At 42.8% G+C, this 114977-nt stretch overlaps 3 protein-coding genes, 1 long non-coding RNA gene and 2 other non-coding genes across 8 annotated transcripts; 4 read left to right on the top strand and 2 right to left on the bottom strand.

The window, feature by feature from the left end:
• Positions 1–8549: 8549 nt before the first annotated feature.
• WHR1 (winged helix repair factor 1) lies at positions 8550–20452 on the bottom strand. Its single transcript, XM_077483192.1, has 7 exons — positions 20295–20452; positions 18867–19016; positions 18591–18736; positions 16481–16716; positions 14242–14339; positions 10947–11094; positions 8550–8775 (listed from the first exon to the last, which is right to left on the bottom strand). The coding sequence occupies exons 2-7, from the start codon at positions 18973–18975 to the stop codon at positions 8730–8732; spliced, it is 783 nt and encodes a 260-aa protein (XP_077339318.1). The 5' UTR covers positions 18976–19016; positions 20295–20452; the 3' UTR covers positions 8550–8729.
• A 23-nt stretch (positions 20453–20475) lies between these two features.
• On the top strand, positions 20476–42095 carry DXO (decapping exoribonuclease). 2 transcript variants are annotated; one of them, XM_077483170.1, is made up of 7 exons: positions 20476–20572; positions 24288–24672; positions 29679–29905; positions 31192–31411; positions 35117–35252; positions 35337–35431; positions 35509–42095. In XM_077483170.1, the coding sequence occupies exons 1-7, from the start codon at positions 20554–20556 to the stop codon at positions 35618–35620; spliced, it is 1194 nt and encodes a 397-aa protein (XP_077339296.1). In that variant the 5' UTR covers positions 20476–20553; the 3' UTR covers positions 35621–42095. The 2 variants fall into 2 exon arrangements, with proteins under 2 accessions (XP_077339296.1, XP_077339305.1); XM_077483179.1 differs by lacking the exon at positions 20476–20572 and adding an exon at positions 20580–20710.
• Positions 42096–45920: 3825 nt separating this feature from the next.
• Positions 45921–88406, bottom strand: DDX39B (DExD-box helicase 39B). The gene is made up of 11 exons (XM_077483145.1): positions 88265–88406; positions 76988–77231; positions 69667–69794; positions 69479–69571; positions 65828–66011; positions 65139–65257; positions 51201–51332; positions 48485–48594; positions 48187–48331; positions 46911–47058; positions 45921–46573 (listed from the first exon to the last, which is right to left on the bottom strand). Exons 2-11 carry the CDS (start codon positions 77196–77198, stop codon positions 46557–46559), a joined length of 1287 nt encoding a protein of 428 aa, XP_077339271.1. The 5' UTR covers positions 77199–77231; positions 88265–88406; the 3' UTR covers positions 45921–46556.
• Positions 88407–89368: 962 nt separating this feature from the next.
• Positions 89369–102195, top strand: LOC143983450 (uncharacterized). Of its 2 annotated transcripts, none has more exons than XR_013274614.1 (10): positions 89369–89553; positions 92226–92263; positions 92450–92502; positions 94584–94637; positions 96335–96370; positions 97178–97215; positions 97318–97450; positions 98763–98792; positions 100557–100601; positions 102085–102195. It is a non-coding gene; the product is annotated as an uncharacterized LOC143983450 (long non-coding RNA). The 2 variants fall into 2 exon arrangements; XR_013274613.1 differs by having other exon boundaries at positions 89370–89553; positions 97397–97450.
• On the top strand, positions 99009–99074 carry LOC143989768 (small nucleolar RNA SNORD52). The gene has a single exon (XR_013277073.1). It is a non-coding gene; the product is annotated as a small nucleolar RNA SNORD52 (small nucleolar RNA).
• On the top strand, positions 100648–100713 carry LOC143989775 (small nucleolar RNA SNORD52). Its single transcript, XR_013277074.1, has one exon. It is a non-coding gene; the product is annotated as a small nucleolar RNA SNORD52 (small nucleolar RNA).
• Positions 102196–114977: the final 12782 nt, after the last annotated feature.

Genomic DNA, 114977 nt, shown 5'->3' with positions numbered 1-114977 from the left:
TGATTATTAAAAGTCAGCAGCTGCAGTATTTGTAGCTGCTGACTTTTAAAATTTATTTTCAGGCAGAACTCCGCTTGAATTACACCCCCAATTCAGTTCACAGATCGCAGTGCGAACTGAGAAACTCGCACAGGAATCGGATCGCATCGGTGAGAACACCCATGCGATCCGATTCTAGTGCAGGGTAAAAAACAAGTCCCTGCACCCTTTGCCTTGCAAATCCAATACAAGTTCAGCTATACAACTGTATGGCTGAACTTGCATTGCTCTGAGATCGCATGTGATCGGCGCGTGCGGTGCGGGTGCAAATCAAAAGCGATCTCTGAGATCGCTCTAGTGTGGACCTAGGCTTAGTGTTACCTATAAACTGTACAACTCAACTAAAAAACAAACTGAAATGTTTTAAGTCGGGGGGAGTAAAAATAAAAAATAATGTGATTGCATAAGTCTGCATACCCTCTTATAACTGGGGATGTAGCTGTGTTCAGAATTAAGCAATCACATTCAAACTCATGTTAAATCGGCGTCAGTACACACCTGTCTTTATTTAGAGTGCCTCTGATTAACCCCAAATAAAGTTCAGCTGTTCTAGTAGGTCTTTCCTGACATTTTCTTACTCACATCCTACAGCAAAGCCATGGTCCGCAGAGAGCTTCCAAAGCATCAGAAGGATCTCATTGTTAAAAGGTATCCGTCAGGAGGACGGTACAAAATAATTTCCAAGGCATTGGATATACCATGGAACACAGTGAAGACAGTCATTATCAAGTGGAGAAAATATGGCACAACAGTGACATTACCAAGAACTGGACGTCCCTCCAAAATTGATGAAAAGACCAGAAGAAAACTGGTCATGGAGTTTGCCAAGAGGCCAAAGCAACATTGAGCCCAGGTTCACACTATAACACGCTGCGGAATGCACAGAAGTGATGTGCGTCCCTGTTCCCCGTTTCAGGGACGAATCAAAGCCGATTCTATTCCTGAATTCGGCTCTGAAACTGAGCCAAAGGCACACACGTTTTTCTGAAGAGAGCTCCACAGCTGCCCCGGAGATATGTGAACCGGCTCCATAGGGAGCCAGTCACATTCTCCTACTATGCGAATTAGATGCGGGGAAACACACATCTAATTTGCATAGGTGTGAATGGGGGCTAAAGGAGCTGCAGGAATATCTAGCAAGTACTGGCTGTGTGGTACATGTGACAACATCTCCCATATTCTTCACATGTCTGGGTTATGGGGTCAAGTGGCAAGACGAAAGCCTTTTCTTATGAAAAAAAACCATCCAGGCCTGGCAAAATTTTGCAAAAACGCATCTGAAGTCTCCCAAAAGCATGTGGGGAAATGTGCTCTGGTCTGATGAAACCAAGCGCTGCAATTTTTTATTTTATTGTTGATTAGAGGTTGTTGTGTTTTTCCTCTGTTGCTAGCAGCTCCAATTTTCACTAATGCTGATTTTCTCTCTCTGGTTTGATGAAATCAAGGTTGAACTTTTTGCCCATAATTCCAAAAGATATGTTTGGCGCTAAAACAACACTGCACATCACCAAAAGAACATCATACCCACCGTGAAGCATGGCGGTGGCAGCATCATGCTTTGGGGCCGTTTTTCTTCAGCTGGAACAGCGGCCTTAGTCAAGGTAGAGGGAATTATGACCAGTTCCAAATACCAGTCAATATTGGCAGAAAACCTTCAGGCTTCTGCTAGAAAGCTGAACATGAAGAGGAACTTCATCTTCCAGCATTACGACCCAAATCATACATCCAAATCAATAAAGGAATGGCTTCACCAGAAGATTAAAGTTTTGGAATGGCCCAGCCAGAGTCCAGACCTTAATCCCACTGAAATCTGTGGGGTGATCTGAAGAGGGCTGTGCACAGGAGATGCCCTCACAATCTGACAGATTTGGAGTGTTTTTGCAAAGAAGAGTGGGCAAATATTGCCAAGTCAAGATGTGCCATGCTGATAGACTCATACCCAAAAAGGCTGAGTACTGTAATAAAATCAGAAGGTGCTCCAACAAAGTATTAGTGTAAGGGTGTGCATACTTATGCAACCATATTATTTTATTTTTTTATTTTTACTTCCCTCCACAAAAATTTTAAAAGATTTTAGTTTGCTTTTCAATGTAGTTTTACAGTTTATAGGTCACATTAAAGGTGGAAAAAGTTCTGAAACAATTTCTTTGTCTATTTATTTATTTATTTTTTAGTAGCAATTGAGCATTGTTTAAACACCACGGCCTACCTGAGTATTGTTGCTGACCATGTCCATCCCTTTATGACTACAGTGTCCCCATCTTCTGATGGCTCCTTCCAGCAGGATAATGCACCATGTCACAAAGCTCCAATCATCTCACCACTGGTTTATTGAACATGACAATGAGGTCACTGTACTCCAATGGTCTCCACACTCACCAGATCTCAATCTAATAGAACACCTTTGGGATGTGGTGGAACGGGAGATTCGCATCATGGATGTGCAGCCAACAAATCTGCAGCAACTGCGTGATGCTATCATGTAAATATGCACCAAAATCTCTGAGGAACGTTTCCAAAACCTTGTTGAATCTATGCCACGAAGCAAAAGGGGGCCCAACCCAGTACTAGCAGGGTGTACCTAATAAAGTGGTCGGTGAGTATATGATGGTATATACCCTGTTTCCCCTAAAATAAGACCTAGTGTGATTGTCGGTGATAGCTGCAATAAAAGCCCTACCCCCCAAATAAGCCCTAGTTAAAGTCCTTGTAGGTCTTCTTTTCAGGGTAGGGCTTATTTTTGAGGAAACAGAGTAGGGCTTATTTGGGTGGTAGGGCTTATATTGCAGCCAACACCGACAATCACGCTAGGTCTCATTTTAGGGGGAAACAGGGTACATACTATCATTCCATCTATGTTACTTACACCAGAGTTTTGCCCTTCTTTCAGCTAAGGGTCTTATTCTGTGCAAAACCCACACTGTTGTGCATGGACGGTGCACGCATTTTAACAACGTATCACATTGTTTTTTGTTCACCCCTTATTCTGTGTGTTGCAATGCGTCAAAGCTTGAACACACCACACAAAAAATGCAACATGTCCCTTTTTTCTGCAGAACATTGGTATGAACTGAAACAATAGGACATAAGGCAAATTGCATTGTCTATGTGTTGGCACTGTTATTATTATTATACAGGATTTATATAGCGCCAACAGTTTATGCAGCGTTTTACAATATATAGTTACATAGTTAGTAAGGTTGAATAAAGACATCAGTCCATCCAGTTCAACCTGAGTGTCTACAATTGTCCCTATCCCTGTACATTGGCCACTCACATTGGTCCCTACCCTCAAGGAGCCCACAATCCAAGGTCCCCATTTATATAGTAGGGCCAATTTTAGACAGAAGCCAGGTAGAAACCTACCTGCATATCTTTGGAGTGTGGGAGGAAACCGGAATGCCGGGAGGAAACCCACGCAGGCACAGGGAGAACATGCAAACTCCAGGCAGATAGTGTTGTGGTTGGGATTTGAACCAGCAACCCTTCTAACTGCTAGGTGAGAGTGCTAAGAGGATTAAGAGGGCCCTGCTCAGAAGAGCTTACAATCTAATGAGGTGGGGCAGATGGTACAAAAGGTTGTAACTGTTAGAGAATGAGTTGATAGAAGTGGTAGGAGATTACTTGGAGACGTGATAGGCTTTCCTGAAGGGATGAGTTTTCAGGGATCAGCTGAAGGTAGCAAGAGTAGGGGATAGCCAGACAGGTGAAGGTAGTGAGTTCCAGAGGATGGGAGAGGCTCTGGAGAAATCCTGGAGATGAGCATGGGAGGAGGAGAGGAGAGAGCTTGAGAGTAGGAGGTCTTATGAACAGTGGAGAGGACAATTTTGGTGATATTTGGGCAATGAGCCTACATTCACACTTGTGTGATCCACATTCTGCTGGTAGGGCAGTCTATTAAAGTGGTTGTAAACTTTCCCCCACAACTTTGTCCCATGTAAATCAGCATAAAAAAAACCCTAATGAACACTGCTTGTAGATATCTCCTTACTTGCTTAGTATTGTTGTAATCCTTTTGTTCTTTAGAATGACATCACTGAGCATGCCCAGATCTCCCCCAATTTATGGCACACTCTGTGTACTTTGTCTATCTATTATCAGGACTTCCTATGGCACACAACACTGAAATCCCAGGAGACTGCAGAGCTTCCTCTTGCACCCCATGTGACATCACATGAAGTTTAAAGCAGGGCATGGGACAGCATTACTGCAGTCTTAAAGGGGTTGTAAAGGTAAATGTTTTTTCACCTTAATGCATTCTATGCATTAAGGTGAAAAAACATCTCACAGTGCCGGAGCCCCCAGCCCCCCCGTTTTACTTACCTCACCCCTCGAAAGTCCCGCGCTCGCTCCCGACTTCCTCTTCACCACTCAGCCTGGCCTATGATTGGCTGGAGTGGATGGATTGAAGGCAGCGCAGCCATTGGCTCGTGCTGCTGTCAATCACATCCAATGACGTGGCGTGCCGGGGGGCGGGGCCGTGTGATACAGCAAGCGGCTATAGCCGCCGGCTGTATAACGGGAGCGCGCCCGCAGGTGCTTCTCACCATGCGAGGGAGCTCGCATGAAGTGAGAAGCACCTGTGGGAAGAAGCAGAGACAGCCGCCGAGGGACCCCAGAAGACCAGGTTTGGGGCCACTCTGTGCAAAACGAGTTGCACAGTGGAGGTAAGCATAACATGTTTGTTATTTTAAGAGAAAAGAAAAATACCTTTACAATCCCTTTAACAGCTGACACTGATAAGACTGACAAAGGCAAACATTACATAATCGGCACAAGTAAATACTATGAAATAGAACAAGTCAGCTATGAACAGTGAAGCAGGGTTGCCATAGAAACATTGGATTGAGAAGGAGGCTTGGTTAACAGTACAGAAAGTGCTCAATGTAAGGGCGGAAATACACTCCACTGTGGACACAGAAAACAATACTTAAGATGGTGCTGCCTAAACCCTGGAAACAATTTTTTTAACGTTTCTTTAAACAGTAAGTAATATGCGATTTGGGCTGGATTATAGTGGCTATAGTCTGATAATTACTTATTATAATGGACTAAATGAAAAGAAGCATCAAAGTGGGAGAGTTTACTTACTCTTTCATTTTAACACACTGCCCTACCTGTAGAAACTCAGGTAAAGAAATCTCAGACCCAAAATTGTGGCACAATCGTGGTTAAAAAGCACTGCAGAAAAGCTCAAAAGCAGCATGCATAGGTGTGAATGGAGCCTAAATGTTACTACTCAGTGCACCATCAAGGAGAAGCAGCTTTCAGCCTCTCACATGTTTCTTAGACCCCCCAATGTTTCCGCTGCCCTCCAAAACAACTAACCAAGCACAGATCATGCTTGGCTAGTTGCTTTTCTGACAGGTCTGAAACCGAAGTGATGAAATGTCACGTCCGGGATCATCCACCACAGAGGAAACAGGGGAACAGGGGAACAAATGTTCCTCCATCTCCTCTGTGGGAAGCTGTCCAAACTGCTTACCCCAGTCCCAGGCTCCCCAGAGGAACGAACGAGCCCAGGAACCATTGTAGGGCAGCAGCGGGCCGCGTGCTCTGTAAAAGTGATTGAGCCACCCAGAACACTTTTAGAGAACAGCCAATCTAAGATCATGGCTGCGGCTGCAACCATAGTATTCTAATAACCACTTGCTAACATGATGTTTATATACGTGCGTCAATCAGCGTGTGGTTAATGCGTTCATATTGAAAGGATCGGTTCCTTTTCTATTAGGATAGCAGAACACTGCTTAAGGCCACAGAGCTGACATACAGAAATTGAAACTTCCTTCAACAGATTCCCAGCATAGCTCTCTACTTAAAGTAGACATTCACTCCTGGGACAGTTTGGGTGCTAAACTAACACATAGCCCATATAGACACTATTTATATCACTAAACATGCAGCCAAGCCGGGAAGCTGGTTGGCCATCAAGCTGAACCTGTTTTACTGCATATAAAAAAAATACTGCATTGTCGCTCAAAAAGTGTATATAAAGCAGCCAGCACAGCAAAAGACAATTGCAAATGTTAAATCACGGTATAATGTGCAGCGCTCAAATATACAGTCACTAATAATAAAAAATTGTGTTACCAGATATAAAATGACATAAAGATATACATATGAAAAGTAAAAAAATAAATATTAATATAAGAATATAGATATAAGAATCTTGATATTTATATGCAAAGTCAGCTGATTAGCATCACTGAAGCGTCAATGGGAACACGGTAGGAGAGGATAATTGCAGAGATAACCACCACCAATTGAGTGAAGGCTTACCGGAATAAGTGGAATTAAAGGGGCATATACCTCTTAAGTCATGTAGGCTTGTGATGATATTCACTGTTTGAGTGAGGATGTGACATCTACAATCGCTATTCCGGGCCAGGACCATACAATTTTCATCAGTGCATTCCTAATGCATGTGCAGATGGATTTCATGATGCTGGCAGGGCTCAACCCAACGAGTTTCGTCTACACAGACTGCATCTGCGATCACTGCGCTTATATAGAGAATGTGGCCCCAATATGAAGTACGTGCCAACCGGGTGTTCACCTGTGTTAATTGCATCACTTCTACATTTATCGATATACACAAGTATATTAGAAAAATAAATATCTAACAATCTTATTTCCCCGTAGGAATCCAGCTAGAACGGACACGTCTGGGACAGTTTATTCCGGACCATCAAACCTGTCCCTTTTCAAACCTCCAACTCAGTTGGTCCCGGCTATTAATATGTTTAGGGATCTGGTTTTGAAAGATCTTGCCAAGTTACCATCTAAGAGAATCTAGGATAATCCCTTGTCTAATGTGGGTCTTAGATCTCGGTGAGAGGAAGGACGTATAGATGTATTCGATTTTTGAGTGACCAGCATACCTATAGGGAACTACCAAACAACCCTACGTCTACATTTAAGAAAGATTTGATAAGTCTCATAACAACTTTTTGACTGACAAAATATTAAACAAAAAATAAAAAAATATTTTCTTGTACCCCTATTTGCGCCATTCTACGTTGTCCTTGCAAGTGTACATATCTCCATTTGAAATGTGAGTGTTCTTGATTTTACTCATTTTTTAATAAACCTTTTATCAAACGATATCACACATGTGAAACTTTTCTTCATTTTTTTTTGGTTGCACCGTGTGAATACGGGCATATATTCCGGTCCTCTTTATCTCTATGAGAAATCCATCTGCACATTACATTGGGAACCTGCTGATGAAAAGTGTATGGTCCTGACCCGGGATAGCGATCGTACATGTCACATACTCGCTTAAACGGTGAATATTATTCCTGAGATAAAACGATAATTCTCCCACTCTACAAGACTCTGGTCCGGCCGCACCTAGAGTATGCTGTCCAGTTCTGGGCACCAGTCCTCAGGAAGGATGTACGGGAAATGGAGAGAGTGGCAACAAAGCTAATAAAGGGTCTGGGGGATATTAGTTATGAGGAAAGGTTGCGAGCACTGAACTTGAGAGGGGATATGATTTTAATATAAAATACCATACTGGTGACCCCACAATAGGGATAAAACTTTTTTGCAGAAGGGACTTTAACAAGACTCGTGGTCACTCATTAAAATTCTTTACTGTAAGAGCGACAAGGATGTGGAATTTCCTTCCACAGGCAGTGGTCTCAGTGGGGGGGGGGCGCATTGATAGTTTCAAGAAACGATTAGATAAGCACCTGAATGACCGCAAAATACAGGGATATACAATGTAATACTGACATATAATCACACACATAGGGTTGGACTTGACGGACTTGTCTTTTTTTTCAACCTCACCTACTACTATGTAACTCTGTAAAAATATCACCACAAGCCTACATGACTTAAGAGGTATATGCCTCTTTAAGTCCACTTATTCTGGTAAGCCTTCACTAAGTTGGTGGTGGTTATCTCTGCAATTATCCTCTCCTACCGTGTTCCCATTGGCGCTTCAGTGATGCTAATCAGCTGACTTTGCATATAAATATCAAGATTCTTATATGGACTTAACCCTCCTCCTTTTTTTTTTCACATGATTTATGTTCACATACCTTTTTTTCTTTTTCACATTTGTGGACATTATTTCATTACATTTGTTTCTCTGCAATGTCACCCCCCCCCCCAGGACGATATGTCCCTCGTATCGTGTCCAGACGCCATCCTCACTGAGGGAAACAGACAGTGGAGCCTTGCAGCTTCATTGCCCGTTTCCTACTGTGCATGTGCGAGTCGCGCAGTGCTTTGTGAATGGGGCACGCTGTGTTCAGGGACACACACACACAGGTCCCAGAACACACGGCGCCACTTTCCCCAGAAGACAATGGGAGGAGGAGATAAAAGACTGAAGATCACCGTGGAGTAGGGAGAGGCAGATTAGGTTTCTGGTAAGTTAAAACATTTTTTCCCCCACAATGTAATCTACTACTACTCCTACTACAACATAAAAATGGTAAACACAACACTTCATGTACATTATGTGGGAAGAAGCTTGCAGAAGTGACTTTAGATAACTTAAATAAATAACTATTTATTAAAATTACATAGACATGAAAATGGCACAGATTAGTTTGGAGATTTGTGGCATGTGAATTACAGCATGTGTACATGGGTCCCAGGATCCGGCTCAGGAATGAACACAATAGGTGAACTATGGATATGATTCTGGAGGCACATGAGGGTGGGAGGCGCTAATTGTCTGATAGGCGAAGAAGCATCCCAGACGCTGTAGGAATGCTGAAAGAGAACAATAAGATATGAGGAAAAAGAAACCCTACATAATATACTTAAAATAGAAGTAACCATTATATAGGTGGAATTTGCACCACAAAAGTCTTTATGAAACACTTGTCAACCTGCAGGACAGAAATTAAACAGTATAGGCTTATTCAATAAAAGCACAGTGCCCCCAAAGTAGACAGATTTCATCTTGAATTCATTTGACTTTATTAAAATGAATTCTGATTGATTGCAGTGGGTTGCTTTACATTTTTGTTTTTCTCTTTGCAATATTAACTGAATAAAGTGACTGGAAACAAACACTGGATTCCAGCAGCAGTGGCGGCCAATTAGCCTGTACAAAAGTAATGACAGGTTGAGAGGAGCTGTCACTGTCCACACGTATCTGCACATGCAGTGGTTACCTGTGGTTAAAGATGGATGTCCAAGCCTAGATGCATCTTTTTGTGTCTAGCGGCGATCATTTGTTCTTAACTGCAGGTCACTGCTACATGTTTATTTACCCGCAGACAGCCACAGCCTGTCATTCATTAACACCAGAAGAGCGGCAGCAGCTAAAGATAATCACAGGCAAATTCATCTGCAAGAAGCCACTGCAGGAATTTGAAGACTCTCGTGAGCAAGGCCAAATAGGCTCACAGACCAGCAGGAAATATCTCAGGCTTCCAAGTTGTCTGACTACGGATGCAAGTTATTCCTGGAAGACTAATTTCTCGGCACTGTTTAAAGCAGTATTTAACTCAAAAGCAATTTAATATATTGCAGCAAACCAATTCTTAAATGTGATGGCTGCATTTGTTTTCTTTCCATTCCTGTGTAAGCTTTGTATTCTATGAATAAATACAAAGCTACCTCCGATTGTGACATCATCTGCCCACCTCTCCTCCTCAGCCAATCAGAGGAAGCTTTGTATTAATTTATAGAAAACAAAGTTCCTTATGAATGGCTGAGCAGCAATCAGCCCAAATTTTGTTTTGGAGTGTGACAGGAAATCCCTGTCAAACTTCTGGAACACAGAGCTATATACTGTATGTAGCTGATGATACATACAGGTAATAAAGCGCACCTGTTAGTGCAGTAGATAGTTTGTTTGGGCCAGCTTGCTAATTCTAATTGCAGACACAATCTAAGACTAACCTATCTAACCGTGTAAATACGTTTCTGAAAGAGATCCGGTCCCACGCTGAGCTATCAGAGGAGGCTTCACTGTGTAGGAGGGTGCAGAGGAGGCAACGACAACGGAAGCCCCACAGCAATGCCCCGAACACACAATTGGACATTGTTCAGACATTCCAACAACAAAATCCATGGATTTTTTTCCAACGGATGTTGGCTCAAACTTGTCTTGCATACACACGATCACACAAAGTTGGTCGGAAATTGCGAACGTCAAGAACGCGATGACGTACGACAAACGGAGAAAAATTAAGTTCAATAGCCAGTGCGGCTCTTCTGCTTGATTCAGAGCATGCGTGGAACTTTGTGCGTCGGAATTGTGTTCACACAATTGGAATTTCCGACAACGGATTTTGTTGTTGGAAAAATTTGAGAACCAGATCTCCAAATTCTGTGCGACGGAAATTCAGGTGAAAAAATGTCCGATGGAGCCTACACACGGTCGAAATTTTGGACAAAAAGCTCTCATCGAACATTTTTCATCGGAAAATCCAACCGTGTGTACGGGGCATAAGTCTATGGGTGACGTCACTTCCCAGGTTTTGTCGGTTTTGTCCTGCACAGAGCTTCTGTCACTGGACTGGATCGGCTTCAGAAAAAATATGTATCGCAAGTTTTGCTTTACAGGTTTAGAAAGGTTAGTCTTAGATTGTGCCTGCAAGTAGATTTAGAGATTTTAGTTTTAGGCTGGACTTCCCCTTTAAAGTTTGTTTGTCTTTTAGGTTATAAAAAAACAGAAATACGCTCTGATGAAAGTGTATAAGTGTCAAAGCGCGTTGGCTTTTGGTGCTTTATTTTCTAATTAAGACAGTCTACCTTAGGGCACACAATTGTTGAGTATTATTTACGCTCAACTTATTCTCAGTAGAGAGTGGCAGAGCAACCAAATCTTTAGGGTTAAATAAGGGTCTTCTCCATTCTTTCTCTTCCAAAATGGACACATTATACTGAGTTATTGGTCTTCATCAGTATTGTACATTTTTTATACCCACCAGTCCACAAGACCCGCGCCTATAATGTCATGAATGTGATATTCCATCCCTAAGCGTAGGGCAGGGGGTGGTTTCCGGGTGGAGAGGTCCGTAAGGAGGACTTCTTTATACCGCGACTTGTTGATCTGAGACACAAGGGCCTTCCGTCCTGAAACAGAAAAAGTAAAAACATTTCTGCGCTTTTGGTAAAGGAAAAAAAAAAAAAAAAAAAAAGGAAGGTACATATGACTTTTTTTTATTTTTTAAACTGCATTAGGTGTTTATATGTATGCTAAAGGAGGAAAGCCACTTAGGAAAGTTGTGCCCCCCCCCCCCCCCCCCCAAGAGATTTTGCAAGTATGCTAAGCATTAAGGAGAAGGGGTGTTGGAATTGGTTATGGTTTGCTTTAAAGTGTGTGTACCCCCAAAAGATTGTTTACATTTGAAAGACATCCAGAAGCTGCATTCCCACAATGTGGGGATCTGACTGGCAACCTCATCCTTATGATTTGGAGATGCCCCAAACTGAATAGGTATTAGTTAGATATTCTTGATAGCATACAAGAATGGGGTGTCCTTGGGATTGGACCCCATGTTATGTATATTGGGCTATATGGACAAGGGGGGCCTTGTCACACAATACATAAATGCCAGCGTTTATTTCAGGTTCTGAAGCTTACATAGTAAGGTTGAATAAAGACACTAGTCCATCCAGTTCAACCTGAGCAAGTGTCTATAATCGTCCCTATACATTGCACGCTCACATCGGTCCCTATCCTCAAGGAGCCAACAATCCACGGTCCCCATTCATATACTAAGGCCAATTTTGGGCAGAAGCCAATTAACCTACCAGCATGTCTTTGGAGTGTGGGAGGAAACCGGAGTACCCGGAGGACACCCACGCAGGCACAGGGAGAACATGCAAACTCCAGGCAGGTAGTGCCGTGGTCGGGATTTGAACCAGCGACCCTTTTTACTGCTAGGCAAGAGTGCTAACCACTACACCACTGTGCCACCCAAGCTTGTTATACTTAACTGCTCTGTGCAGTTTTTTTTTTGCACAGAGCAGCCCTGATCCTCCTCTTCTCGGGTCGCCCACCGGAGCTCCTGGCCCCTCCATCCTGTCGAATGCCCCCACAGCAAGCAGCATGCTATGGGGGCACCCAAGTTGAGCCACAGCTCTGTGTGTCTATTCAGACATAGAGCTGCGGTTCAAACACGCCCCCGCTTTCTTCAGATTGGCTAACTGACTTTGACAGCAGCGGGAGCCAATGGCACCACTGTTGGGTCTCAGCCAATCTGGAGGGAGAGTCCCGGATGGGCGAAGCACTTGTGCACATCGCTGGATAGAGATGGGGCTCAGGTAAGTATTAGGGGGGGGCTGCTACACACAGAAGGTTTTTTTTATCTTTATGCATAGAATGCATTAAGATTTAAAAAATAAAAAATAAATAAAATAAAAAACACACCTTCTGCCTTTACAACCACTTTCATTTGATAAGGGCAAAAATAAATATCTGTTGATCCTTGAATTGGAGTGAGCTAATCATTTCCAGTGCTTTCTGCTTGTTCTGCACGCTTATCAGTTACTTTATTCCCAGCTCTCTCTGTGGACTACAGAACAAATCCCTCTATGTAATGGAGAGGAGAGTGTTTGTTGTCAAAGTCAAGAGAGCAACCTAGGGTCACAGTACTGCTCCTCCAATACAGTAGAGTGAGCGAACAGAACATTGTCACCTCATGTTACTTGGCAGGAACACTAGTTGAAAAAAGCAAAAATAATAATTTTTGACTGGTTGCTCAAGGATAACTTTATATTTCATGAACCTCTCTCTTATCTGCACCTTCCTCCTCACCCTCATCTTTGGAAAAAAATACCTGTAATACTGGTCACAGTTCATATCTGTGCACTGGGGTAAAGTGCAAGAAATCACGAGCATTCTCGCAGCAAACAAAATGATGTGTCCTTCTTGCAGGTGCCATTCATTATTAATGGAACCCCAACACACTTTTGGTAAGGAGCACACCTTGTAGCGCACCAAGAGTACCATATATTTTGTTGCAGTGCGTAAAAAAAAAAAAAAAAAAAAAAAGGGGGGGGGGGGTGGGGGGAGTTTGAGACCTGAGGTCCTCTACCTCACCCCCACAGCCCCGCACCTGTAATCTTCTGGTGCTGCAGGGATTAATACAAACACTGGATCTGTCGAAGGCACTCTTCAAGTGTGCAGCCTATGCTTGCCCTCCTCGTCCCCCTTCCCCATTTACAGACTGAATTGAGGATGTGGTCATTTAATTTGTCCAGCTGTCCTCCATTTATCGAACACTTTACATTGCTGGAAGCTAAAAGTACAGCTTCTAAGAATAAGAGTGGTAGAGGGACCAAGGCAGCACTCCTTATGAGTGCCTGTGACAGGTCTAACACTAGTATTAACCCCTGCAGCACCGAAGATTATGGCGTTGGGGGCAAAAGGACACTGTATATCAAGAGAGCACAAGGGACACTTCGTATTGAATGTAAATGCAGCCCATTGTGCTGTAAGGAACCCTTATTTACACCATCTACCTGTTGGACTATTGAGAGAGGGTCTTTTTGATAGAAGCTGAACATCCGAGTTCCCTTTTTGTTTCTTGTTTATTGATTATATATACACCTATTGTTTTGATATCAATACCCTCTATTACTAATGGGAGTCGGAGTAACCATCTCTGCACCCTTCATATGCGAAGGATAGCCTAGGCGTTCCCTGGCAGTTTTTCCGGTTTGATCTATTTTCCACGGGTTGTTGTCCTTGGTTTGGGTTCCAATATGCAGGTCTCCCCATAGGCCTATCATATCCATTCGGGCTATCAGGCATTGAGCCAGATGATAGGTTGAAGCCCTGAAGAAGCAGCTGTGGCGACGAGACATGTTGGAAGCTCTCTGAACGGTCTGACATCTTTTTGATTTTATTCATGGGGGGGGGGTTTACATTGCCCACCCAATGTAAAATGTTTAATTCTTTGTAACAAAGTTCTGGATTTTTAGAACGTTCTTTGTATTTGATTATATAAGATGAGATATGCAAAGGGGCTGTTGTTAAACACCTATTTCCCCTCACCTTTCTTTTGACTATCTTTATTGGGTTGATGGCCTTTTGGTATATAACAAGATTAGCTACTTTAATGCCTCTCTCCCATACCATTACAATTGCGGTATCATTTAAAGGTCTCTGTACTCATCACTACACATTTGTATTGCCTCACTGCGTAATCTTGCTGGTGAAGAGAGGGGACAGAATGAGTGCAGATGCAGAATTATACAGACCAGGATTCTGACCTTTTACAAAATGTGAGATAAACTTCCCTGCGCCGGGCACTGACAACCACCAACTCCCAGCATCCTTCACGGTGAGCAGTCCAGAATTGACCAGCTGCCTGTAAGAAAAGCATGACTGTAATCACAAATCACAATCAACCTTACTACCATCAAATCCAAGGACAGAATAGGCTCCCCCATGATCTTTGTCGTTTACATACTCATATACTGGACTGTATACGGGCAAGACAGATACACAGCCTATGAAGAAACTGTTCATATCACGAAGTCAGAACTAGCAAAATGGAAAGCTGGTTGACCATCCCTATTCTAATGCCAACTCAAATCTAATATTAAGTTGTAGTCTTATGATAAACTAGTGCATGAAAAAAAAAAACAAAAAAAAAAAAAAAAAAATGTATTATTATTAATAATAATAATAATAATAATAATAATAATAATAATATGTACACACACACACACACACACACACACACAGTTATAAGAACTATTTTTGTAACGGTTTCTATACATAATTGGGGCTTTTTTTTTTCCAGCGGGAACACAGGGGAGTGCAGTTCTGGGACCTCCAGCATGGAATATATTTAATGTCAAGGAGTACTAGAGGGTCTATGGTCGATGGGAGGGATCTATGGTTGCTGGCTGCTGGGAGATCTAGCGTTGCTAGTGGGGGTTTATTGTCACTGGAATTGGGGTATTTTTTGTGGCAGCTCTATTGTTGCTGGGTGAGTCTACTGTTGTTGGGCAGGTCTATTGTTGGCTGCAGGGGATCTATTTTATTGCTTTTCTTGTTATCAGTATCCATTTCCATACAAATTACTTGTTTTTTTTTAATCTTTGAAAGGGGTGGTACTGGAAGATGGGTAGGGGGTGGAACCAAGCGACAGTGCCCAGAGGTGGGAAGGGGGACAGAGACAAGGTGCGATATGGAAGGAGGGAGTACCTGCATCTATTGCCTGAGAAAAAAAGTCCTGTACATAATACAGTATTAGTCTCTCTCATCCTCCTAAGGAAGCGAAGCATATACAAGAAATTCATAGAGCAGGGGTATTGAATTAAAATTCAAGGTGGTCCGGTCACTAAAATTTTCTTTCGGTCGAGGTCTGAATCTCAAGTCTCTGCCATGAAAGATTGTACGCGTTTACTTTCCTTTTTTTGGTGCAAACCACACTCTCTGGTGCTTTTTGTTTCCTCAACACATTCTGGTAACACTTTGTAAATGTCCCTAATAGTGTTCCCCCTTACATCAGGTGCCCCTAACAGAGTACTTTATTACACCCCTTATATCAGGTATTCCCATCAGAGTTCCCACTTGCATCAGGTTTCTGCATCAGAAGGCCCCCTTACATCAGGTGTGCCAATCAGAGTCCCCCTTTACATGCGGTGTCCCCATCTGAGTGCTACCTTACATAAGATATTCCTGTCAGAGTGCCCCCTTACATCAGGTGTCCCCATCACATCAGGTGTCTCCATCATCATGCTCCCTTAACATAAAATGTGCCCATCAGCCTGCCCCTCAACATAAAATAAGGGGCATGCTGATGGACACATTTTATGTTAAGGGGCACTCTGATGGGCACATTTTGTAGTGCTGTGCCCATCAGAGTGAACCTTAGCATAAAATATGCCCATCAGCATGACCCTTAACAGAAGATGTGGGAGTCAGCAGAGGTGGCAAGCTGCAGGGGGAGGAAGCTGCGAGGTATCATACCGGCCAGCAAGGAGTGAGTCAGGAGCAGCAGGGGGTTGGGGCTCGCACGTGACGGCACGCCTTAACTCGCAGCACCGCAAGGAAGTGAGAGCAGTAGTCAGCAGCAGGGGGTGGGGCACACACACACACACACACACACACACACGTCACTGGGATGCTTACAGTCCCAGCAACCAATGACTGCAGAGATGTGGCACTACACTGGTGGCCTGACGGCTGGCGTAAAAAAAAAGATCCCATTACACACTGCATCTTTAATCCAAAAATGTAAATCTGTAAACTCAGTTAGTTTGGATTGATTTTAGGAGATTGAATTACCTAATGCAAAAGGCATATATTGAACAAGGATATTCATATGTGGGAGGAATTAGAATGATGCAATAATAAATATATAATAATAATAAAATATAATAATGCAATTTCTTCTGAGTTTTAGAACTCTGTTTAATATAAAAAAAAAAAAAAAATCTTTGCATTTTTATATCCTAATGTCACTCTCCTTATTTAAACCAATGTTGGTTCTCTTACGTGATCTCTCGGTCACTGAAGCGGTGTTTGTGCATCATTTCCTCTCGGTTGTAGCTGATCTTAGAAGAGGAGAACAGGCTGGAGTCCAGGAATTTCTGGACAATGGCGGCTCTGGAACTCTCATCAATGCTTCGGAGCACTGTTGTGCGCAAATCCTCGCTCAGCGCTACTAAATAGGTGTCAGGATCAAAGCCTGGCTGAACTAGGCACACCTCACCCTTCTGCTGTAAAGAGCTCTGCAAAGACAAGGAAAAAGACCCATACAGCAAGGCATGCTGGGTACAGACTGTCACAGCGTTATCATAATAAATCATACATGTACAAATCTTTGATCAGTTGTCATTCTCAAAAACGAGTGCTATGTACCCTCCTGGGTGGAGCAATTTATCTTTCGAAGATATGCCTTGCAGTCATCAGTAAACATTTAGTGTAAAAGGCTGAAGATGGACCAAAGATAAGAAACTTTCAATTGAAATTTCTGCCTAAAAAGTGGAACTAAAGTTAAAAAAGGGGGGGGGGGGGGGGAATGTCCCCTCCCGCTGCTTGTAACAGCTGAGCCACATCGGTTGTTATTACGAGAAAGCCAACCATCCGCTCTATATAGCAGTACCCGTTGAAGCAATAATCGGTAATATTGGCAAGTTTGTGACCGATACCAATGCTTCAAAAATAGTGAATATTGGTCGACCCCTAGTGATAATCCGGAACGGCAATCAAAAAGTAATAAAATAAAAATAAAATATCCCGATCACCCCACAGAGTAGTACAGCATCACTGATCTACTCTGAAAGTATGTAAAAGAGAAAAAATAAATATATAAAATAAATAAAAAATAAAAATAAAAAAAAATGTATACCTTTTTTAATACATGCTGTCACCAGTCAGTTTTCCTGATCACTGCCACACCTGTAATATGATGATGCTGTACTGCACAGGTGACAGTAGGTTAAAAAGTATATCTTAAAAAAATTATATATATTATATTATATATATATATATATATATATATAAATATAAATAAAACGAAATCAACCCCCCCCCCCCAAAAAAAAAACGAAAAAAAAAAAAAAAAAAGACACCCTTGCAACTTTTCTTACTAAATACCTCAGACTCAAATGGCATTTGTACTCTCCTGGAATTTTAAGGACCTCAAGAAATGAGCTAGACTGTCAGTACATTAGGACTGATCGAGAATATATAAATTTTTTATTTTATTCTTTTTTTGTAAACGCTATAACTTTCACACAAACAAAATTAACATACACTTTTTTGTGTTTTTTTGTTTTGTTTTTTAACCAAACACATGTAGCAGAACAAATTTTGGCCTAAATTTATAAAGAAATTTGATTTTATTGGATATGTTTTTTAACAGAAAGAAGAAAATATTGTTTTTTTTTTATGCTCTTTCGTTAATATAGCAAAAAATAAAAAACCCCAGTGGTGATCAAATGCAAGCAAAAGAAAGCTCTATTTGTGTGAAAAAAAATAAATAAAAATGTATGTAAAATGAATTTGCATACAATGTTGCATGACCGTGCAAGTGGTTAAAACAGCTAATAATATTCCGGGTACATTTAAAAAAAAAAAAGCGTATGCAAACTTGGTTTTCTATATAAAGCAGCCACCGTCTGAGTAGAAATGCATGCTGCAGTGAAAGACCCTTTTTCTCTATTAGGAAGCACTAACCTCTCTGCAGAGGTCTGACAAGCCCTCTACGGCGTCAAGGACAGAGCTTTCCAAATCACAGAGATATAGGCCTGATATACCACTGCAGAGAGACCACACAGGGAGCAAATATCCTTCTCTGAAGCATGCTGGCAGTTGACAAACTTTTCTAGTCAGGCTGTGGCTGCTTTCGGAAGAAAACCTACTGCATAACTTTACACACTTTTTGTTTTGATGCACTTGAAAAGTATTTGGCCAATTTAAATTGAAAGTTCAATTGGGCTTTAAAAGGCAGCTTCAGCTAATCCTATAGATTTGTTATTAAGTAGAAAAGTCCTTGTCTGAGTGTACAGATCTATGATCCGTATACCTCTAGCTACCCAACGAGAAACAGGCGGATATCATTCTTAAAAATAAAAAATAAACAGTTTGAGAAGTCACCCACCAGCAGCCGGTCTACAGATGTGCGGTCCTGTATGATGCTGTACATTTGATGGCGCAGAAACATAGGTGGCAAAGTGTCGTTAAACAGTTTGCGGGGGAAGAGAGCACACAGGTATGGCACAGCATCCTGGGGGTTATCTGTGAAATCTAGTAAATAAAAATATAATTTAAAGTAAAAAAAAAATTCTTTAGATTTGGATATTTTTTTTTTATGGTCATCTGTGTCCCTATAATGCCTTGCCCGGGTAGGTGTGAGGTCTTCTGCCACCCTCATTACCTGGATAGGGTGATGGCACCGTGCCAAAATTAGTTTTAGTTGCGCAGTTTTCCTCTCGCTTTTTCTTCACTTTGAATGTTTCGCTAATTAGCTTCCGCTTACGGTCCATGGGGGAAGGGAGAGGGGTAAGGGAGGGAGAGATCAGGAATCCTGATAAAAAAAGACAGATAAACATCAGAGGATTAGAGTTTAGACTTTATGATCCTTTGGCAGAGATCAAGCGACTGGCTGTTGTGGGGTTCAGGAAAGCATTTCAGGCGCTATTGAATCGCTTTGCATTTATTTCAATCGAGAGGGATGTTTTTTCACCGCCCTGCCAACGCAATTCCCTGGTGTGAAAGCATTCATTGATTTTAATGAAAATAGGTTTTTCGTGAGCTTTACAGACGCTTCTTTTAGCGTGAAAGCAGCCTAATAGTTTCACATAACGCAGGAACATCCACACGTAGAACACCTAACGTTAGAGACGATTTATTCTGCCAAAGCAAATACACTTGAGAGAGAGAGCGAGAGAGAGAGCGAGAGCGAGAGCGAGAGCGAGAGCGAGAGCGAGAGCGAGAGCGAGAGCGAGAGCGAGAGCGAGAGCGATCAGAATGTATGTGATGCCATTAGGATATATATATATATACTCACAAAGCGGTGTGTGACATTATGGAATATATAATCATTAGGCTGTATGTAATGTTATTAAAGAATATATTTAGTCATTAGGTGAGCTCAGGCAGGATCAGACTAGGCTCTGACTCACATGGGTGAGCCTACCAAGGAAGCTGTCACCTGTGCTGGTCAATCATCACACATCCCTTGCATACGTACAGCAGAGGGGTGAGGAATGTCCTGGACGCAATGATTGACCAGCACAGGTGACAGCTTCCTTGGTGGGCTCACCCATGTGGGTCAGAGCCTAGTCTGATCCTGCCTGAGCTTATCCCAAGTCATTGGAGAAATATATATATATATATATATATATATATATATATATATATATATATATATATATATATATATTTTTTTTTTATTCTTCATTAGATTGTATGTAATGTCACTAGAGTATATATACTCTGCACGTGGAGAATACGAACATGCCATTATGGAGTATAGATAGCTGCTAGATTATGATGTCAGGGAATATATGTAGTCATTAGTAAGTATTATATATATATATATATATATATATATATATATATATATATATATAATTAATAGCAAAAATACATACATTCTAATGACTATATATATATCCTAATAACAATACATACATTCTAATGACTGTGTATCCCATGAAATTACACCCAGTAGAATATGAAACACATTTTATCTATAATAATCTATATAGAAATGAAGTCTCCATGTAACAATCGCGAAATTCGGTTCAATAAATATAAGCAAAAAACAGAAACAAAATCCACGTCCACAGCCAACACTTACCAACTCTTCCTCCTGTACACCTCCTCCGGTATTCCCCAAATCAGCACTGGGAGGTGTCTCCTAAATGGACAGCTGCCCCGGTATGTTCGGCCATGTTCTCGGAGACCAGGGTCCCATAGAAAGCTAAGGGAATAAGAGACGACAAAATGGAGTCTATGGTGAAGAGCAGGAGCAGGAAGGTGTTCTCTAGTGGTGGGAGGGAACTTCCGGCGCCTCTTCTTAGACGTCACGATAGAAGTGAAACATAAACAGAAGAAGGATGGAGGACAATGGAGAAGGTGGGGTTTGATTCTGGTCGTAGCTGGGATGAAGGGCAGGAGATTGGTACATACAGGCTGTGGCTGGGCTACTGCACGGCGTACTGCTCAGTACAGCCATTATAGGGAACTAAGAGAACCTGTCACCGTGTTCTAGGAGTATGTATGATGGCTGTTGGTGTGTTTCCTATGTGCCTGGCTGTGCTTGGTCTCAGCACTCTCACTGTGTGCAATAATTGTGTAGTGAGTGAAGTGATAACATTCTAGCCAATGCTGATACATGGGGGAGGGGGGAGGGGAGGTCAGCTCTGGACTGATGAGCTGGAAGGGGTTATAACATGGAGGATTTTGGATATCAGTTTGTGTTTTGCTGGTGTACAAATTGTAAGGTTTAATGACAATTCTACTTTGCGGTAGGGCTGCTCCATTTCACACATGCCGACTGTTTTGTCTATTTTTCATCCATCTGTTGACAGATGGAAAAACTGACATTAATGCATCTTTATGGATAATGTAAGTGAATGATCATCCATTTACATCCCCTTCTGTCAACATCTGTTTTTTTTGTTTTTTTGGAACTGATCAAATACATAATGTTTTTTTTTTATTTTATTTTTTTCAGTTAAAAAAACGATCAGACAAAAAATTAAAAAAATGGCTCCCAGTAGGTTAAATTGGAGCTCCAGGCTCCTTCAGAAAAAAATCAAAACTCAGCAGTTACAAATCCTGTTGCTGTTGACTTTTAATATTAGGACACTTACCTGTCCACGAATCCAGTGGTGTCTGGACCCGAGCTGATTCTTTAATCGGCTCTCGGGTGCTGCCGCCGCCATCTTGGCTAAGGCAAAAGGCTGGTTCCCTACTGGGCACATAGGGAACCTGTTTGTCACAGAGGAACTTTAGTTCCATTTTAACTCTTAATATTGCCAGTTATCATTATTTTATTTTTTTGGCACCGTTTCAGTATTTTACATAGCAACAAAATATATATATATATTTTTTTTTTATGTGAACAAAAATTAAATATATAGCGCAAACTTTTTTTAATTTATTTTGGATAGAGTGGGTAATGGTTAGAGCCCCTGGCAGGTTATTGCTTTGCTGTCTGTGTACCTTTTTGGGGAAATGTGTCTTCACTTCCTGTCCCAGAGATGCAAGAGGAAGTTATAGGAAATTTTCCAAAGTGACAGGTATCCACAGAACAGGAAAGATTTCCTCTTCGCCTGGGTTCTGGGGACAATTCCAAAATCTTGGATTTCCTCTTTCTTTCTAGATGACAAATAGTCACCAGTACAAATGGAGGGGTGGATCTCTGCAGAGATCAATAAAAACTTGACTGAGGGGCTCTAACTTTTCTCTACTCTATCCAAAACTGGAAAAAAAAAACACCAAGTTGAATGTCATTTTTAAATAAAAGTATGTTTTGATTCACACAAATGTGTGGTGCCATCAAAGTTTCAAATACCATCTTTTTATTTTACAGCCTTGCTTTCCGGGAAAAAAAATATATTGTTTTCGGTGCTATAAGCAATTTTTAGGCCAAAGATTATATAGTGTGGTTTTTTTTTTGTTTTGTTTTTTACATTAAAATTGGATGCCTGTTGGCAAAGGTGTTGAAGCCTGGTGCCTAGCTTGGGGCCACATGCAGCCCTTTGGTACTTTTTGTGCAGCTCTCAGGACCCCGGCAGACACTAATCTGTGTTTCCCAATTGCATTTTTATAGCAAAGATTTCTAGCAGTTTAATGTAATATGTATCCAGTCTTTCACTGTCTACTGAAGCCTGTTCAGTTTCTGGCATTCTCCTGTACCATGTCTACAGTCTCTGGTCACCTCCTGTACCATGTCTACAGTCTCTGGTCACCTCCTGTACCATGTCTACAGTCTCTGGTCACCTCCTGTACCATGTCTACAGTCTCTGGTCACCTCCTGAACCATGTCTACAGTCTCTGGTCACCTCCTGAACCATGTTTGCAGTCTCTAGCAGGATGGATTTGATTTAAATCAAGTGACTTTAAATCACTAGTAAAAAAGGCTTGATTTAAATCAACTCAATTTAAATCATAATTTTTTTAAGAGCAACTGTCCTCTCTGTCCGGCAGCAGCTTCTCCTCTAACCTGCTGTTGACTCGCCAACAGCTCCATTCACTTTAATGGGACACCACAAGGCGAGGGACGTGGCGGGAGCAGCAGGTGAGTGGATGCCCGCTAACAGGTGCTGCCATGATGGATCTGAAATGACAGGTGCTCTTTAAATGTAAGGACGTATTCTTGCTTGTAGTTTAGAATCTTTAATATCTGAAAACAAAATTTAAGTTTTCCTATTTAGAATAATAAGCTTAGTTTAGTAAAACAGCGATATCAGAAATGATTCAATCATACAGTTTGTAGTGTACATAGACTTTCTTTTATCTCATAGTTACTGTGAAATTGTGTAAATGCATCAGAGCAGTGCATGATATCTCAGCTTGCAAAGCTTTGATTCATTGAATGAGTTTACCAAAAAATGTAAATATTGCAGAATATACAGCCGCATGCTACATAACTAAGACCCATTTCACGCTGAATAAACTAAATTATTAATGTGTCTTAAATAGAAATCTTTTTTAGATATTTTTACTCCTAAAGCATTTTATTAAAATAAATTTGATAAAAAATAAATAAAAAAAATAAGATTTTTTTTTTTTTTTGGATTTTTATCATTGATTTTTATCCACCCTGGTCTCTGACCATCTCTTTTAGCATGTTTGCAGTCTCTGACCATCTCTTGTACAATATCTGCATTCTCTGATCATCTCCTGTATTATGTCTGCAATGTGTGGCACTTTGGTGATGTCTGGGGCCGCACTTGAGGCCCTCCCAGATCGAGAAAGTTGATAACTGCTGAGTTAATGGATAACCTGTACCTGTAGTATAGTTGCCCTTTAAAGTTTAGCTAAATACTTTTAATATCTCATCATCTATATGTGATGCAAAGAGAATAAGAGCATGTCCACTGAAAAACCACCCCCTAGCATTTCTGGCTGTGGCCATCTTAAGTAAGGGCAAATAATTAATGTAGCATTTACATCCTGTAACCCATCTGCACTTAGGTTAAAGTGATTGTAAAGGCTTGTTTTTTATTTATTTTTAAACAACAAATGTATCATACTTGCCCCCACTGTGCAAGTCGTTTTGCACAGAGTGGCCCGATTGTCCATTTCTGGGGTCTCCCGGCAGCTCTCGCTGCTCCTCCCCACATCAGATACCCCCCTGGGAGAAGCGCTCTCCTGGGGGGTTACCTTGCGGGCGTGCTCCCAAGTCCAGCATTTGCGTCCATAGACATGAATGCCAGACTCGACCCAAGTCATAGGATGCATTAAGGTGAAAAAAACACAAGGGGGGTTTACAACCCCTTTAAGCATTCAGGCAGGAGAGTGTTTAGCTTAGAAACCCCTCCTGAAGACGTCCTGGAATGTATGGCCTCATTTGCCCAGGCAAGCAACCAGGAACTAACTGAAGAAATGTGTTTTAAATAAATAAATAAAGCTTTAAAACAAGTAAATGAGATCTAGTATTAGTAAATGGATATACTTTTCTATCAACATGAAGATTAAAAATAATCAACATTGTTTAAGAGGGGAAAGTTCCAATTTAATAGAAATCTATATAATAAGCAAGGAAAGGTTAAACAAAGTAGGCAAAATGTTTTATATGCAATGGCATAAAATGTGCTTTTGCGTTTTGAAATTATTTCAGTGAAAATTCTCAAGCGAAGCTGTGATGAGGCTCCATCTGATGTCCCTCCGTGCAAGTTCCCTTCCAGTTCGCCTTCAATCCTGAAAACCCAGCCATCCCTTTACCAGACCTCCTTCCCCTTCTACAGGCTGCCCTCCGAGGTGGGTTTCTTCTCGCTGGATGAAAAGCGTGGTTTCCATGCTGACGGTCGTCGATTGCGCTATTACCGTCCACCTGAAGGAGGGAAAAAGGATGGTGACTCTCTTGGGTGGGACCTGATGGAAGGATTTAAAGATCACTACGTTCGGAGGAATGAAGATGAGAAGGAGGGTCTCCTGCATCTACTCACCTGGATAAAGGAGAACAAAGGACTTATTAAAGGAAGCGGCCATGGAGAGAGCAAGAGGTGAGACTATAACTGTATAAATACATGGCGGCCAAAATGACTGTATTTACTTGGCAATGTCTGGTCCTATCATATGGTTGCATTTCATGTTGCGGGTGGGCAATGATTCAGGTCGTATACATATGCTTTTATTAATTAAACAAATGTATCATCACAGAGTGGTACTGTGGATACTTCATATAGTAAACCTATGCTTTTATGGCTATATGTCCATTCAATATTTTAAGCAGTTGTTTCTTGGCCTTAAAAAAAAACAGTGCCGCTACTCCAAGCCGGTTATCATCAACGTGTAAAAAAAAAAAAAAAAATGATTTGCATGTTCATTGCCATCTTCTTGAAGGGCAAGGAAACCTATACATAAAGTTCCCTTCCCTTTTGCTCCTACTCCCCTAAGTAGGTGTAGAACACAGCCTCCTCACCAGGCCCCCAGAATTATTTATATTCCTCCAGTGGCTTCTTTTTTGATCTATCAGACCAGGACACCTTCTTCCATTGCTCCAGGGTTCATTTCTGGCGCTCACATAGCCATTGTGGGCACTTTTGACTGTGGGCACGGGTTAGCATGGTCAACATGACCGGTCTGCAGCTACTCGGCTCCATACAGAACAAACTGCAAAACACGGTATGTTCTGATTCCTTTCTATCGAAATCCACATTAACTTTTTCAGCAATTTGAGCCACAGTAGCCCTTCTATTGGATCAGACTACACTGATCAGTCTTCACTCCCCATGTGCATCAATGAAATTGGCTGTCCATGTCCCTGTCACCAGTTTGCTGGTTTTCCTTCCTCAGACCACTGTTGGTAGGTCCTGACTAGAGATGTAAAGGCCTGGGGGGGAACATTTTTGAAAAATTGTGAACACAACAGGTCATCTCCATCTCCATCCATTTAAAAAAAAAAAAAAAAATGTATGGAATATGTTATAATTTTTTTATATTATTTTTTTAATTGGAAAAAACAACTTTATTGAAAAATGTATGCATGGTACATAAATCGATTACAGACCAACATGGCCAAAACAATGGTACATACATGAACACATTAAAGTATCTGTGTAGCATAAAGCAAAATACCCAATAGAGGTGGAGTCATCACACAATATATATGTATTAAAAAGAGAGAAAAGGAGAAACGAAAAAGGGAGGGAAGGGGGAGATGAGGTGTGAGCATATTAAGTACACGTTTCTCCATCTGCTCCAGACCTTTTCATACTTGGGCGAACACCCTCTGTGTACATAGATCAGCTTCTTATATGGAAGAGTGTCATTGACCTCCTTTTTTTTTTTTTTTTTTTTTTTTTTTCCAGCACTGGCTTGTAGGGGGCGGGGCCTGTATCCACCTTCGGGCCACCGCTTTCCTCGTCAGGAATAGGGTCTCTCATGTAAAAAGGTTCGAAGAGGTTTGTCAGCGTCTAAGTTAGGCAACAGGGTAGCAGGAGAGCCCATCTGGTCATGCAGGAAGCGTATCACCTGCATCCAGTACGCTTGGATAGTTGGGCAGGCCCATATAAGGTGGTAAAAGGAGCCCGGGGTGTGATTGCATTGGCGGCATCCTGGATTTTACATGGGTTTAAAAAGTGCTATCTTCTGGGTGGGTTAGATACGTCCTATGTATAATATACATTTTCGTCTGATAGTTTGGGAGATACTACTTTTTTTTTTTTTTTTACATCCTCCAAGATCTCGAATATGTTCTTTTACAATAAGTGAAATATCTGACATGGTATTAAAATTATATAACATGAAGACTTTAAGGACAGGTTCTGAGACTTTATGTAGTCTTAAATTATTGCAAGTTCTCTTAGCTGAAGACCAGCAAATGCTGGAATACAGTTCAAGCAACACTGTACTTCTCAATGCAGTTTTCACACAAGAAAAATATGCATGCATGAGGCGCTGCAGGGGAAAGGCTCCAGTTTAGTTTGCTTGTAGGCTTCATCTTGTACCTCCTACGGTTGGTTGATTGTTGGGATACAGTAGATGATCGTTTCTGTCCTTTCAGGCCTTAATTGACAGGTGAAAGGGTAAATTTGTCTGAAAAATCAGCTTTTAGCTTTTATTTTTTACCTTAAATGATTCCTATTAGTGTTCTCCACCATCACAGCATAATGTTTGCCTATAGTCTCCTCTCAGTAAAATTGGTGAGACCAATTTAGCGTTTGGGAACATTTCCACAGTGCAACTTCTGCTGAGAGCAAAGCTGCAATTTGCAAATCTTGTGAGAAGAAATATTATTTTCTAAATGCTACATGGATGATGAAAAACACATCCTGGCATGTCAGAGGTGCCCTAAAGACATTAAATATACTTTTATGGAATGAAATGTGGAGGACCATAAAAAAAAAAGTGCAAGTAGCTTTTCTCTCCAGAGTTCTCCTTCCAGAATGGCTCTTTCTGTTGCTTCTGGATTATCACAAAGTGTTTCTTCATCGGCAGCAACTTCAAGTAAGGAAGTGTTACAAACCACGGCCTCCCAAAAACACACAATCTTCATTTATAGTGACACCTGAAAATCAGGAGAACATTGCTCAAGCTCTCCATAGGGCAATATATGCTTCTGGATTGGCATTGTCAATAACTGAAAATGCATATTGGCAGGAAGCTTATAAATTATTATGAGGGGAAGGGGGGGGGGGGGTTTCCTGATCTCATGTATAGGTGTAATGTTCTTAACATATACAGCCCTTGTTATTCCATTTATATTTTTTTTTTTTTTTTTTTTTTTTATAGATTTTTTTTTAAGAGCAAGTTTAGTTTAGTTTATTTACTGAATAAGCTTTACTTGTATTTCAAGTATAATGCACTATACAGTATGCAGTATACTTTTGCGTTTCCTGTTCTCAGTGTAACAAGATGACTTTCAATTTGCAAAGTTATTCCACACTGATTTCCCCCCCCAGCTTCAAAATTTCTGGAAAGTTTACATCCTCTAGTGCTGAAGGGGAACATCCCACAAGAGCTATTTTTGGCGTTGCTCTGACCCAGACGTCTAGCCAATAAATTTTTCCCTTGTCGGTCGCTCAAATCCTTACACTTGTCCGTTTTTTTTTTTTTTTTTTCTGTTTTCAACACACAAACTTCAAAAGTTCACTTGCTGCCTAATATATCACGCCTACTTTTAGATGTCCTTGTAACGAGATGTATACATCTATTAAAATCTATCGGGCCTAATTGCATGCGCACAGAGATCAGATTAAGAAACCAAGAAGAATGTAAACAATGCCTGGGATTGGGATCTAGGTGGGCAAAAGGGTAAGGAAACTTTAGTGTTTAAGTTTAACCCCTTAACACTGGCGCCTCTTGGCCCTTTAAGGGGTTTCTGATGGCAGGAGGCAGGGTGGGGTTTATGATCATGTGACTGCTGTGATTGGCTGTCACAGTGGTCACATGATATGCGGCCTCTTGGCGTCAAGGCCCACCTGCCAAGAGCCGCATATTTTGCGTACTCTCTGCGCCGAGGTTAAATGGTCAGTCCAACCAGAAGTCCTTTTTTTTTTTTTTTTTTTTTTTTTTTAGTTTGGCCAATTTGCCCACAGTGTCTTTATAGCTCATAGTCATTCTTGGCCCTTGTACACACGGTCGGAGAATCCGTCGGAATGTGTCCTATCGGACCGTGTTGTCGGATAATCCGACTGTGTGTGGTATGCATCGGACTGTTTCCGTCGGAATATCAGTCGGACCAAATTTTCCAACTTGCTGGAAATATTTTCCGACAAACTGCTCCGATCGGACATACTCCGATCATGTGTAGAGAATTCCGATTGGACAAAGTGCCACGCATGCTCAGATCAAATTCCTACATCAAAGCTATTGGCTACTAGCCTGAACGTAGTCCCATCGTAATGAAATTACGTCATCACGTTCTGAAAGATCGGATTTTTCGACAACTTTGTCCGACCGTGTGTATGCAACAGTTTCGGACAAAATCCGACGGATTTGGTTGTCAGAATCTCCGACTGTGTGTACAAGGGCTAAGACCCACCTAGCTCTGTTCCCACTCATATGTCACATTCTCTATTATATAATAAATAATCCACCAGGCAGAACAGGGTGCTCTTGTAAAACCTGCCATGTTTGTGAGTCTCCTGAGAGTGCAGACAAAGATTGTGCCTACCTTTTTGGATGGGGTCAGATAAAACAAATCTAATGACCCCATCTTTGGAAAAGCATGGAGATTCCATGTCTGCCTTCTGGAAATGCACTTAGGCTGGCTGTTCCTGGTTTTAGCACTTTCTACATTACTGATCTGAGCATATGATGAACACATACGTGAAGAACATCTTCAGTAAAAACTGCTGGTGAGAATCATTTGTAGATCCAGGCAGCTGATGCTCCCATCTCCTGAGCATTCCTTTTGGCCATCAAGATTGACTGACTGTCGCTTTTATGGATCCGTCCAGAGGTGGGAGGATAGGACCGTGCTCCACTTCAAATTAAAGTTGGCTTTTCTATATACCTTCAGGTGATCGTACCACTCAGACATGGTGCTGGACTGAACTTTACCTCTGCCTATGTATTTTGTAATCGTGTACTTTCTTTATGTTCAGATTTGCTAGGTATGTTTACTTGTATTGGGAGTGCCTCATCACCCCAGGCCCTCTTGTCACTTTTAACATACTAACCTATGCTGCTCGACTTTGCCCATGCTTGGGCTATGCTTTCCATGCTGAGGCTCCAGATTTTATTCTCTTTAGTACTTCAACACTATACTCCAAAAGGCATTCATGCATGACATTTTGAAAATAACAATGTTTATACTACAAACTGTGCGCATGTGTGAGGAGATTCTTGATTCCTTTGAAAGGGTTAAATTCGCAACCCAAATAGCACTGCTTGGCCCTGAGAAGTCTGGCAGTGTTTTTTTTTTAGGATTATTATGTTTAAAATGATGGGAGGGGATGGCTCTGAAGTTCAGAACACACTCACATGGTGGCTAATGGAGTGTAACGAGTCATGCAGCAAGCATAGGTACATTGATGGCCTTAATGTTTCTCTTCTTTCACAGACCTGTTGATCGAGACTTTGTCACCTGGCGGGGCCATCTCACTAAGATGCTTTGTACACCGTTTGAGACACAAGAAGGCTGGATCCTGGCTGTCACTCTCTTCCGAGGTACTCTGTACATCAGCGAGAGGGAGACAGAAGCTGCATATAAAAAGAGGAAGGGAAGAACCGAGGAGCAGGAGAAGCTCATGTACTCTGGTTATAAGTTTGAGAGCTTCTTATGTGCTTGTAAGTAAGGCAGTTTTTATATTCTCAATTCTCCTATATTCTGAGCTCTTAGAGGGATACTGCAGACTAATACTTCCTCTTGGAAGTCCTTTGCATTGGCCTTTAGTTCTAAGGCCTCATGCACACAGGACATTTTGCTATCTCTCTTAGACAGCTGTTCCCCTGGCAGCAGGGTTTTGGAAGACACCTGTAAATCCATGGTAGTGTATTTAGGTGCGTCAAGCTCTTGGGTGTTAAATTATTATTCTGGCCAATTAAATAAATTAAGGTATATGTACATACTTGAATTTTCATACTGTGACCACAAGTTCACATCTTGTTTAATGTTTTACAAGATGAACAGAAAGAATAAGTATAACTTGCAATCAGTAATAGGCATTGCATGGAAAGGTATAGGTGATGAGTGACTGGCTATCACCAGCCTTTCCAGGGGTTGAGGGTATGGTGCAGAGTATTATCTAGTACCCTTAGGCACCCCAACTGGAAGAAAACTGTGCCATGAGGGGAAGACAATACGTGCGGTACTTGAGCAGTTATTCGAACAAACAAAATTAAAAGAATTCCGCATAGAGGTGAGAGTGACACTGTCAGGGTCTTTAGGATAAAGCAGGCCTAATGTGACATTAGTTAACTGTCCAAAAACATCTGAGAGGAAGAAATAAGGTAAGGCAAGGAGGGTTACCCTTATTAAGGTTACATCGAGGTGAGTGAGTCTGATGTGGGCTTAGAGCATGTTAACTACAGGGGTGCGGAATTTTGGGGGGGGGGGGGGGGAGATAGGTATAGCTTTGAATCTCTGTGTCATCCCCAATCCCAAAATTTGGGAACAGCAATGAGGCTCCCTGATAGAGGAGCTTAGTAACTAACGCATTAGGTCTGGGAGACTAGGCTATGGTAGAAGATGCTGGCACATACGGGGATTGCTTAGCGAAGATTCCCAGGGGGGGGAGGGAACTGGAGTAGTGGGGGGAAGGATGGGGGTGTGTTGGCAGACCTCAAGGGTTTGGTGAAGAGAGCATAGCATTAGAGCTATAAGCATAACAGGGGGATAAGAAATGGGTCACCCAAGGGCTCCAGAGCCTCTCGTATGTAGGAACTTTTATCCAATATAATTGCTTTAATTTTAGCATGGGTCATCGCTTAACCATAAGTTCACTTCAAGAAGCTGGCTGGACATCTAATTTGAAATCAAATTCATTCCAAAAATCCAAATTGCTTTCTTTACTGTGTTGCCTCCCCAGTTTTTGTAATGAACATTACTAACATGCATTGCCCTCCATCTCCAGACACCCCCTACAGTGATCCCTGCCCATCTGAGGTGGTGAACACCAATGAAGCATTCTGCAGTGTTCTTTTGGGTCGTCTGGCCACCCATTCTCTGCTGTTGGCAGGAGAGGTAGACTGCACGGACGCTTCTGCTGCCAACCCCTCACCTCCATCTAGCTATGTGGAACTGAAGACAAGCGCACAAATAAAGAACCCACACCAACAGCGCAGCTTTAACAGGTAACTGAGAAGCTATTGTAAATCTGTAGAGAATAATCGTTTTAGGGTTTTATTGTAAGAATTACCTTTTAAAAAGATCCAATCTAGAATCAGACTTTCCACTCTGTTGTATCACTGCAGGCTTATTGAGAGCAGATCATGTTTGACTAATCTGATGTTTTTTACTATATAATTTTTTATTTTTTTATGAGAAAATAAGATTTATTGCAAAATACAACAATTTGACAACTGCATCATGAATATCATCATTTACATTACAATATACCATGTAAGAGTAATTGGTAAGTCCCTTAAACCACAGTTGTTAAGCAGCAAACGGTCAAAGTAATCTTTTGACCTTTAAAATAAAATTGGTACATATGTACAATTTTTCACAATGTACTTTGCAGCAGTAGCAGGTTATAATGAAAGTATAGAAAGGAAATAACAAGACCCATAGGAAATAATAAAAAACAAAACTGACAAGATAACCTAAAAGAGAACGTTCTCATGTACCAACCCCTCACTAGATGGATATCTTTCCTCACAACACTATCCCTCCAATAATCCGTGCAAGACTTGGAACGTCTAGCCATGGTTGCCATAAAGAGAATCATTTTTTTAGGAACCTTCCTTACCAGAGTTTTCTATAGGCATTTGAAAATTCAAGAAAAGGCGTCTATTTTGTTTAGTGGAACGGGACAGAATAAAGCCACACTGATCCCTATGGACGATCTTCTGTATGAACTTCATCAATCTGGAGGCCAAAACCTTAGCAAACAGCTTGACGTCCATCGTTAGCAAGGATATGGGCCTATATGAGACAGCAAGTAAAGCGTCTTTTTCATATTTAGTAGTACCAAAGTAATTGCTTCGTTCATTGACTGAGGTAAAGTTCCCGACTGAAGTGCAGCATTATATACTTTAAAGGGTACGTTTTTTTTTTTTTTTACAGAAGAATCTGTAGGGTGAACTTACACAGGAAAAAGCATGGCATACTGCAGGTTGAGATCCTGGAGATGTCGTCTAATGTTAATGAATTTAGCTCTTTTTGTGCTTCTACAGAGTAATCCGGGAATAAGGAAACTTTAGTAATTATTGATAGCCAGCGCTCCACCCATACCTCTGGCTTTAGCAGGAATTACATCTCTGTCCTCATAGTTTAAAATAAAAGTTTAAGCAAGAAAGTGTGAGGAGGGTTACATGGAGGCAGGGGATGCATTGGCACTCTGTGTGCCCTCTCAACGGAAAACATGGGAGTGAATGACACCTTTCCAAATACTGTGAGAAATCAGTTTTCAATAAAAGTAACAGGGTTTTTCCCCTCTGTGCGCTCTGGTATGCCGATTGCACGTACATTGTTGCGCCTCATTCTATTCTCCAAATCGTCTAGAAGTGTAGCATGTTGGACAACAAGCAGTGCATTATGTTTAACATCTTGCAGCAAGGGTTCCATGTCATCCTCCACTGTACTAATACGTCCCTCTGGTGCAGACATTCTTCCCTGCAGTTTTTGTAAATCGTGTCTGATACGAGACATCTGCCCCTTAATCTCATCCCTGAAAACTGTAATCAATGTATTGCAGTTATTAACCGCTGCCATAATATCTGTGAGCCCTGGGCCTTCCCCAGGGGATATGGATGGCTCAGCAGAGGAATAGGCCAGTGAACTTGCTGTGTCCCAGTCAGTGGTCCTGATAGATTTTCCAGAGGCACTGTGTCATCTGCCTTGGACTGGGCCCCTGAAAAATCCTCAGGGGAGACACAAGAAGTGTAGGATTTCCCTTGTGGAGCATTGTGGCTGGGTGCCATCTTGACTCGACAGATCAGGGAAGGAGCAAGTTGCTTTTAAGCCATGGAGAAGAACGATCCAAGCCACCACAGATGTAGTACAGTACTGTACATTTCCTCCAGTATGTAAATTAAGCAGAATGGGATCTATAGCTGGTCACCCTCAGGACAAAACACAGGATCTTTGGTGGAGAGAGCAGTAAACACATCTGTCTACATCTGCCGCTCGGCGACGCTCCCCCCCCCCCCCCCTTTTATTTTTTATTTTTTTTAAACTATATTACTAGTGTTTTGGACCAGGATGGTGCTGTGGACATATCTTGAGTTCCGCAAGGCATTTGATACAGTTCCACATAATAATCTAATACAAAAGCTGTACAAGCCAGGACTTATCCCTTGGGTGGTTCAGTAAATTTACAGTTGGCTAAAGGATATATACCAGAGTGTGGTTGTAAATGGGGTTCACTCAGAACAGCGACCAGTCACTAGTGGGGTACCGCAAGACTTTCTACTGGGTCCTAATCTATATGTAAATGATATAACCAGTGCCAGGACAAGGTCATCCAGCACCCATTGCAAGGATGCCAAACTGTGCTCCCTCCTCTGTTAATGATTTGCAGGCTTGGGGGACCCTACACCCAGCAGTCACTCACTTGTTAAAAATCACTGCCTCTGTCACTACTCCTATCAGCCTTGCAACAGAAGGAAGGCACCCCCCATCCCTTGTCCCGACCCTGGATATAGCTAAAGGTTTGTTGGGTAAGGAATGTCTTTTTGCAGATGATACAAGGGTGTGTAATAAGGTTGATCTTACTGGACATGTCCTTAACATGGAACACAAATTATGTCTCTACTTGCCTATTGTAAAGGCACCCCAGTCCAGTGACATGACTGGCTTTCAGTGCCGGCTTCAGTATAGAGGAGGAACAACTGACAACAGCTGCCCCATAGTAAGTCCATGGGTGACAACATCGCCCAGGATCTGCAGATGATGTTGCTGCCTCTCCTCGACACTGAAGCTGGAAGTCAGTCATGTGACCGTATAGGAGTAGCTTCAGAATAGGTAAGTATAAGCATTTGTCCCTTTTTTTTTTTTTTTTTAAGGGTAAATAGAATAGTCTTAGAATGGGGGTGTGGGAGTAGATTTAGGCTTAGTTAGGGTAGGATTGAAATTCCACTTTTAACTGTTTTTAGCCATTTAGACACGTTTGGTACATCCAGGCTTTAAAGTTGTTTAAAACAAGCACACAAAAAAAGGTTAAAAATGTGGTATTGCCACCCATGCCAGGGTGAGAGGAATAACTCCAGATCCCTCACTTAAAGTTACCTCTAAACTCGTGAGCTGTAAACATTTATAGCTTTGCCTATTTGATGAATTTGGGAACCATCATTTCCCACCCCCCGCCAAGCCCCCCCCCCCCCCCCATTTCACAGGGCGCAAGCACTTTTAATGCCATATGACATATTTGGCATCTATTTCCTAGACACAACCTACTGCTTTTTATATATTTAAAAAAAATATATATATATATATATATATATATATATAAATACATTTTTCACACTACAACAAAATGTATCTTTAGTGTATTTATACACACAAAATAAAATTTATCTTCAGTGCATTTTTGTCCTGAAAATAGAGATTTGATAAACAGTTGTGCAATTAAAAAAAAAAAAATTGAAACTACCATCCTTTTTATTCTACAGTTCTTCTGCTTTCAGAAAATTATGTAATCGTGTAAGTAATTTTCTAGCAAAAAAACGCAAGTTTTTAACATTTTATGCAAAAAAAAAAAAAAGAATCCCCCAGAGGAAGTGGTTAAATAATATATATTAAAGATTGCATATCTGCAATGGTGTCTCTGCTGTCTGCCTGAAGTTCAAATTGAAGTGGTCCGCCAATAGTCAAAGGTGCTAATTTTTACCCACCAGATACAAGCTCCTGAAATGGTGGTGTCAATCCTTTATCCTCGGGATTCCTCTAATCGTCGCTGGTTTTCGCAATCAGCAGGGAAAAATCGAATCCTTACAGAATTATCGAACAGCAGACATCCCTCATCTAGTGCGGGTAATTTGAAGATAGAACTTCATTCTCTTTATGTCCCTGTGATACGATTTTCTGTATCTTGATAATAGATTTGTCTCTTGGTAGGGTGACAGTCAGAGCTGGGACCCTGCGGTGTGCATGAACTTTTGCAATGCCTTCCTGTCTCATATCAAGAAAGTGGCCACCAAGGATGACCCAAGGTAAGAGCCACTGCAACTGATATGGTTTTGGCAGTCTCACTTCCCTGGTTTCTAATCTGATTTCCTATTTTCTACAGGGTTGTCTATGTGTTCTCTTATGAGCCAGGTTCAGACATAACATTCACTATTGAATCAAATCCATCTGATCCTGTTCTTCCAGACTGGTACGTGCAGGCACTTTCACATTAAAGTTGTACTGTCGACTTGGTGCTGATCGGCATCAAGTAGCCTGGTGACAAGAAGACAGGGCCAGGCCTTCTACTGAGGACAAACATCTGGACCTGACTGGTGAACGCATAGCCTGAAAGTGCACACTTAACATGAAAACCGGAGGGAGCTGTCAAAATACATGACTTTATAACAGATTGTTGTACTTGCAGCCATGGAGGCATTCAGCAGCTGTCAGGACATGTCAACACTGCATTCACTGTACTCATCCGAGTGTACACTCTGTCTTCTAAGTGGCTTTGCAAGTTTTAATTTCTGAAAACAAAAATAGGCTGGTCCTTACATTTAAAGTGCAGATTGACAAGGTATACATACTTCCAAAACCTGCACCCCCCAAGCTGTGCCAAATATTAACTCTAAAGCAGAACCCTTTTGCACAACCCCTGTATCACTCATTGCAAAGAGCAAGACCCTCTGTAGGCCACAAAGGTATGATCTTTGCACTGTGAGATGTAGGGGGTGTGCTGGAGCACTAAAAGTGTATGTCCAGGCATTGCTTAAATGTATCCCTCAAACCTTCGTCTAGAGCAGGGGTACACAACATGTGGCCCGTGTAACGCTCTGATGTGGCCTGCAACCTCAAACCAGGGAAGCGCATTTCCATGCTCTGGGATGGCAGGTCGGCAAGCCCAGATTGCAATCAACTGGTTGCCGACTCGCCATCCCAGAGCATCAGAGTGCATGAAGCCAGCAGTGGAGGAAACTCGAGCTGCATAAGCAGCTCCTTCTTCTGTAGGGCTGGCTAGGTGGATTGAAGCCAAATGCACTTCACCTGAGACCTTTCTAGTAGCGTGGAGAGCAATGCTAGCAGAAGCCGTAAGAGGAAAAGAAGGTCTGTGTAATAAACACATACACTGTGCTTTTTACAATGGGCATATTGGCACCCCTTTCACACTGATCCATGGGTGCGACACACAACACCTGCAGCTTTCCTGCAGGTTAGCTGCACTGAGCAGTGGACTAAGGCCTGATTCACACCTATGCCTTTTGCAGATTTGCACTACAGAAGTGTTCCATAGGAAATCATGTTAAATGGACTGTAGTGCAAATCTTCAAAATGCAAAAAAGCACTAAAATGTATGTGCTAATTAAAAGGGCACTAAAACTCATGAATGCAGCAGTTTTGGTGTGCTTTCAGAAAGTTCACCACACCCACAAGATATAATAGAAGTCTATGGCAAAGTGCAGCTAACCCACAGAAAAGCTGCAGATGCATTGCCCCAGTGGTTGCAGGTAGACCGCAGTGCATTAGTGTGAAAGCAGCCTTATAGGGGGATAGGGAGCTCAGGCCAGTATAGGGGGTTGTTTACATTTGCAGTTTGGGGGGGGGGGGGGGGTAAAACCCCATAGTGGTTTTTCACCACCACTACCCCCCTCTTCGGGGTCACAATGGTGACCATATTCCATACGCCAGGGGGCCCATGTTTTACACTTGGATGGAAGGAGTGGTGGTGGCATATACAGGAACCACTCCTTTTACATTTTTCCTCCTGCAACCGCTGACCTAGAGTCCTTATAAAAAGCAAACTGTCATTGTTCACACTAGTGGCATCCACTTTCTTTTTGTGATTTAAACAGCGGGTAAATATTCAACTGGGATTGTTCCCATGGAAAATGATCCTGATTGTTAAAATCTTTTTTTACCATTCTAAATAAAAAAAAAAAAAAATGTGAAATTCCGAACCATTTCATTTTATTGTGGCCCACGACCGGTTACCAAACCACTGAAGTGGCCCTCACTCTACAAATGGTTCAGCACCCCTGACCTAGAGCATGTCCCAGCCCGCCCCTTTTTTTTTTTTTCTTCACCTTTTTACCTGATGTGAAAACAGCTTATATTTTTTCCTGCGGCATCATTACTAGGCTTGCAAAAGTCTTGCGGGAGCTGACAGGTTATTTGCCCTAGCTGTAGTCATGCTCCACAGACCTCTGATAGGCAAGGCAGTTATTTTTCTGGTTTAAAAAAAAAAAAAAAATTGAGTTTTGTGCATGTAGAGTGGGGAATTGTTAGGAGCATGCTGGACTTCAAACAGATCAACACAGATTTTTCTGTACTTTACTTTATTTTTTTTTTAAAAAGGATAAAAAGCAAGGGATTTTTTTGGTCCTAAACATTCCACATGGAAAGATGGATGGTACTTGTAATAGCTGTGTCAAAATGACCTATTTTTCCTGACGACAAGTTCAATTAAAGGGATTGTAAAGTAATTTTTTTTTTTTTTAAATAACAAACATGTTATACTTACCTCCCATTGTGCAGCTCGTTTTGCACAGAGTGGCCCCGAACCTGGTCTTCTGGGGTCCCTCGGTGGCTGTCTCTGCTTCTCTTCCCCCCCCCCCCCCCCCGCAGGAACTTCTCATGTTCATGCAAGCTCCCTCGCATGGTGAGAAGCACTTGCGGGCACGCTCCCGTGATACAGCCGGCGGCTATAGCCGCTCGCTGTATCACATGGCCCTGGCGCGCTGCGTCATTGGATGTGATTGACAGCAGCGGGAGCCAATGGCTGCGCTGCTTTCAATCCATCCACTCCAGCCAATCAGCGGCCAGGCTGAGCGGCGAAGAGGATGGCGGGGGCGAGCGTGGGATTTCCGAGGGGGTCAGGTAAGTAAAACGGGGGTACTGGGGGTGCCGGCAGTGAGAGATGTTTTTTCACCTTAATGTGAAAAAACATTTACCTTTACAACCCCTTTAAAGCTAAAAGTCTAGGCACGCAGCTGATTGGCTCACCTAACTCACCCTTCCTCTTCTATGATAAGTTCTGTAGAAGGGATTACATAAAGCCAAATCCAGTTACTTTAAACACAGCTAGTATTGCAATCATTTTTAAGTGTAATTAAAGGCAAAAAAAAATGTATTTCGTTTTGGATAGAATGGAAATAGATTTGAACCCCTGTGAGTTTTTATTGCTGTCTGTGACCCCCATTAGGGAGATTCGTCCTCTATTTGTCCTGTTTTATTACTTTTCTGGGGACAGAATAATAGTAGAAGGGAAAATCCAATGGGGACACTAGTTCTGGTGACCTGGGGGTCCCCAAGGGATTCCCTTAAATGCTTGCCGACCTGCGCACTGTAGTTGTAGACCTCTTTCAGGTGCCTTTGGGCTAAAATAGTGCCTGAAAAACTCCTCCCCTGCAGCCCCAGTGTGAGAGCCTGAGTGCTTTCACACTGGAGCGGTGTGCTTGCAGGATGTTGCAAAAAGTCCTGCAAGCAGCATCTTTCGGGTGGTGGAGGGGTGGTGTATACACGGCTCCCACACCGCCCCTGCCTATTGAAATCAATGTGCACCTCTGCCAAAGGGCTTCGGTATCAGAGCTTTAAGAGCGCTTTCTCACTGAAAGAGCGGGGGTGTCGACAGTAAAGCGCCGCTACTTTTAGAGGCGCTTTTCAGCTGCTAGCGGGGTGCTTTTAACCCCTGCCAGCGGGCAAATAAAGGGTTCAAAGCACTACTGCCACCCGCTCCTAAAGCGCCTCAAAGAAGCTGCTTGCAGGACCCTTTAACGTCCTGCCAGCGCAGCGCCCCAGTGTGAAAGCACTTGGCCTTTCACACTGGGATTGCAGATGAGGCATTTTTCAGGTGCTTTACAGGCGCTATTTTTAGCGCTAAAGCACCTGAAAAAACACCTCCCCTGTGAAAAGAGTCTAACCCTTTATTCAGCTGCTAGTGAGGGGGTTAAAAGTGGCCAAATAGCGTGATGTTGATTAGGGGGCGTGCGCAATAAATGGCTCCCTTACAGACAGAGCACCAGTTTCTGGCCAATGATTCATGGAAAACAGATCTGTTTTTATGTAAACAACATTTCTTCTTCTGACAGCGATGTGGCAGTTTTTGTCTTCCTACAAAGCAGGGAATAAAAAACCCCTCACATTCCTGAGTAAAAGCATCTCACAGCGAACACGCAACCCTTTGCTTGCCCCAGATGTTAACCCCTTCCTGCCCAGTGTCATTAAAGTGTTACTAAACCCACAACAGTAAAATCTGTATATGCAGCATAACATGCTTGTTATACTTGCTGTGAAACGTAAGGGGTTAATCCTCTGCATTGTGTAAAAAGGCTGTTTGATCCTGTATTCATAGATCTCCTCCCTCTCCTACAATGTCTATCTGGGGAAGGCCAGCTAACACAAGCAGAGTAATTGACCCGCACATGCTCAGTTGTGTCTTTTATGCTGGAGAGAAGATCTCAGAGATAGCCAGGTCACATAATATTGGCATCACACATGTGGGTGTGTATAAAGGCTACAGGGGAAATCTCCTCCTACCTGAACTCCTAGCACTGGAGAAACTGCAGTTTATCATGTACTTGTGGTATACAGATCATCCAAAAAGGTATATAGCAGCAATATTTTAATGTAAAAAAGGTTTATAAGCTTGGGGGGGGGGGGGGTCGGATGAACTATTTTCATATTACTGAGTTTAGTAGTGACGGAGCATTTTATTAGCATTGATCACTGCATTCGTGTCAGTTAGTTCCTGCCCAGTGTAAGTTTGCCTATCACACTATAACAGTCCCACTTTAAGTCACTGATCACCGCCCTTACTAGTATAAAATAATTCCAGTATATATATATATATATATATATATATATATATATATATATATATATATATATATATATATATACCGTCACTTGTAGGTGCTAGAATGTTCACCTAAACCAGTTATTATACAATTAGGATTTTGGCCAAAATGTATGAAGAAATGGAATTTATTTTATAGCAAAAAATATTGCTTTTTTTTTTCAAAATTCTTTTTTTTTTTTCCCCTCTTTTTTTAATGGCGCAAAAAATAAAACTGTCTTGATTTACATCGTTAGGTTAAAAAGAGACACAAGTCCATCTAATTCAACCACTAAAAAAAAAAAAAAATCTTACAATTATAAACCACCAAAATACCGGTGATCAAAGACCACAAACAGCTCTATTTGTGAGGAAAAAATAAAACTTGTTTGCCTACTGAGTTGCATGCCCGTGCAATTTTCAGTAAACGACTTCAGCGCCGGAAGGTTTTACCCCCACCTCCTGACCAGGCCTTTTTTTTGTGATAAAGCAACGCAGTGCTGTAACTGGCAATTGTGCGATGTTGTACCCAAATAAAATTGATGTCTTCACCCCCCCACAAATAGAGCTTTCATTTGGTGGTATTTAATTAACTCTGTGGTTTTTATTTTTTGCACTACAAACAAAAAAAAAGACCAACCAATAAGCGTATATTCATTGGTTTGTGCAAACATTATAGCTTATACAAACCATAGGATAGATTTATGGACTTTATTTTTTTAAATAATTTTTACTAGTATTGGGGGCGATAAGCAATAAATTTTAACGGGACTGCTACATTGTGGTGGACAAATATGACACTTTTTGGGGACCAGTGCTAAAAAAAAAAAAAATGCATTGTCACTATAAATAACACTGGCAGGGAATGGGTTAACATCAGGGGCAATCAAAGGGTTAACTGTGTTCCCTATGAGTGTTTTTCTTTCTGTGTGGAGGATGGACCGACTTGAAGAAGAGAGACATCTGTGTTCCTTATTAGAAGGAATCCGATGTCTCTCTTCCTGTCTGACAGAACAATGGTCGGCGTTGTTTACATAGGCAGATTGCCATTCTATCTCTCCAGAGAGTGATTGCGGCCGCATGACCCGCTGATTGGCTCCCGCTGTGTCCAATCACAGTGGGAGTGCTCCTCCGGCGCCACAGAGCCATGCACGATAATCATATGCCCTGCCGCAATAAATGTACATGGGATAGTCCTTAGGTGGTTAAAGTACCACAGTGCCATAGAGCAAAAAATGGCCTGGTCATGAAGGGGGGTAAAATCTTCTGGAGCTGAAATGGTTAAATTTCAGGGATTTCCTGTTTTGGCTATGAGACAAAGGGAGGAAGAGGAAATATCCCCAATGGGGCACAGATGGCAAAAAATAAACCAATGGAGGGTCATACCATCTTACGCTGTCCAAATGGAAAAAAAAAAAAATGCCTATAGTTCCACTTTTAATTTTAAAGCTTACCAACAATTTTTGTAATGTAGACTCCATAAGCAATAACAACAACAGAGGGTTTCTTGTTTTAACAAGCTTATTTGCTGCAGTAAGGTTTAAAATATCCTGTGGAAGCAGCACGCTGCCAACTGCTGCTTGACACAGCGCATCTGTCAACGCCCCCCCCCCCCCCCCCAATGTTCACAGCGCTCACTTTTCTTGAGCAGCATTGCTGATTGGAGCATTAAGCAGGGGGGAGTGTGACAGACCACTGAAGATCTAGACCACAATGTGGAGAAGCAGATGAAAGGAAAGTCACTTTTTGCTTTTTTCAAACATTTGGAAACTTCAAATGACTATTGCATGCATACAAATGAACACACTGTCATCAGATATTTGCTGTTTTAGTAAAAATGTTTTGTAAGTGTCTATTAAAGTAGATCTAAACCCAAATCACTAAATTTGCACTTATGTTAATGTCTTTTTTTTTTTTTTTTTAAAGTGGTTTCCAGTCTTTTAAACCATGCCATGAAGGTCCTTGGTTAGATACATCCTGTTCTGGGGTGATCACTGTCTCCCAGTTGTGATCCTGCATTGCCGCCCATCACTCCCAGTGTAGACTAGAAACAGGTGTGGCAGCACAGGTTGTAATATAGCTTATAAGTGACTTCTTTAGAATAGGTCATTCAATCATGTACTATATCCTTTAGACCCCTTTCACACTGAGCCGTCCTGGGCATCAGTGGTGAAACTGCGCTATTGGCTGAAAAGGGGTTAAATCTGCCCGCAACACGCTGCAGCCCCATTGTTTTCAATGGGCAGAAGTGGTGTATTCACCGCTCCAAAGAAGCTGCTGGCAGGACTTTTTGTGATGCCCTGCCAGTGCAGCGCCCCAGTGTGGAAGCACTCAGGCCTTCACACTGGGTTTGCAGCTGAGGCTTTTTTTCAGGTGCTATTTTTAGTGCCTGAAATACACCTCCAGTGTGAAACGGGTCTTACTTCAACAGCTGGAATTTGGTTGCTGTGTCAGGGAAGCTGCAATGCATTTTGTAGCGTTAAAGAGAAAGTAAGCACGGCCTTTTATTTTCTAGTGACCTGCAAAGTAAAGACATATTGTGCTAGTAAGTATGCATTGCATAACTAGCACAATATGTGAAACTTACCTGCAAACAAATCTCTTGTCCCTGCTGAAGGCCGCATCAATCTGCACCAGTCTTCCTTCCGGGGTCCATGGACTCCGGTTGTGTGGCTGACCAGAGCTGCGTATTGTCACTCCCACGTGGGAGCCGTCTCAGCACATGGCTCTGAAGAAAGACACGTTCTTTCAGAGCGCAGTATACAGTAAAAAAAATCTCCTAAACGGTGCAAGTTTAGGTTAAAATAACATTGGAAGTTTATTTCATCTTGCGGCTGGCCATACATGGGTCAAATTCCAAAAGAATTCTCTTTCAAAATCATAACTACATTTTCGTTCAAATTTTGCACCATTAGTGGGCCGCAGTAATGGCCCACTTTCGTGTGGTCATTGAATTTGAGTGATCGGGCATGTTGGAAATTTTTTGAAAAACACATTTCTAATCATTATTGGGAGAATTATGCAAGAAATAGAAATCTTAAAAGAAGTGCACGTGAGCTGTAATGAAGAGATTCCCAGCCATGAAAATGATTTTCTGTAAAAATATGAGGTGAAATTAAAGGCTCGAATTTCGAAATCGATGGTGGTGCCATCGGCTCAATGGCAAAGCAGCACCAGGAGAACATCTATTTTGAGCAGAATGCTAAACGGACCCTTTCTTTTTGTTTGTTGTGGCAAATAAGGACACAAATTTTTACTAATGTTTTGGCTTCAGGAAAGGGGCAACACAACACCAACTAACATGCCAAGGACTGTATGGCTTACCTGAGCAGGAATGCTTCCAGGCGACGGGAACCGCCAGAGTCTTTGCTACCCCGGTATCCTATTTGTATGGATTTATTTATAACAATTCAATTCACATTGCTATTTATTTACAATTAGCGGAGGCCTCAGTATAGCAACGACCTTATTAATACACAGCTTCCTCTGGATTGGCTGAGGTGGGGATCGTGACATCATCCATCTGCCTCAGCCAATCAGAGGAAGCCTTGCATATATTGATAAAATTGAAGTATTTCTGTGAATGTAATGAAAATGGTCGAAAGTTTGCAGGAGAGCAAATTTTTTTTGCTGATTCAAAGTATTTTGGAAAACTGCTGCTGTACCCAGCGATAGCGGATGAGGATTCCTCCTTGTGATAAAGGAACTGGGGGAAGGTGCCCCAGAAGTAGCAGAAAGACCAAAAGCATTGAGGGGGTCAGTATTGCATAAAACAAACTGACCTCCGGGGGTGGTGTTAGGTTCCTTCCTACCTGATAAAAGGTATTTGGGACCCCCTGCAGCCCCTCCCATCTGCCATTGATGGTATATTATATATTGGCCTGCTGACACATATATAGGGACCCTTGCTGGAAACAGCAGTACCAGAGTACACTGGGCTAATAAACAGTGTTAATTTTGGCAGCAAATTTCGATTTAATCTTAGGACAAAAATGGCACTCCTGATGCAAAGATGACCACCACCAGAGCATTTCAACCCACTTGTGACATCAAGCCATACTGCACATGAGCGCCTGATTAGAGTGAATTCAGGGCGCAGAAAACAAAAAAAACACATCTCTGCCTCCAGCATTTGACGCTTAGAGCCTCTCAAACCGCTAGGGGAGGTCCTGAAAGGTTAACAAATGTGTACACAAAGCACTACACTCCACTCCACGCGTGACTGTAGTCCCACACTGCATATTTAAAAAAAAAAAAAAAAAAAAAAAAACTTTGAGAGCCATCTTTCCTGTTCTGGGGAGGTCACCAGCTAGGCTACTCACCAGTCCTGCCACTACCCCAGGGGATCCGATCTTCACCAATCACAGTGCCACAGGGTCCAGTGCCAACTAGAAACGTTAATGCCACCATATTCATTGCAGGGTCTGGGTACCATTCCTCTAAACGTGGAAAAGCTGTATGAAAATGGATCTGGAATCCCAGGTGGAACTGTTGGGAAGCTTTGTTTTCGCCCAGAGGCTGCAAAGACATGACGATCACCTAAAAACTGAAGCCTTGCCTAACAGAGAGGGGTTATGTCTGGGATGGGACTTCCTGTCTTTTTTTTCCCCAGTGTCCAATCACTTGGTGGTAGCATAACTGACATAAATGATATGAAGGTGCCCTGTGCACCGTGATGTACAATAAAGGATTTTGTCTCCTTTGGGTTAGCACAGAGTACTCCCTGACTGGAGTAACAGGGAAGGGGGGGTGTTAAAGTGAACCTCCATACTTTTCCATGTATGGACAAATGCCAGTGTCTCCTGCCCACCCTAGCAAGGTATACTCATTAATCCATGCTTCCTCCCTGCTGCAGGCCATTAAAACTGGCCTTGGTGCTTGTAACAGTAATCAGGTCTGGCAAACCCTATACTTTTATAGAGAGAATGGGGAGTAGTGCTAACACAATTCCGCTATTTATCCCACAATTTGCAAATCAATAACAAATATGGTCAAATTTGACCACTTCAGATCCACGCTATAGCGCGTCTCTATTTCCGGGAGGATGTGCTCCCAGAACCACACTACCTGGGGCGTGCATCTGACACACTCTATAATCGCATTAAAGGGCCAATCGCAGCAGCCCTTTACCATGTGATCAGCTGTGTCCAATCACAGCTGATCATATGTAAAACAAACTTGCCTGTTATCGGCATTTCTTTCCTCACGTGCCGTCACAGCGTGAAGAGAGGAGAGCAGGTAATCAGCAAGTGTGACAAGGGACATTTACACAGATAATCAGTGCCGCCCTAATAACTGAACCCAAGACTCAATGCCCTTTTTCATTTGTTTAGCAAAAAATAAACACCTAGTGGTGATTAAATACCACCAAAAGAAAGCTCTGTCTCAAAAAAAAAAAAGAAGAAGAAGATGATACAAATGTCATATGGGTAACCGTGCTGCATGAATTGTCATTCAACAACAGTGATGAAAGCTGAACATTGGCCTAGGCAGGAAGGGGGTGAACGTGCCCTGTATTGAAGTGGTAAATACGTCTGCTAGGCATTCATGGAAGGTGACACATTTGACCAAGAACAGCCTGACTTTGGTCTATGCAGAGCTTCACCAGATTTTGTACTCCCAAGTTTTAGTAAATCAATCCCTGGTGTCTTTTTTAAAGGTGGTACAAGTACAAGGCGTTAGAGGAAAGATCACATACTTCAAACTTTTTCATTTGGTATTTATTGTGACATGGTGTAGGAAGTCACGATACAATAAATGGTGACACCACTGGTCACTTATGCAGAGGATGATAACTAAACAAAAAGTTAAGATTTCTAAAAAATCTAAATAAAAATAAAAAAAAGGGGGGGGGGGGGGAACCAAAACAACCAGGGCTGAGTATCTTAGTGTCTTACCACAAATCACAGGCATTAAACTCTAAATTTTCACATAATCCACTCCGATTCATTACAGAAAAAAGGTTTTTACATTCCAGTAAAGCCCTCTAATACACTATATAAAGACAAACAGAAATTTTTTTTTCAAATTGAATGCAACTTTTTTGTTAATCTGCATTCTTTGTTTAATCCCTGCACAATTGAAACCCAGTTCCTTGTTGGTAAAACGATGAGACAGAGGTTCTGCAGGTCCACGGTGCTGAGCAGAGGGGAAGGGATGCAAAAAACTCAGCAGTATTCTGCCTGTTTAAACACTGACGCGGGCTGGGTGCATTAAATTACCAAGCTCCTTTTTAAAAGTTTAGCTGTTGGCGGCCTCCCCCAACCAGTGCTGAGAGGAACCACTGGTGCGTACCGCGTTCGGCAGCCACACTGACTGGTCGATGGAGAGACCTGGCTTCACCGTGTCTGTTCAACTGAAACGGGAAAAGGGAAAAGGGAAAGCTTGATTACAAATAGGGAACTGGACCGATATTGTACAGAAAGGGTAACTGATAAAGTTGAGAAAAATCGATGAGCTAGTTCAGGGGTCCCTAGTCTTCACTATTACAGACCAACCCCCCCCCCCCCACACACACACACTTTCCCAATATGTCACCATACCCCCACACTAGGCTGTTGAAATCATCACTACCAGTATAACTTCAAAAGATATTCATAGATGTTATCGAAACAGAAAGCTCACATTGAAATGTATTTGGGCACCAGAGAGAAGATGTTACAGAGCACAAATGATTGTCAAATAACACTCACTGTATGAAGAGATGTCAATTTCATCAGGCAGTTCGCTGATGTTGACCTCAAACCGATCTTGAACCTCGTTTAGGATTTTTGCATCCTGCTCATCCGATACAAACGTGATGGCCAGACCTTTCGTCCCAAACCTACCAGCACGTGCCACCTAGTGATGGGGGAAAAAAAAAAAAAAAAAAAAAAAAAAAAGACGTGGAAGTTTAAAAAATAACTCTAGTCTGCAAATGTAACCCCATCCGGTTACTTCCTCCTCGCTCCGTTGGAGTCATAGCCCTTTGGAGACTTACGCCTTAAGTGTTTGGGGCCAGGCAACCTGCTGCTTAGAAATAGAACAAAGCTCCATAGTGAAGCTCCCAGAGCACTGTCCGCATACATGATTGTTGACCACTGCCCAATCAAGCTTCCTGCATTGTCATGACAACGCACATTTCAGGGACTTTTCCCCTTTTTTCAAGTCGAGACTTGAGAAAGAGGGACAAGCACCCGAAACATGCGTCGTCATGGTAACTCAGGAAGCTTGATCAGGGAGTGGCCAGAAATCCTATACACACACCGACAGTGCTCTGTGAGCAGCGCTCAGCTGAGTGTGCATGTGTTCCTTTCCCCAGTCTGCATGCACAGCTTGCAGTGAGAGAGAGACTGTTATGAAACACGTTAGATCACATAAGAATGGCTGGCCAGTGATACATGCAAGATTTTGAAAAGGTGCACATCTGATCTGGTTAATGCAAGTGCATTTTATTCTTAGTTTAATATTTACTGGGCTAGCTGTGCGATTCCCTTTTTTCCCTTGTTTTGAAGCCTGTGCATCCCCTGGTGCATGATCCCAGGTATAGCTGCAGATCAGCAAACGTGGGAAGAGAACACATTAAGTACGTCAGTGTTCTGTGAAGCAGATTGTAAGTTTAGTGCACCAAGTGGAAAAACAAATCTCATGTTTCTGGATTTTCTACCTAGGCCTGAGCACTACATCCTCGAAGGATACAACATGCATCTCTATACCTGCAAAAGCTGCATATTTAGAGAGGGCACCAACAGAATAGTGGGGAGCAGTGTGGGGCTCTTAAAAGGAGAACCTGTCGTTTTGCCATAAATGGGTAAAAGTGACAGATTCTCTAACACTTTTAAAAAAATGAGTAAGCATCTGGAGCTGGAAGGGCCTCCAATTTGCAATTTATCAAATATTCTAAACCACATGAGAACACTTCTAGTCTGAGTCTGGCCTGTTCTGTTTGTCATGAAAGAAACAGGAAAATGAAGCAGAGAGTGTTCATACCCTGTGCAGGTAGGTGTCAGAGTCTTCCGGCATGTCATAATTGAAGGCAATGTTTACTCTCTCAATGTCCATGCCACGACCAAAAAGATTGGTGGCAACCAGGATCCTGCGCTGGAAATCCTTGAATTGTTGGTACCGGGAAAGCCTGTCGGTGAACACAAGATTTTAAGTAATTCATCTATGAAGAGTGTAAACCATAATCCCAGAGCTCATCCCTACGAGCACATCTCTGAGCCTTCATGGCTCAGCACTCCAACTACATTTCTGCTAAGATGAAGCAGTGAATCACAGGTCCCACCTTTCCTCCTGTTGCATCCCGCGATGAATAGCGATAGCTGGGAAGTTCTGTTCCACCAACAGCTGAGCCAGAGCAATGCATCGTTGAACCGACTTCACAAAGATGACCACCTGCAAATAGCCATGTAAACAAACGAGCAAGAGCCTTGAAAATCATTATAGCTTTTAACAAGCAAATCAGTAAAGCTGGCCATACACCCAACCATTTAATTCTACTATTTACTTTAGATCTACAAAAAAAAAAAAATTGTAGTTTCCCTGTTCTAATGGAACCTTGGATAGCAGTAAAACACAGGTTCTACCTAGGTTTGCACTGAAACAAATCCCCACACCTGTGAAGCAGGTTTGCGTTGTCTGACAGCAGAGGATCGGCAATCAGGTGCAGCAGACTTGGGGAGGGGTCCAGTGGATAGCTGGAACCGCTGGGGAAGAGCCAGCCATGGGAGAGGCCGGAGGAGCCCATGCTGCAGCCACTGATGTCCAGTGGAATCAGGAGCCGGAGATGGTGGAACCATCATGCAGGAAGGTTTCCCCGCACCGCTCCTGTGTGAACTCGGGCTCAAAGTCACTATGACAAGACTGGATTCACACAGGAGCTGTGCGGGAAGCTACATGCAATTCGGACAGGAATCACACCACATTCCTGTTTAAACTGCATGCAATTCTTTGCAGATACAAAGAATGCAAATACATTTTTTACAGGCTCAAATTGCACTGCAAAAGTATTGGTACTTGGCATCGGCGAGTACGTGAGCAAAAGTATCGGTACTCATACCGGTAAAAAAAAAACACCATCGGTGCAACCCTAGTTCTAACCTTTCTCCATGCTATCCAAAACGAAAACTTCTGGGTATAGGTACACTTTAAACTTACAAACAGCAAAGTACAGGTAATCCTGCATTAGCTATGGCATCCCAAGAAATTCCCTTAGGTTTGAAAAATGTAGGCTCCAAACCCCAACCCACATTGTATGAATGCGTTATAAAATGTAGGCCACCGTGTGCATAGGTATTGCTACTCCCCATTATGCCCCACTGGGTTATGCATGGTATTTTAAAGCCCATTCAGATCACGATATGAGCCTTTGTTAGCCTATGGAGTTCTCTCTACTTAACATGGCAGGAGCTCGGGGGGAGCCAGCCATGTGACCAATAAAAAAAAAATTCTTTTTTTTCTTACTTCAATTAATATTCATTTTTATTGCACATATTCACTTTAAGCGCTCATTCAGACCTGCGCCGCGACCAGTCCTCTGCGCTGAGCTGTTTTTTTTTTTTTTTTTGCTGCGTCTGCATCCACCTCACAGCTGCACAAACGCAGCCCATAGAAGTGAATGTAGACTCAGCGGCTGCACAGACACAGTTTAACAGGCAGGATCAGGTGCATGGATCGGATACAAAAACAGTGTCTGCATTCAGTGTCAATGCACCAAAAAGCAGCTCAGCACAGAGAAAGGGTCTCAGCACCTATCAGAATCAAGTTTCTTTTTTTTTGGTTTAAATAGAGTAGATCTTAACCACTTGAAGACCAGCCCTTTTTCTAACACTTCTCACATACATGAAAAAATAAGTATTTTTTGCTAGAAAATGACTTGGAACTTTAAAACATTAAAAAATTATATAAAGAATTAAATGTTTAAATAATTTTTACACTTTACACATTTTATCACTTCTATTATTTCAAGGAATGGAAACATCCCTTGTGATAGCAATAAGCAGTGACAGGTTCTCTTTCGGACCCCAGATCTCTTCTATACCATTAAAAGGTTTGGATCGTACCAAGAGAGTGATCCGATGCTTTTTTTTTAAGCCAGTAATGGTTTTTATAAAAACAGGTGAAATCGGAAGTGATGAAATAGTCATTGCTTACGGTTTCTTAGACCACAGAGATGATCGAGGCCACTCTGCACCCCAATCAGCTCTATGGTCATGACGGGAGAGCCCGACACCCCTAACGCCACTTTTAAAAGCAATCCAGTGGCTATTTAGCCGCTCGGATTGCTTTTACTGAAAACAGCATCGCCAGCTTTAAAGAGACGACACCGGGATGCTGCAGCTGCCGCCATCATCCTGGTCTAAACACTGAAACTTGGGCAATGTACAGGTATGTCGCTCGGATTGCTTTTACTAAAAACAGCATTGCCAACTCTAGATACCGGGATGCTGCAGCAGTCATCCCGGGTGCATCGCTCAGATTGCTTTTACTGAAAACAGCATCGCCAGCTCTAAATGACGATATTGGAATTCTGCTGCTATCATCCCAGTATAAACACTGGAACCTGGGCAATGTACGGGGACGTTGCTCGGATTGCTTTTACTAAAAACAGCATCGCCAGCTCTAAATGACACCGGGATGTTGCAGATCATCCCAGCATAGCCACGGAAAATTGGGCACTGTACGGGTACGTCGCTCGGATAGCTTTTACTAACAGCAACTAAATAACAATACCGGGATGCTGCAGCTACCACCCCGGCATAATCACTGAATATCAAGCAACGTATGGGTACATTGCCTAGCGGCAAGTGGTTAAATTCATGTTTTTATTGTCGTCTGCGTCCCTATTCTGGAGAAATCCCTTCACAACCTATGAGTGTAGAGGTGATGGGATCTCTGTCTGGTGGTTAAATAGACTAAAACATAAGAGGACGACATTCTTAAATGACTTCCATTTCTCTTCAAACTGAGCTTTGTAAAAGAAAATATAACAAATTTTTCACCTGGTTGAACTCCAATAGATCTAGAAGATCAAAAAGTTTGCGATTTTTCTCATTATCCTTGAGCTTGACGTAATATTGTTGGAGTCCGTGAAGAGTCAGCTTGGTCTCGTCATCCACAAAGATTTCCATTGGCTGAAGGAGGGGGGTGGGAAATTAAGGGTTAAACAGTAAGGGGAGGGGCCGGCTTTCCTTATAAATTTTTGAGAAGTCCTATTACAGGGTGAGGAGTGATCAAGGTGGATTCCTAGATGACCTCTTACATGGACTAAGATGGCATCTTGCATAGATGGTTATGGCAAAAATTACCAGGACTTGCAATTTAAACAGCTATGGTCCAGTTAAACAGATTTAGCTATTGGGACTGTAAAAATAATTATATAGCAAACACTGGATGGGTGTTTAAGGACTACAGCAGCAAGATTTGTTTCCATGAGCTCCAACCGGACAGCTTTGCAAGTTCATTAAAGAATATGTAAGTATTTCATGTTCTTGATATGTGCTTGCTGTACCATGTATTTGTATGAAAAATGATCCTGTTCTTTTTGTACTGCTTCCTTTGTGTGAAATCCCTGGTGATCCCACTACACAGCGTGGTCAGTTTTTTGATTGTGCTGGGAACTCAGCCTGCTCTCCTTCAATGATCAGACTTGTCTGACAAGATTTGCTGTGTTTTCCCACATCGCACTGCATAACAATGGCACTGTGTCCATGCAATCTGCTGTGGGTGTACCCGAAACAGATTGCAAAATGCAGTGCGATTGCCAGAATTGCATCGCATGGATGTGAACACCCATGTGATGCAGGTGTGGGGGGGGGGAAGGGGGGGGGGTTCTGGCACTATTTTGGTGCAGATATGATTTGAACCATACGAAATGTATGGCTCAGATCGCACCAGACAGACATCGCATCGTCATGTGCACAGGAATGCGGTGCGAATTACATGTGGTGTTCCACATGCACTAGTGTGAGCCTAGGATTACAAGGTGATCGATCACCTTCTAAGGTTACAGTCACTTTAACCAGCTGTGGACAGTAGGCATACTACACAGCCAAAAAAAGATGCAGCTGAAGTACACCGGGCAAATAATACACCCTGTCCTGCTCCACAGCCAGGACTTGCTATGCATGTAATACAGCAGCTGTAATAGATCTGGATGATCTATCTGTACAGTGTCAGTTTAAGCAACATGACAAGTATAAAAATATATATTTTAATAAACTTTGTGTCCATTTACCCCTATCCGCTCTAACTTCTCCTTCCCCTTCAACCATTATTTTCACGCTGATATTTCCCAATTTTAAATTCACTTTAATACTTGTTTTAGTGCTGCACCTTAGAAAAAATAAATAAAAAAAGGTTAAAATTTGAAGATTTTTTTAAAAAACAAAATTTCGAAAACAGGCACACTACAGTGTACACCCATGCACGCGGAGTGTTTGCCCACATAGGGATGCAAAGGTGTTCCGTATATCCAAGTGAAGGCAACCCCATTTATGTCAAATGGGATGAAATGGCTTTACGGACACAACCGCTGCTCCCAATTTGATATCCATACAAGTTCTTGGCCCCAGACACTGAGTATGTGTTCAGGGCCATGGCAACCACATGGATGTCAAATATGGAGCAAGAGCTGTATCTATGCAGCCACTGGGATGGGACTGCTTTCATGAACAAGGGTGTACGTTATAGTACGCCCATGTGATTGAGGCTTTAAAGCAGAGCTCCACCCAGAAGGGGAAGCTCCACTTGTTTGCCTCATCTCCCCAGCTGCCACATTTGGCACTTTCCAGGAGGGGTGTGGGTACCTGTTTTTGACAGGTACCCATCCCTACAGCAAGGTCCCCTGGAGGTTCGGCCATCCTCCTCCGCCGGGCTATTTAGAAAGCACAACTTCACTGCCGGTTTACCTTACAAGGAATGGCGGTGGCGGCAGCAACTGAGCGCCGACTGAAAAATCAGCTGGGGTACCAGCATCAGACAGGTAAGTGTCCTAATATTAAAAGTCAGGAGCTTTTTTTGGTTGGAGGGGGTGGAACTCCTCTTTAAGCTGCAATATATTTTTGTTTTACAGTTAAGATTCAAGCATTTTTTGTACCCAGAGTCCAATTTTAAAGCTGTGCGGGCTCAAACAAGAAGCGGATCTCCTGTTGCCCACCTACCTGCAGAATTCTGATGGGGGAACTCCAGAAGAAGCCTTGCTACTGTAGTCCTTGCAAAAAATGAGAAAATTTGCTTTGTCACACAACTAAATATCAGGCTTGCCAAGATTGTTTAGTCACTGGAACATTTTTCAGATCCCTTTGTCTTCATTATAAGGTGTCTGATGCTTGTAAAAAAAACTCCTGTGTGAGAAGTCCTTGAAAGAAGCAGCCATTCCTAAATCACAGACCACATCCGACTTCCACAGCAGCAATGAACACGTTAACTATGTGGCACGGCAGGGAACAGCTGCGTTCATCAGACCTTTGAGACACAAAGCAAAGCTGGTAAAATAATTTCAACTAGTTACCCAGTAACTAGCCATAATTAGCTTGGATCTGTCACCTATTTTTTTTTTTTTAATATGGCTCTCTTAAAACAGGTAGGTGGTAGCAACTGCTTCTTTGTTGCATCTGCCAAAGCTATTGGTTTCCCAGCTGGTCTGTTTTATTCATTTCAAAAACACAATGAGGGGTGTCTGGCAGCTGCAACTAGGGAGAAAAAGCCACCAAGAATGGGAATCCACCTGTTTCAAGAAGCAACAGGAAAAAATGAATAAGCTGAGAAGGTTATTCCTCCAAAATGCCATCTTACTCCACTGAAAGGGATTAACAACTCACAAAGTCGCATCACATTTTTCACAAGAGAAAGGCAGCTGACAAATATGCACTCACAGCACATACATCTTTCTAACGGCATTCACAATCCATTCCAATACTAAATACAGAAAGAGGAGGGGGCCCAGTGCAGAGAAGGGTACAGAATGTCATTTATGGCCATACATCTAGGTTGGGTGTAAGCTCCTAAAAACAAAATTTCACCACAGACACAAAGTACTTGCATCTGCTATGAGTGATAGAAGAAATGTACATTTTTTTAAAAGGACTGATGAAAATTAGCGATTATATTTACTGCAATAATGCTCATATTATTTCTGTAAACATTAAATATTGCAAAGTAATTCTGAAAGTTGCAGTTATAATAATAAAAATCCACCAATTATGGTGGAAGATTTAAGAGTACACAGATTCAAATGTGGTCCTGTAAAGGCTGACCACAAGTACAGAGCAGAGAGGCTGGCTGGTTGTTTTTATAAAGGAGCCTGCAATAAGGCCTGCCTACAGCAACCAATTGTAGGCAGTAGATCTAAATGAACTGATCAGATTCTTACTAACCTGTAGAATAAATATTCCATGTATTCTGGCAATGTCAGATCCAACTTCACTCCCAGGGGACTATAAAAACACAACGGCATGAAAGAAAATGAAGTCACCTCTGAGGCTCAAATTGCCGTGACCGGAAAGTAGCGAAACTTACAGTACGCGACTTTGCCAGGTGACTTCAGTGCGACTTTGAAGCAACTTCAGGGAACGCCTGGGTAATCTTCCTGTAATGTCGGATTCAACTCACATCAATTAAGATGAGGATCCAACTTGGAGGCCACTTCCATTCAAGTCTATGTTCAAAAGTCAGATAGAAGTTGCCTTGTAGTAGTAAAGGAACCTTTTCTAAAGTAGTGCTAATTAGTACAACTCATTGACTAACATGGGATTTCACATGTAATGCGACTTGGGGTCCCACAGGTCGAAGCCTAAGTCGTGGCAGTGTGAACAGAGTCTAAGAGAGCTGGCTTCATCCTGGTTTTAGAGCCGACAACTTTAAGCCGGCCATAGATAGATTAAATCTCAGCCGGTTCAGCAGGGACTGACGAGATACAATCCATCTAAGGGCAGACTGGTTGTACTGAATCCATCGATCCACTTCAGTGCAACCAGCTTGTCGGATTTTTTTCATGCAATTACTGCTGCTGGCTTATAGAGCTATAGCTGCCAGCAGTTATCATTGAGCTATATCTGCCAGAGGGAATCAATGCCTTTTGCCAGCCGGGAAGGCTCCCCGTTGGCAGAACAAAACAATGCAGGAAGAGGACAACACTGACTGTGTTGATGGGGGAATAGAGCGATTTTCTTTCCTGAAACCCATGGCTTCAGGAAAAAAAAAAAAATTGCATCATCTATGGCTACCCATTATGATCACCAGAGTGGCACAACAACATACCTGGCCAGGATTTTACAGCCCCCTCCCCTGCTCATCTCCAGAGCCTCTCATCCTTGGGAACACTCTACCCAAATCGGTTCAGCTATCTCCTACTCTGTCCACCTTTAGATGCTGCCTGAGAAGCCTATCCTGCCTCAACCTAATAAACTGAACTTTTTACTACTCCATCAACTCCGTTATTATTCTTTGTATTACTTGTCCCTTCCTTTCTGATTGTAAAGCGCTCATAAGCAGGACCCTCCAAGCCCTCGTCTGGCATTATAATGTAACTTGCAGTCTCCCTTTATATTGTGAAGAACTGTGCAAACTGTTGGTGCTCTAGAAATCATGTATTCTAATAAAATGAGGGAGGGCAGATCAGTCATTTCCAAAATACAACGGCATACTTAGATTCTGTGCGTTTCACAGATTAGTGAGAACATGAATGGTTCTCTTTAGCTCAACAAAATTCCCCATAATAAAAAACACAGAATCCTCTTGCTCTGCTGTTGAATCACTTTACAATTTTCAGATTTCTAGCTGATGGCTAAGGTAGGTACATTTTCATAAGCATATCACATTTTTCCCTTAATTTAGGTATTTTCTGGGCTAGGCAAGTATTTAAATGAAGCTGTTATCTATTTAGTCACTAAAGGGCATATGAATGAGAAGTATACATGGCAATGCTTCACGTTTCAACTGTGATAAATCAGCCCTATTAGGAAACCAAATATTCAGCTTCATCTCAGAAAATGACTGCCACTGTTGTGTGTATTTATGCATGAAGATGCTAAGCCAGGCAGACAGAATAGCAAAAAGACCTGAGATGGATAAAACAACTATTATGTTATTATGTAAATGACACTTAAGGACGGGGCCTTTTTGTGGCTTTGTCAGAGCTATTATAGTACTGCACATTTCCAGGGCCACCAAAACCATTTTCAAATCGGCAACATTCTTTTTCTGTGTCAATATTCTATTATTTAACTTCAATGGGTTCCTTACATCTGGCGAGCAGCATTCGCATTCCAAAAATAGTTCATGTTTTTGAAGTGGTTGTAAACCCTTACAGACCACTTTTTGCTACAGGTAATCCTATAATAAGGCTTACATGTAGCTATCCAGGATATCTCCTAAACCTGCATGGTTTAGGAGACATCCCCTGTATTTGCACGTGCCGTCATCAGCACATATCAGCAAACTGAAGAAATGGCACGTACGTACCGCTGCTTCAGTTAGACTGTGCCATTACCGGTGGCTCCCTCACGCATGCGCAGGAGTGAGTGGGTATCGCAGCTCCGGTGTTGTGATTGGCCGGAGCCACGATACCCAGAAGTAAAGTTGCCGGCCGGTGCTGTGTACGGGCACCACAGTGAGGGCTTCGATCTCAAGTGAGTATTACATAATGAGCTAGTAGCTATGCCTACTAGCTCATTAATGCCTTTGTCTTGCAGGTGTTTTTTTTTTTTCACATTGGGTTTACAACCACTTTAAGGGAGTAACCCAATTCATGTCTCTACTAACTGAAAAAAAGCTAGCCAAGGAATGAGCATTAAAAGGAGATCTGCCATAAGTTCACCTTTAGGAACATGTTACATGTTCCACCCGCTTTTAGGATGCTGCCGATCCCCTTTCCCTGTGACTGACAGTACGGGGGAACTTCTCCCAGTACTGCGTTTTTTTAAATCCGCTCCATATGTGAATGAACAACAAGACCCAACATACTTTGTGGCTGTTGTCTTGCAGTTCTCAATGAAATACCACAGCCCTATGGAGTGCCATAGTAGTTCATTGACTCTGTCAGTGTATCTGCCTGCCCATACCGGATGTGCGGGTACACTGACAGGTCTGCATGGCACCAGCAATCTGATTGGAATGCTTTACAGGCTCCAAAATATTAATTATATCTCAATAACAAATGCACATTTTTTTTTACCTGCAAATAAATGTGCATTTTTTTATTTTTTTTAAAGTGAACTTTAATTCGGTGAACTGTCTTTTTTTATTTTACCCCTCTGTGTCTGTTTTGGTCACAAATAGCCAGTGTACACAATTTTTGAAAACAAAGTAATGGTATATTGGGAGGGCCATAATCACAAGTCAGTATGATGGTACTTGTGCACTGGCTTCTATCAGGACATCAATTGTTAATGACTTTCTTTATGTCAGCCTGGCTGTGCAGCTTCTTTGCATTAGTCTCAAACCCTCCTGTATAGAAAAGGCTTATATATTCAAATGATAAAAAAAGTCTGAAGTCTAGAGTTAATAATGCTGCAGATATCTAGGAGCAGTAAGAACCTGGGATTGGCAAATACAATTCAGAATGGGTTACTACTGTGTACAAAAAACCCATCTGGTAAGAACAAATGTTGGTGTCCAATGTACAACCTGGAAATAAATACTGTAAGAGGTTGCTTTATATTTAGTAATACATAAAATCTGGAACTTCTAAAACAGGAAAAGAGACACTTAAAAATATACCATATATACTCGAGTATAGGCCGACCCGAATATAAGCCGAGGCCCCCAATTTACCCCCAAAAAACTGGGAAACTTATTGACTCGTGTATAAGCCGAGGGTGAGACATGCCTGTCCATCCCTGTGTGTCCGTCCATCCCTGTGTGTGTGTCCATCCATCCCTGTGTGTGTGTCCATCCATCCCTGTGTGTGTGTGTCCATCCATCCCTGTGTGTGTGTCCATCCATCCCTGTGTGTGTGTCCATCCATCCCTGTGTGTGTGTCCGTCCATCCCTGTGTGTGTGTCCGTCCATCCATGTGTGTGTGTCCGTCCATCCCTGTGTGTGTGTCCGTCCATCCCTGTGTGTGTGTCCATCCATCCCTGTGTGTGTGTCCATCCATCCCTGTGTGTGTGTCCATCCATCCCTGTGTGTGTGTCCATCCATCCCTGTGTGTGTGTCCATCCATCCCTGTGTGTGTGTCCATCCATCCCTGTGTGTGTGTCCATCCATCCCTGTGTGTGTGTCCATCCATCCCTGTGTGTGTGTCCGTGCAGCCTTGTGTGTCCAGCCTACCTGTGTCCCGAGCCTCCGTCCCGTCCCAAGCCTCCGTCCTTCTGCCATGCCAGGATCGCCGCTCTTCGTCGGCGTCTCGGCGGCCATTCCACTGTTCAAAAGCCGCGCCTCCCTCTGTGATAGGCGGAACACTCAATTTCATTTTTCAATTTTTCATCCTCGTCCGTAGTATGAGGATGAGCGGAAGTCCGTGATAGGCGGACCACTGACTGCTGGGATATTGAGTGTTCCGCCTATCACAGACGGAGGCGCGGCTTTTGAATAGTAGAATGGCCGCCGTCTGTCTGCTCGACACGCTGATCGGGCAGGCAGACGGTGATGACTCGAGTATAAGCCGAGGGGGGCACTTTCAGCCTCAAAAAAGAGGCTGAAAATCTCGGCTTATACTCGAGTATATACGGTATTTACATTTTTACATGGAACTGAAATTTGATTAGGCCTCATTCACAAGGGAGTTAACCCCTATAGTCTGTGCCCATGTATTCATGTAGCTTTATCCTCCAGTTGTTGCACACAGGCAGCCTATTCATGTTTTTGGGGACGCAGCGGCTGATCATCCCACTTTGATAGCCATATGGATGAGTAGCCCTGAACACACGCTGTCTGCATTGGGAGGCTCTCCCCCACATGGTTGTCAAATTGGGACACATGGCTGTGTCCATGTAGAAGCTGTATCCCCAGACACGAATGGGCTGCCTGCCCGCAACACCTGGAGCCCCAAATAGCCTGGAACGTTGAAATACAAGCTACAAATGGTTGCATGAAAATCACAATCTATTGTGTAAAAAAGTGTTGCAGGCAATATTTGGTATTTGCATAAGATCATGACAAGACAGCTAGGCAAACCTGTCACTAGCATGACCTTTTACCTCAGCTAAATCATATAAGAAGGTTCTGATAGGGACTCACATGAAGTAAAAACAGCTTGTCCCAGGACCCTATAAGTGGTTGACCAGAGACACATGGCAATGTCTAGGACTATGAAAAGTTAAAGCCGATTTCCAGGTTTCCTGTGAATATAGTTTGGTCCAAACAAACTATTAACCACTTGCCTACTGGGCACTTAAACTCCCCAATTTTCAGCTTTCAGTGCTCTCACAATTTGATTGACAATTACTCAGTTATGTAACACTGTACCCAAATGAATTTGTCCTTTTTTTCATACAAATAGAGCTTTCTTTTGGTGGTATTTGATCAGCTCTGGGTTTTTTATTTTTTGCGCTATAAATGAAAAAAGGGCGAAAAAAAAAAAAAAAAAAAAAATTCTTAGTTTCTGTAATAAAATTTATCAAATTATGAATTTTTCTTCATAAATTAGTGGATATTATTTGGTCTGTATGACAGTTAGAGCCGGGTTCATGTTGGGACGAGTTGTTAGGGGACGAAGCCGACTGACAAGTCACATCCCGATCTGTACAATGGAACCGTTCTAATCAGAGCAACTCAAGTCACTCCGACTTAAAAAAAGGTTCCTGTGCGACTGGGGGCGACTTGCATTGACTTCTATAGAGAAGTCAAAACAAGTGGGACTTTATATGAGGCATGCACCCAGGAGATAACACAGTGATAATGAATATGGCAGGTACCCAAAATAGTATGAAGGAACCAAAAACGTTGCATATAAGGATCACATAACAATTGGCACTAAATGATTTAATTGTATATAAAAATTGAGAAAAAAAAAAATATCATAGTTCATATTGTAAATGCTATAAAAACCCGAATTCATTGGAGACTAATCTCTAATATTGTAACAGAAATACAATAACATGATTAGTTCATACTGTAGAGAATTTCATTCAGGGCAGATCTCCATGATAGATAATTATATCCCGGGGGCTGATGTCCCTTCGGTCGGTTTCCAGTCCGCCATGTCTATGCCCCAACTCATAGGATTATCTGCAAGTAGTTTTTGGAAAATTAGGTCCCATCCCTGCCCCCTTTTTTTCTCCCCTTCCTCTCTCCCTTCATAGAGCCATGACATCTTCTTTTCCAACATATTGTTTTTAAATATTTTGACACCCACTTCATGCCTGCTCCTGAAGAGTGGCAGTCGCCACGAAACGCGTCGAGCCAATAGAGGCTCTCCCTTCTACACTATATTATCATCTTTTGTTACCTTACACATCAACTGGACTGTGCCAACCAGTTATGACTATAACTATTTACCATGGAGACACGTTGTGGTGAATTTGGTTATCTACAAATGTTTACAGTATGAACCAACTTTATTGCTTTACTATGGGACTGTGAGTCAAATAGCCGCTCCCCTATGTTTACAATTACAGCATTATATTACTTTACATATCAATTGTTTTTTATTAATTCATTTAGGATATAATTATCTATCATAGAGATCTGCCCTGAATGCATTTGTTCTCTACAGTATGAACTAATCATGTTATTAATTGTATTTCTGTTACAATATTAGAGACTAGTCTCCAATGAATTCAGGTTATTATAGTATTTACAATATGAACTATGATTTTCTTTTTTTCTCTGTTAATTTTTATATACAATTAAATAATTTAGTGCCAATTGTCATGTGATGCTTATATGCAACGTTTTTGGTTCTTTCATACTATTTTGGGTACCTGCCATATTCATTATCACCGTGTTATCTCCTGGGCGCATGCCTCATATAAAGTCCCACTTGTTTTGGTCGTCTTTGTCTAAAATATCGGGGATGGTCGTGCTTGGCTCTACACACCTTGCGCTTCATATAAAGTCCCACCTAGCTGCTTGGTTTTTCTAATGCCGCGTACACACGGGCGGACTGTATGGCCTACTTAGTCCGTCGAAACACATTTCATCGGACAGTCCGCTCGTGTGTGGGCTTCAGCGGACTTTTTCAGCATGCAGTCTGGCGTACTAAGTATTTCGGATTTTTCGAAATTCTGTCCGTCGTACTTTGGTTTCAGCGGACAATCCGCTCGTCAGTAGGCTAGTTCGACGGACTAAGAATGGTGCATGCCCAGAAAGGATTTACACGGCGGAAGGGTGCTTTGCTGTGTATTGGACTTCCTATTTCTAGTCCCGTCGTACGTGCTGTACACGTCATCGCGCAAGCTTTCGACGGACTGTTTGTGCATCAGTGTGTGGTCAAGTCCGTTCAGTCGAAAGTATGACGGACTGTCCGTCGGATTGTATGACGGACTAAGTACGCCATACAGTCCGCTCGTGTGTACGCGGCTTAATCCTTATTGATTTTTCTGTAGAGAAGTCGTTTTGCAAGTCGCTGCTGTCGTGTCCAGGTCACCTGAGGCAGTTGCGCTGCAAGTCGTGCTGCCTCAGTGTGAACCGGACCTTAGAGAGTCTACAAGCTGTGGTGCAAATCATAAAAAAAAAAATGATCACACCTGATATACTGGTGGCCTATCTCATTTCTTGCGACCTGAACAAGCTAGGAAAGTACAAATACCCCCCAAATTACCCCTTTTTTGAAAGTAGACATTCCAAGGTATTTAGTAAGATGCATGGTGAGGTTTTTGGTGTCATTTTCCCCTACAATTCTTTGTAAAACTACGATTTATTTTTTTCCACAAAATTGTCAATGTAATAGGTTATTTCTCACATGGCATGTGTATACCACAAATGACGCCCCAAAATACATTCTGCCCTTCCTCCTGAGTATGGCGATAACATGTGTGTGGGACTTTTTCACAGCCTAGCCACAGAGAGGCCCAACATGCAGGGAGTGCCGTCATGCCGGTTCCATTCTGTTCCGGGTATGAGACGGGAAGTCCTTGTCTCATAGCTGCAACCCGGTACTGTGAACTGTATGTAACTGAAGATACATGCAGTACATACCGTGCTTAGAGACATTGCAGTATTTAGTGAAGTAAACTGTTCATTAGGGCCACAGCTTGGTAAAAACAAACTATTTAACTTGACAGGAAATGTAGAAATCAGCTTTAATAAGGCTCAGACAAAGCATTGTGGGATGTGAACGGGAAGGGAAAAACCTCTCTTCTGGGTGCACTTATTTTTACATTTCATGAAGCTGGTGGAACCTGCAGTCATCTGGCTAATAAGGTCATGCTAGTGTGGAGGTTCCTGGATGCCCACGAGTCTTACACAAGCCCAATTCCCAATGTGCTATGACTATTTAAAGTGCAGAAACGCATATTAATCAGACTTAATATTTTACTGTTCAAAGCTTAGTAATCTGATATTTGGAGCTATGGATTTATGCATTTTCAATAATCACTGCACCTTGGACCTTTTTTTGAAAGTCCTAAGGCCTGATAAATCACAGTAGCTTGTATTTGAAGTGCAGGCATACTGAAGGCTTACTCAGACTTAGCAGAACATTGAATATAAAAGCCTCTCCAAAATGTACATTAGAAATGCATCCATAAGCCACAATATATAAGTCTCATACATTCACTCCATACATAAAAGCTAATATGTGCCAGTGTATGTACCATCACAACATCCACATTCTAACTTACAAACAAGCACAGGAAATGCCCAGCATATGTGAAGATGAACAAACTGGCACATATTTTACAAACATTCACACTGACTCAAGCAGCAGAGGAGATAAAAGAGCAGAGATAGAGATGGAAAGAGGGGGTAGTCCTGTTTCCCTGGTGCTATCCCGTGGATCAAACTTTATGGACTTTCACTAAACCCCCCCACTAATAATCACTTCCATAGCAACACTCAAATGTTTCCCCATAAGGAATTGTAACAGACATCCTGTTGATTGCCATCCCAACACCACATTCATATCACAGGTCACCGCCCAAGGCACCACTTCTCAACTGAGCTACCCATTTTATGAACCGATTCTTGTTCAAACTTTCCCTCTTTCTAGCAATAACTACCCAATGAGGTTGAAAGCCCCCACCAAAGCTAACTTTATAGCATGAATATTGTTAAGCATTCTATAAACATTATAAAAACATCTTTTAACCCAACACCAGTCCCACAGCCATGTGAAAGCCTGTCTAAGCTTGGCTATCCGAACAGAAGTTAACAGCCCTTGTAGCTATGCCACCCCACTCACCCACTTTCGTAACGGGCCTTTATTACTGCTAGTAACAACTGTGCGCAGTTCCTACTGGCAGTAAACCACACCTTTCTCCCCCCTCCCCCCATATATTAGTACTGCCAAACTTGGCCAAATTTCAAAAGAAAAAAAGCAAAAAAAGTGATTAAAAAATATAAAAAAAAATAATGAAAAATATTTAAAAAATACTATTAGCTCACTCAAGGGAGCCAACAAAGTGTGACTGCCACTGTATAATACAAAAGCTCATTAAAATGTGACAAAAGTATAGCTTCAAAAAGAAAAAAAAAAAAAGAAAAAAAAAAAAAGCTCTCAATTATACAAGAGTCTTTCCTTGAAAAATGTTGAGCATTCATCTATACAAAAAGTGCAGCAGTCACAAAAAATACTGAATATAGTGGCCCTTAGTGTGGCAAAGACTGGTGCTAAGTAAAAGCAGAGGTCAGTACCTTGGCACTGAAGTGTTAATATTGAGCTATAATGCTTTATGACAAAGAGCAAAGCTTGTGCCAAAAACAATGCTGTGGTTTAGGACTGACTTGCTTGTACCACAAAAAAAAAAAAAAAAAAGCCATAAAAAAAGTAAATGGTGTGTTGCGTTGGTGGTTTAAATAAGAATTAAATTGTATCACACCAGCATTTTGGATAGATATGTGAAATAGTTGTGATGAGGTGTTAAGTGACTTCATTTAGAAGGTAAATTTTGTGTGACACTGGTGGTGTATCACACAGGGAATAGTTGTTAACTTTTTTTGATGTGTCACAATGGGACTGGCTGCTGGCTATACACTTGGGTAATGTGTTGGTGGATGGCACAGGGGTTTGATATTTGTAGCTGGCTATTGTAAAATGTGTAAGGCCACAGGGTTATGGCCACTGTGACACTTGGGTGTGGACTGTGTCACAAAAACTGTGTGTTCCCTATAAGCATTATTGATCGTCCTACAGAGAATGCCTACTGGATATTGTGAGACTTCTGTGGATACTGTCATGAGGACTGGATGTTTGTTATTAACTGCTGTTGCACTTGATAAGATGTGTCATATGAACTGGATATGTCTGCTACTGGCTGGGGTGACACTTCAATGAATAGCGTCACAGGAATTGGCTGTTTGCGATGTCAGTGACACACTTGTGTGAATAGTGTCACAGGGATTGGCTGTTTGCTATGTCAGTGACACACTTGTGCGAATAGTGTCACAGGGATTGGCTGTTTGCTATGTCAGTGACACACTTGTGCGAATAGTGTCACAGGGACTGGCTGTTTGCTATGTCAGTGACACACTTGTGCGAACAGTGTCACAGGGATTGGCTGTTTGCTATGTCAGTGACACACTTGTGCGAACAGTGTCACAGGGATTGGCCGTTTGCTATGTCAGTGACACACTTGTGCGAATAGTGTCACAGGGATTGGCTGTTTGCTATGTCAGTGACACACTTGTGCGAATAGTGTCACAGGGACCTAACGCTTGCTATAGCTGTCTGACACAGTTTTGCAGACCATGTCACTTTTCTATGAAAGGGAAACAGCAACTGATTGCGCTTGCAGCTTCTTGTTCCCAGCATCTCTCTGGAAGTAGTGTCAGGCGGGGACAGCTGAAGGGGTGGTGCGGAGGGAAGAAGAAGAGGGATTTGAAGAGTCGGTTATTACGTCTTGCATGAACTTTCTGCAAACTGGGCGAATCTCCTTGCTCAGGGTAGCGCTGAACATCATGACCTGCTTCTCATGAGGAGTCATACGGAATATTTCTTGCACATCTCTGCGCATATCTGCAATGGTTAAAAAAAAAAAAAAAAAATAAAGTGTCACAAAGACGTTTTTGTCCATTCATTGTTAAATTCTGTTTGTAGAGGCGCTTAACACTATATGTGGTTGTTCTAAGGGCCAGTTCACACCAGATGCAGTTCCGTGTGCTTTTTTCTGTGCTAAAAATGCATGCAGAGTGTTTTCCATGTATTCCAATGGCTCTAGTTCACACCAATGCAGTCAGTTTCTGCACTGGAACTGACTGCACTGGTGTGAACTACTTTGGAATACATGCAAAACACTGTGCATGCATTTTTAGTGCAGAACAAAAGTGCACGGAACTGCATCTGGCGTGAACTGGCCCTAAATAAGCACAACTGCATCCAAACAGTGAGGTGTTACATGTCTTGCTATGATATTAAACATTATCCACACAGAATTAATAAGACAATGAGATTGGTATAAATGCACAAGCTGTAAAATGTGATTCAGGTAGGATCTTCCAATCAATTTGGAGATCCTAAGAATATATACAACATTCAATAACAATGGCATTTCATACAATAATTTCCTCTTGCTCATCCCCTCCTCACCTAATTGCTCTAGCATCTTGTCGCATTCATCAAGGATGAAGTGTTTGATGTGTTTCAGATTTAGGGTCTTATTTCTTGCCAGCGCCAGAGTTCGGCCGGGAGTCCCGACCACGATGTGTGGGCAGCTTTTCTTCAACATCTCCTCATCCTTCTTAATTGCAAGTCCGCCAAAAAACACAGCCACCTAGTATGCAAGAAGAAACAAGTTGAATTTCTGAGTATAAATTTATGAAAAGAATTTGTTAGTTATTTTGCTATGAAAAGTTACAATAAGCCTTGAAGTAAATCTGTACTCTTGGATGACCCAAATCCTCCAGCTTCCTCAGTATGCCTTGTCATTTTCACCCATGTGAGCTTACAGCTTTAATAATAGGGGGTAAGCTATGGATTTCAAAGAAAACGTATACTTAAAGTGGAGTTCAACTTGAAAGTGGACATTCTGCTTATCCGTCTCCTCCACAGCCCCTCTATAGTGACACATTTGGCACCTTTCGGGGGGACGGGTACCTATTTTTGACAGGTGGTGTTCCCCACTTCCTAGGATGGGGAATGGGCTTCCTCTTTAGGAAAATAGGGAATCACTGGCACCTGTTCAAGCTGCTGAAAAGCCACCAGTCCTCCATTTATGCAGTTGGTACCATTCTCCGCATCTGTTCTGAACTCAATGCAGTCAGTCAGTTTTGCTGATTTAGTAACTCGTTACGCATTACACCCTGAATTTGATGTTAACCGATAACATATTATGACAGGTGAAAGGTGTCCACACTGTACTCCACATTAAGTAGCAACTCACCAGAGATACGTGCCGCGCTAAAGATTGGCATTACACACTTAACCACTTGCAACACGACAATATACGTCGGCACAATGGCAGCGGTGGGCAAATGGGCGTACCTGTACATCCCCTTTAATTTGCGGGCTAGTGGGCACTCGCTTGCCATGTACTGCGGGTCCCGCAGACTCTATGTCCACCTGTGTCCAGCAATCATGGCAGGAGAGGTAGAATGGGGAGAAGTAAACAAGGCATTTCCCTGTTCTGCCTAGTAACATCATTGACCGCTTTGGCTCGGAGGAAGAGGGTATGCGTCAGCCGTGTGTGATGCCATCTGACCCCTCCAATATCAGGTCCGGGTTGCAGTCTCACCTATTGATAAGCCTTTTTTACACGCTGCAAGTATGATTATTGCCATTATAGCTTTTAATAAAATTTACCATTGGTAATGCACAAGGTCGGTGCGCCCTCCTTTCCTCTTTTTTTTCCAGTTTTAAGAATATCCACTGTTCTGAGGAGGGCAGCAAGACTGCAGGCACTGTTTGATCTAGAGGGTTGATCGCACCACTTATCCATAGACTAACCACCCAAGCGCAGGAGATTGTCGTTTTGCTGCCTAGCAACATGACAGATCTACTACTCCCCGTCATCGGGAGCAGTGATCTCTGTCATGTTGTAGTGAGCTCACCCCCCCCACAGTTAGAATCACTCCCTAGGGCACACTTAACCCCTTGATCACCCCTAGCGTTTAACCCCTTCCCTGCCAGTGCCATTTACACAGTAAATCAGTGCATTTTTATAGCACTGATCGCTGTATAAATAAAAATGGTCCAAAAATAGGGTCAAAAGTGTCCTCCGCAATGTCGCAGTCTCAATAAAAAAAATCACAGTTCGCCGCCATTACTAATAAAAAAAGTTTTACAAAAATGCCATAAAACTATCCCCCATTTTGTAGACGCTATAACTTTTGCGCAAAGCAATCAACATACACTTATTACAATTTTTTTTACCAAAAAATATGGCCTAAACTGAGGAAAAAAACATTTTTTTATATATTTTTTGGGATATTATAGCTTAAAAAAAAAATTTGCTTTTTTTCAAAAGTGTCGCTTTTTGTTTATACCGCAAAAAATAAAAACCAAAGAGATGATCAAATCCCACCAAAAGAAAGCTCTATTTGTGGGGGGGAAAAAAAAGGACATCAATTTTGTTCTTGTGTAACAACGCGTAATTGTCAATTAAAGTGACGTAGGCCATATCCCAAAAAGTGCTCTGCTCAGGAAGGGGGTAAATCCTTCTGGAGCAGAAGTGGTTAAATCCAAGCCATCATATTTCCTTGGTAGCAAATTTCCCTCCCCCCAGGTCACTATGCAGATTCTCATCCAGACATTAATCATACAAAAAGAAAGAAGCAGCTCAATAGCGTAATCCAGTAAGATTTGATCCTCTTGAGAAAGTTCCTGATTGGACAAAGTGCAATGAGGTGTCGCCCGCTGCTGGGTGTGTACAGACTGTCATTCAGCCCCTGGATCACTGGGTATTATTTTACCTCCAGCGCCGGGTGCCAGCTCTGCAAAGTTGTCACGTGTGGAGGAATTCAGAAAGCAGTCGACATGCCTGCTTTATCTTTGATCTTGTGAGTAGTAATTTTGTGGACAATAAAAGTGTTTTTATCTTACTGGATTTCACCATTGAGCTGCTGCTTCTTTTGTATAGTTAATGTCTGAATGAGAATATACACAATAACCTGGGGCAGAAGGAAATGTACCACCAAGGAGAGCTGACAGCTTGGATTTAAGTTACTAATGCCGATCTTTAGTTAATGAGGCATGAATCTCTGGTGGCTTGTTAATAAAGGGTGTGGAGCATGGAGCAAAGTGTGGACACTTAATTGCAAAGATGGCATTTTGAAGATATCACAAACAGCACTTTATTGATTGAATGTTTTCTTTTTTTTGTAGTATATTGATTCATTCACTTGAATTTTATTGCACAAGTTCACAATTATGAAAGTACTGGGGCAGATTTAGGATTCATTTTTTCTATATTGCATTTTAGGGTTTTGTTTTTTTCAGCGCTGCAATTAATAATTTGATATATACTATGGGGTTGCCGATGTTCAAAGAGGAACTCCCCCGACCTCTACATTTTTTTTTGGTGGCCCCGCTTGCGCAATGATGGTATCTGCACATTTCAAAAACGAATCCATCCAGTGGATCCAGCATTGTTCCGCTGAGATCCTTTCACAATTGGCCACAGCTTTGTCCTCCACCACCATGTTCTCTCAGACCTCGAGAAGCCCGCCGGGACTTCCGGGTTCAGCAGGCAGGCCTCTCGATGACACACAGATAGGCCCGCCCCCTCCTCCTTCCCTTGACAGAAAGGCTATGCCTCCTGGGATATGTGATGTACATATCCTGGGAGGCACAGCGGGCAGTGTACACATCAGGCGAGTGACTTGCACGTGGAGACAGGTGGACTACAAAATATAAACTGAAAAAAAAAAAGAACTATTCCTACAGAGAAAGGGAGGGGTGGAGAGGCAGACTCATCTTCGGGAGGCTGAAGGTCCGCTTTAATGTTGCTGCAGTAAATTTGAGAGTTTTGTTAGCATGGTTTGGTGTATTTATCCATAAATGCAGAGTAAGGGAGGAGTATATGACTCTTGTGTTATTTTACAGAAGCAGAGAAATGTTGAGGACTGCAACCCAGGAGTATCACACAATAACACACACAATCCCACACTTCTTACAAGAGATATACTGTAAATGACAAACGTTTCTCATGTATAGTAGAGATTATACTACCAACTGTTCACTGTAACTGAGGACCACAAAAACAAAAAAAAAACAAAATGAAGGATATCCATATTCCCTCACCTTCACAGATGGCATGTACTTGGAGAATCGTTCATACTCTTTGCTGATCTGAAATGCCAGCTCTCTGGTGTGACACATGACTAACACAGAGATCTGTAGAAAGATAAAAAAATGTTGTAAGTTACAACTACTAACAGATGTCACACACACAGAAAACTTACATATTGTTAAGACAAGACTTCACTTACCTGCCCTGTAACAGGCTCCAGCTGTTGTAGCGTGGCCAAGACAAACACTGCAGTTTTTCCCATGCCAGACTTTGCCTGGCAGAGAATGTCCATGCCCAAGATGGCTTGTGGAATGCATTCATGTTGTACTGTCAACAAAGCAGAGAAAAATGTTCATGCCTGTACTGAAAAATGAAGATATGTCATCTTATAGAGAACATCTATTTATGCTAATTGTGCCTAGGAAATGCCCTGAAAGATAGTTTGTCTACCTGCGCCTTCATTTTCATCTAAATTAAGATTTGGCGATTTGTGCAGCTCCACCTTCTCCTGAGAGGAAGATGTACACGAGGGCCTGCAATGCAAAGATTTCCCCACTTCAGCTTCATTCATCCCGTGCATCTGAGCTTTCTGTGCCTTCCCTGTTTTTTTTTATATTTCCTCCCATCAGTAATGAGGTGGAAGCTCTGACATGAGAAAGCAAAACCTTGCCTCTGTCAAGATGGCTGCTTCCACACAAAAACAGTGTAGAACAAAGTATGGTAAGCCAGTAATGGGGAAAGATGAGGCTCATTTTTTTTTAGGGCACAGCTTCCTCAGTACAGGTCCTCTTTAAAAGGCATTGCACACTTTCAAATGTTTTAGTTTTATTAGTAGAAGTGGGTAATAGTGTAGTTCTATTCCCTTTGTTTGTCCTACCTTGCAACGATGTGACTCTAAATACTGCAACCACATGCAAGCCCAATTCCTCTATGTCCAGAATTGAAATGCCACACCGCTGCTAAGAGGTCCAACTTTATTCCATTAAAAGTCAGGGGTACAAGCCCAAAAAAAAAAGTCAAAGCGTTTTGTGGCTCCGAGCGCCCACCAAACAGGCTGATGATAAGTCCTGTGCTTGCAATTCATACTGGAAAAAAAAAATATATATTTTTTTAGGTCCAGCTCACTTTCAGCTTGTTCACATTGTTGCCAGTCAAGCCCTGATGAAGGGGAGCTTGGACCCCCAAAACGCTTTGGCGAATGTTTTTTGGCTTGTACCACCGACTTAATGAAATGAAGTTGTAGCTGGACTGCTTAGCAGTGGTGTGGCACTTCAATTTCATTCCTGGACGTAGGGGAACCATGACCCTACAAAATACAGCCACAACAACTGAGCCCATCCTTACAAAGTAGGACAAACAAACACCACAGGGAATATAACTACACGAATACCCACTTCTAATAATAAAATAATAAAAACATTTGAAAAAGTGTGCAATGCTTTTAAAGGAGGACCTGTACTGTGGAAGCTGTACCCAAAAAAGCAGCCTGATCTTTTCCCATTACTGCCTTCACACAAAGACCATGCAGAAGAAAGTATGGTGAGGCAGCCCTCTTGATAGAGGCAGGGTTTTGCTTTCTCATGTCAGAGTTTAGCAGTGATGCGGCACTTCAATATAAATTCTCGTTACATTACATGCCAGAGAGACTGTAGAGATTTCCATTTGGGTGTAGAAGCCATTTGCCCAGGAATCAGATCACTTACATCAATACTTTAAGTCAACAATACTAGTAAGATAATCCTACGGGTCCAGCACTCTTTCCACTTTCCTAAGATATTGCCTGTGGCTGGGCCTTTTAGAGGACTGCTAGAAAAATAGGCTATACAAAAATCAAGGCCGGTCCCAAAGAAGGTCGTTTCACTAAAAAGCAAATATGTCTTGAGAATAAAGGCAATGGATATGACAGATACTGCATAATTTAGGCAATTTTACAGCAAAGATTATTTCGAATACTCATCGTGGTTCTCTTGTAGCACTGCTTCTCACTGATCTCATAAAACACAAATGTTCTCATATATCTGCATGGCAGTGTCAGACATCTCATTCTGGCTATGGCGCATGCGCAGGTTTTGGGTGCATGTAGAGGGGAGTCTGTAGGCCGGTCCGGATGACACCATCCACAGCGGCGCCGATTGGATGATTACGGACGGGACGTGCATACAAATGGATGCTGCAGCAGCATCTCTAGCTGTTACCACCCCCCTTGGATGGCTCTGGAGTGGGGGCTGCTTGTTTTTTTGATGGTTCCCCTGCCAGGTATGGCGCATTCTCTATATAACAAAAATATTATCTTTTGCAATTGTGAATATAATGTATTCGATGTGTTTTATTCCAATATCCATTTTATAGATATTTCTCCTGAAAAAGAGGTTACCCGCGAAAATAGTAGAGAAAAAAAAAAATCTATTTCGATAATTGCTTCAACAGCAGATACGTTTCGGGGAACCCTGAGTATTTGCTTTTTTAATTATAATTTTATTCAAAATTGTTGTTTTAACGTACCCCATATGTCATTTTTTTATATGTAATAGTTTTTTTATACTACTTACATTGCTTATTATTAGTACCGAGACAGTCCATCACAATTTTAGAGTCTGGGAATAGATTTATGGCCAGCTTCAGCAACTGTCCCATCTTTCCATTCTCATCCCCTTCTTTCAACACTGAAGAAATGACACTTTGCTACAATGTAAAGTAGTGAGTTCACAACTTGCATAACAGAGTAAATTTGCTGTCCCCTCAAAATAACTCAACACACAGCCATTAATGTCTAAACCGCTGGCAACAAAAGTGAGTACACCCCTAAGTGGAAAATTGGGCCTGATTAGCCATTTTCCCTCCCTGGTGTCATGTGACTCATTAGGGTTAAAAAGGTCTCAGGTGTAAATGGGGAGCAGGTGCATTAAATTTGGTGTTAATCGCTCTCACTCACTCGTACTGGTCACTGGAAGTTCAACATGGAACCTCATGGCAAAGAACTCTCTGAGGATCTGAAAAAAAGAATTGTTGCTCTACATAATGCTGGCCTAGGCTATAAGAAGATTGCCAAGACCCTGAAACTGAGCTGCAGCACAGTGTCCAAGACCACACCGCGGTTTAACAGGACAGGTTCCACTCAGAACAGGCCTCGCCATGGTCGACCAAAGAAGTTGAGTGCACATACTCAGCGTCATATCCAGAGGTTGTCTTTGGGAAATAGAAGTATGAGTGCTGCCAGCATTGTTGCAGAGGTTGAAGGTGTGGGGGGGTCAGCCTGTCAGTGCTCAGACCATACGCCGCACTCTGCATCGAATCTGTCTTCATGGCGGTCATCCCAGAAGGAAGCCTCTTCTAAAGATGATGCACAAGAAAGCCCAAAAACAATTTGCTGAAGACAAACAGACTAAGGACATGGATTTATGGAACCATGTCCTGTGGTCTGATGAGACCAAGATAAACTTATTTTATTCAGATGGTGTTAAGCATGTGTGGTGGCAACCAGGTGTGGAGTAAAAAGAGAAAAAAAGTGTGTCTTGTCTACAGTCAAGCATGGTGGTGGGAGTGTCGTGGTCTGGGGCTGCATGAGTGGTGCTGGCACTGGGGAGCTACAGTTCATTGAGGGAACCATGAATGCCAACATGTACTGTGACATACTGAAGCAGAGCATGATCACCTACCTTCGGAGACTGGGCCGCAGGGCAGTATTCCAACATGATAAGGACCCCAAACACACCTCCAAGAAGACCACTGCCTTGCTAAAGAAGCTGAGGGTAAAGGTGATGGACTGGCCAAGCATGTCAATCCTATTGAGCATTTGTGGGGCATTCTCAAATGGAAGGTGGAGGAGCACAAGGTCTCTAACATCCACCAGCTCTGCGATGTCATCATGGAGGAGTGGAAGAGGACTCCAGTGGCAACCTGTGAGGTTCTGGTGAACTCCATGCCCAAGAAGGTTAAGGCAGTGCTGGAAAATAATGGTGGCCTCACAAAATATTGACACTTTGGACATTTTCACTTAGGGGTGTACTCACTTTTGTTGCCAGGGGTTTAGACATTAATGGCTGTGTGTTGATGTATTTTGAGGGGATAGCAAATTGACACTATTATACAAGCTGTACACTCACTACTTTACATTGTAGCAAAGTGTCATTTCTTCAGTGTTGTCATATGAAAAGATATAATATATTTACAAAAATGTGAGTTAATTTATATGCAGTTGTGCACATAAGTTTACATACCCCGGCAGAATTTATGATTTCTTGCCCATTTTTCAGAGAATATGAATGATAACAAAAACTTTTCTTTCACACATGGTTAGTGTTTGGCCAAAGCCATTTATTATCAGTTGTGTTTACTCTTTAAAACATAATGACAAAAGAAACTACCCAAATTACCCTGATCAAAAGTTTACATACCCTGGTGATTTTGGCCAGATAACATGCACACAAGTTGACACAAAGGGGTTTGAATGGCTATTAAAAAGGTAACTATCCTCACCTGTGATCTGTTTGCATGCAATGTGTGTGTGTTTGTGTTTGTGTTTGTGTTTGTGTTTATGGACTCCTGACAGACCCTTGCATCTTACATCCAGTGCTGCACTGACATTTCTGGATTCTGAGTCATTGGAAAGTAAAAGAATTGTCAAAGGATCTGCAGGAAAAGGTTGAACTGTATAAAACAGGAAAGGGATATAAAAAGATATCCAAGGAATTGAGAATGCCAATCAGAAGTGTTCAAACTCTAAATCAAGAAGTGAAAAATGAGGTGTTCCGTTGAAACTAACGGTCAAGTAGACCAACTAAAATTTCAGCCACAACTGCCAGGAAAATTGTTCTGGATGCAAAGAAAAACCCACAAAGAACTTCAGTTGAAATACAAGTCTCTCTGAAAACCTGTGGTGCGGTTGTTTCAAGATGCACAATAAGGAGGCACTTAAAAAAAGATGGGCTGCATGGTTGAGTCACAAGAAAGCCATTACTAGGCAAATACAACAAAGTATCCGCTTACAATACACCAAACAGCACAGAGACAAACCTTCTGGCACAAAGTCGCTTGGAGTGACGAGAAAAATTTAGCTTTTTGGCCATAACCTTAAATGCTACATTTGGAGAGGCAAAAAAGAAAAAGGGTCCCAAATAGAAAGTGACCAAAAAGTGAGGCTCTCTACTCGGGACCCTTTTTCTTTTTTGCATATGGTTATAGAGGTTAGAGAGCATGCACTGCCTTATTCCTGGTACATTACACGCCACTATCAGAAGGCATATTTTTCTTTTTATTCATACATTTGGAGAGGCGTCAACAAGGCCTATGATGAAAGGTATACCATTCCTACTGTGAAACACGGAGGTGGGTCGCTGATGTTTAACCACTTGCTTACTGGGCACTTAAACCCCCCTCAGTCCCAGACCAATTTTCAGCTTTCAGCGCTGATGCACTTTGAATGACAATTGCGCGGGCATACAACACTGTACCCAAATGAAATTTTTATCATTTTTTTCCCACAAATAGAGCTTTCTTTTGGTGGTATTTAGTTACAGCTCGGAGTTTTATTTTTTGCTAAACAAACAAAAAAAGATGCAAAAAAAAAAAATCATGTTTTAATAGTTTGTTATAAAATTTTGCAAACGGGTCATTTTTCTCCTTCATTGAAGTGCGCTGATTAGGCGGCACTGATGGGCTGCATTGGTGGGCACTGATGGGCTGCACTGGTGGGCACTGATAGGCTGCACTGGTGGGCACTGATAGGCTGCACTGGTGGGCACTGATAGGCACAGATAAGGCGGCACCGATGGGCACAGATAAGGCGGCACTGATGGGCACAGATAAGGCGGCACTGATGGGCAAAGATGGGCACAGATAAGATGGCACGGATGGGTGGCACGGATAAGTGGCACGGATGGGCACTGATAGGTACCACAGATAGATGGGACTGATGGGCACTGATAGGTGGCTCTGATAGGTGGCACTGCTGGGCACTGATGGGTGGCACTGCTGGGCACTGATGGGCGGCACTGGGGTGCAGCACCTTTGAGGCAGATTGGGTGGCACTGTGGGTGGCACTGACGGGGGGCACTTACTTTTGCTTTTTATTCTACTTCAGGATGGCACTGCGGGAGGCAGGTGGGCACTGGCAGGTGGCAGGTGGTCCCTTGTATTGATGGCCGTGATCGGGACTGATGTCCCGATCACGGCCGCCGGTGATCGGCTTTTTTTTTTAATAGCCGATAATAGCCGATTACCGGCTCCGTTCTATCACATGATCAGCTGTCATTGGCTGACAGCTGATCACGTGATAAGGGATCGGGATCGACCCCTTGCACGGATCGGTGATCAGGCGAGTCTCATGGACTCGCCGATCACAGAGCGCGCCGCGCGCGCCCCTCAAGGGGCGCGCAGGCCGCTCGTACACGGGACGACGTCAATAGACGTAGTCCCGGAAATGTAGGTCCGCGCTAATGCCGTCATTTGGCAATAGCGCGGATCCCAAGTGGTTAAGCTACAAAAGCACAGGAAATTTGGTCAAAATTGATGGCAAGATGAATGCAGTATGTTATCATAAAAATACTGGAGGAACATTTGCATTCATCAGCCAGGAAGCTGCGCATGGGACGTATTTGGACATTCCAACAAGAAAATGATCCAAAACACAAGGCCAAGTCACCCTGTCATTGGCTACAGCAGAATAAAGTGAAGGTTCTGGAGTGGCCATCTCAGTCTCCTGACCTCAATATCATTGAGCCACTCTGAGGAGATCTCAAATGTGCAGTTCATGCAAGACAGCCCAAGAATTTACAGGAACTGGAGGATTTTTGCCAAGAGGAATGGGCAGCTTTACCATCTGAGAAGATAAAGAGCCTCATTCACAAATACCACAAAAGACTTCAAGCTGCCATTGATGTTAAAGGGAGTAATACACCGTATCAAGAACAGGGGTATGTAAACTTTTGATCAGAGTAATTTGGGTAGTTCATGTTGCGATTATGATTTAAAAAGAGCAAACACAGTTGATTGATAAGTGACTTTAGCCAAACACTAACCATGAGTTAAAGTTTTTGTGTTATTTATATTCTCTGAAAAATGGCCAAGAAATCATAAATTCTGCCAGGGTATGTAAACTTATGAGCACAACCGTGCATGTTGCTTACGTTTTCTCCTTTTCACGCATAAATAGTTGCCTCAAGTTCCTGAAGAAGCGTTCGGCGAGTAGCATGTAGAGCGAGCTACGCCACTACTCTACTACACGCCAAGCACTCTGGAACTAATCCTAATTTATAGAATGAACTCTTTTCCTATGTAGTGCACCAAGTTGATGTTAGAGTGGCGATTATGCACTTTACAGGCAGTATATTCCGGGGGAATTTTAAGCTCAACTGTTTGTGTAAACTTTTTATTTTTTATTAAAGATATATTTTTTTACTTTCAATTGTGTACTGGTGTGCCTAAAAAGTCCAAGTTCAGTGTTCTACTATCTATTTCCAGACGTCCCATTCTGGTTTCTCACATCCTTTACTGTTTACATCCCATTGGCCTCATTCACTCACCTTCTGATGGATGTTCAAATCCACAGTCCACAATGGCACGAAGTAGTTCAGGTTTCAGGAGGAAATCTCTGAAGCCAGAGCTGTGTATGGACACGTAGGAACCTTTCATCTCCTTCTTGACCGGAAGCTCCTGGGAATCGCCCCCAGTCTGGTTATCCACCTCATCGTCCTCGTAGTCCAACAGCTCATTGTCTACGTCTGTTTCTGCCATCTTTAACTGTGCTGTAAGGATCTGCAGGCGAGTCTGCATATATTAAAAAAAAAAAAAAAAAGAAGCTTAGAGTCACTTTGTACGCCTTAAACAGGAAACTTGTGAGGCATGTTCTCTAAAATTCGGACAAGATTGACAGTGGATATTTACCCAGGATTGGGATCCAAGCTTTTATAGCCGTTACAGTATCCTAAATAAAGTTTATATAAAACAAAGACTTGGTACAGAGAAACAAAGCATTAAAAACAAAACCACACTACAAAGCTAAAAAGTATTTGCTTTAAAGGCCAAATCCATTCACCCAAAATGGTTTGATGGCAAGCTGAAGGATATGGAATGTACTTCTATTTCTCTCCTCCCAGAACAACAGTGCTCCCACCCAGCTGTCATTTTACCATAAGCCGGGCAGGGGGGGGGTGTTAAAGGGGTCTGGAGGCGGCAGCGGGAAGGAGTTAATGAGAGCCCGTGACAGCCCCTTAGGTTGTATTAACCCCCATCAAGGGGGAAGGACAATATCAGTGGCAGGATGGAGGAGAATTACTACTAAAAGCAGAGGAATTAAAGAGGAAGTAAACCCTGATGAGTTTACTTGCTCTTTCATTCCCTGCAAAGGCAAAGCATAATGGACTACTATGCATCGCATAGTAGCCCATTATGTGTCACTTACCTGACACAGGAGCCAGCGAAGTCACCGCTGTCCCCTGTAGTCCGCCGCATCCATCTTGTTGGTGGCGTCTCGCAGCTCCGCCGCTGTCATTCGGCGAAGCCGTGATGACGTCACTCCCGAGCATGCGCACGGGAGTCGACACGCGCAGCAGCTCCATTCTTGGAAATGCCGCGCTCAGTGCGCCTGCGCACCGCTGTCTACGTTTTCGGGCAAATATCTCCTAAACCATATAGGTTTAGGAGATATTTCTTGGACCTACAGGTAAGCCTTAATCTAGGCTTACCTGTAGGTAAAAGTGGTTTGTAAGGGTTTACAACCACTTTAATACAAAGGAACACAGTTAACTGACTGCATGAGAAGTTTTTTCACAAGGGTTTATAACCCCTTTAAGCTGCATCCAGGAAGCCTGTACAAAGCAATGACAGGCGCCACAGCTGCTGTTATGTATGCAAACACCCAGCAGTTATCTTTGTTTAAGGGACGGATGAGTGACCCTGGGCACAGAAATACAGCATCCAGGGTCAGACCCCTCTCCCAAACTACTAGAGATGCACTGAAATTTCAGCTGCCAAAACATTTCGGCAGAATGTTAAGAGAAAAAGGTGCCGATCGCGGCACAGAAAACGCACCGCATTTTTACCGAGAATTCAATGCATTTTTGGGGCGATTTCACCATGATTTACCCTGGGTTCACACTCTTGCGATGCGGGAACCAGCGCAATTTCACTATCACATCTCCCCTGCAGGCAGTTCACACTGCCCTCTGCGAAATGCTGCAGGTGTCAATACAAAGTTAACGACACCCCAAATGCAGTGCCCTTACCTGCACCGGGTCGCATGGTAGAAAAAGGACCATGCGGTCCGATTACATTGTGACTCCAAAAACAAAAAAAAGATGCATGCTTGTCTTTGGTGTGATGCGATTTGAGCCTATTAAAAATGAACGGGCTCAAATCGCACCACACTGAATTGCATGTGAATTCCATAGGAATGTGGTGCGATTCACATGCAATTTATAGTGGGAACTGAGGCTTACGTATAGCTAATCGATGCATTATCACTGAGGGGGTCCCTAGCAGATCAAGTCTTGTAAATAATCTGTACATGTGAAATATCTCCTCTCCCTGAACTTTTCTTCAGTGTTATGGAGGGTGGCTGGTAACTCTTCTATACGGTGAAGGTCATGGACTCTGGGATACCACAGGGACCTAATCAGCGGTTGTGACTTCCTCTATAGGGATGGAATGGCAGGCCTTGCTTTGGGATGCCATTCACAATGGATGACACCCAAACAGGTGTTGCACATTTTAAGTGTTCCACAATTCTGGACAGAATCACACGATTCCACTGTGCTGAGATGTGAATGGGGCCTAACAAAGCCAATTCACACCGTTCCACCGTGACATCACAGAGCCATTCACCACTCTGTGTTGTCGCTGCACTAGGAGGGCAGTGTGATGCATGATCACATCTCACTGCTCCTTTTTTTTTATACTAACTTTATTTGAGGTGAACAAAAACTACACTTCATTCCACTGCAATGTCCAGTGACAATGCATCACGCCACCCGACATTACAGTGCGATTCAGGCTGGTGAGCGCTGCTGTGATAAAATGCAGCATGTTTGTATATTAGAACAGCCCTAGGCTGCGTTGCAGTGTGAATGGAACAATAGTTTCCTGTGTGTCCTTACGCCTACAGTGACGTGCATTTTACAATGCGATGAAACGTCTGTCACCGCATACAGTGTGAATTGGCCCTCAAGCCACGTATACACGATCGGATTTTCTGAGGGGAAATGTTCAATGTCAGGATGTTGGCGGAAAAACCGACCGTGTGTACGCTCCTTCAGACAATTGTTGGCCAACTTTCCGTGGACAAACGATGGATGGCAGACTTTACAATTTTCCAGACAAATATGTGTTGTCTGATTTTCCGAGCATGTGTACACAAGTCCGTCAGACAAAAGTCAAAAGTACTAACACGCATGCTCGGAAGCGGTCAATCTTGTAAACTAGCGCTTGTAATGGAGAATTAACAATCGTGACGTGGCAAATTATGGAATCTCCAAATGCAGCGCACATTCTCTTCTTTAAAGAGGAAGTAAACCCTGATGGGTTTACTTCCTCTTTGTCTCCCTGCAAAAGGCAAAGCATAAAGGACTATTATACATCGCATAGTAGTCCATTATGTGTCACTTACCTGACACAGGAGCCAGCGATGTCACCGCTGTCCCCTGTAGTCTGGAGCCTCCATCTTCTTCCGGGTATTGCTGCTCCGGCCACTCACAGCGCCGGAGCAGCGATGACGTCACTCCCACGCATGAGTCGTAGACAGCTTTGACTGTCTTTTAGTAAATATCTCCTAAGTGTAGGTTTAGGAGATATTTCTTGGACCTACAGGTAAGCCTTAATCTAGGCTTACCTGTAGGTCAAAATGTTTTGTAAGGGTTTACAACCACTTTAATGGGATAATAATGAAGCTGCTTTGCTGGCGACACTGATGTAGTTATTGCAAACAAATTTTCAAAGGCTTTTTTTTTCTAGTGATATCAAGAATAATATTATGTTCTTTTTTATTCTCATTTGGGCAAGTTTCCACAGCACCATTATCCCGTAGTTTATAAGGTCAGAGATACAACTATGTTGGTGTCCCTTGTCTATTTTACATTGTATATTTTAAAATGTACTGCCTGCTCCCAAACTGTCATATGAAGTAAAACACATAGCCAAGTATTATTCTACACAATTTTTTTATTGTGCATTAAAAAAAGAAAACAAATAAAATGAGACATAGACATGCTATCTGCCAATAGAACTTAACCAAAAAATGCATTCTATGCATTCAAAAATATACCAAATCAAATCAATTATTCAACCAAAAAAAATAATGTCAAAGCAATAACTCCAAGGCCAATAATAAAGAACACGTTATCTCCTCCGATTCCACAACATGTCTGGTTGATGAACGGCCGTTCAGAAACAAACTGAAAACTGCGAATCAACAAACTTCTACTAGCACAAAATTAGCAGAAGGAGCCCAAAGGGTGGCACTAAAGAGCTGAAAAACAACATAGTACATCACTAGGGCTGAAACAACTAATCGATTAATCGACAACTAATCAATTATGAAATTAATCGATTACTATTTTCATAATCGATTAATCGGCCAGTAACAAAATGGGGTTAAAGTTAATGAGTCTGATATTTACCAGATTGACCCTTTATTAGTATAGCTCTCCTCTAATAGTATATACAGTATCTCTCTCCTCTAATAGTGTAACTATATACAGTATATATCTCCTCTAATAGTATATACAGTATATATCTCTTCTGTCTGTTATTCTCAGAGTGGATTAGATATTTTGCTCCCTAACCATATTAGGTGGTTATTTATATTTACTACTGCATAGAGATATTTAAGAAATAATTGCCTTTTTTTAAAACTTTACGTATTAACTAAATTATACACGCTTTTTTTTTTTAAGGTTATTAACCGATTCATCGAAACAATAATCGGCCAACTAATCGATTATGAAAATAATCGTTATTTGCAGCCCTATATGTCACTACGTTCGTACTTGTTGACCAACAATTGTGTGCCGTGTGTATGCAAGACAAGTTTCGGCACATGCCCTTGGGACAAAATTCCACGGTTTTGTTGGCCAACAATCCGATGGTGTGTACGAGGCTTAAGGGTCCATTCTAAAACAGAACAACACGGGAGTGTAGCTTTTTTTTTTTTCTTCATGTTTTTGTAACACCACCAATCATTTGAATGGGTTGCCCTCTGCTCCACAAACACCCCAAAGTAGCCCCTGTACCCGTTTTTTTATAGCAGACTTCGGCACATTTTTGAATTGCACATTTTGGTGTGACAAAACCCCCATTTCTTTATCGCATTTGGGGTGCCACTGACAATGAACAGAACCCCAAACCTTTTCATGCACGTTTCAGAATTGCAGGCAGAATCACACACTTAAAGCGGTAGTAAACCCGCACATTTTTTTTTTTTCTTAAACCTGCAAAGCAAAAGGCATAATGAGCTAGTATGCACCGCATACTAGCTCATTATGAAATACTTACCTTAGAACGAGGCCCCGACATCTGGCCCGATCCACGCCGAGGGAGCTGACATGCTCCCTCTGCGTTTCTTCCGGGTATCGCGGCTCCGGCGCCGTGAGTGGCCGGAGCCGCGATATCGTCACTCCCGCGCACGGGAGATTTCATTCCGGCCGGCCGGCCACTGCCGGATTTTCAGGCCGAGAATCCCCTTGTGCGCATGCTCCGCTGCAGTCAGCAGCGCATACCGAGGGGAATATCTCCTAAACCGTACAGGTTTAAGAGATATTTTTTTTACCTACAGGTAAGCCTTATTATAGGCTTTCCTGTAGATAAAAGTTAAAAAATTGAGTATACAACCACTTTAAAAACAGAACTACACTGAATCTGAGTGCCACAAACCAAAAATGCTGTGTGGTTGTAAACCAATCACCTTGTAAAACAACCCACTCAAGTTTGAAATATAAATGAAAGGCAAAACATTTTGTGTACAGTTTAACCACTTCACCTCCGGACCAATAAACACCTTAAGGACCTTTAAGGAGGTCTTTTTGCAATTTCGCACTGCGCTGCTTTAACTGGTAATTGCGCGGTCATGCAATATTGCACCCAAACGAAATTTGCGTCCTTTTCCTCCCACAAATAGAGCTTTCTTTTGATGGTATTTGATTGCCTGTGCGATTTTTTTTATTTTCGATATAAATGGAAAAAGAGCAAAAATTTTGAAAAAAAAAAGATATTTTCTTCTTTTTGTTATAAGAAAAATCGAATAAACTAAATTTTTGTCAGACATTGAGGGCAAAATTTATTCAGCCACATGTCTTTAGTAAAAAAAATGTCAATAAGCGTATATTTTTTGGTTTGCGCAAAAGTTATAGCGTCTACAAACTAGAGTACATTTTCTGGAATTTACACAGCTTTTAATTTACGACTGCCGATCTCATTTCTTGAGGTGCTAAAATGGCAGGGCAGTACAAACCCCCCCCCAAATGACCCCATTTTGGAAAGTAGACACCCCAAGGAAATTGCTGATGGGTATGTTGAGCCCATTGAATATTTATTTTTTTTGTCCTAAGGGATTGAATAATGACAAAAAAAAAAAAAAAAAAAATTTTTTACAAAAAGTTGTCACTAAATGATATATTGCTCACACATGCCATGGTTATATGTGGAATTGCACCCCAAAATATATTCCGCTACTTCTCCCGAGTATGGGGATACCACATGTGTGGGACTTTTTGGGAGTCTAGTCGCGCACGGCACCCCGAAAACCAATCACCACCTTCAGGATTTCTAAGGGTGCAAATTTTTGATTTAACTCCTCACTACCTATCACAGTTTCGAAGGCCATAAAATGCCAAAATAGCACAAAACCCCCCAAAATGACCCCATTTTGAAAAGTAGACACCCCAAGCTATTTACTGAGAGGCATGTTGAGTCCATGGAATATTTTATATTTTGCCACAAGTTGCGGGAATATTACAAACTTTTTTTTTTTTGCACAAAGTTGTCACTAAATGATATATTGCTCACACATGCTATGGGCAGAAGTCAAATTACACCCCAAAATAAATTCTGCTGCTTCTCCCGAGTACGGGGATACCACATGTGGGGGACTTTTTGGGAGCCTAGCCACATACGGGACCCCGAAAACCAAGCACTGCCTTCCGGATTTAAATATAAAATGCTACAAAAAAACCTGTTAGCGATCGCAGGGATCAGGCCTGACTCTGCGATCGCTGCAGTTATGTGTTTAGTGTTTTGTAAGTGACAGTGATCGATCGATACTGCACTTGGGTGGGCTGGGCAGAGGGGCAAAACGCAGGTGCTAGCAGTGATCGCTGGTGAAAGGGTTAACTAGCAGCAATCAGGGGGTTAAAACCATTATTGGGTAGTATATCGGGGTACCTAGCGCTATAAAAACCTGGCGGTGAACCTAAAAAAATAACTAGCTACCTAGCGACTGTAGCGACACTAATGCAGCGATCAGAAAAACGATCGCTTAGTGACACTGGCAAAAGGGGGTGAAAGGGTTAACTAGCGGCAATCAGGGGGTTAAAACCATTATTGGGTAGTATATCGGGGTACCTAGCGCTATAAAAACCTGGCGGTGAACCTAAAAAAATATCAGGGGGGGGGGGGGGGTTTGTGTGCCTGTGTGTACCTACATGTCAGTGTAGTGTTGGTGCACACTTAGTATTAGTCTTCTCCTCGTAGTCCGGTCAAAAAGACCGCCCCGAGGAGAATGACATCACTTCCTCCTTCCTGTGTAAACAATACACAGTGGGAGGAAGCTTCTCATTGGCCAGGAGCGATCCAGAGGGGGTGGCCGAAAACCAACGGCCATCCCCTCATCACGGAGCGCTCCTGGAGCGAACCGGACCGTCGTATCCAACGGGAGGGGGTCCAATCGGACCCCCCACCCGCTGGAAGGCAGGCACGTACATCTACGTGATTGTGCCTGCCTGTGCCATTGTGTTCACGTACATTGGCAATACGGCGGTCCTGAAGTGGTTATTAAAAAATAAAAATAAAACACCACGATGAAAAAAGAAGCAACAGCACACTAAGCTTCCCAGTGATTAGCTGTGCAGCGGGGGCGTGTCAGCACAAGTCTGATCATTGGAGGAGAGCAGCCTGAGTTCCCAGCATAGCTAGAGAACTGACCATGATGTGCTCTCTTGCTTAGTGTGGTCAGTTTTTAATAAGAAAGCAGGAACACCAGGGATTTCACACAAAGGAAGCAATACAAAGAGAAAACTGGATACTGGCATACAAGTACATGGTACAGCAGGCACACATCAGGAATATGAAGAGTCGGGGTAACAAACACCAATTCATTTTTAATATTCACAGCAAAATCCCCTATCCATGCTTTATTTTTCTATAAAACACTCAGAAAAACATCTCCCTAGCATTTCAAGCATCTTGAGTAAGGCCTGATTCACACCTATGCATTTTTAATGCTTTTTGTATATTTGCTCTTCCATAGGAAACCATTTTAAATGGGCTGTAGAGCAAATCTGCAAAATGCATTAAAAATGCCATAGGCGTGAATCCAGCCTAAGGGCAGATGATTTACTTCCTAGGCTCCATCTACCCTTCACTCAGGCATTCAGAAAGTAAAGGAGGGTGTGCTTAAACGGTTCCCGGCCGGCTCACGCAGATATACTGCGGCAGAATGGCTCTCCTGGCTAAATCCCCCCCCACCCTCCCCGGGCTCTCCTGTGCCATTGGGGGACCGGAGAAAAAATTGCCTGCCGCTGGATGACACCGATAGAGATTTCCAGTGACTAGGGCTGAGCTCCGGCGTTTTCACATGGTCCATGTGTAGAGGCCACCAGGAAGTCGGCGCGGTGTTGCGCTACTCACAGGCAGTGAGACATTGCCCCGATGTGCGGCAGCAGAGATCGGGCAATGTCTCACTGCCCATGATTAGCGCAGCGCCAACTTCCTGGTGGGCTCTGCACGTGGTCCATGTGAACACACCTGAGCCCATCCCTACCGGTGACCAGTCATCTATGACTGTCGGAAGCCCGGGCGCGACATTATGACATCACACCCGAGTTCCCAGAAGTAAACAAACCTGTAATTGCGGCTGTCAGCATGAGATCATTAATTTTTTTTCCTTGTTCTCATGCTTTCCGGCCTGGAGGAGAGATGTGGGGTCTTATTGACCCCGGATCTCTCCATAAAGAAGACCTCTCACACAGATTCCTATTACAAGGGATGTTTACATGCCTTGTAATAGGAATAAAAGTGATAAAAAAAGTAAGATAATAATAATAAAAAAAAATGTAACCGCCCCTGTCCTTGGTAGTTTGCGCTCAGAAGTGAGCGCACATGTAAGTCCCGCCCACATATGTAGATGCTGTTCAAACCACACATGTGAGGTATCGCCACGTGCGTTAGAGCATGTGCAACAATGGAGATTTTTAGATACCGAAGTTTGGCGCCATTCCAAAGCGTGGCATGTTGGGTAAATTTACTTGGCGTAACATCTTTTATAATATACAAAAAAATAAAAAATTGGGCTAACTTTACTGTTTTGTTATTTTTTTTAAAGCGGGGTTCCAGCGACCATTACTATTATTTTTTTTTGCAGTCATTGAAATAAATGTAAAATCATAAATACACTCACTGTTTTTTTGCTGTCCGTTTTCGTTTTAAATAAATATTTATAAAAAAAAAAAAAAAAAAAAAAAAAAAAAAAAAGGATTGTGGCCATTCCCATCTTGCTTGTGGGCATGTGAAGCCCACAAGCATGGAATTCCTGGATATGGTGAATGCTGAGCTCCCAGCATTCACCGCTATTTCCCTGCGCATGCTCAGTGTTTACAGTAAGCAGCGCTGTAAAGTGTAAACTTGAGGGGTGGCCATCACAACGGCGGCGGCATCAAAATCCCGCGAGAACTCGCAGCAGGCATCCACAATGACTATGGGACAATGGGAATAATGGCAGGAGCTCCCAGGAGACATTGCTTGAAAAGAGGAAATGACATAGAAGCCGCAGATTACCCACCCATATCTGCAGACAGCTAAGACAGGAAGCACTTCTGCAAAAACACAGGTACAAAAAATATATATATATATATCCCCGTTTATTACTGAATAGATTTATGGCATGTGATTAAGCAAAACATGTTAAATGGGGTGGAGCTCAGCTTTAATTCATGAAACCGTTTTTATTTTTCCCCAAAAAAAGGTGTTTGAAAAATGGATTGTGCAAATACTGAGCGAGATAAAAAGTTGCAATGACCGCCATTTTATTCCCTAAGGCAGGGATATGTAATTAGCGGACCTCCTGCTGTTGCAGAACTACGAGGCCTAGCAAGACTCTGACAGCCACAAGCATGATGGGACTTGTAGTTTTGCAACAGCTGGAGGTCCGCTAATTGCAGATCCCTGCTCTGGGGTGTCTACTAAAAAAAAAAAAAATATATATATATATATATATATATATATATATATATATATAATTTGGGAGGTTCTGAGTAATTTTCTAGCAAAAAAAAAAAAAAAGTAGCAGGGAAGTGGCAGAATAAGACCGGTGTGGAAGTGGACATTCGGTCATTTTTTTTTTTTCATTTTTCCCATCTATTAAATCCCCCCCCCCCTCCTTGTTGTTGTTTTAACTTTGGATAGTAACTAATAATAAAAAAATTCTTCCAGTAAATACCTTATAGAGCCCACTTCCTGTTTGTCTAGACTTATGACATCATACACTGTCCTGTCTCTCACTCTTGGCAGGGTTTGCCAGGAAGGGAAGGGGGTGAGAGGGGTTTGCCAGGAAGGTCATAAGAGGGCCAATGAGAGCTGGAGGTGTGCCTCTGTGCAAATCCAGGAAGCGAACAGGCAGCAGCCAACAGTTAAAGAGGAAGTAAACCCTGATGGGTTTACTTCCTCTTTTTTTTCCCTGCAAAGGTAAAGCATAATGGACTACTATGCATCGCATAGTAGCTCATTATGTGTCACTTACCTGACACAGGAGCCAGCGAAGTCGCCGCTGTTCCCTGTAGTCCGCCGCATCCATGTTGCTTGTGGCGTCTCGCAGCTCCGACGAATCACAGCGGCGCAACCGCGATGACGTCACTCCCGCGCATGCGCACGGGAGTCGCGCCTCGCAGCTCCGCCGCTGTCATACGGCGAAGCCGCGATGACGTCACTCCCGCGCATGCGCACGGGAGTCGACAAATTTGGCAAATCCATTCTTGGATTTGCCGCATTTAGTGCGCATGCGCGCCGCTGTCTACGGCGCATGCGCCGTTGACAGCGGTGCCCATTTTCGGGCAAATATCTCCTAAACCATATAGGTTTAGGAGATATTGCTTGGACCTACAGGTAAGCCTTAATCTAGGCTTACCTATAGGTCCAAGTTGTTTGGAAGGGTTTACTTCCTCTTTAAAATGATTGCAGCCAGACTCAGTGGAGGGAGATTTCTGCAGCATATTTGGCAATTACAGAAAGTGTGTGTGTGATATATATATATTGCAAAGTGGTTGGAGGGAAGCTTCAGAATGGTAAAGATGTTTTTATTACAAATGATGTGAGCAGACTGCAGTTCCTCTTTACGTTGCATATCCTCAGGCAAGCCAAAGCCCAGCAGCACACCCAAAGGAGGTCCCCCCTATGGTCAGGCTGGCTACCTTCTTGCTCCTCTGGGAATGCCAGGAAGCGCAGCGCCTCCATCTTGGATCTCTATCATCCCTCCCCTCCCCCCCAGACACAACTACATGGGGGCTCCGAGCCGTACAGAGACCCCTCTCGGTACACAGAGGGAAAAACCCGCTCTACAGGTAAGGATGGCGCCGATATCCACCGGATTCCACATCCCTTACCTGTTCTCTAGTCCTTCTTCTCTGAGGAGGGAGGCAGGAAAACGGCGCCAAACTCCCACAATCTACTTCCGGCGGGGCGTGGTTGGTTGTCAAAACCGAGTAAGGACCCCGGAACGTAGTGCCTGCAACAAAATTTTGCTTTGGAGTCTAAAGAGTACCGACTTTGGATACAAACAATATTCAACATTTGGGTTTGGCATTTTTCTATTGAAAACATATATCGCCTTTCAAGCATGTGGAGGAAATCTCATATTTATTGCATTTGATTTATATGTCGCCATAGTATTTTCGATCAGGCAGTGCATTGGACAGCTAAATTCTGTCACAAATCCCTTTCAGAGGGGAATGCTCATAGGAAAGGGTCTTTGCAGGGGGATATACACACAGGCGTTCGCACCTATCTTTGTCTCGCTCTGCACGGACCTCCTCTGAGATCCTGCCTGTATATTACACTATAATAACCTCGTCTGAGATCCTGTCTGTAAATGTATCCTACAATAACCTCCTCTGAAATCCTGCCTGTATATCACCCTGCAAGGACTTCCCCTGCGAGCCTGCCTAATGCCTATACTATACATCATCGTGTGTTTCGTCAGAATCGGCGACCCGTCAGATTTTGTAACGAAAGTGACGTTTGGTTGCCGCCATCTTACTACACCCCGCACTCATCCACAGTAAGGATAGTGAGACTTGTTACTTCGACCGGAGTCATGAACTTCACACTTAAAAAAAACCCAGTAAACTGAGCTTATAACACTTACAAGAACCTTCTCGCAGAGCATGCATTTATATCGTCCTGCAAGGACCCCCCTCGGAGATCCTGCATTCTGTTAGCTCAGCTAATCTAGGTCCTTGCAAGGCGATATAAAAGCAGGGCGACGTAAAGGCGGTCAGTCAGAAGATAGCGTGCAGAACGGTTTTATATATAATTATATATGGGGAGGAAAAAAAGCCAGACATTCATAGGAGATGGGCCCTTAGCACTCGGGGTGGGAGGTTCTTTTTAGGGCGAATTAAAAGCAAACTCGAGGGAGGTCCTTGCAGGGCAATGTAAATGAAGACCGTCAGAGGAGGGAGGTCCTTGCAGGGTGATATAAAGGCAGAAATTGCTGTGCACATCCTTTCCGGGCCGAGGAGCACAAAGATGGACGGAGGAAGGGTTTGGTGGGTTCGCACTGCAAGCCAATCCATGCAAATATCCCCACCATCCGGCCATATCCCGCCTCCCTGGCAGCCTGTGTAGATGGAGGTGTATGCTGGGAGTGTTTTCTATGGGATATTTCCAGTAGGTGAGTCCTGGGTGTGTGGTGCAGCTTGTATTGAGTTGGTTGGGCCCCAGGTGGATTCTCCCTCCATGATCTGCTTATCACGTGGCTTCCTAAGATGTGCATGTCCTCTATTGGTTTCCTGGCCACTATACCTTTTTTATTTGGTTCAACAAAGGAAGTAAATAATGTAGATTCCCCTTTCCTCAATGGCTGGCCTGCTCCTTCCTCCTTGCCTAGGAGTGCATGACATTACCTGATTGGGATCCTGCCCTTGTGTACCTGGGATGGGATGTACAGCACACAAATTGCCCCTTCAGTTTTGGGGGGGGGGTGATCAAAGAAAACGGTGCCTGTGTGCTGTGTCAATGTAGTCCAGCTTTCCTCTGAAAAATGCAGAAACGGTTTGGCATCCTTGCTGCAGAGTTTGCACGGTGACTACTCCATGTCAGGGCTTGACAAGTTTGCTTTGAATCTTGGAGCCAGCTGACTTAAAAAAAAATAATAAAAATAAACAAATCTAATGCCGGTGTCCCATCATATAAGGTCCCCCATCAGATAGTGTCCGCTGTGTACTGCGCATGCGCAGTACACAGCAACACAGATCCTGAAAATGGCCGAGGATGAATGGCGCCTGCGCACTGAGTCCAGGTTCTAGCCCCACCATCCAAGTGGACATAGATTAAGAATAAAAAAGAGCCGAGCGCAGCGAGGCCAAGCCCTAAGCTCGCCTGCGAGGGGCCCTCTAATTTTCCGAACCCTATGTCCGCTTGGATGGTGGGGCTACCACCTCCACTCACAGCGCAGGCACCGTTCAACTTCGGAGATTTTCCGAAGCTTCTTCTGCGCTGTACGGGGCGGACGCTATATGATGGCAGGACACTATCTGCCAGAACACCGGCCATACACGGTTTGAATTTTTCAAAATTTTCTTCTGCAAGTCGATCTAAGAATTTGGCACCGTTGGTGGGCTGCAGCAACAGCCGCTTTTCGTGCGGCAATCCAAATTTGAGGAATCGGACACGTTGGGAATTGTTAGAAAAAAAAATATTTCCTTATCAATAGTGGTAGAATCATGTGAGAAATGTAATAAGAGAAAAGTGCAAGAAAAGAAAATTATGGGGGGGGGGGGAGAGAAGATTCTCGGCCACAAATTCTTTTCTGTAGCAACATGAGGTGAAATTGAAGGATTGATCGGCCACATTTTGAAAATCAATGGTGGAATCATTGGATCACAAAGTAAAAAAACTTTCTGATTTTTGTAAAGAAAATTTGATCGAAGTTCAACCATGTATGGCCTGCATTAGGGTTGCCGCCTCATCCCTTTAAACCCGAACACATCTGAATTACTCAGGTTCTGAGACTAATTTTAATGCAGATAAGGCAGCGAGTGAGTTTATCACCTTAATTGGCCATAGAACTTGTGTAATGTGTTCACTTGTATAGGGAGGAGGTGGAACATGTAATATCTTCCCAAAGCTGAACTTATCCTTCAACCTTTTCTCTGCCAGAGCCATTTTTGTTCACGTTTAATGTCGGGATCGACTGATATCGTTACAATACCGATATTGCAGTAACCTCACATCGGTTGTTGTTACAATAAAGCCTACCATCTGCTCTAAAGAACAGTAACGGGGGTGATGCCTGCAACTGCACATTACCCCAGTAAATCCCTATGAAGCAATATGGGTCTAGTTTGCACCCAATATTTCAGAAAATGCTGATGTCAGTCTTTCTGATAATCTGTTGAGCCCTAGTTTAAAACAGAGTTCCACCCAAGAATGGAACTTCCACTTTAAACAGGTCCGCCAAAAAAAATTAAAAAAATTATAAGCCAGCAGCTACAAGTACTGCAGCTTCTGGCTTTTTAAATAACTGGACACTTACCTGTCCCAGGGTCCAGCAATGGTGGAAGCCGATAAATCTCTGGGCAGCTGCCGCCATCCTTGGTGAGGGAATTAGGAAGTGAAGCGTTGCGGCTTCAGTTCCCTACTGCGCATGTGTGAGTTGCGCTGCGCATCCCAACTGGTCCTCGCTATCTCCTGTGTGTCCCAGCAGACAGTGTGGGGGGGGGGGGGAGCGTAGACTCCCGTGGGAGTCTATTCCTGGGAGTGGGTGCAAATATCTGTCTTGGATAGGTATCTGCACCCCCCTCCCCTCTGAAAGGTGCCAAATGTGACATCGAAGAGGGGGGAGGGTTCTGAAAAGCAGAGGTTACATTTTTGTGTGAACCTCCTCTTTAAGTACTTGTAAGCAGCTACGCTTACATGGATGGCACTCCGCTTAAAAGAATAATTTTAGGCCTGGGCTCACACATGCAATGTGGAAACCAGTGCGACTCCAGTGCCAGTTTCTGCATCAACTCTCCCCCGCCGGCAATTCACACTGCCCTCTGTGGCCTGCTGCGGGTGTCGCTACAACATTAATGACGCTCCCAGAATTGTTCACAGATCGCAGTGAAAACTGTCAATGGGGAACCCGGAAGTGATGTCAGGCACCCTTCTACCCTGTGGCACCTGCTAGGCCATTCCCAGGCGTGCATATGGTCAAGCGGAGCCCAGGATACATAGTGGTTGGCAGCCCAGGCATGGGATTTGTCGATCCCTGCCCCATCTTTATAGATTATTAAAGTGCTACATTTTAGATCTGTTTTGGCTTGTGCTGAGATTTAAGTTCATGTTTTTGTTCTCTTGCAGGTCAGAGTCCAGAAATGAGGGCCTTGACATAAATGGGGGTAAGTGTAAACTTTGTGAAACCTCCTCCTGTTTCTATCATTACATTGTGTGGTCTCTACATGATGACATATTTATGAACTGATATACTTTGATGTCATTTCCGCAGCGTTCTGATGAGCCACCTGTACATGTGATGTTTGTCCTCTACATTCATTTGTGGCTAACGCATTCTGTTCTTGTAATAGGTTTCCTTGACTAGTAATGCTGTCAAGTCTGCCGGTCTCCAGAGTTGGCAAAGGTAAGAACAAGTTAGTACGGTTCATATTCACTCTAACATCTGATTTTTGATGGCAGACTGAGATCTGCCTTGTAATTATTTTTTTCCCCCATTCTTCTGTATGCCTGTGTAGGCTTCAGAAGCACTTTTCTTAAAATTTTATATTCGACCAATTCAGCTCCAGAAGATTTGGCTACTGAATGACCAGGCCTTTTTTTTTTTTGCAATACAGCACTGCGTCGCTTTAACTGAAAACTGCAAGCCTGTACCCAAACAATTGACTCGCCCCACCAACCACACACATAGAGCTTTATTTTGGTGACATTTGGTAATCTGCAGGTTTTTCTATTTTCCACTATTAACAAGTGATTTTGAGGGGAAAAAGTGTGCTTTTTTTTTTTACTTTAATGAATATCCCCGAAAAATTTTTCTTGGTTTACATCGCTGTGTATTCCTCTGCATGTTTTTGGTAATAAAAATCCCAATAAGCATATATTGGTTTGCACAAAAGTTAGTGTCTACAAAATGGGGGTTAGATTTATGGCTTTTTTTTTTTTTTTGAGATTATGGCACACTTTTGGGACGACAGACCAAACATACAACGATCAGTGCTATAAAAATGCACCGATTAGTGTTTAAATGTCACTGGCAGCGAAGGGGTTAACACTAAGGGTCGAAGAAGGGGTTAACTGTGTTCCCTAGTGTTCTAAAGCTAGGGGGAGGGGACTGACTAGGAGATAAGATTGTTCCTAGCTATTAGGAACTCACAATCTGCATCTCCTCTCAGAACAGGAATTTGTGTTTACCCTGTTCTGCCTCTCATGGCCGTGACTGCCGGTCACAAGCATTGGCACCCCGGCAGTGCAGCGGCGCGCACCTGCTATCTCAAGTGAGCTGACTTGCAGCTACCACAGTTCATGGGATCGTGCCAACCTGCTGCAGTGTGATGGTGGCTGGTTGACAAGTGGTTAAATTTGAGCAGACTGCCTTGGACCGAAAGAAGTCTAAACACCAAAAAATCTAGCTGTATTTCAGCCTTATGGAAGATGCTGCTTTGCTGGAGAATGCCACACAGATGCAGGAAGCGGAATAGTTTTTATACCCATTTGATATAACAAGCATGCTTAAAATATGTGACTTGAGCTTCAGTGGAATTCCTGCAGCATTGTTCTACCTAAATTGTTTTTGAGTTGCAGTTTAACGCGCCCCTCCCCCAAACTCTGCTGTGACTGTTATTGATTTTGCTGTCTCCCCTCTGAGGTTAACAAAGCACCTCTGATTCTGGCCCCCACAAAGAAAATTTGTTCTCTAGATCTAAATGATCTGAGTGTAGGTGATGACTAAAATCTCTGAAACTTTGTGAAGTTCATTTATATACGCTCTGATACACTCAGAATAGACAATTCCATATGGTAAATCATGAGAACTGCAGCTACCTTATCCAAGGTGTGCAACACAGACCCGCTAAGGTCCTCTGTAGTTCATATGGTTGCTGTTATGGTTGTAATGAGAACAATTCTAAAATTGACGCATGTGGTGAATATTTACAAAAGTCTTCGCCTCTGCACTTCCTTTGCAGTTAAAGCGGTTGTATACCCCAAATATATATATTTACTAAAAGGCATAATGAGCTAGTATGCACCATATACTAGCTCATTGGGAAATGCTTACCTTAGAACGAGGCGTCAGTAACTCGCCTGGTCCACACCTAGGGAGCGGACATGTTGCCTCGTCTGTGAGTGGCTGGAGCTGCAATGTCGTCACTCCCGCGCATGCGTGCTGGAGACTTCTTTCTGGCAGGGTCTGGCGTCTGCTGGCTTTCAGCCGAGAATACCCTGTAAGTATGCGCCGCTGAAGTCAGCGGCTCATTGCAAGGGCAAGGTCTCCTAAACCGTACAAGTTTAGGAGATATACTTTTTACCTACAGGTAATCCTTATAAGCTTACCTGTAGGTAAATGGTAAAATTGACTACAACCGCTTTAATAAAATAACCATTGCTGCAGGGTTAAGGTGGAGTTTAATGGCAACCTGCCTCCTCCCACACCTGATGATCATGTTCTCTACATCAATTTGTGGCTGATCCATTATTTTTTTGTAATAGGTTTCCTTGACTCATACATGCTGTCAGGTTTGCCGGTCTCCAGAGTTGGCCATGGTAAGAACAAGTTATCACTGTTTATATATTCAGACTAACATCTGCTTTTTGAAATTAGCTGCCTTGTAAAGTGTGTGGGTTGGCAACTTACACGTTCAAAAAATAAAAAGCACTCAGGCCTGATAAAGGAGCACACATGCTTTGACTGCGTGCCATGCCCACCGTCTTCAGCATCCTGTGCTGATCTCCTTTCCACCTCCCTCGGGGTTCCTGAACCATCCAGGAAGTGCTGAAAGCCACCAGCACTGCCAAAGGGTTCTTTACTACTGTGGGAAATGGCGTGCATAGACCAGCCAACTGCAGCAGTCTTCTTCCGATGAGTGCTTTTAATCCTGTAAGTCGCCAATTTGTATTTCCTGAATAAAAAAATCGCAACTTCAAACATGCTTTGGATAAACCTCTATAGTCAGACAACAAGATTAATAGAGAAGACAAAAATTGGTAGACTCAGACTATTCCAGTCTTTTTCTTCCATCACTTTTCAGTGTTTGGTCTTCCCTTGAGGTTTACAAAGCAGTTCTGATTCTTTAACCCCCAACCTCTGATCTCCTCCAAAAATCTGTTCTCTAAGTTGTCTGAATGTATGTGATGACACCTTGACTAGAGTCTCTGAAAACTCTGATGTTCAAGTAAACGCTCTGATACACTCAGATTACATGTCATTGTTCTGGTAAACCATGGCATAACTGTGAACAATGGATGGCAGCCTAAAGACTCCTGGGGATGTGACATTTTGGCCTAGGTCAGTAACCTGAAGAAATTTGTTTTAAAAACAAAACATAAAATACCTTAGTTAATACGTTTCCGATCCCTTTACCAGTGCAAGCCGCTTGGGGTGGGGGGGATAGAACAGGCAGCTGAGCCACATTTTTACAGATGGTGTACACGGCTTAGCATAGGTTCATTAGACCGCAAGCTGGCCTGAAAGTGTCTTGTGGCATGAGACAAAACGTCTCTAATATGAGCTGCCTGCTTTAAATTTCAGATTTCGCTTCTATTTACCACTGGGGGAGTCTACAATGGCTGGTTTTATTCCATTTATGTAAAACCTTTATCCCGAGAGGGGGAATCCCTGATCACACTGACAGAGGGGTGGTGATGTCATTGCACTTGTATTTGTTTCCACCAGTACAAAAGATCCCTATGAACCTACTTGGTGGCAAGGAGGGGGTCTGCAGGAGCCTAGGCATAGCCTCCACACTGGCTGCCCTAGCAATGCTCTGCAGTCTTGAAAGTAATTTGTGATTTATTACATTTCATGTGGTGGGGTTTTTTTTTTTTTTTCCAGGTTGAGACCTGCAGGGTCTAAAAGACCCTTCATGGCTCCCCTTAATGTAATATCCATTTCACCACATTACTTTCTTTCTTGGTCTTGATGGCTGAGGAAACGGTCAATGGGGACCTGGAAGTGAAATCACTTCCAGGTCCCCATTGACAGTTTCCTCAGCCATCAAGATCAAAAACAACTAGAAGGGAAGGAGAGCAGATGTATCCCCTCTACCTGGAGGCGCCCATAGATGGGCAAGTGGAGCCCAGGATACATAGTGGTGTAGTGCATGCAGGCGCCAGTGCCGAACTTCAGGGCGGCATGGTGGCCTGGGGATTGTCAATCCCTGCCCTGTGTTTCTAGTTAGTGCTGCATTGCAGGTTTGTTTTTGGCTTGTGCTGAGATCTTATGCTGTGCCTTTCCCTTGCAGGTCACGATCCAGAAATTATGGCCTTGGAATAAATGGGTAAGTGTAAGCATTGTGACACTGCCTGTTTCGATCAAGAAACTGTGTGGTCTTTACATGATGACGTATTTATGAACTGATATACTTTGATGTCATTTCCGCAGCGTTCTGATAAGCCATCTGTACATGTGGTGTTCATGTATTCTACATTCGCTATTTACTTCCACCAGCACAATAGATCAGTATGAACCTACCTGGACACAGCCCCAGCAACACAATGATTGCACTGGCAATGCTGTGTTGACTTGAAAGCAATACATTTTTATTAAATTTGTAACTTTTGCACAGGTCCTCTTAGACGTGCAAAGACTAAAAGGCCCTGCATGTCTCCCCTGTGCTCCACTGAATGTAATACATATCGCACTGCATTCTTTCCCTGCCATGTTGGCTGGGGCAACTGAACAGTGACGTTCTATGTTCCTCTTCTGGGTCAGGAACAAGATGGTGAGGAGAGCAGACATGTGCCTGCTCTCCTCCCTCCCCTCTACCCTGTGGCGCCCGTTATGCTGATGACTAGAGATACCTGTATATGTGGCTACAATATGGCTGTAGCAGAGCTGCCCAAATGCTTCTACCTGACAAGTGAGCCCTGCTGCTTGCTGTAGGCCTAAATGGGGGGGCGGGGGACCTGCCTGGCACCCAGAACTGCATTTTCTGGATTTGTCGAGCCCTGGTATACAGCTGTGCATTGAAAATTTCAGAAACTGTTTTGCATACAGTCTACCTATTTGTTTATAGTTAAAGTATTGCATTGCAGATCTTTTGGCTTGTACTGAGATCTTATGTCATGCCTTTGTTCACTTGCAGGTCATGATCCAGAAATGAGGGCATTGAAATAAATGGGGGTAAGTGTAAGCTTTGTGAAACCTGTTTCTATCATTACATTTGTGGGGTCTCTACATGATGACTTTTTTATGAACTGATATAATTTGATGTCATTTCCGCAGCGTTCTGACAAGCCATCTGTATATGCGATGCTCATGTACTCTACATTCATTTGTGGATAACCTATAATTTTTGTATTAGGTTTCTCTGACTGGTACCAGCTGTCAAGTCTGCCGGTCTCCAGAGCTAGCTATGGTAAGCACAAGTTGGCACAGTTCATATTCAATCTTTTTTTAGATGTTGCCAGACTGAGATCTGCCTTGTAATGCAATCCGCCCCCCCCATTCTTTATACTTCAGAACCAAAGTGCTTTTCTTCAAATTCATATTTAAAGTTGGGCAGACTGTCCCTTTTGAGGATCAAAAGTACAACGCCCGCAAACCTACCCCAGCCTTATGGCAGATGCTGCTTTGCTTGAAACTAGAAGTGATTTTGCTTTCCACATCTTTCTGGCAAACTTAATATATGCTTAAGATATGTGACTTGAGCCTCGGTTGAATTCTTGCAGCATCGTTCTAACCAAATTGTTTTGGTTGCAATTTAGAGTTCCCTGAACTCTGCAGTGAGTGTTGTTGATTTTGCTGTCTTCCTTTGAGGTTTACAAGGCAGTTCTGATTCTGACCCCCAAAAATCTGTTCTCTAGATCTCAATGGTCTGAGTGTAGGTGATGACAAAAATCTCTGAAACTTTGTGAAGTTCATTTATATACGCTCTGATACACTCAGATTACACAATTCCTTATGGTAATGCATCTACCTTATCCCAGTTGTGTAACACTGTTGCGGTCCTCTGTAGTTCATTTGGCTGCCTTTATGGTTTAATGAGAACAATTCTAAAATTGAAGCATGTGATTTTTTTATTAAGGGTACATTTATTGATTCACAAAAAAAGCAATGTGCGCTACCAATTCTCATAGTACATGGTTGTGTAACAGTAATAAAACATTAGTTCAGCTAGAAGTATGGTTTCACAATATAAATCAGTGTGAGTATTCTCTAAGTCTGAAAAGAATACCACTGTCAACTTGACATACACAGAACACTGAGAACCTTAGTGTAAAATGTAGTCGCCATGAGTCTAACCCCGATAATGTGGTGAATATTTACTTGCACAAGACTTTGCCTCTGCGCTTCCTTTGCAGCTGTTGATAAAAAAAAAAACATTGCTGGGAGGCTAAGGGGGATATTAATGCTCCCAGGGGTGTCTGAGGACCCCCACTGCTCTAAATTCCCTTGCTTGTTGGCCTATGTCTATGAACACACAGGAGTTTAGAAAAACAGGACAACCGGTGCCACGTCAATTTGAAAGTGGTTCCTGCACTAATTTTGGCAATTTTCAGGTGCGACTTGCATAGGCGTGTGTGTGGCTGGCTGTCTTTGAAATTGTGATTTCAGATGAATTTGCATGACTTCGAAGCCACATTCCATGTCAACGAGGGCTTCTATATTGAGCATGTTCTCCAATTTTATTTAAATTCCATTTTAATTTTTTATTTTTTTTCCTCTAGATGCTGCCTGGAGTGGTCATATTTTAAAAGGTACATTTCTAAGGGAACCTTACTGTAACCAATATTACAATTCTAATCTAGGCATGTCATTGAGCCACGTGTCTATGGTATATTCTGAAACCCAGCTTAATGTGTTAAACTTTGCAAATGGATCAGGGGTTTTGGATAGAAAGTGGCTTCAAGCAGCTGAGAGCAAGTTTGAGAAGAGTGGTGGGTTTAACTGGAAGGAATCGTGGTGGCACAAGTGTGGATGATGATACCAAGACTAGAGTCTCTGAATAGATTCTGATGCCTTAGTAAACGCTCTGACACACAAATCTAGCACCAGTGGCATAGAATAGCAAATTGGGTATTACTCGGAAACTTTTAAATAACTCCTTTTTTATGTGCTACAAAGGTTAATGCTGGTCCCCTTAATATATTGCCCATTTGCACTAATACGTTGCTGCAGTCTTGTTTTTCCCTGGTCGAATGCATGGAGAAAATCTATTTCTCTCAGCTGTTTCAACACAGGATGTTTTCTTTCAGCATAAGTTGATTCAAAACCTGTCTTTTTTTTTTTTTTTTTTTTTTTTAAGCACTGATTTAACTTTTGGGAATTCATTCTCTCGGCACTTGCTGAATCTTTTGTGCCACTCAAACATGCGCACGAGACGTGCTGTCATTCCCATTAGCTGTAGTAGGCATTTGAAAAGATTCTGTTGGTGGTTCGTGCAATTTTACTAAGTTTGAAACTGACACCTTGTTCAACTTTTAACCTTGCAATTTTTTTCAGCACACTAGAGAACTCAACCAAACTAAAAGGTGACTTGCAATCAACTGCACGTCATAGTGTTGCTGCTTGTCATGCAAGCTCAAGTATGTTCAAGGTCACAGTGCATGCTATTAGGACAGGTTCTGACTGCTTTGTTTACTAGGGGGGCTCATTCTTTAATAGCAAACCTTGTATACTTGGGTGGATGCTGCGTCTATCCTCTGCCTGCTCTAACACTGAGAACCAAGCAATCTAACACCGCCGATTACTCTGTTCTTAAAGCTCCCCGAGCAGAGAGCTGCTGACCATCAGTCAGAGGCTCTCTGCTCCCTCCTCATTCACTGGAGCACTGAGCTGTGCAGAAGGTGGGAGCAGCCTGGCTTAGGCTCTGAGGCTCACTGAGCTGGTTGCCGGCCCTGGCGTGTGGGCTGATCCTGACCCCAGTGTCGTGATTAGCCCCTGCCTGCACTGGCTGTGATGACAGCCAACTAAAACGAGTCACAGTGAAGAACGTACTGCAGTTCTGTGATTCTACAGCTAAGCAAGCTTTGGCTTTACTTCTCAAGTTTGACACATCTTATCTTATCTGGAATTTATTTTTTGCACAATATCCCTAAAGTGACCCTGTTGGCACAGGATCCGTTGCAGCCAAAAGCTTACCTTTTTGAAAATGTATAAACTTGCCTTTCTGCTGGTTTGATTCTCAAAATGCTGTTTGGTGTTCCCTGCAAATATTCCTTAGTTCAGGAGTTTTGATTTCTCCCCTGTAACAGTGGTTTCCCCTACTGCCTCCTATGTAGCTTACATAACATATGAGCTTGTGATGGGAACCGCTGTGCACCGCAGGGGAAACTGGTATTTGACTTAAAATACAATTTCCAGTAGGTGATTGGCAGCAATGTTTCAGGGGACAGCTGCTGAAAAGGCAGAACAGTCCCTCTTCAGATGGTAAGGTTTTGGCTCCCATGACAGGGCAATTGAACACTTGTTGTCAATGTATTATACATACTATAACAATTGTCTCCATTTTGTGTCCATAGGTCTAGCCGTTGGCTTTAAAGAAGAATATTTCTTTAAATATTAGCGTAAGTATTCTACTTTCCTCACCTGCCCCAATTTTGAATTAAGAGCGTGGATGATGACACTTAGACTAGAGTCTCTGAATAGATTCTGATGCCTTAGTAAACGCTCTGACACGCCATAAACTGTCAAATGACAATGCACTTGGATCCAGATTGGCAGCAAGCACTTGTAACCTTGGGCTGTGTATTAACATTTGTTTTTGCAGTTCCTGGTGTAAGAATTGTTTGGTTCCCTCTGAGTCTTATTGACTTATGATGCACATGCAATAAGCACTGTTACCATTTGTAGGAACATAAATCTAGAATACACTTGTTATAACACTTTAGGTCGGTGCTAAAGTGATAGGACATAGCTGGTCCCTTAGCTAGATGCCCATTCCTGATGTGGTGAAGGCTTTATGTCTGCTATCTCCTATTTGAAAGACTGTCTGCCTTAGTGATGGACTGTTAAAGTGATTGTAAAGCTTTGATTATTTTAAAAAAGTCATACTTCCACAGCTCGTTTTCCAGAGTGGCCCTGATCCTCTTCTGGGGTCCCTCGGCAGCCCTTGACCCACTAGGAAAGCTGATCTCCCGGGGGGGGGGGGGGGGTTACCTTGCGGGTGCAGTACTGAGTCCATAATTTTGCATCCATGGCTGCCAAACCTATGACCCGGCTCCCACGTCGCTGGATTTGATTGACAGCAGCTGGAGCTAAGGGCTGTGCTGCTAGCAAACTATCAGATCAAGAGCCAAGAACCCCAGGCAGAGGGACATCGTGTCCCTGCCGGGTGAAGTTCTGTGGTTCGGGTAAATAAAACGGGGGGGGGGGGTCACTGCCAGATGTTTCAACTTGATGCATTAAGGTGAAAAACACAAGGGTTTTACAACCCCTTTTAAGGAGACACAGGCACATGGTATAGGCCTGCTTTACCTTTCTATACTAGGTGGCTAGACTTTAAGCAAATGGATTTAGGGACCTGTGGCACTTTGACAGAATTGGTGCTGCTGGTACCTGTAGTGAACTTGTTTGAACGGTACATTTTTTTCAAATCTCCCAGCAGCTTAAAGGATAAGTTCATATCTTGTGACCTGTTATACTTATATTCTGGGTGTAATGTGTTACAGATGCAGCACCCCCGATCTAATTGATGCAATGCTTTGTGGGCTCATAGAAGAGAAAATTCTTAAAGGGGTTGTAAAGGCAGACTTATTTAAATGCATTAAGATAAAAAGCCTTCTGTGAGCAGTAGCCTGCCTTACACTTACCTGAGGTGCCTCTGTCCAGCGATGTCCATGACTGTCTCAGCTGTCAGATTCCCCTTTCTGATTCGCTGAGACGCGGCAGTGGCACAATTGGCTCCTGCTGTTATCAGTCAGCTAACCAATCGGAAGAAGGGTAGAGCTGGGTTTCTGCCTCAAAGCAATGGCTAAAATTTGTCTAAACACTAACTTCTGTATAACCAGAATTTTATGCAGTCTGTTCATGATTTCTTTTTCTCCATAGGTGTTCCCATCATTGAAGGTCGATCTTGTAATGGCATCCAGACCATATGATTGTGTACCATGCAGTGCATGGAGAGAAATGGGACAACTGTAATAAACAAATTTTAATCTATATTGTCTTGTTTGTGAATGGATTGTTCATTGTTGGTAGAAAAGACCACGATCTGTGTAATGTACAATACTATAAGACACACTGCTGTTCTAGCACAAGTGATGTTAGTACAGCGATCTCTCCCCTGTTGTGTTTAAACACTTCAATACCAGGTACTTGGACAACTTCTGCCCAAGCCAATTTTCAGCTTTCAGTGCTGCCGTTATTTGAATGACAATTGTGCGGTCATGCTACACTGTACCCAAACAATTTTTTTTTTTTTTTTTTTAATCAGTTTGTTCCCATAAATTGAGCTTTCTTTTGGTGGTAAAAAAGATGGTTTTGAAAACACTTTTGTTTCTGTTACTTTTTTTTTGTAAGTTTTCTTCAATGATGGGCACTGATATGGTGGCACAGATTGGTGGCACTGCTGTGCATTAGTCATTGTATCTGTTTATGATGCCAGTCAGTGCCCATTTGTGGGCACATGTGGATGGCCATGGGGTACATACCAAGCCATCCACATGTTGCCCACTTCGCTGGTGGTCCAGTGGGGGCATCTGAGTAAGTTTTTCCGTTTTACATCGTGATTGGACATGTGATTTACCAAGATCAGTGTAGTGCTGTGTCAGACTGACACACTGCACCACCAGTCGCTGCGGTGCGTGCCCCCACGAGAGCACGGCAGCTGTTAGCCTGAAGGACGTCATATGATGCCCAGTCAGGATAACTGAACTACCACCTGGCCGTCATTTTGCTATAGGGCAGGAAGTGGTTAAACAGGAGTACTGCCTACCCTCCACCCACTCATAAAATGTGTGTGGTCCTATGACTAGCATTTTTTTATTTTGCTGAATTCTGTTTCCTTCATAGTGCAAGAAATGAGTGTATGCAGCCCAGAAAATTGGAAGAAAGTGCAACAGAATCAGATTTGGTTCTTATGGGTGCTTTATTAACTAATTTGGTTCTTAGGGCTCAATTCAAATTGGTGTAGTGTAACATACATTGTCACCTATTTTGTGTTGTCTGCCAACACACCAGAGTGGACAAAGCTGCACCTCAACTAATGTGTGCATTGTGCTGCATAGCCTTGCTGTGTGGCAAAGGTTTGAATTAAAGAACTCCAGGGGAAAAACAATTTTTTTTTTCCCATGTAGTGGTTGCTGTGAATGGCTTATCTGCTTGTTTTTGTCTGGGAATTGTGGTGTAGCCATATACTTGCCCAACTGGCTGACTGCAAGACTGGTCCCTGCTGCTCCTGACATAATGTCCAATGAGCAACTTGACCTCATACCAGCAAGTCGGGATGACTGCCTTAGAAGCTTGCTCCCTAAGATGCAAGTGTGACCCACCCGCTGTACCCAGTGTCATGTATTAAAGGGGCAAACCGATGTCTTGCAGCTGGATCTTCTGCTGTCATGCAGGACTTTGAGCCCTGCAAAAGATTTCTCAATTTGCCTGTGCCTAGGAGGCCATGCTTTATTAAATTAGGTTAGATAAGGCAAAGAGCAGTGAGTGTGCACTGTTAATGACATCCACACTCTTTATCTAATTGCAGAAAGACAATTGAATGATTTGAATTTCATGATTGCTTTATAGAGGCATCTGACCAAACAGGTTGTGTGGATAATGAACAGTTTACTATTCATGCATCCACGGGACCAATTAACCTGTGCAAAATTGTAAACGATAGATTTGAGATGTCACGTCAATTACCTCTTTTGAGTGGTATGTTTTTTTTTTTTTTTTTAGCAGAACTTGGCAGTTATTTGAGGAAATGATCAACATTTGGGGCAAAGGGACATGTTTTCTTAACCACTTCAGCCCTGGAAGAATTTGCCCCCTTCCTGATTAGGCCACTTTATACAATATAGCACTGCATCGCTTTAACTGACAATTGTGCAGTTGTGCGACATTGCACCCAAACAAAATGTGTGGGGGTTTTTGTTTTTTTTCCCTAAAAATAGATTTATTTTGGTGGTTGATCACCTCTGCAGTGTTTTGTTTTGTGCTATAAACAAAGAGCAACAATTTAGCAGAAAACAATTTTGTACTTTTTGCTATAATGCAGGACTCGACAAAGCCCGGGCGCCAGCTCGCATTAACTAGACCCTGACTAGAATTAGCAACATGGGGCGGCACAGCTGGGGGGGGTATCCAGTCTCCGTGCACACACAGCCACCAGGCCTTCTATGGTCCTATGCTTCCTTCTGGAATCTGGCGCCATCTTACCCCTCTCGTCTCCATGTCAGGCCAGGGACAGGTCCAGATCACTGTTACCGACCTGGCTCCTAGATTTCAAGCAAATTTGTCAAGCCCTGCTGTAATGAATATCTGATTTTTTTTGGTTTAAAAAAAAAAAAATGCAATAAAAGTAGAGCATGGCACCTGGCATTGGAGTGGGAGAGCGTTGCGTCTGATCTGGGCCCACCTTGTTAAAGGGGGGCTTCCAGAGTCTAAGCCCCCCCCCCCCCAGACCTCAACAGCCAGGGTTGCTGGGAAGAGGCCCTTGTTGCCATCAACATGGGCCCACCTGCTCCAAAGCACTAGCCCTCCCATGTTGAGGGCATGCGGCCTGGGGGGTGCGCATTTGTCCCCACACCTGTGCTTGGATAAGGGTCTGGTATAGATTTTGGTGTGGGTGTTCTCCTAAAACTCCAGACTGAATGGCCTAGTATGCTTTTGAGGATGGAACCTATGCTGGTGTGTTGGTTTTTGTTTATATAGAGATGCATACCAGACAGTGCTGGTATTGTTGGGGCTCAAAGTTGGATCCCTGTTCCTTGAAGTCAGATCTAAAGTGGTGGACCTGGCCTCAAACCCCTTTTGTGTCAACTTCTGTGCATGTTCTCAGGCCAAAATCACCAGGGTATGTAAACTTTTGATCAGGGTCATTTGGGTAGTTTCTGTTGCCATTATGATTTAAAGTGTAAACACAGTTGACTGATAATAAATGGCTTCAGCCAAGCACTAACCATGAGTGAGCAGTTTGTTATTCATATTCTCTGGAACATAGCCAAGAAATCATAAATTCTGCCAGGGTATATAAACATGAGCACAACTGAGCCTGTGGAGGCTAAAGCCTGTCCCTGTGCTAATGCAGATGGAATGGTGGGAGACTGCAACAACGGTCTGTATCTGGGAGTAAGGAGCAAAGTGATTTATTCTAATTATCACTTGCTGATTGCAGAACATATATGTTGCAGTGTGTAAGTGGTTTACTTGGATTATGGCTGAAGATATCATCATAACTCTGGTTTTGAGTGTTCTTGCTGGTTTTTTTTTTTTTTTTTTTTTTGCGATATAAATGGAAAAAGAGCGAAAATTTTGAAAAAAATATTTTCTTTTTGTTATAAGAAAAATCGAATAAACTAAATTTTAGTCATACATTGAGGGCAAAATTTATTCAGCCACATGTCTTTAGTAAAAAAAATGTCAATAAGCGTATATTTTTTGGTTTGCGCAAAAGTTATAGCGTCTACAAACGAGTACATTTTCTGGAATTTACACAGCTTTTAATTTATGACTGCCTATCTCATTTCTTGAGGTGCTAAAATGGCAGGGCAGTACAAACCCCCCCCCCCCAATGACCCCATTTTGGAAAGTAGACACCCCAAGGAAATTGCTGATGGGTATGTTGAGCCCATTGAATATTTTTTTTTTTGTCCTAAGGGATTGAATAATGACAAAAGATAAAAAAAATAAATTTTTTTTTTTACAAAAAGTTGTCACTAAATGATATATTGCTCACACATGCCATGGTTATGTGGAATTGTACCCCAAAATATATTCCGCTACTTCTCCCGAGTATGGGGATACCACATGTGTGGGACTTTTTGGGAGTCTAGTCGCGCACGGCACCCCGAAAACCAATCACCACCTTCAGGATTTCTAAGGGTGCAAATTTTTGATTTAACTCCTCACTACCTATCACAGTTTCGAAGGCCATAAAATGCCAAAATAGCACAAAACCCCCCAAAATGACCCCATTTTGGAAAGTAGACACCCCAAGCTATTTACTGAGAGGCATGTTGAGTCCATGGAATATTTTATATTTTGCCAAAAGTTGCGGGAATATTACAAACTTTTTTTTTTTGCACAAAGTTGTCACTAAATGATATATTGCTCACACATGCTATGGGCAGAAGTCAAATTACACCCCAAAATAAATTCTGCTGCTTCTCCCGAGTACGGGGATACCACATGTGGGGGACTTTTTGGGAGCCTAGCCACGTACGGGACCCTGAAAACCAAGCACTGCCTTCCGGATTTAAATGTAAAATGCTACCAAAAAAACTGTTAGCGATCGCAGGGATCAGGCCTGACTCTGCGATCGCTGCAGTTATGTGTTTAGTGTTTTGTAAGTGACAGTGATCGATCGATACTGCACTTGGGTGGGCTGGACAGAGGAGCAAAACGCAGGTGCTAGCAGGTATCTGGGCTGATCCCGCTAACAATGCGTTTTTTTGGAACCCTGAACTGCTGGGGACGCTAGTATAGATCTGATCAGATCAGATATTGATCTGTTCAGATTCTATACCACTACGGGAGGTGTATGCGTTGCGCGTGGGTGTTAGCGGTACTGGCACTAACCTAGCGCTGCCTGGGGCGACGCAGACCCTGACCCTAAAACCTAATTGATATCACCCGCCGGGTGATCAGGGGGTTAAACCTTTATTGGGTAATAAATGGTGGGTGCCCTGATGCTATAAAAAGCAACCTAACCAGAGTCACCAGTAACACTTATACGGTGATCAGTGGTGAAAGGGTTAACTAGGGGCAATCAGGGGGTTAAAACCATTATTGGGTAGTATATCGGGGTACCTAGCGCTATAAAAACCTGGCAGTGAACCTAAAAAAAATAACTAGCTACCTAGCGACACTGATGCAGCGATCAGAAAAATTATCGCTTAGTGACACTGGCAAAAGGGGGTGAAAGGGTTAACTAGGGGCAATCAGGATGTTAAAACCATTATTGGGTAGTATACTGGGGTACCTAGCGCTATAAAAACCTGGCGGTGAACCTAAAAAAAATAACTAGCTACCTAGCGACACTGATGCAGCGATCAGAAAAATTATCGCTTAGTGACACTGGCAAAAGGGGGTGAAAGGGTTAACTCTAGGGGCAATCAGGGGGTTAAATCTTTATTGGGGGGTGATAGGGGGCTACCCTGGACCTAACACTAACTGCCCTGACAGTTTTTACTTTTACAACTGACACTGAATGCATTGATCAGTAAAGAAATGATCAATGCAATCAGTGACACTGTGACTGGGGGGGGGGGGGGGGGGGGTTTGTGTACCTATGTGTCAGTGTAGTGTTTTGGTGCACTTACTTTTAGTCTTCTCGTAGTCCGGTCAAAAAGACCGCCCCGAGGAGAATGACATCACTTCCTCCTTCCTGTGTAAACAATACACAGTGGAAGGAAGTTTGTCATTGGCCAGGAGCGATCGAGAGGGGGTGGCCAGAAACCAACGGCCATCCCCCTCATCACGGATCGCTCCTGGAGGGAAACGGACCGCCGTATCCAGCGGGAGGGGGTCCGATCGGACCCCCCACCCGCTGGAAGGCAGGCACGTACATCTCCGTGCTTGTGCCTGCCTGTGCCATTCTGATGACGTATAATGGCAATACGGCGGTCCTTAAGTGGTTAAAGTGGAGGTCCGCCCACTGCTGCAAAAAATTAAAAGCCAGCAGCTGCACACCATTACTAGGACATTTACCTGTCCTGGAGTCCACTGATGTCGACACCGCAGCTGATGTTCTCATCAGCTTTTGGGTGCACGCCGCCTCCATTGAGTAAGAGAACCTGGCAGTGTAGCCCTTTGGCTTCATGCTGGGAACCCTACTGCGCATGCGTGAGGCTCCTCTCCACTACTGGCCCGGGAGGAGGAGAGAGCCCCAGCTGTGACATCAATACCCGTGGCTCCCGGAAGTGGGGAAAGCATATCTGTGAAAGACAGGTATGCTGTCCTCTCTGAAAGGTGGCACTGGCGGGGAGTGGAAGTTCCACTAGTGGGTGGAACTCCACTTTAAGTAGTCTCCACCTGCCAATAGGGCTACCCATGGCTTTAACTTTAGCTGTGCCAGCATAGACTTGGAGGTACAGTCGGGAGAATGTCATCAGCCTTCTGCTTACTTGAGGAAAGCCCTCCACCATCACCCTTGAAACTTCATTTTAACAAGGTGAAAGTTTTAACAGGAGCCCAAGCTCTGTACACCATTCTAAACATGGAATAATGAATAATGTGCAGACAACAGGATTATGTGCACATCATATGCATGTCATTGCTGGAACAGCACAGGATATGAAATTACCTAACCAAAGATGGCACTGGCTGGAGGTGAATGAAGAATGGGGGTTTATCAGAGGCCGTACTGGGATCTGTGTTCAAGGTGATGAATAGTTGTCACCCTTATGTTACTTGGCATGTGTGTGCTGGGTGGGCGCATGATACTAGGTCCACTTTTAATGTGCCAGGGGCATTGCACTGCAGGTGCTTTGTATGTCGCATATCGCCACAATTTTGGTAGGCTCATAATACATATTTATGCAAAAAACAATTGCTTTCAATTGTGTTTTTTTTTATTTATTTATTTTTAATACATACACTTTTTTGGGTGATGGCCAATGGGATTTCTCTGCTCTTTACTTAAATAGCTGCATATGCACGTAGGTGGCATAAGAGGGTGTGTGATGGACACTGGGGCTGAATGGGTGATGAGCATTACAACTGATTATTACTTTGTGCGATCTTCACTACCTAGAGCAGTGATGGGAACCATTGCCACCCCAGATGTTTAGGAACTACATTTCACATGATGCTGATGTATTCTGTAGTGTAGTTGAGCATCATGGGAAATGTAGTTCCAAAACATCTTCTGACCTAGAGCACCAGACAGGCATTCACATATCACCATCTAAAAGATTTGGAGTGTGGAGGAGAGGTGCTAAAGGCTGTGTTATATTATCCTTGAATATAAACTTGTTATGGAAGAAGTTGGGGGGCTGGCCTGACTATACTAGTTGCCCGACTGTCATTCTCACTGGAGTATATGATATACTAGTGTCAGTGGCCCAGGATAAGTATGCAGATCAGGAGATATCACTCAAAGTATCCACAGCTATAAATCAGTATTTTTGATCACTCTGACAGAAAATGACTGCAGAGGGGATATAGATGGCAATTAAAACCTGAAAGAGGCTCTAGGCTAAACAAACGTGTTTTGGTGGAATTGGCTTTAGTGAGAGGCAGCATTTTGTTATTACTAAGGCCCCTTAGTCCGCCTGTCAGGTTTTTTTTTTTTTTTTTTTTTTTTTTTTTATAGGCAGACCCAATTGGACCACTAATTGTCCTTTATGGAGCAACGGATGTCAACAGACATGTGACACTGATATATGAAACGATCCTATCTGCTAAAAACAGACAGATGGGGGATCCATTCCCCATTTGTCTTTGGATCAGATGACAGTCGGATGGAAACGGAGGACAGATGATCTGTTTCCATCTGACCGCCCATATAGGAAAAGCTGGCTGTGTCTTGTCTGCATGAGTGGACATGGACCTGTCATCCACTGGTGCCGTCTGCCGGTGTGAAAGGGGCCTATGGGTTTGCATCTCTCCTGCATGTAAGGCTGCTTTTGGTTTTTGCAGGACCGGCAGCTTGGCCCCAAAAATCGGCAGTGTGCGCACAGGGTCTGCGTGACCGTTCCTGCACAGTTGTTAAATTTCTACATAGGGCTGTATCTGCATACACCTCTATAAGCTGCCTGCAAGCAGCTTGGGGGAGGACGAAGAAATAAAAAGGCAGCCTGCATTCCTGGACACAGCCTCATGTAAACAAAATTTACAGCCATGGTGTGGCTGCAATCAGGCCTGAGCTGGCCTTTTATCAAAAATAGAGGTGAATCTTCCAATGGGCATGCCTGTGACAACTGTCTAGGTGGAGATTTCCCCTCTCGGTCTGTTATGTCTAGAGATCAGGAAGATAAGAAAAACGTACCCAATGGCACACAGGCGCTTTAAAAACAAAAAACAAGTTAATGTCTGCAATCGACATCTATAAGCTTGTTTCTATTCTGTGCACCTAAGGCCTCATGCACACGGACGTTTTTACAGCTGCTTTTTTGCAGCTTAAAAACGGCTGTTCATGTTAGTCTATGGCTTCATGCCCACCTAGGTGTCTTTGAGCTGCAAATGGCATAGGCGTTTTTAAGGTATTTTTTACCACTTCCGGCAAGATAGTCCAATGACATACATTTGTACATTAGAAAAGGAAAAAAGAGTACAGCAATATAGCTACCCCTATCCAGAGATAAACGAATTGGTGTTTGTTAGTATAGGTCCAGCACCCCTTTGTGAGATTAAGTACAAAAACAACAAAATAAGACTTTGTTATTGCCACAGGTCAGGCGCACCCAACAAATTTTTCCAGCATGACGAAAAAGCTCTTCGGCATGGAGTATAGAAGGGAGAAAGGAAAGAATAGAAATAAGAAGAGAAGGGAGTAGAGTTAGGGGGTGGAGTTGGTTGTATATGCAGGTGGTTATGGAATCGTGAATCAAGCATGGTTACATTCACTCTACTGTGGGGGTCTCAAAGGTGTTAGTCTTGAGAGAACCAAAACTCGTGCCAGGTTTTATTGAATTCTTCCTCCTTTCTATGTAATGCGGCTGTCAATTGTTCCATCAGCTTAATTTCATTCACCACAGATATCCATTGACCAATCGTTGGGGGTTCTGCAATTTTCCATTTTTGAGGGATACATATTTTAGCGGCATTGAGATGTATCATTAGGGACTTTTTATAACACCGCCTTGACGTCGGGGTGAAGTGGAGTACGCACTGCGCGGGGTCATCTGCCAATGAAATGTCTGTCACTCTGAAGATTACCCGTCTAATATTGTCCCAGAAGGGGCGGACCTGGGGGCAAGTCCAGAAAATGTGCAGTAGCGTACTGTCAAGAGTGTTGACATCGCCAGCAGGTAGAGGGAGCTGAAGGATAGATCTTATGTAGGAGTGGGTACCCTATACCACCGGGTCAGCATCTTAATCCCCACCTCCTGAAACCTGCTCATGATTGAGGAGTGGTGAGCAAAAAACAAAATGCGTTCTCTGGTCCTTTGCTAAGGCCTGATTCCCATTTCACTAGGAAGGGAGGGATGTAAGTAACTGTCTTGGGGCTCAATCAGCATCCTGTACATTTAGGACAGTATATGGAGGAGAGGTGCAGGATCTAGATATAACCTCTCAAAGGCAGATGTGGAGTAGCTAACGGAGGGCACAAAATGCAAAGCAGTGAGAAAGTGTCTAATCTGTGTTGCCTGCCACCTGTCCAGAGGGGGCGACAACATTGCTTGGATTTCATCTATGGTGCACCATCGGTCCCCTTGCAGAAAGTCTTGAAGTCTATATCTGGTGGACGAGAGGAATTCCCTAAACCCCCTCCCCAATAGACTATAAAGAAACTCCTGGGCTCAAATCACCAGTGACGGGGTTGTGGGGGGTACGGGGTTCTCAGCTGTTGATTGGATAGATTGATAGCTCCCACTGCTGTCAATTAAATCCAATGATGCGGGGCCGAGTCCTACATTCGGCATCTGTGGACTCGGGAGCGCGCCCGCAATCTAACCCCCCCCCCCCGGGAGATCGCTTCTCCTAGGCGGTTATACGATGCGGGGAGGAGCCCCCGAGGGACCCCATAAGACAATGTTTGGGGCTATGGTGGAGGTAAGTATGATATGTTTGTTATTTAAAAACATACTCAAAGCTTTACAATCACTTTAAGGTTGTTGATATTTGGGTTGGTGCCAAGATTTACTAATATATGCACAATCAGAAAATTGTATGAAAAATACCACTTTGGATTATTGTATAACATTGAATCGTTCGTATAGAGCTTTCGAGAGCCGATCACAACAGTTCATGCGATATTATTTAATCGGCCAAGCACGAAAAAAAAATTCTCGTTTCTCGTACCATACCAGATCATACGATTTTCGTTTGATCAGTACAGTTGTTGTCTGAAAATACAATTCAAACACATTACACCACTTCTGAATTTTTATTCTGTCGTAAGATAATTTTCGTCACTTCAGTAAACTCCTCATTTTCGATATGAGATTAGCATGCAAAAACAAAAAACGGACAATCGTCCGATAATCTCTTCATGTGTACCAGGCATAGGAGTGCTTGTTGACACTAAAGTGCTCCATTGCAGAAATGCTTTGCGTTAAGACAGCCCATGCATTATTATTAAGCTGCCAATTAAGGATGAGCTCCGGCGTGCTCCACGTGCAGAGCCCGTCAGGAAGTCGGCGCAGCGCTGAGCTAATCACAGGCAGCGAGACATTGCCCCGATGCGCAGCTGCAGAGATCGGGCAATGTCTCGCTGCCTGTGATTAGCGCAGCTCTGCACGTGTTCCATGCTAACACGCCTGAGCTCATGCTTACTGCCAATACATCACCATGAATGAAAATACATACATGACTCTTTTTATCAAAACACAGAGCACCACAACACTTGGTATATGCACTGAGATGGTGCGTTGGGCTCTACTGTACAATAAATTGCACAGTGCTTGTGTTTCGTCACAATACATGCTCATTAATGGTTCCAGAATGTGACCGTGTGCTGACAGGGTCACTTAAATGATGATTGCACGTAGTACATTCTGTGCAGCGTATGGGGTAGTAGAAAAGCGCAACATCATTTCTTAACATTTTTCTAGCTCTATTATTCAAACATACACCAAATGCAGTAAAAAAAATTATATACACATATATACACATATATATATATATATATATATATATTTATTTTTATTGTGAGTTTTAGAGGAAATGGTTTGCACGTTGTCCTGGGAATTTCCATCAACATTACTGATCCTGTTATGAGAAAATTTAGAGAGTTTCCCAATTTAGATTGTGGTCAGTTAACTGTCTGCTCCTCCCCATGTGTTCTATGGCAGAGCTGTAAAACTGGAATGGTCAGTGAAGGGTGGAGAGACACAAAACTCCATTGTCTAGAGAAGGGGAGGTTGTCCCAAATGGCTCTCCGTAGCAGCTGCACCCTTTTTGGAATTCCGGCTATGAGGCAGGCAGAGCCCAGGAAGGAGGGGGGGGAGACACACAGAGGAAGGCAGGCCGCACCTATCAGCTCAGAAAGCACCTTTCCTGCTACCTCCTACCTGGAGGAAAGGAAGCAGAGAGAGAAACGAAAGTTCAATGAAAAAACTAGGATAACAACGCTTCTGGGAATCTCAAGTCGTGCGAGTAGAAACATAAGCTGAAGGTAACGGACACGTGTCTATTTTTCAACCAAATCCGATATGTAACCAAAGTGGAATGAAAGAGCCTGAGGACTGCAAAGACTTCAAGACGAAGGCACCGAGCGATAACTTTTAGGAGAGACGGATCTACCAAATTAAGGAACCAAGCGATTGTAGATGAAACCAAAAGAAGAAGACTGAGAAAAAGAAAAAAAGATCAGGATAAAAAAAAGAACAAAAATGCTCTGAAGGTGAGAAGGGTCAACAATACCCGAAAGATTCAAGTACGTGTTTGTCGAAAGGTACGAAGAAAAAGGTCTCCCTCCCCGGGACGGGTTAAAGATCAGACGCGGTGAGTAGTAGAGGACAATGTAGTGCATGTATTATCAGACACACAGATAAAAAAAAAAAAAAAACACGATAGCGATGTCGGAACTAGAAAACAGAAACCGGCCATAGGACAATTTACGTAACGTAATGTACGTGAGACTAGCAGTACAGCAATTATTGTGATAAGCCTGGTAGATGTTGGTGAGTTGATTCCCCAGCAGCTTTTCTCAACCTTTACCCCGGCTTACAGTGATGGTCGGAATGCTCCCCTTACTGCCAAATGATGATGGACCCAGCTTTATGCAGGAACCCCTAGTAGCCTCTGTAGGAACCCTAGGGTTCTAAAGAACCATAGTTGAGAATGGCTAATGTATTATAAGGGCCTCCCTAAACAATGCAATTTATACCCAATCAGATTGAAGCTACAAAGTTGTACATGTTGGCGGTCTGAAAGATCGAAACGAAAGGCTGCCATAGATGAATCGCTTCTCGGCCAGCTCAGCAGTGACCGGCGGAGATTCAAACCATGTATGGGCTGGCTGATTGTACTGAAGTGGGTCCATTACACAGTAATCCTTGTGTGTTGCTGGCTCATTGTGCCTCCCCCCCCTTCCACCAGCAGAACACAATAGTGTTGCAAGAGGGATTCTCACTGACTGTGTTGATGGGGAAATTGAGCAATTTTATTTCATGCAGCCCGTAGTTGCAGGAAAGAAAATCGCATTGTTTATGGCTTGCCTAAAGCTGGTCATACATGCAACGATTTTTGGCTGATTTCTGCTGAACTGGCTGAGATTTGTGCCGTAGGTTGCCCTGTTGGCTACACCCTGATCGGCAAAAGCTGATTTCTCAATTCAGTCAAGAGAGTAATTTGTACCGTGTTTCCCCCGAAAATGAGCCGTACCCTGAAAATAAGAACTTGGCTGATTTTTGGAGAAGGCTGCAATATAAACCCTGACAATATACCCTGAAAATAAGTCCTAGTAAAAATATATAATCTGTTTTGTAAAAAGATTATATAATGTCCAGTGTGTCTCCTTTTTGTAACTTTATAAAAAGATTATATAGAGACACACTGGACATTATATAATCTTTTTACAAAACGGAGTACATATTTTTACTATGACTTTAAGGTTTTTTGTTTGTGATTTAATTTGTCACAGTAATGACTCCTGAGCTGACAAGGAGAGAGAAGACAGG

The sequence above is a fragment of the Lithobates pipiens genome, unplaced genomic scaffold (assembly GCF_037356315.1).
Source record: "Lithobates pipiens isolate NorthernLeopardFrog02 unplaced genomic scaffold, aLitPip1_a1.2 Scaffold_1, whole genome shotgun sequence".
Classification (NCBI taxonomy): domain Eukaryota; kingdom Metazoa; phylum Chordata; class Amphibia; order Anura; family Ranidae; genus Lithobates; species Lithobates pipiens.
The sequence above is the reverse complement of the archived record's forward strand: the minus strand, read 5'-3'. Positions and strand labels throughout refer to the sequence as shown.

Bases quoted from the DNA above. Each gene is read 5' to 3' on its own strand.
- WHR1 (XM_077483192.1), bottom strand. From the start codon at position 18,975: ATGGACCGTAAGCGGAAGCTAATTAGCGAAACATTCAAAGTGAAGAAA. The intron at 18,737-18,866 runs GTAATGAGGGTG...TTTATTTACTAG, and splicing joins GGTGCCATCACCCTATCCAG to ATTTCACAGATAACCCCCAG. The intron at 14,340-16,480 runs GTAAGAGAACCA...CTTTTCTTACAG, and splicing joins TTCAGTGACCGAGAGATCAC to GCAGCTGGTCAATTCTGGAC.
- DXO (XM_077483170.1), top strand. The intron at 24,673-29,678 runs GTGAGACTATAA...CTTCTTTCACAG, and splicing joins GGCCATGGAGAGAGCAAGAG to ACCTGTTGATCGAGACTTTG. The intron at 35,253-35,336 runs GTAATTTGAAGA...GTCTCTTGGTAG, and splicing joins ACATCCCTCATCTAGTGCGG to GGTGACAGTCAGAGCTGGGA.
- DDX39B (XM_077483145.1), bottom strand. From the start codon at position 77,198: ATGGCAGAAACAGACGTAGACAATGAGCTGTTGGACTACGAGGACGAT. The intron at 69,795-76,987 runs GTGAGTGAATGA...CTTTGTTGACAG, and splicing joins ATTTGAACATCCATCAGAAG to TACAACATGAATGCATTCCA. The intron at 47,059-48,186 runs GTATGAACACTC...CCCCATCACTAG, and splicing joins CTGACACCTACCTGCACAGG to GTGGCACGTGCTGGTAGGTT.